Genomic DNA, 144,179 nt, shown 5'->3' with positions numbered 1-144,179 from the left:
TCTTCCTAAAAATATGTGATGCACTTGGGAATGCTTTGCATGCTTTGCTACTGTTTTCTTTTTGCAAGTTGATTGAACTGAAGTTGACATGGCTAAGCAACCACAAATTGTAATAAAAAAATATGACAGAAATGTCAATTGCAATAAATTAGTTTATAATTATAAATATTAGAAAATATTATACGATAGAATCAATACGTTGTAAGTGATTTAAATGTTTAGGTTTTTTCTTCTCTTTTAATGTTATTTTATCGAATTATGCGAATTTTTAGAGACGCAGTATGCTGCTGTCCCTTTAAATCAAAACTTTAAGCCTGCATTATGAGGTACAAAGGTATATCTTACAAGACGGGAGTTAACGAGTTTAGGACTTACTGAGTTTAGGAGTTAAGTATGCACGTAGGCGAGAACGGATATTACGAGTGAAGAAACGCTTTCACCGCGCGCATTACGATCGCGTAAACGAAGGAATAACGCCCGCGTTTGCGAAAGACAAATACCACTAAGTTATCGCGTGTGCACGCGCGGTGACGCGAGTCCATCGAGTCTTCGTGGCTGATCCTTAGGGAATGCCGCAATTTCCATTGGGAGCGAACGAAGGGAGAGACGACGGGACCTTAGAATGGAAGAGAGAAAGAGACGAGTCATTTTATCCTAACAAAGTAAATTCCACGCTTCTTCTGTCCCCCAGCTCGTACTGCGTACGAGCGAAAAAGATTGGCCTTGTGCCTGCGCAGACCAACCTTTAATTAATCTGATTTACATCGGGCTCGATCGCGCCGTACACTCGCGACAGAACCCGCGCATACTCTTACTTCCTAATAAGGCTCTCATTAAGAGCGAAATAGGCTGCCGAAAATGTGAGTGCTATTTGCGAACAGCGTCTTTCTTTCGTGTAAAAATTTGTTAAACTGTTTAGATTATTACTGTAAATTCATTCTCGGAACGAAGAAAAAAAGAAAAGCTAATTTCTTTAATCCTATATACAAAGAATTATCTATAATTCGTGTAGTTCCTTTGTGACATTGGCTATGATCATATTGTTTATAATTGTTGAGATGATATTGCACTAACGTTATATTATATATTTCCTCATTTTTCGTTATAATCGTGAAAAACAAGTTTAAAAAAAAATTGACTCATTACAAGAGTAGATTTTGTTAACCATCACGTGGATCATTTTACAAGATCCATCTTGATTTTGTAATTTAGTATCGATCCAATAATAATAATTTATACGTCACGATACGTTTAGCAACATACACGCGAATAGTCGACTTTTGTAGCATTGCGTGCCCGCGAGTTTCTACACCACTGTGCCCGGAACGCGGGACTTTCGGTGGTGAAGTGTCAGGCCACTGATAAGCCGAAGGCATTAATTTTACGGCGTGGTCCCCACCGCGGTGGTGGTCCATGGACCCTGTCTCGACTAATACAATTATGTTATAACCCCTTGCCAACTCGTGCTTCCAGCACCCCTCGGCGCCCTTCCTCTATCTTCCGACACCCTCGCCCCCGATCTCCGACGAGCCACTACAGTCGAGGGGGGTTGCGGAAACCGAACACGCGTTTGTTTCGAATCCCGTTTACGATCGCGGCCATACCCTGCGCCGCAATCTTCCTTTTCCGCGAGCTGAATTATTACGTTCGTTTTTGTTGAGCAAAATATTTCAAAATGCAGTTCGCACTAAATATAACACTAAAAAATCGAATACACTTCCTAAAATCTTTGAAGGAATTTAACCCTAAAGAATTAAATCTTACTCTTAAAAACTGGCAATTGAATCATGTTTTTTCAACACCATCTCAATTGTAACTTTTTGTCACTCTTTAAAATTATGTTTCGCTCTAAAAATTTTAAAGAATAGAAGATGCTAAAGTATTGAAAGAAAGTATGATGATGATATATAATAGAAAAAAAAAATTTTTTTATGAACATCTAAAATAATTGATAATTTCATGTAAAATAATGATATTATCTTGTGAATTCTAAATCGTTAATATAATAATTATTAGTAATAGCTTTTATCTCTTTGATATTTATTATAGTTGGATTTTCGTTTCTATACAGTTTAAAGGAAGAACTGCTGCTAAATATGAACCACTTGTACTTCCACAAAGTGCACTTGCCGGGATAGTGCAATAAGGGAACAGTTAATCCCGTAATGTTACCTCGACGACGTAAATGCCGGGGAGACTCTCTTCGGGGCCGTTCGTGCATGACGTAGCTAGAGGCCCCGGAAGACACCGACGACGTGTGCGCCTAGGTCTTTATTACAACCGAGAAGCGATTTCGCGGTTTAGAACCGTGCTATTAACGCGAGCCTGTCCTATCCTATGTATCTCGCGGGAGCGCGGCCGTTGGACGATCGGTACTGAAATTCCTCGATGTAATCGGTTGGCGCAGGAATACCAGATGCGGCAACGAGCATAATGGTCGCATGATAAATCAGGAGTCGTTCCAAATGCACTAGCGTGCAATTTCGAACACAAAAAAAAAACGTAATGCGAACGATGAACCGTACAATGCATCTACTCTTGTCTCCTTTCATTGTTCTGTTTGAATACGCACTCGAATACACATTCTGATTCCACTTTTATATTGTTATCAACGTAAACTTTAGCAAAACTATTCTTTCCGTATACTCGATCGTTGATCTCTAATTATTTTGATTTAATAAGCAATATGCAACACACTGAGATTTATTCGTAGGTGATGAAATGTTTGAATGAGATGATCTAACTACACCACATTTCACAATCAGCATTTGAATATTCCGAAACGGATTTCTTCGCGAGTGCCCTTAATTTTTCGGAGATTAACGCATTGGGATAGGGCGGGGAAGAGTCAAAATGAGGGATAGAGTGCGACGAGGATGGTTAGGGCTGTCGGAGACGAGACGAAACGAAACGCGAGCAAGCGGAAACGTAGGAGGTAGCACGAACGAGGGTTAAATAATCTGGTTAGCCGTTCTCGCTGACCGCTGGGTGAAGTATGGAAATGAAGGGCATTCATTGGACACTGGCTATCACCATGGGCGAGTCAGTTGCCGTTGCCAGTGACCGTCACCATCGTCACCATCGCACGGGGTGACTGGCGGAGAGAAAGAGAGGGTGGTTCCTCTGATATCTGCATACAGAGGCGGCGACGAGCTCGTTGAACGAGTGGCTCTGACAATTAACTAACGAGCAGTTGACACAACTTATCAAATCATATCGCGTCATGGCGCGTCGCGTCGCGCTTCAATTATGCGCTGGGATATCGCACTTTTTTTTCTACCGCTTCGTAAATTCTCTACTTTTTTGCGCTCTTGCCGCGTCGCGATCTCGCAAAAGCGAGGCAAACTTGAAGTTTGCATGGCGCGTTGTATTCGATGAGACTTGTTAACATGTTTGACTATCGCGCTGACTATAGATATAAAAAAATTATTTTTTCAAAAAGTAGAAAGAATGCGCGCATGTACATATCTCTCTGCTGAAAAAATATAGTATTTTTTTAGTTATACAACAATCTTTATATAGACAAAAATATATATGTATCATATATATAAATCCTTTACCATATTATATTTCAGTATTCAATAGAAATCAGAAAAACTGTTATTGGTTCTATTTTATATTAGGGTATATGTATTTCGAATATATAATATATATATGTACTTTTTAAATAATTGTGAAAACTACAAGATGTATCTTTAGACGAATTTTTTTTAATTAAACGGATGCATATATAGTGAAATAAGACTATACATATAAGTATAAGTATACTATATATTTATAATGAATAAATTACGCGATACTTAAATCTATTACAAAAAACTTTATTAAATTACTTCAATTACTTACTAAATTATCAAGAATTTTAAGTATAATTAAATATAAATCACTAACAAATATTAAATTAATTCTAAAAAATTGAAAATTTATTTGTTTAGAGCCAATTTTATGAATTGGTTTGTTGACCTGTAAGTTTATAACAAAAGCTTACAAGAATTAATTAGCATTTATGCATCAATGTATATTAATTTCAAGTTCGTAACGGTCAACTGTTTTACATAACTACTACGATTGATCTCGACTCTTGGTAACTGGCGGACAACTTCTTATCTTTTTATAGGTCATAGTTCTAAATTATACTTGTAAAAAAATAATTTAATCATATTCAGTGCTAACTAACATTGATTAAACCGGTTCTAAAATATGGAACTATCAGACCTGTCACGAGAGTCGTGTTCGAAGTATTGCTAATGTCGATAATAGTCTAATACGTTGATTCTCTTTCTCTTGCTACATTAGCTATTCCATTAACTGCTATAGGACGTAATAATTCTTCTATGATTACAAAATCGTATCATAAAGTATTTATCTATCTATTTTTTTAACCTACTTTTTTATAACCTACTTTGTTCCTCTCTCTTTGAAATGTTTTTTTACAAAATCTTACAAAGTCTTTTCAATTCTTTTATTCTGAGACGTTAGTATAATATAGTATAATAATTTTGGGTGTTTGTAATGCGACAAATATATAAAAACCAGTTTCTATGTCTATTTGTCAACATAATTAAAACATGATACAAATTTTTTTTAATGTCGAGAATTAAACTTTGCACCGGAATTATACTGGTCCCAATTCAATCACGCCGTCATTTAATATACTTGCATCACATTTCTCTCACTGTCTAATATTTAAAAGTCAATGTCGACAATCGTTGGCACCTTCGCAGGTGTCGCAACCGCTAGAACCGTGCCGTATCTGATTATGGTCGAGAGATCAGGGTCCGTTGCTCCGCGACTAGGCGATCTATCAAGAACATCGTATTTAACTTAGTGCGGCATATATCAGGCGTGTACACGCGATTCCATAACCACGCACCCATACATTTACGCGCGTTTACCATCGTGCGTGCGCGCGCGATGCAGGTTCCACGACGCCTCGCCGGTTACCAGCCTCCTTTTCCCAGGCAGTTCGATAAACTGACCAGAGAAGATTTCACCTCGCAAGAGAGAGAGAGAGAGAGAGAACACGTATTGCCTATCATCCCCGCGTGAGCTCACCATGCGTTTACGTCGTGTTTACCTGTGGCCCCCGACTCTTCCTTCGTGCAAATCGCTGCCTAGCGTTCTTCCCTGCAGATTTCGACAAACTCTACTAGATTTGTAGAATAAACGAAAAGACAATTAAAAATATCCTAAAGTATACATTTGTTTACAGCAAAGTTTACAAAATATACATTTGTGTCTGCAATAAAGTATACATTATTTGATTGCAGGAAGCTTTGATTTTAGAACAATTTGATTTTTATAAAATGTATACATTCCTTGTTGTGATCGCGAATTTTGGAAAAACATAGTTAAAGCAAACAAACAATACGTTTTTTTTTAAATTCCTTTCAGAGTATTTTTGACAATACTTGAATTATAGAGTTGAAATAATTCCTTTACGTCATTCTCAGCAATTAAAATAACTTTCTATGCAGAAAGGTTATCTATTATGATTAGATAAAGGTTTGCAATATATAGCAGTGAAAAGTATTCTTAAAACTTTTAAATAAAATTTTCTCTTAAGAGCGCATAATCTTGAATTCTTATACAATTCAGCGAAGAAGCACGTGAAAATTACTCGTGCCTTACGAATCTACCAAGCTTCATTAGAATCGGGAAGAGAACCCGCGGCATTCCTTGCGAGACAATGATAAATAATTCATGGGATTTCTAATTCCTTAGTGGCGAAGATCTTTTCGCTCGACGCCGACTTTCGCTCGTTCGCGTGATGCGTCTCGGTCTCTCCCTTTTCCTCTCTCTCTGACAACGCGTAGGCGTCTGCGGCGGTAATCAAAGTGCGAATGACAGTTTAATCGTAACGCGCGGCACGCGCTCGTTGATGGACGCTACTGCTGGCGTGCGGCGACAGTCGCGCGACTGAACGGCACGCGCGAGAGGATCACTTGAGTTAATCTCAACGCGACGAACTACGAGGCGCCGCCGCCAACGCAGCCGCCGGGCCCTCGTTTGCATCGTTCAACGTAATCGGGTACGGGCGTGATCGATTTCGTCTTCTAATGCAAATCTTTCGTACAATCTTATTGTACTAAATCTTGTTGTGTCTAAAATTCTATTTATCTGTCAAAAAACGTAAATGGTTTACTGTGATATAATCTTAATACGAATACTTAAAAAAAAGATTGACAAATTTCTCGATCAAACTATTAATCGCCTGTTCGGCATACCAGATTTTCTTTCCAATATATTTTCAATACTTCTTCCACTGCTTAAAATATATTAATAAAAGCAAAAAGTATGAAAATGGGGATCCAAAAATTGGATATGCAATGAGATGCACATTTTGTGGAAAGAATAATAAATAATATAATAAATAAAATAAAAATTTGTTTATTTATGTGAACTAATCAAAACATAGTTAAAAATAGTTCATATTTTTTTATTGTAGAATAATAGAAAATAAAATAACATCATAATAGACAATGAAGAATAAAATCTTGAATCATTAAGTTATTATGTAAAATAAGTTTTAGAGAGCATCTGAAATAAATATTATTATTTATAACAAGAACCGATTAAATAAATTCTTCAACTTAAAGTCATAAGCAATCGAATTAAATTAGATATGCCATCAATGTTGTACTCGTAGTGTGAGACGTTTAAGGTTTAATTCTGTGCAAAAATTTAATCTAAGTAAGCAATATACAATACTTTATACGACTAATCTGGATTAGTCAATTTTCAAATTCCTATCAGTGAAAACATTCTCACGTTAACGATTATTTATTCATGCACAGAGATATAATTACGATAAAAAATGTAAATCATTCTACTTGTTAAACGTAAATCGCATTACGCTGAACGCTTTCAACGACAATATTCCGTTATATGCTCCTGCTAATCGGCGTATCGTCGATTAGCTCCATGCAAGTTACTCGAAGGAAGGAGGAAATCACCGTGCGTTGAATTTTGTTGCTCTCTTCCACCAGCGACCTGTCTCGCGCCGATCGCAATTATCGGGGCTACACGATGCGAGGCCTCAGCACGTAAAAATATGTATTAACCGACGCCAGTTTGTTAGTTCCGCGAGCAACGCGAGCGAGCGGACGGGCGAGATAACATCCCGAGCTAACGCGGTTCTAATAATGTTTCCGAGCGAACAAAAATCCTCGGACTTTCTTAGTTCGCGCGGATAATCTGATTCCACGATGCAGCTCGACAGCTCGACGTAAAACCGTTTTCGAGAGAACTTCGCATATCGAGAACTGCAGAAAGAGAGAGAGAGAGAGAGAGAGAGTGAAGAGAAAAGGAGAGACGAGAATTCATTTTAGAGAAAAAGAGAAAGAGGCAGAAGAAAGGAAGATAAGAATAAACGAGGTGGAGAGAGATAGAGAGAGAAAGCAAGGAAGATAGAAAGGAGGTCCCGACGTCGAATATCTCCTCTCTCTTCCTTCCTTCTCCCTCTCTTTACGCTCTCCTCTGGGTCTCTCGAGATGAGAGGGCAGGCCGCCTCGGATCCCGCGAGTGGATAATTATTAATCGTTATTTTCGCCAATCACGGCCGTTTATCTTGAGGCACGCAACGCCAATTATCTATCGGCGGTTCGGCCGATGGGGGAAAGGAGGGAGATCGAAGTGCAAGGAGTAAGAAAGAGAGGAGGATGCACTTTGTAAAGGGCGGCCGAGGAGGTAGGGGATGAAGGGGAGACAAGAAAGAGAGACGGATAGAGATCGCCGGTACGCTAGCTCGGCTCTTTTGCGCTCCTCGGCTATACTTCTTCTCCTCCCTATATGCTCGGCTGCACCTCTTCAGATTGCAGACGTAGCGCACGTGCGCGAGAGAGACGGAGAGACGTATATTCACGTATATACACCTACATTACCAGGCGTTTCCCTCGGCGTTAAGGTATCCCGTCTAAGGTTGCAACTCAGGCTGCATTTTGACCCGGAGACTCCGGAAATTCTCGCCGGTCGCTGGAGAGAATCGAAATTTCCTCGGAAATTTAATTGCGCGCGAACGATATCGTGCAATTAATCTTCGTATTCGTTATTCCATTCTCTCGCAGTATTATTAATGTATAGCTTATTAGTAAGTACTTTAAAAAGGTGATTTTTTTAGCACAATAAACAGGAATGCATTCATATGTACTAATAATGAATAATATCCGGGCGAAATGTTCGTCAACATCTATGACATCTCTAATGTTGTACTTTTTTTCTTCTGATAGACTTGGACGTGCGAAACATCAGCCGCATTAAAATACCAATCTTATTGTTATTTACTATAAAGCTCGGCGTGGTCGAGCCAATTTTATTGTACAATGACAACAGCGGTGAATCCTTAACGGTAATCCTTTTACCGCGGCAGCCGCAATTTTATTACGGGACGACGTTCTCGAAGGCTGAATCACCGGAAATGGAATCGCCAGGCAGCCGCGTTGGCAGCCGCCTAATCTAACGCGGCGTGTTAAAGGTGCGCGCGCGGTGGAGTCTCGCCGATGCTTAACGCGTCGGGCAATTATTAGCTCTCCGAGCGGCGCGGCGGCGCGCAACGGCTCTTATTTCATTCGCGGCGTTTCCGCGTTGCCCATTTCAAAAAGCCGGTGCCGCTCGTGCGAGGCGGAGATGGGAGGGAAGATCCCGCGGGGGGAGAGAAACAGAGAAGTCGAGAGCTCGGTGGGATAAATTAATCGACTGATATCAGGACCACGACGTTGTTAACTTCTCGTTGAACTTCTCAACGGGGGTGTGCGTGTCGTCCCGCGATCTAAGAATCGCTATTTTTTCGAGACATTATCCTACACAGGTGATTTGTGCAAGTAGAATCTCTTATGTAAGATTTTTATCGGCTTAGTTTGCTTTGTCGCTGAAACAAGTATCTACTTCCTCGATGTTGTATGTCTATACATGCAAAATGAATTTCTCATCGATAATTTTCTTTTCTATAAATATTGCACTATTGATCATAAATATTATATCTCGACTGATAAATACTTTGATTGACTTAACGATCTTCCGTATTTATTATCTATCGGCCGATCCATCTTGATAATCATTGCCGCGGGATCAATGTACTCCGAGAGATGCCTCAAGAGGTGATTATAACGAACGAAAAAGAGGGACGACGCACGTATGATAAAAACCCTTCGCGCTCGAGTTGACCGTTTGATAAGGCTGTTATAAAAGGGCGGATCGCGCAACAGGCGTACGTACATAAGTAACCGGCGTCGCTTCCGCATGCGAACGGTGTTCATGCGAGGGAAAGAAGAAAATGGGCGATGGAACGTCAGGCGAGACATTTACATTGGCTCATGGTGTTCGTTCTTCAGGGTCCATCGATCACGATCCGTGGCGAACCCCGCCGCGCGTATCGCTCGGGGAACACTCGTGTCTTCCGTGTTTTCTACGACACCTTCGCGTTTTCCCGGCTCACACGCAACGTGTACACGTGATGAACGGTACCGGCGACGCGTTAATAATCCCGAAAGATTGATGCGTTCGACGTGAGACTGTTGCAACGCTACTTTATCGAGCGAGTTTGCAAGTTTTCGATTAGCAAACTGATTTTCATGGATTTTCACTATGCGCTTGCGGTTGCGCTGCATTCAATTTTATCTCACAATATGCGTGTGATTTGTTTTAGATCGTTGACAGTGATGAGACATCGATGAACGAAATGGAGGCGAATTCTTATACATTTTCAAATAAATATTATTTAGACAAATATATTATTTATTAAAAAAAAAAGTACAAGAATTATAATTTAGATATCTTTAAAAGTTTATCTTCCATTTTTAGAATATCTCATTTTTAGCACACATTTACGAATTATTTGTATCAGGGTTTTTAATTGAATCAGCATCACTCAAGCATAAATAAGAGTTTCGGCTGTAAGTTTATTTGTTCATCGTGCTGTCTCTATTAACGAGAAAGAAATTGTCATCAAACTTTTTTATGAAATTCGCTAAAGACCAGATCTCCACCCTTGGAAAAAAAAAAAGGGGGTTTCCCGCGTTAACTCGCTAACAATATAATTTTTCCGCGCATATAATGGCAATCGTTAGGTCTTTCAAACCCTTTTCTCGTCCCTCTCCGCACTCTCACCTCCCATTGCTTTCGACGACGGAAGTGAGGAGAGAGCTCGATAAAACTTCTCACTTATCCGGACTACCCCTTTCGCTCCACAAATCAGAAAGTTACGAAGAGACTGTCGCCGGAGCAGCATTTGTTCGATTCGGAATGAAGTTTAAAACTCGACTCGCCGCATTCTCTAGATCTATTATGCTCCGACGCTGGCTCAAAGATGTTCTTTGAGCGGAATATCGTAAGATGCCAAATGACGGCACTCGAGCATTATCATAATCATGATGAGCGGAACTTTTACCTTTTTATATACAGGATATAACTGAATTAGTAAGCCGAAACTTTCAAGCGTATTCTTTAAAAATCTAATTGACCATTTTGCTCACGACATCAAATATACCTTTGTGTCGAATTACAATTCTATTAAAATAAAGTTGACCTGAAATTAAATAAAGGAAAAAATTGTGTTATTTGTTCATATCTACAAAAATTGATTTTATATTAGAGAAAAATGTTTCGCATCCGATTGCAATCCTCGTACTTATATTCACGATCACAATTGTGTGGCCGTTTCTCAGTGATTCTTTCTGTAAGAATCAAAGAATTGACAGTCCTTACGATCGTCGAGATCTGTCATCCTGCAACGTGACGTGGCGCAAATATCGGCCAGTCGCGCATCGTCTCCGATGTCGAGATTTTCGGCGGAGGACAATGAACGAGCGTGTGAGTTTCGCGGACTTTTTCCACAATGCCACATACCTGGACGGACGCTTGAATAAATATCGATCATAGCTACGCAGAAGGAAATATTATTTTCATATACGGCGGGCATTCCGTGGCGCGCGTCGGGACGCGCAGCTGGTCGACGACAATGCCATCGTAATCCAATAACGCCAGTGTTGTATGTCCGCCCCGATGAAGAGCCGATCCCTGGCGACTTCTCTCGTCGAATGCAACGGCCGTCGCTGTTGCATCGTCACAGCCAGCCGGCCGCCTCTTCCGCGATTGCACAACGCTCGGGATTCAGTACCGCGATTCTAATCGCGATGCACGATTTAAAAAAAAAAAAGCGGACCAGCTTAAAAACTTTATCCATTAAAGCCGTTTCCAAAATCTGCGATGCGAAACTTCGGTATTTGAGAATACGCGTATTTTCGCTTCTGGAGGTGGATTAGTCGAACTGATCGAAGACAATGTGTGCGACGTCACACGTCGCAAGCGTCAATGAATCAAAGTAAAGAAGAATTTCAAATTGGAAAAAATTGCGAGGAAAGAACAATTTTGTTGAAGTATCTACAAATTTAGCTGGATACATATCTGAAAATAATTTTTGTTGCGTTCTAATTATACATAAAAAATTTGAAATCAATGTACGAAAAGTTTTAACATTTTAGTAATCAATTTGAATATTCTACATAATTATTTTAATAGTCCGACAAAATTATTTTCAGATTTATATCGAGTTAAATTAGTAGATATTTCAACGAAACGTCCTTTCCGTGTATTAGGAGAGAGAAAGTATCGCCTGATAATAAAGAATATTATAAATTTTGTTTAGGTATACAGCACAAGTTATATACGCAATATTACAAATTGCGTTAAAAATTGCGCACACGCAAACTTTCGCGCATAATCGCTTCAGCGTGCGCACAAAATTTGATGTCACGAAGGCAGCAAGATAGGTAATGTTTAAATTTCTGCGAAGGAAAACATATACGATCTATATGATTCCGCTGTTTTCCCTTCTTCAACGGTTCGTACACAAGAAGGTAGAGTTAATGGAACGGCGATTAAAGGCAAGAAAGCAGGAAGAGAATCCGCGGTCGGTGCAATAAGTATCGTGCTGTGAGGCACGCGCGTATATGCGTTCGCTAAGCAGACAGATAGGATTACGCGATATTACGACCGCGGCCTTTCTCTCTCTTTCTTCCCGATGATGAGCGCAGAACGTTTTGTGCAGCATTCGGTAAATCGGATAACCTGGCGCGACAATGAGCCGGGAAGGTTAAGCGTGTTTGCCCTTCTCTCGAATGCCCATTCGCGACACAATGGGCGCTTTTCAGTTCTTTTCAGAAGAGGGAAGGGGGGGGGGAGGGCAGGATTCCCCCTTAGGCTACGTATGAGCGAAAAGATGCAAGAACGAAACAGAGACAGGAGAAACTGAGAGAGAGAGAGAGAGAGAGAAGAGAAGTGAATTAAATAGAAGAGATCCTAGAGCTCTTGCTTCCTCCTCCTGTCGTTTTAGGATCTCGGCATTCAGGAAGTGAGACCACCGGGCCCAACAAGCGGCTGAAGTTCTGACGCGGCACGAGTTCCGCGCGTCTCCAGCGAGACTCGAAGTGTGCACGCCCAGGACGGTCACAATGAGCCTAATCAACCGACGAGTGTACACACAATCGACAACAAACCATATATATCCGAGCCGAGGAGCCCACCTCCACGAGTGACAGAGAGAACGGAGGCGATCTTTATCTAGGAATAGCGGAAACGTGACCGAAATTTGTTGCTATTGCGGAAGAAAACGGCGCGGATGTCAGCTGCCGCGGAGAGACCGGCAAAACGCTTGACGAATCACGATGCGATGCGATCTTGACGATTTTTTAAAACGGTCGTGGCAATTCGACGTGCATATTACGATGAGGAGCGTATTTTACGGCACGGGCGCCGAAGAAAGAATCCCGCGCTTCTCCTGCGGAGTCGTTACAAACGTCAACGTATAAATACGCGTCCCATTTATTCGCCGTCTTTTCATATGCGACTCGTGCGACTGCCATCCATGACTTTAACTTTACATAAAATGTCCGGCTGTCGCATTATTTTCTAATCGTTTCTTAGATTAAATTAAACTTAACTCCTTTCTAGGAAATATATAGTGGAAATTATACAGAATTTTATGAATCATTATTTATGATAAAGATGGAGTTAAATACACTGTCGTTGTATGTGTTTAATTTATCGTCAGTAATTGAAAGAAAATGAGATACTACACATAATTTCATTCAATAAATAACAAAGTAAAGTACTTACAATTGTGTAAAAATAAGTGTATAAATGCAAACAAAATTGCCACAAAATCAGGGAATCAGGCAAACAAAGAAAGAATCTACAGTAACATTATTTCAATATATAAAAAATGATCGAATATTTATGAAAATCTTCACTGTATGAAATTGACTCCTTTTAGATGCAGATATTAAACGATAATAAAATAAAAATAAAAATTGATAGAATCGATGTAATAAAGAATCTTATATTATATATAATCTACGGAAGAAACTTTGAAAGTTACAAGAATATTGAAAGAAGAATGCTGAAAAAGTGGAGAACGTCTAAACGGCAACATTGGTCCAGCGATGGCACGTCCATCAAAAGCTTCAAGGAGGCTTCCTCGTGGTCGACATATTGCGCGAAAGCATCGATCGTTTATCTCAGTACAACGATCTCGCAAGAATAGGGAGTCGGGGATTCGAGAGACAGACGAGGGGGGCCCGTGAGTTCGAGAGGTTCCAGCTGGCGCGGCTCAACACGCCCATGAAGTGGCGGTCTCTCGCTCTTACGGTTTGGTGAGACTATACGAAGACGCCGACGGCAAAGAAGAGAAGAAGAAGAAGACTCGGCACGTGTTTGACTAAACACTCGTGCGGTCGTTATCTTGTTCACGCTACGCCGAGAACCGACGAGTGGGGCGCCCACTATGGGGACAGAGCGCGGATGCGCCCAAAACACGGATCATTCTTCCGCTCTTACCGGGATCGGAGAAGAGAATAGCGATGCCGCGACGCGCGTTGGTGCATTACCAGCCTGCCAATGTACAAATCACAGCCCATTTACTCCATTCAGCGCGACACTCGTTTAACGACACTCGGACGCAAGAGAGGACGGCCGTAAATCCTCACCGGGCCTCGTGCCATTCTTGTATCATTCTATCCCTTCTCTTTACTTTTCTTTCGATCGAACAAATATTGGCGGGGCCTCGAAATTTATTACGAAGCCTTTGTGTCGGTTGCGACTTTTTTAAAATAAATTATAAAACGCTATGTGTTTTAATAAATTTGTTTGAAAAATTTCTTGAATCGGATTTGTAAAATTCGAAATGAGAAAGTTGTTTACTGACACTTTTATCATTAATCTGTCGGGATAAAATTTAATAATTTAAAGAAAAAAATGTCATCGGAGAATATTCCTTTTTTCTAACACGACAAATTCTTTCGTGTAAATTTAGATTCTCTGCGACTTAAATAATATAAAATGTAATCAAATTAAAATACGATCTACAGAGAATTTGGAGTCTTTACAATGCTCGTATTATTTCGAGTATTTATTTATTTGTTAAAGCTATAACATTAATTCTGCTTGTTAAAAATCGTGTGATAATTTATATATACATTTTTCTTTCTTTCGATTCTCATTATCTACATTGTATTTCGAAACATCAACATGCTATTCACGTCATCTATCTTTATGTTATTCATTTATTATTATTTATCGTGAACAGCTCTCTTAGGAAAAATTTTTCCGGAACATGATACATTTCTCTTTATCTTCATCTGTGCGAGGCTCACAGAGAGTACCGGTTTACTTTACGGATGATGTTAGCCCGTTTCAGTACAGCACGAGCGAGGCATACGAAGCTACTTCTTTGCGGTTTATACCCTATCCTGCGCATGAATGCGCTCGCGCGTAAACGCGCCGATGTGTGCGCCACGTGAGTGTCCGCGAGCGGACCCGTCCGTGTTCTCCGTATATGCAGGTACCACACAAGACTACCACCTTGGTAGTATCTTGATAACACGACTCCCTCGCCGTGCGCAGGAGAACGTGAAGTCGATCCTCAGTGATCCGCATTCGTCCTATGGTGAAGCGGACTTTTAAAAAATCGCGAAACGTTATGTTTGCTTATATGCTCTTTGTTTTTCTATATTATGGAAAACTCTAATATTTCGAAAAGTAAAATTTCCAAACAAAATATCAATTCAATGAATCAAAATATTAATATGTTGATACCAATATCGATTTACCAAATTAATATTTTTTAAAAACGCGTTGAGTCAATATTTCATATAAAAATCTTAATATCAGAAAATTTGATGTGATTTTACAACGCATTTTCAATTTACGTTTTAAATAAAATTTCTAAACTCAAACCAAATTAAAGAATTATTTTTTGTTTAATTTGATACTGAAATATTGAACTGTTTTTTTTATCTTAACTATTCATAAATGAGTCAAGATCTAGACAATACGTTTCTTTTGTTTTATATTCAAAAGTTTAGCAAGAAAATAATTTAAATGATAATATATGCATATTAAATAATTTATAAACTCTAATGATGCATAAATAATTCATATTATATAAAAAGATTGCTAAAAATGACTTGCTCATTCATCGATTTACTCCTAGATTCAACAAAGTTATTATCTGAGGTTGTTAATCGTATCACAAAGGTAGAACTCTGAATTAAATCGTGCGAAAGCGATGAATGGCAACCACTGTCGGTGGTATCTGCGTATCTTTCAACAAGCGCGCAACATGGGGCTTAAATTGAATGAAAATCACAATTGACGAGGCATTAGCATAATGTAGCACGGATCGGTGGGTGAGGTCTGATATGGTACGACTGGCGACGAGTCGAGCGTTTCGAGTGTGTCAGCGACCCACACGGCACGCAGATTAAACTCGCTTTCATCCTAGGTGCGTAATTGTACGAACGTTAAATCTGGTGTTCTCTCTCTTTTTTTAACAAGGGAAAACACGCGCGAATACCGTGAGCCAGATCTTGGTAGGCTCAGGAAGATGATACCGCGTTAAACCCGTTAAGCGGAGATATCTCTACGCACCTAATCGTTACCGCGGGCTCTCTCGATGATACGTGAACTCTCTTTGAACATCGGCATGTTATAGAAATCACTTCGGATTAACATTGAATAACGCTTAAGGAAAAGATTCATTAGGTTACAGATGACCGTGCAGAATTCTAATAAAATGTAGTTCTCTGAAAAAAATAGAAGTGATGTACGAAATAATAATTTTAGATAGATTACTTATGCTTTAGTCGAATTTAAAATTTCAAGACTTAATTGGTCTTGATTGTAAAAATTAAGTTACGAGGAAAGTAAATAATCAATTGAAAAGTTTTTTTTTAGTGAAATAGTATTTTTTTTACAATGTATTATAAGGTATTGAATAGTACAGTAGACTTGATCATGAGTGTAAAACATTCCCAAAAATTGACGTAAACATTGTAAATGTAATGAAAAATAAATTAAAAACAGTTTTATTGAAAAATAATATTTATTTTTGTAACAATTTTATATTGTTTATTTTTCTTTGGCTTCTATTTGCCAATACTACTTTGAAGGAATAAATTGCTTTCAATGGTCAAAGTTGTATATGTTTGTACGAATCATTACGCATTGAATTATTCCTAGTACACTAGAAACTATAGTGTCGAATTTGATTGATACGGATTAATTATTTCTTATAAATTAAGAGATTGAAAAGTTTTCTCAGCTTCACAGAAAGCAGTTTACTGAAGAGGAATCGTTATAGGAAACACACATGATAGAATATTTGATGCTTCTAGCATTGTACGTGAAGAAGTGAAAACCGGTTATTTCTGTGTACAGATCATTTTGATTGGTACTAAAACTGAACCCCCCAGAAAGTGAAAGTATTCGGGGATATCAAATATTAAAAGAGTCTTAAACCACGCTGTCACAAAAATAGGTGGGATCGCTCAAAATGACCAGTTTCAAACCTTACAGCTTCTGAAATAAACGGCTCAATTATGCAGACGATTTTATAGAGTGATGGCGAGGCATATCATGACGGTAGTCTGACAGGGAATTTTCGCGCTCGTCGCCGAATAAAACCGCTCGCTACGGTGTTCGGGAACTGGTTGCTTTGTTCCATTTAAGTGCGCCACCATAAATCAGTCACGGTGCCCTTTCCGAGCGAGTGATTTATGTTCGTAAGCAGCTATCGGATAAATTAGCGAACACGAGCGCGCGCGCGTTCGCGAATAAATGCCTTCTCTCGGTGGTAAACACCTACAAATGTACGACATCTTTCATTTCTTTTATCGCCGTTTCGGCTCCGTTCACACGCGATGAAAATAAGATGAGTATCGTGATCGATGGAAACGTCTCGCGTTACTTTTCGCACGAATGCACATGTATTCTGGGAAATTCGAATAAGCCTTAATGTCTCTCCTTTGAGTATATATTTAGAATAAGCCGTATAATGATATAGACTCTATCTCTTCGCGAATACATCAGGATCAGAGATTATTATCATTCGACGAGATGATGTTCTGTATAGGAAATTGAAAGATAGATTCTAAAGATTTCTACGTCATTAAGGGAATTGAATGAATAAAAGAAATATCCCGCTTCAAATTCTTTTAAACAGGATTTTTTCTTCGCGTATTGTCCTCTTTAAGGAGAATTCTTTTCTCGAAGTTTTACGCGATTCTCGCGAATAACTTAAATTATCGTTTATCTGATTTCTATTTCCTCCTTTTTCATTCAGACGACGATTCTTCGCATCTCCTGAGATACTAACTCAGCACACGCGTGACTGGAATATGCATGTTAAACATCGTGTCCGGGCATGGAAATTTCACGGTTGCACGCGCAGGCAACGCACCTGGGCGCACCTGTGGCCCACGAGGGTCCGTAATCGTCGCGTTGAGCATAATTAGTCGAATATTAATACAAGCTTCCCAGCTGGGCGCGGCGTGTGTTCCCGTGTACTTCCCCGCTGAAAAAGTACATCACGAGGAATTCCTTGAGGAGGAACGGAGGAGACGATCGTGCGTGAGAGAGAGAAAGACGAACGCGGGGATGGGAAAGGAAAAAAGGAACAGCGAAGAGAAGTACAGGAACATAGCACGAAGATTGAACGGAGAGAGAACGAGATAGAGGACTCATCATACTGTATTTCACTGATGTAAAAGAGAGGAAGAAAGAAGGAAAGAGGACGGAGAGAAAGTATATGCACGTGCACACGTCGTAGCCGCAGGGATAAGAAAATGGGGCGGAGAACGAGAGAAAGAAGTCCCCAAAGGGACGTTCGTTGCAGAGATTGTTATGCGGGTGTTTATGGCTCGCGGCCTTTGGATTCGGGCCTCCCTTGCGCGCCCCCTTGTTTTTTTTTCTCGTTGCTTCTTCGCGCGAAGCCCATATGGGCATCGGAACATCCTTGCCGTTCCCCCTTCATGTGAAGAAGATTCTCTTGCCTCTCTCGTTCGGGAAGAGTTTCAGATTGTGTGATAACTGGCTCCCATACCAGAGCCGGAGTCTCCGGTCGGTCGTCGCGACCCCCCAGCGTTCAATGAGAGACATTTCTCATCATTTTCCATTCAACCCGTCTGAGTTATAAGCCCCGGCTACGCCTTCTATCCGCGGCCACAATCGTTCGATTTATTATAAGCGCGCGAAAGAGCCTAATGAATTTAATTTCATATTTCACGACCGGTAAGTAGGCAATCGTGAATATGCCCGCGGATACGAGCCGGCATGGATTTAGGTGGCAAGACGCGCGGAATATATTCGATGGCCCGAAGCGAGAAAGAGGCGAAAGCGAGAGGCGAGGAGAATCGCAGCGATATCACTTCTCATATTTTTGTGGCTCGAAATCGGGAGACGGCAACATGAAAACGTTCATCGTGAATGATTAGTTACACTCCCAGTTTTTGTGAGTTTATTACCGATTAGTTAGCAGAAAAAATGACAGAGAGAAAGAATTGATGAGTATATTTAATGAGTACGCCTCTTTGAGAAAGTTATAAAAGTGATTCAAAATTTTTAAAGAGATTCTATAGAAAATAATTGCCTGTTCTTTATTGTCTGAAATTTATTTTTACCTTTTGTCTATACATACAGAATCTGTCGACATAATTGCCATCCATTCAAATGCTAATATATTTTTTATTCAAGCTGTATTGATTCCTGGCAATTCCTGAGGTTTGTGTAAGTTATCAATAATTACACGACGCTGCAACATAATTATTTATACTTTCCGACTGGATTGCAATTGAATAATCACGATTCAGGATCAACCGCTAAATCGCGATGCCACTGTCCCATGCAAGAATCCATTAAGCATTCTCCGCGAAAAGAACATTTTTCCACGCGAGTCGTAATTCTTAGCGATTGGAGTAATAGTCCCTCCTGGAGGAACAGTGCGCGGTAGTTAAGTTATTAAATTTATCTTCGCGAGCCGCGAAGTAAAAATCGCGGTGATTTATTATTTTTTGCTGCTTAACGATGCGAGTGGAGAATATGGCTCAGGCAGCATCCCCGCGCTCTCCCATTCTCTTTCCCTTTCTCGCTCTCCGATCATCTCCCACTTCCTTCTCCGCTTTTTGTCCGTCCAAGTTTTTTTTCCCCGAGTGAATAGTAGGATAACTCCATGATATAAATTTTCACGGTCGCGACTCTTGGATACAAATGATTGCGTAACTTGTCCGGAGAAGCCGGCGGAAGTTCATTCGCGTCGCCTGAACTATACGCAGCCGAGTTTCGGTTTGTCGTCACCGGTAAAAAAATTAGATTCCATAAATAAAATCGTCAACTTTATATGATACTTCCGACTTTATATATAAAGAATTATCAAATTATTAATTGTTAATTACATATATATTAAGTGTGTAAACAATTTATTGAAATATTTTATGAATCTAACAATTTTGTGAACAACTCTTGTATTATCTAATACGTTAAAATGATATAAAAAAATCCCAATAGAAAATAATTAAATAAGACGTATTAAGAAACTAAAAGTTATAATATTAGAATTGTTATTTAAATTGCTACATTGTTTCCGCTACTTAGTATGTCAAGAAAAAAAACTATAAAGACCCTAATATGTAGCTCAACCGAGAGCTCAACATCTTAAAAATTATACGTATGACAAGAAAGTCTATCATACGAGAGCTCGGGATCAATTATGTCCCATTCATTCTAGAGAGATTGATTGGGTTATTTCTTCTTCCTCTTCTTCCTCATCCGGTTTTTCCCGTTACTTCCCGTGATCACGAAGACGATCTCTCCGACTTCCGGCGGCGAGGTACAAGAGTCTTGGTGGCGCTTGGCCGGCGCGACACGGTTCGTTTGCCGCGTGCTTGGCCTGAAGAAACTTCCTCCGCTCTTCCTCTTCTTTCAAAGCCGGAGCACCTCGAGTGGAGTTTACAAGAGACGGTCAGGTAAGCGCAGGTAGAAACAGGCAAAAGCATAGCAGAGCTGAAGCGCGAGCGAGCGACTCGCGGAGATTCCCTCAGGTACGTCAAGCGGGGCAAGTTCATTCTCGCGCACAAACCTTGACGCTAATGGCGTGCATTAACGGCTAAGAAAAAAGGGGTAAGCTGGGAGAGAGGCGACGGAGATATGAAACGTATCGGAGTCGTGTTCTCTGTAAAAATTCGCATCCGTTTAATACCCTTCACCTCGTTTGCTGAAGTCTGTATACGAGGCTTCCTATCTTCAAAGGCATCTCCCCGCGCGTTCTTTCTCTCCTCTTCCTCCTCTTTGACTCTGGGAATTTGAAAAACGAGCAACGTGAATCGCACTCGGTATAATACTCGCCCGATGCACACAAGGTATGATGAATTCGAGGATGCGTATATGATCGCCTTGGAAAATGTTTGCAACGAATTTTAATGACCTTCTTCTTCGGTTTGCTTACCTCTTTTTCTTTCGTCTTATTTTTCTTTCCCAATAAATTCTCGCTTTAGGATACATTAGACGTTATGAAGCTATATAGGTGATGCTTTTCATCCACACTGTTATCCATCACGGTTTCTTGACATTAATTGATTCATAATGAAATTATTTTTCTCTTCACTCTTTTTCTTTAGTTTTTATTTTTGTTTTTGTTTAATTATATACAAGAAAGTGATCCTCAATGTGATGACTCGAAAGTGAAACGTACGTAAGATTGTGATGAACATTATGATGTTTGATTGTAATTAAACCGTAATTCAAGACTTGTGATAATAATTAGTGCATTGTTATCAGTTAATAATAATGAAAAAAGTTCAAACAATTAAAAATAAAGAATTAAAAAAATTAAACAAGTTAATTAAGCTATGATTCCCGATAAATTCGAACAATAAAATTATTATAATTATGAACCAAAAGTGTTAATTTTAATTGACTTTTTTTAAATTCTTTATTTTTAATATTGTTTGAACTCTTGCTATCATCAACTGTTTGCTATCAACAACGCTAGGTTCAAGGGCATCTCTTAGACCCAGGTTGAAGTTTGCCACACTGACCCCGGCACTGGCCGCACCCAACGATTAATTTCTCGTTCAGCTCGCTTTCACGCTTTTGCGATGCACACCGAAAGGAGGAAAAAAAAGAGGAATTGTGAGAATGAGGAAAGCGCCACGCCGCATCGCACCGCGCTGCGCAGGATAAGTTTACCGTTACCGTGCACGATCGCCGCGTCGATGACCCCGCGCCCGCGGCTCGTTTAATGGTGATTATAGGAGAACGTGGATGTGTGGTGAGCACCGCGGTGTCGTAAAACGATGATTTAGGCCGTCGTTGGTCGATTCGCGGGACGACGACAATCTCACGACGGCGCGGAATCACCGATTTACGCCGAGATGCGCTCGCGAATGTCGTCGTTGCGCAGAGTGGATTATTTACCGACTTGGCGCCGTGATCCAGCGGTGCGTACAGAATTCCGTGGATTTTGAATGGAACTTTAAGCATTCGGCTATTTATCGTTATTGTTATCCAAATTCCTCACCGATTTACTCTCCAAAACCTTTGAGGTGGAATCTAATTTTAATTCTAATTCTAAATAGTAACAAAGAATGACAATATTGAGTCAGTGTTGAAAAAGAATGGTTCAATTGTCAATTTCTAAGAGTGACATTTTATTTTTAAGAATCAAACTCCATTTCAAAGATTTTGGAGAATATCGATTTTTAATCTGAAATTGACAAAATAATTGCAAATTTATGAAACGTTTGCTTAGATCGCTTATCAATTAATTAACTATCAGATGACGATAATGATAATGGCGCATCCGATCTGATCGCTACGGCTCATAAAAGAGCCTCTCTAGGGAAAACGGAGGTCTCCCCTTTTCTGTACTTCCTCCTGTCCAGGAAGCGACAATCGGGTATAACGCGATACGACTTTGTGCCACGAGCTTGTCGTTTACGGTAGCCTAAGGGCCCGTTTCGGGGAGCTGAAGAACGATAGCACTATTCCTAGATCCCAGCGAGAGATCTTCGTCACTTCGACCGTTCGTACGGAACAATACTGATGTTTTGATGAGAATTGATACCAAAAATCCTTTCGTTTATATTGAGCAATTTCCGACGTGATGCGTTCATTATTGCCATAACAAATATACTATAAAGAGATGCAATAAATATTTTAAGATGCATAATAAGGGTTTAAAAGTGTTAGAGAAACTTCTATATTAATCGAATTCACTGAAAAAAAAAAGATTGAAATATGTAAAACAACTAAAGTTTAATAAAACGAGGAAATACTAGTTTGATTAGACAAAACGTTTGCACAACAAAGATAAGAATGCAACTTAGAATTACAAATGTTTTAATTATAGACTAAGTAAAGCAAAATTGTCACATTGGAGGAATTGAAAAATAAGTAACATATAATTTAAAAATAGAATATTGAATCAAGACGAGCTTGGAATCGTTATAATGAAATTATTGATCTATTTACATAAATATTTATTGAAATATTATTACTAGAAGCACTAAGAATGGAACAGATTATTAAACGACGAATAAAAATAGTAAGTTGTCAAAGAATAACAAACATAATAGAATATTTCTTTGTCTTTAAATACTGAAGTGGTATTTTTGCTGATTCACCTCTTGCATCATAAATAATCTCACATATAACAATAACAGAATGTTATTGTTATCGATGCGACGTAATTTAAAAAGAATACTTATGGAGAGTTATTTTGTATCAAATTAATTGTATGAGACCTCATCGCGAAATTATGATTCTAAAAAGATATTCTCTCTCTCAATAGAATAATAGCAATTAATATTCTCTTAAATGATCTCATAATTAATCTTGTATAATTTCTATGTTGCTGTTAATATTAGCACAACAAAATCTCAAACATGTGATACTTGCAGCCTTCTTTATGTATTGTATTAATTCTTCAATTAAAATCGGTTGAAATAACAATGATTCTGATCTGCCATTTATTCGCTGTCACTCTCTCTCTCTCTCTCTCTCTCTCTCTCTCTCTCTCTCTCTCTCTCTCTCTCTCTCTCTCTCTCTCTCTCTCTCTCTCTCTCTTTCTTCGTCCTCTGACGTGACGCGGATTCCGGAAAATTTAAACGGACAGTCGCGATTAATACAGTTCTCCCTCCGTCTCTCCCTCAGCTCTTGAACGTGGAGAACGGACTGGTCGGTGGCTGTCTTTTCTCGGTGACCGCTCATTACGACGTACGCGCGAGGTCGTTACAGTCACTGTAAAAGCATAATTGCATACGAGCGGAACGGCGGCGCTCGTAAAAATGCTGCGCGTTTTCCACACACGACGCACACGCACGCACGCACGCCGGACGTCTAGTTAGCTAGGATGACTGTGCGCTTTTAAAAGTTCCACACACACGCAGCACGCGCGCGCGTGCGCGCGAACTCCGTGATCTTAAATCAATATTCACAGGCGGCAGGTGCGCGTCGCGTCGCGCTAATCAAGCCGACGCGATTTAATTAATCAATAGGCTGCGCCGCGCGGTCGAGAAGAAGACGAGTTTTACTTCGACACAATGGCCTGCGGTTGCAATTGTGGTTTTATACTGGCACGCGTTTCACTGTTTATTACACGAGGGTTTTCGAAACGTGTGAGTAAATGCGAAGGTACACGCCTATTGCATTTTTCCTTCATTCTACCTTGGTCGCTAAAAATTTTTTATGGTCGCTTGCAGATTTTTTAAAATATATAATATAGAACTTTTTTTCAATGTAGAAAATTTGAGATTACGCTGCTACATTTGGCGTTGCTGAATGTATTAAATAATGATAGAAATAATGGATCTTCACATTCTCTGTATCCATTGAATTTATTAATAATTCCTGTTTATTAATATAATTCCGCGCGCGAGGTACATTTGCGAGCATCCATTAAATCCAGGTAATATCGCTTACAATAGGTTGTCAGTTAAAATTCCTATTTAAAAAGATCCCGAATCTTATATTCACACAAGCCAAGTAACTTCAGCATGAAATACAATTCTCTGATACGTAAACTTGAAGAACTACTCGCTCAATCTCCACGAAAATTAATACTTTTAAAAAATACAATCAGACGAATTACGCATCGAAAACCCTTTTTCCATAATTCATCAATCATATTCGAATGTTTCCAATTTTCTTTCCAATAAAATATATTGTAAAGTATGTAACCATTATGAGTTACTCGCGTTCTTATACTGAAACAGAAAAAGCACTGCACTTCGGCTAAATTCGCAAGAAAAAAGAATCGGTAAAAGGACAAGGTGGCTACAGAGCGATGACAACAATGACGGTTTTAAACCGTAATAGCGTAACGATATGGAAGAAAAAGAAGACACGGAAACGAGACGAGGGAATCGAGGAACCGGTTCCTATGGTACCTGCGAATCTAACGTTTCTTTTGTTCGCGTTATCATCACCGCGAAACCGCAAATATATACGCACGCGGGAAGAACGACGGGGTGGACGCTATACGACACCCCTCGTTGTCGTTCTCGTTTTTGGCTTGCGACCCCAACGCCGCCGATCACCATAGCCTGGGGGCTGACTTCCTGGGGAGAGCACGACCCCTCACTCTTGGAAAATAATTCTATTAGGTTATATCGCGGTCTGTGCAGGAGAATGACGCGCGATTCGCACGAGGGTGGCCGCACGTCCTTACGATTCGTCGCGTACGAAACGGGAGACTGTGGTGGTGTGCAGTGATGGTGCGGTTACGATGTGGTGGGCCGAATCACTTCGCAACATCAAACCCGATTGTTACGCTCGCAGTCTGCTCTCCTAATCAATTTTATTTAGCTCGCGTAATTGCGGGCGATCTATTAGATCAGCCGGACGAATAGCGTTGTCTCTCTGAATTTTTCCGTTTAAGAAATGGGAGTACAATTCTCTACTTATTTAGTATCGTAAAGTACTACAGAGAAATATGTCTACAAGACAACAGTTACTGTAAATAAATACTAAAGTATGCCGAGGAGAAAAATAAAGGCCAGTATTCGTTGGTCCTTATATTTGACAGTACAATCTAAAAATGTATAATAACCCAATCACAGAACTGTATTGGCATCTTAAGATATTATATAATTGTAGGACGAAATAAGAATGGACTATGAATATTAGCCGTAGTGTCTCTAATTTACTTTTGATAACATGGCCGATGTTTATATTAAATCGATTGTCACATTTAAGACAGTATTAAAAACACTCTCAAGATTGTCATGAATCAACCGGACAATTGTATGGTATTATGTCATAAGACATCACTTGAAATAAGAAGCGTCTATGAATATCGGTCATAAGTCTCAACCAGATTCGGGAGATACGATAAAGAATAAAGCTACGTTAATCGGCTCGTTGCCGACTTTTCCATGATTTATTTGCCGACGGGAGTGTGGTGTCATTACTTTTTCGTGGAGGAGTGCATCACGCGCGTTCTCCTTGCTCCCGGGGTCTGCCATGTCAAGCTGACGCTGAGCGCGCGCGATGTTAATGCGCCTTTCTCGCACGCGCGATCTTTTTTTTACCTTCCCCCTCTGTGGTCCGGGATCTAACGGGTCGTCTTCTACGTTTTCGGGCGTCCTTGGCGATGGTGGTCGGTACGCGCTGGCGGCTGCTGCTGCTGCTTCTGCTGCTGCTGCTGCTGCTGCTCTATCTCGCGCGCCTATAAATCAAGGATGGGCGGAACCGACATGGAGAGACACCATAGAGGTTGGAAGGAAACCCGTCTCTCGAAGCAACGCCTGGTTGAATTTATTGCGGGGCGAAGGCGAAGAGACTCTCTGTTTCTCTCGCTCCCTCTCTGTTTTCTTCTCTCCCTATGTTTCTTCTTTTCTTCCCGTTCGATTCTTTCTCCTCCTTACCCGTCGCTAGAACGGTCCGTTGCTGTTCTAGCCTCGCCTTCTCCTGCTCCACCCCCCGATGTATTTAGATATCAAAGTACGATAATTGGTATTATGCTGCGGATAATCGGTGGTACGAGCCATGAGGTTCATCGAAGGGACGAACGGAATCTTTAACTCTTGGCTCTGCGATTTGTACATACAAGCGTTAACAAAAACTTGAGCATTATTTAAGTTTCGGTTATCTCGAATTATGATGCGTATATTTGACATCTTTTGTTTACAATTGTTTTTTTTGTTTAAGAGTAGTAAAAACACTTTTCATAACAATAACATAGGAAATGACAGTAAATTATGCAAGTTTCATTTCAATAGTCGAATGTTGCTTTTTGTAATTATGAAAGAAGCAGCATATCTCTGTATATTTAGCTCAATTTTTAGATACTTCAGCAAAATCGTTCTTTCCGTGAGCATATAATTTTCTCCATTTTATTAAACCTTTATTCCATCTTTATAGCCATTAAAATGGTGTTTCTCTGATGTTTCTCTTCCTCGTTTATTTCTTGCGCTTCGTGGTACCAAGAGCTAAAAATTCCTACCCTGGGAAAGCTTCTCCTGCCCTCTCTTAAAACTTAAGCGCATTCGAGCGACCTGTAAGCGAGCGAAACTTCATTAAGCAAACCGGAAGCGCGGAGATGCCTCGTTCTTCTTGAAGCGACACGACCGGAGGCTTCGGTGAAAAACGCTCATCCCGTTCTGCCTTAATCGCCATATAATATAAGCCATAATACCACAAACTCGTAACTCGAGCCTTTGTAAGCGCGCGCCCGCGCTATCGCTTCTCCGACGCGCTATCGTGTCCGGAAGCGTATATCACGCAGGGATTCACGTTTCCATCTTGGCATTCGCATGAGAGTATCGAGAGAGAGAGAGAGAGAGAGAGAGGGCAATCTCTCGGTTACGTTGCAAAATCCGGACTAGGAATGGTTACTGACGTTTCGACATTAAAAAAAACATCGACACTCATCTTCCGAGAAACATCGGTTTCTTCTTTCGATACATTTCGGCACTGATGGAAAAAATATTAAAAATGCTAATGGTACCTAATACTTCTCTCTTTTTTTGGATTTATTTTGTGTTCGTTTTTTATTTAGACATCTTGAAATAAATTGTTTGAATGATACCTGTAAACATTCTTTGCGCAATAATTATATATATATATATTTATTTATATATCTTTGTATATACCAGATAAATTAGAAAATACATTTTCAAATTTGGATTACAAAAATACATACAAATTTATACATTACAATGTTTAATTTATAATTATTTCTCTATAGTCATTGATATTATATTGATATTATTTACGTAGTCTTGATTTAATTATTTTTAATTGTCGTAGTATTTATATATAATCTTAAATTATTTTGTAATAATAGTCAATTGTGCTAATCCACCAGTCTACTTCCTTGTTGATGCCGAGACTTCTATCTAATGACGAATTATCGTGGCGACGATTCGTCATCTCGTGAAAACTCGCTCATCTCCGATAATCGCTGCGACAGCTGTCGCTCGCAAAGTTTGACGTTAATGCAACTTTCTACTGACCTTTCGTGGATAATGCGCATTAGTTACATGCGCACACTTATCTAACGCAAAGATATGTATGTGACCGAGGGGTGGTCTATACGTATCATGATAGGTAATCAAAATATAAAGTTATTAATATAATTAATAAATTTAGAATTTATTTAAAAAGGAATGAAATGAATTAACAATGAAACGAAATAGAACAAAAATTTGCATCCTGTATTATTCATTTCTTATTGCATGTAAAAAGGGATTATTATAATATATATTTTATAAATCTATATTTTGTTTTTTTTTACTTGCTTTATGTTATATTAGAAGATTATATCTTAATGATATATATAAAAAGATATGAAAAATGATAATTACTTTTTCCTCTATTGAGAGAAATATTTATTAATAAAGATACAGTATAGAGAGGCTCCGGTATTTATAATCTGTTATTATTTCAAGATTATCTTACTTACAACGTTTGTCTCTCTTAAGTTTTAAAATATTGATACAATTCTGATTACGGTTTATATGACTTCTTAATACTTTATCTAAGATGGCCTTAAATACAAGAACCAACTATGAATACCGACTTAAATCTAACAATAAGTTAGACAAGGAATAACTTTTGTTTAATATTATACTTGTATAATATATCTGCCGTTAATATCTTTTGAGTCACTTTTTCGCGTGCACGATTTAACTAGAAATTAGATTGCGAAAACGAGACGACAAGCGATATCGATGACGAATAATCGTGCTATCGGCCGCCGCATGAAAGGACGGAGCACGTGCATATCCTTGAGATAGCGTACATTAACGCGTGCACGCGCGATGCATCTCGCATACCACGTTCGCGAGCGATGCGTGACAACCGTCTGCCTCCTTCCATGATGTGCAGGAGGCAACACCGAGAGAGGCAATACCGCCTTCGAACTTCCGGTAGAAGGCGTTCAGTAATTATACTGACCTACCCCACGACAACGAGATCGGAACGCGCTAGACCGAAGCTGCTGTTCATTAAAAGAGACGTTATTCCAATTTACACCGTTTATTAAGAGCACAGATATAATGACGTCAAATGAAATAATTTATGCATAACATTAATTGACAGTGTTACAAAAAAGTCATATATGATTTTTTTCCTCATTTCGAAAGTGACACAACGCAAAAAATGTGATTTTTTTAGTTAATACCATGAATAAGTCAGATACGTAATAAGATAAGGTACGTGAAACGAAAATGATAAAAATAACATTTGATAATGTTTTTCAAAGTCCTCTCGCCGATATTATCTGATTAGTCAATAATTTTCGTTAAAAATTTTTCCATCAAAAATAGTTTTTGCTCTTTTCTGAAAAATTAAAATATTTTGTGTCACTTTTGAAGGGAACCCGTCTTTTGAAGGAATGCCGTCCTTCGAATTTGTTTTATGAAAAATGATGTTTGGGTCGTAAATCTTACATCCGGTATGCCTGGAACACTACTTGTACATATGCCATATGTATAACATTCGTATGTTACATTTAAATGCCACTCCGATTACGTCATTATCTTCTCTTTAAACTCAGTTCTTTCAATCCTCGTGCTATTAACGATACCTACTTGCTCTGATATCATCGGCACGCTTCACGCACCGTGCGTGCGACATTATCAACGATAATTCTAACGAGGTCGTCGGGCACATTAGTCAGCAGTGCACTGTAAAAGTGTGCAGTTGAAAGATCTAAGATCGATTCGCGCCTTTTAATAAGGTCTCGCGCTAATGATCACACTTATACTGATTGTGGGTCCACTTGTGGCATTGCGATATCGCACTTCTGTCTCTCTCTCTCTCTTTCTCTCATCTATTTCTGATCGTGTTACGATCGCCGATCTCGGAAGGCGGTAGATTACGATTTACCATTCGGACACTTCGGGGCGGTAACGTGCGCTTCGCGCGCTAGAAACTGGTTTTCCAGCCATTACTCGCGACCGGCCGTCACGTTTCGCATAAACGCACCAGCAGGATATTGCGTTTACGGCATAAATCCGCGCGCGCATAGAAATACACGCTCGCGATATAATATAGCGCGGCGTATTGTAAAACAGTGTGGCGTATATATAAACTATATATCTCGCATCGCTCTTGCCAGGAAAGCCTCTGAGATGGTCCGCTCGAAAGAATTCTCCGCGTGTGAAACTAATAATAACTTTGCAAACAAAGTGGATCGAATAAGTTATCGAATGAAGACACAAAGATACGGATGAACACGTTTATGCGTAGGACGATACGTCATTCTTATCCAACGTGCACGAAAGTATGATATGACTTTTATACATTAAAAATTTTATTGATTTCGAATACTGAAAGAATGATTTGCCGAGGCATCTAAAAATGTAGTCAGATCTGAAAATAATTCTGTTGGACGTCAGAATAATTATATGTAGGACACGCAAACTAATTGCTAGAGAATGTCAAAGCTTTTCGCAACATTGTGAATACATTTCAAGTCCTACGTAATGATTTTGATGGTCCAACAAAATTATTTTCAGATCTGTACTTACCTAAGTTCGTAGATACTTCGACAAAGCTATCCTTTTTGTGTGGGCAATGCACGTGTTCGTTTTAATCAGTTTCTTTTTCTGATTCGGACTTAATAAATCTAAATGCGGTTTTTTTCATAAACTTTTTTATTTCTTTCGGAGAGTAGATTAATTAAACTGTTTTCGACGTGAGGAGAAATAAGCGGTGCTCGATAGAGCGATCGATCTTTCGACGCGCATTAGCAGAGCGTGAAACACGCGACACGGTGGGGACGAAATGGAACTGAATGAACCGGCGCGCTTGCTTGCGTAAGCTCACGCGTGCCTCGAGTAAAGGGTTATGTTCTCGAGAAAGGAGAAAAAAAGACGGCAAAAAAGGAAAATGAGAGAGACGGAGAAACTAGAGATCGTTATGTCGGTTTCGCAAGAGTCGCCATGCAGGAAAAGCACGATCTCATTACCGGTGCGTATATAAGTAATCATTTTCTCGTGGCAAACAGGCACCTTGTTCAGCAGAGACACCGGCGCGGCGTGTCGCGGTCGGCGATCCAGATGTTTCAGCGATTAAAAAACCTACTCGTTTGCATTGCGTATCCGGCCGTATATAATGAGCGTGCTCTCTCGGATGCTAATGCACGCCGGCACGTGCATCTAGGCACCGATCGATTAACCCTCGAACGGCGGATCGGCGCCGTTTGACTTGAGCGCGTATCGTGCTATCGCGTGAATATGTGCATCGAGATAATTATAGCAATTTCATGATGAAATCGCTTGCGGCGGGACGCTTGGGACGCTGAAAAATCTCGCAATGCGTGAGGATTACGCGAGAGAGCCGCTGGATCGAAAACCGATCGTTTATCGACGTTAGACCAACTAAGTACGTATATACGTCACAGTTTTATCGCTATCCAGACGTCGAGATCAGAATTGAAGCTACAAATTATATACATGCATTCATGCGCCTATTTAAATCTGCATTGGCGGAGAAAATAAATTGCCGGGAAACAAGATAGAAATGTACTTACAATTACGACGTATACCGCGTCTGAGTTAATTATATCTCTATATTACTTAATAAGATAAAAATAACGACGATTAACAACGAAATGCGATAATCGATAAAATTACTACTTTTACTGTGTTGCGCACATTGGAAAGAATTTGGTTGCATTAATTGGAATTCAGATTGGAAACAGACAAATCAGAATTTTCTGGTTGAATCTATTAAATTTTTGAGATTACCAGAATTCTGATTAATAAAATCATAATCTTCTATTTCGTTCTGATTTCCAACTAAAAATTTGTTTCATTTTTCGGCTACTTGTTGCTGTTATTTTATTGCTGTTATTCAATATTTATACATATATTGAATAAATATCATATGCCATGTATTATCCGTGTAACTAATTTGCAATGAAGCGAAGTGGAGAAAATCCGACGCTCCGTCAACCGGTGAAGATTCTTTAAAATATGCCTCGGTCCACCCTAAGAGGATCACACGGCTAAGTCAACAGTCTCCCTCGCATCTCTCGCGCGAGAACACGCGCGTACGACCGAAAATTAAGTATGTAAAATCCAACGGCGCGCTTAAATATTCAAGGCGAAATTTATTACGAAAACAGGATAGCGAAACGGGCGGCTCGGTGGTGTCGGGTTAACAAAGAGCGACCGACGTTTTAATTGGAATCGAAGTAACGCCCGGCTCTCCATGGCCCGAGTGTCCGGCGTGACTGTTCGGTGCCGGGCTCGTTCTCGCAGCCGGCTACAATGTGTTTCCCGGGGTTTCTGCGCTCTTCTGGGCTGACGTTGATCCGGTCGGAAACTCACCGCAGCCTCGTCAACCATGAAGAGAGAAAGAGAAAGAAAGAAAGCATTGCCTATCGCGAGCGCGAACGCGAGCGACAGCTCCATTAACGCTCGCCGCAGGAATCCGCGAGCGGCTCTCTCGCGAATCTCTATACGTCTCGAGAACGACTCCGAGGATCTTTTATTTATTTTCCCTCGCTCTGCCGCGATCCTCTCATCCTGCCTTCCATGTCGCGACTCCGCGAACGCGTCTACGGACGATGAGCGTAACAGCAACGCTTATGGGATACGTTACCACGGATACTTGAAAAGTCTGGGACGTGTTAACTGTCAAATTAAGAAATCTCTCAGTTACGATTACAAAATACACTGTTATTTTATAATAAAATACACGCGCTAATAATATATCGAGTGAGATATATAGAGGTGAAATAGGAGACAAATGTGTTCGAATTCTTCACAAATGAAATTTCGGATAAATAAATAGCAAATTTTTCATTACGTATGCCGATACACGAAATTGTTTCCAAATTTTTTTCTAAACAAAGTGCTACAGGTTGTTTTTTTATTCCTGCACTACACTAGAATTACACTAGAACTTTTTTTTTCCGCTTTCGAAGATATCAAATATATATCTATATTAAGTATAAAATAAATATAAACTATTAATGCCGTAAATTAATGTGTGTACAAAACTACACTTTGATATCCGGATAACATTTTGAAGAAATTATCGATGTAACGCAACAGACAATTTGTTTCGTGGCTGTAATTTCAAAACGGTTGCTTGTAAGGACAAATTTGTTAAATTGCATCTTCATCATAAATGCTATAAAAATGTGTAATGTTACAGTCGCAAACTATTGTCAATTATACAGTAGATTCACGTATGCATTACGATACTGGTAGTCTCATAATCAATTATCCAAATATAAATGCACCGGTTTCACTTTATTTTCATTGATTTAAAATTTTGTCGAAGATCTTGAACCCCTGTTTAACTTCGTTCGCCACTCAAAGAAAGACGCGTGTATTATAAATGACGAAATGACAACAAAATGATAAACCGAATTCCAAAGCGCGTCCACTTAACCCGTTCCCTCGGAACAAAGGAGGCAGCAGTCTGAGCACCCTCGCCTCTCGGTAGCGTCAATCTCGCGGGCCGAAAATCGCATTACTCTACCGACGAGAAAGCAATCTCTGCTGTTGCCGGCGCTCTCGGAAGGAGGACGTCTGCGGATATAAAATATGCCGGAAGGAGGTTCCGCTTTTACCGCGTCTCGCCGCCGCCGACCCTTTGCGCGTCGAAATATCCTACCCCCGAAAAGTGATCACCTCGTAGACGCCGAGCTCTCGCCGGAAGAGATGAGAGTGGTTTTAAAGCTGGCGTGTGGTTCTCTCTTGCGTTCTCGACTTCACGTTCACCATATTGCTCGCGAGATTGCAGCTAGTGTTCACTTTATATTTGACATCAGAAAAAATTGGGTTGAGTGTTATTTTACAATAAGCAATTTAATTACACTTTGAAGTTAATTAATACTTGAAACTGCAATTTTGAAAGTCTTGACATTGGTAAAGGTTGTCAGAATAAACAATTTGTAGATTACAGTTGTCTTATAAGTGATACATCGGATGTCATTTTACTTTCTAGTTGTCTCTTACGATTCTAAATAGGAATTAGAAAAATTCTATTGCATTATCTGCGAATCTTATCAAGTTATTATCTCATTTTTTTTGTCTTCAAAGTAAGATACGCGAGAAAGTTTTTTACGTTTTCGAAAGGAAGACTTCCGCGTGATCGAATTGCGGGCGGGAAATGCGTGAGGCACGTATAGAAATGGGACGCGATAGGGAAGGCTCTCAAAGGCCTCAGGCAAGGCCTGACATTTGGTTACTGACATTTTCACCCCGGGGTTGACGGCGGGCAACCCTTTGGCGTTGCCCGCGCTCAATCACTCCATTGTCTCGGCCGGCGCGCTCGTTTTATGCCCGCGTCAACGCTTCATTATGGGGCCCGGGAGGGTACGGGAGGGGGCGCGGTGATGGCGGGAGGGGCGGGAGGGCCAGCAGGCCGGGGGGCGCAACCGAGTCCGGTCGAGTTGGCTTCTATAGCCCACGTGCCCGCCACATTGTCTATCCCAAGAATACATTACGCGCCCACGCGATCGTCCGGCACGCGGCTCTCCGACGGTAGAGAGTATCTCTCGTCGACCTCGCCAACGTCGAGCCGGCTATCGATATCCGCGATCGCGATCGAGGCGCGATGAGCCTGTCGAGCGTGTCGATGAACGTGCGCATGGATAATGCATAACACCGACTCCGCCGTAAACTTCGACATAGAGATTGAAACCGATGCAATTCCGGTGAGTTTGATATATTATATGTATACGTGTGTATATATCCACGCACTTTGCTATCTCCACGGTCTTTCCACGTTTCAATGGATTTCCTTGAGGAAAGCTGAAGGGCTAGATATTGAGTTATCTTTAAAACCATGTTGTTCTATAATGCAAAAATTCAAGCTGACATAATTTTTATAAACTTTATTATGGATATTATAAAGAGAGAAAATGTATCTTCTTCACCGCGATTGATGTTATTATATTGAAATTTTATGTTAATACCGACAAACTAATGCAGAAGTTCAAGCTAACGTAATTTTTGTAAATTCCATTGTGAAATATACTATAAATGTATGATGTAATCAACTGTATAAATATACCTACATTTATACAGTAATGTCTCGCTGCACGATATCTTCTTTATCACGATTATTTTTATGATAAATATTACAATGTGCGGAAGTAATTAATTTCGCATCGGGATACTAAATAGAACTTATAACTGCAATAAAGATGAGATGTGTCACAAAACTACCGTATTATATGTGTCGAACGAGTCTCTTTAATTAAAATGACCTCGCTGAAAATAAACGCTTGTATTACCAGCGAGAAAGAGAGGGAGGGAGAGCGGAGATAGGGAATGCGAAGGTGATCGAGCTTCACGTATGAAGCTTTACAAAGTGGAAGCCGAGTAAAATTCTGTTGGAAGAAGATAGTTGTTGCGAAGTTACGAGGTCGGGTGAGGTCGACGCAAGGATCGAGGGCTCCGTTACGTCGCATATCGGTCGGTCTACTCCACCATCAGCACCACCGTTAACGGGGGCCGAAAGCGCAACGTTTACGGGCCAACGGGGACAAACGCGCCGACACGCACGCACGCCACGCGACGCAATTAATTACCGCGTAAAGTCGCGCGCGCGCGCCACCCGATTAATTGCAACGGCCGGCGATCGGCGCCGAGCGCATAATTGACATTGTTGCCGCATTGTTTACGGTGCCCACTGAATTTATCAATAGATTCCTCGTGTGCACCCCGCCGTACGCGACGCGGTATTCTGCCGCACACTGGTCACCCTCGCCTTTCGCTGCCGAGCAGGGCCGGTCTAAGCGTCCTCGAGCCGTGCTTCCCATGAATCGAAAGCAACGCGATTTTGGGAAATTTAAATTTTCACGCCGTGCCGATTTAGAGATAATCGTATTCGTCTAGACGTTCATTCAATGGAAACGCCAATCGTTATTGGCTATCGTTTTGTGTCTATGATTTCGAAAATTGACCCCGAAATAATGAAAATTTTAATTGCTAATTTAGGAGGATATAATTTTGTAACGATTTACTGGTAATGTTTTTTTCGCGAATTGATCGACACTACGGAAATTAGAGTATAATTTGTTTATATTTAATTTGGATATATATATAAGAAAAGTAAATTCGGCCCTGTAAGCTGATACATCCACTTTGGGTTTACCCTCATAGTTTCACTGCTGGATAAGCTAATAACATATTTCAGTAACATAATCGTTACTTTGGCATGGACCGTTATTTTATTAGAGATCCTTGAATAACCTTGAAGCATCATATCGTAAAATTGTAGTTTATAATCAAATTTTCCACGAGATACTACAAATTATTTGATTGAAATAAAATCGCATCAATTTCCAAATTTCATTAATAAGATAAAACAAATATCAAGTAATAACATTATTGTATAATTTATTATTTACTTACATGATTATACAGAAAGAATGATTTTGTTGAAATATCTAAAAATTTAGATAGATACAGATCTAAAAATAATTTTGTTAGACCAAGATTAAGAATCGATTGAAATTCATGTTACATTAATCTAATTTTGAATGCGATTATTTCATACTAAGCTTTAATCTGTACGATTAATGTACGCATTATCCCAACATGAATTAGAATTGTGTAGCTATGTGCAAATAAATGTACAGTGCCATTGTTCTCTCTTGTCACCTCGGGTTGGAAATTACGTAATGCGGTCCGGCATTGAAATCGACGTCACGCTAATCGTTGTCGCCGTTGCGGCCGACTTTACACAAAATACGCGAGAAAAGCGACTTTCTGCTAATCCCCATCTCGATGTTTGCCGACGACCCTCGTGTTTGGGATTTAACCAAGCAGAGGTTCTCCGCGTAGAATAGAATGAAATAGGATAGTGTCTTCAATGTAGAAAGTGCTTTTGCATTTGCGAGTTCCCAATCTGGAACAATCTAAAATAACATGCACGTTTTCTTTTCAGTATTCAATTCAGTCTTGTTTCTAAAAATATTTTTAATTTTGCATATAAATAGATTTTGCCTTTTATTTTAGGCAGTTTTTACATTTCCGAGTTTTAAAAATAAAAGAAATAATCCAAGGAAGGGGGTAATAAATTTTTATAAAATATTTATACAACACAAGTTTTATAGACTATTGAAATGATTAAAATTAACGATACTATTATACATTAAAATTAAACCTTCTCACGTCGTTCTTCTCGTAAAAAAGTAAATGGAACAGCGTTTTGAAATAGTGACGTGACAAGGGTTTGTCCTTCGCGGGAATAAGTAACATGAGGCACGAAGGAACGAAAACAAGGTATAGGGCACGAAGGGCGCGAAAGAGCGAGATCGGCGGCCGCGAATCCTCTCAGACGGATTATGACACGTAGAAAGTTCACGACCTTTTGTAGTCTGCGGCGCTACCCTCCTCCGGCTTCGTCCGACGGTGGTAATCCTCTAACCAGGCCGTTATGCCGTTGTTGACATTTAGCCCCGGGTGCTCTCGAAACCGGTCCGCGATCTCGCGTCCCGGGAAGGGACGAAGGGCGGAATCGTTGTAGACAGGACGACGCGCGTATCTTGGCGCGTTTCGCGAGAAAGAGCGTCGATGGGAAAAAAAAGTTGACCTTCGTAGCACCTGCCTGCCGGGGGATCTACCTGCCTGCATGATTCGGCAGAGGGAAAAGGGGGGTACCCTGAGCCACTCGGAGGCTCGTCGGATCGGCGCGCGGGCCCTAAAAGGGCCCGCGGCGCCCGCTACCCGAACAACGTAATAGGATTGACATTGTCGGCCATTAACATGACAATGTGGCTCCTAAATGGGACGCTTGTACGTACGTACGGGCCATCTATAGGGTGTGTATTTCGGTTAAATGCCTGTCGTCCCGATGCGTAGCTCCGATAGGGACTAGAGAGAAGTGTCTCTAAATATGCGGTGTTGTTATGATAATTATCGCCCAGGCCCACCGTGTGTGTGCTACACTCATTATACACGAGAAGGCGCCTCCTCACAATATTGTGATATCCGATATAGCGTACTGTACGCAATACGCGGAACTGAGTGTGCTGCTATGACACTTTCGTTCATCAGTATCATCGATCTAGGGTTTCATGTTCATGGCATATGATTATATATGGTTTGAAATTATAGAAATTCTTAGGAAAGTCGTGTGTATAGTTGCATTAAATTTTTACACATTTTTCACATGCTCCGAAATGCAGCTGAACACTAGAAGTTATATATATGTTCTTGAAAAACAATTTTTAATTGAACTTTGCTTAGTTATTTTAAATTTTAATTTTTAATTGGTAGAAAATTATCAAATTTTTTTCTGGCAGAACATAAAGAATAATATATTAATGAATAATTTGACAATTGTGTATATAATATTTTACTATTGTTTTTTTACTACACATTTTTTTTTTAAACAATCGTATTCCACATACTTATTGAAGTAAGCTTTCGTACGACACGTGGCTATATGATAAATTATGTATGGTATTTATTATCATACATAATTAATCACAATACAGTTAGCAATACTGTTGTCAAGAATCTGCACTTTCATGCTAACGCATAATTACACAAAGATGATGAGCAGTATACGACATTTTGACGATCTGTTCTTGTATCTTGACGTACACGTATGGGCATTTAAAGAAGAATCTTTTTACACAAAGCTTAAAATTAAAAAATCTAATGGAACAATAAAGCAATGTTTTTAAATTTTTATACTCAGGATATTCTGATGACAAGACAAAATATACGCGCATTTTTTATGTATCTATTTAAATCTTATCATAACCGTGTATAGTAAAATCAAAACAAAATCAAATCAGTAATTTTTATTATCCTTTCTCAGATTAAATAAGATTAAATAATATATTATAATATTATAACTCAAGAGTATAATTGGCGTGACTCATTGCCCTTTTACCTTTGACTTTGGTTAACTCAGCCTCAATATACTAATATTATTGGATATTTTTTAAATAAGATTGACTTATTGTCTTGAGACAAGAGAACACATTTAAGTTATATAATTTTATATGTTTAGAGTAAATCTTCAGAAATTATAATGCATGATACTGACATATATCATATATCATAATATTTGACATCCTGGAACGTGTAAAACATCATTTTACTCTAAATGTCTATATTAAAAAATTTTTCACTTAAGAATAAAATATTCCTTTATCAATAATAAATATAATTGTCTCTATATTGATCCTGTTTTATAATAAATCAAAGAATAATAACATTGAATCCGAAAATTTTTTCTATGAGTGTAAAAATTTAGAATTTAACAGAGAATTAAGCTTGACAAATTCTCTTTAAAGTTAATCACTGTTGCATTGAATCCTTCAATTTGCATTTTTAGAACTTCTTAATACAATATCGATATCTCAATTAAGTACACTAGAATTGCATTAGATGCAACCCTTCTATGGATCTACTTCACGAAGTTAGTGGACAATCGCGGAGAGGAAGCTAGTTGAATATTACTACGAGACGTCTCGAGCATCACTGATAATCACGAGTCTGACAATCATAAGCGATGAAAGAGGCGAGACTTAATTAGCCGTTTGCATCGGGTAATTATGACATTTTCGAATCCGTTACGACAGCTACCCCTCATCGCCTCTGGTAAGTCTAGCCCCTTTATGCTTTTCCTCGATATCCCGTAAAACTATCCGCCGTCTACGGCTATTACCTTGAGGCAAGCTCTATGAGGAAATGCGAGGCGCCGCGATATACATCAAAAGCGTAATTATTACTGCCGCGAAGCCACTTTTACTGACGGCGATTTCGCCGATGCGTCGTCGAGTAAGTTGCGATAGTCGGCTGCGAGACGATTAGCCCATTAAAGACTGGACGAAACGCTACCTCAATGCGAGATGTCTCTGTAATGTGCAAATTTATATCCTTGATGCAAATGAACCGATTGTAAAATACGTCCAACAACACGTAATGATAATATTTTCGTGGTTGCGAAATCCTTATCATTCAGAATGTAGCTAAGATTGTATTTTCGTATAATCGGAGGTGTGTAAAAAGAATTGGTTATCCGCGTGCAAAAATAACCTTAGAAGTATAGGTACATATATCATAATTATTTGTATGTAGGAAATGACTTAAAAAAAAAGAAAGAAGTAAGGAAACGTGCTAGATATGAATATGCTTCATTTTTTCTAGTTTTAATTCTTAAAAAAAGATAAAGAGTAATTAATCACTAATCCATATCTATTCTCTATCAAAATTATTTTTCTCTATTGTTCATTTCTATTAATAATATTGATTAATTTTAATCTTTTATTAATTTTAATGAAACTTAAATTAAAATTTAATTAAATTAATAAAATTAAATTAATATAATTAAACTACCAATGTTTAGGAAACTGCGATTTCGTCTTATATGTATCCTTTAAGAAATACGCAAAAATCAACAAAAAGTCAAAATGATTTTATTTTGATTTTTAATATAAATAGTTAAATTTTGTAATTAAAAATCATTATTTGACTCTTTTTGTATATCGTCAAGATAAAGTTATTTCGACTTTCTCTTGACTTGATATGTTCCTTGGGTAGTTTTTTAGGTATAATCGAATTTCGACTTTGGCTGCCTGCATGCTGTGCACGTATTGTACTCTGTTTAGGCACGTACCTGCAGATGAGCGCATGTTTATTGCATACAATTGTAATACAATCGGCTAACTTGTGAATCTTGGGAATCAACAAGCATATTGGAGTCTCGTGTTTGCCGTTAGCAGAGTTCCAGTGCGCTCCTTTTAGGCCAGCTTATTAACGCGCCTGTTAGCACCCGTCCGCGGAGCTTCGCTCGATTAGTCGACCGTATAATTATCGTCTCTTCGTCTTTCCCCCGGGCGCTTTTCTTCGTTGAGTCTTATCTCGACCCGTCATGAGCGCATCCGAGAAAACGCAGAGGACCGCTCCATGACGCGAGGTTGAAAGCGCTGAAGAGTTCCGGCTGTCGATACTTGTCTGGTACTTGAGAAATGAACGTCGTTGCTAATGTATAATATGTAAATAATTTTATGATGTACAAACTTTGGCTAACACGTTAAAAAGTAATCACACTAAGAAAAAGAATTTACTAAACATAATACATTTCGATAAAATATTATTTCAATATTTACTTAGAAAAATGTTAGAAAAATGTTTACGTTTAGTAAAAAAAAATGCTCAGTTAATACTATTCAAACAAATTATTAAGTTATTAAGATTTAGTTAGTATGTTTTTTCTGCTGTTTTTTCTGATATTTAATCCTTATTATTATTTTTTACTAAAACGTTTGTTGCATCAAATGCATATTATTTAAATTTAAATATAAATAATATTTAGCAAAAAATAGTATTAGAATAGTATATTCTACCTATATATAGTATATGATACACATGTCATATAATATTTTTCATATATTATAAAACTCATATATTATAAAAGAGTGTTATTTTAGGTTAATCTATTTCAGGCTAAAAAGATAATTTCGAAGTAACATAACTTTCCAATTTTTATCTGTGACCAATGTCTAGATTCTTATCTTTCCATCAACCACCTGCGTCTAGCTTGGTGCAGTGTGCCGTGACTTTTTTCTCAAGCGATTTCTAATCTGCGGCCGTTTTTAACATCCATATCTCATAGCGGAACTCGCCTTCGCGCTGATTTCGCGACGGCTGTTAATCATCCGTACGTTGGATCGCGCGTAAAGGATTTATGCTCGCAATTTGCGCGGGGATCGTAGGACTATTCGCTAAGCATTCTCTTCACCGGACGGGAGAAGAGAAAAGATCCTCGCGCGCGATTCCGTGACTCTCGCAGTGCGATAAAGCGGCCGGCTTTTCTTCTGCGCCGCGGCCGCGAGATAGAAGCCATTAATGTAAGTCACCTGTTACAAGACGCGCGGAATTAAGCGCGGTAAATTATACGTTACGTCACGTGCGCAACGCCCGTATTCCCTGCCAGTCGTGATCACGGCGAAGTTATCGAGTACGCGCGTAATGAACTTCCTCTCTCGACTTCGCTTCCCCTCCCCCTTCCGCGACTTGTTATCACGGCGCGTCTCGTCGGCGAATTCCTCCGTTATCTATCAGGATCGTTCTCGCGCGAAGCTAAGCGATGATATGCGAAGAAACTGTTATACAAATAAGAAGAAATATAGCGAAGCACTGTCTAGAAGAGAACTTAATGTTTGTTAATGATATCCGGCTTTATAATTACACGTGTGTGTACTTTTTTTTTACGTTACATCTTCTTACTTTTATTATTCCAACTTTTATATGCTGTTATTATAATTTTATAGCTTCAAGGATTAGTTAAAAAGTTTATTACACGATATTTCCAATATATTAATCTAATGTAGATATATTACTACGTATATTCTAATAAAATTGACATTACCACTATATTTTTCATTTAATACATATATTCATATTGCTTGAAACTTGACATTTATAATTTTCTGTGAGTATGAGATAAGGGATCTAGATTTATAAATAGTGTTTATTAAAGGTATTTCGATCTACTTATGGAATATAATAATTATACAGTTTACTGCACGTGTCGAGAAGGAAGATTGACGTTATCCTTGATTTCTCTTCTGAAAGTTACGGGTGTATGCTTTAAAAACTTTTGCCTCTACTAACGGATGTGGGCTACATTTCGAATCCAGAATCGTCTCTTCATCTGTAGTCATTGAGGCTAAAAATAAAAAGTCTTTGGTTAGTAAAAGAAAAAAAATTGTGACGAGGAAAAAGAAAGAGTCGTATTACACAGCGCAGTCAGGAATAAAAGAGTAGTCGACCGATGTGTAGAATGTATCCAACGTTCACTGCATCAACTGTCAATAATATCTTCTCATCAGACCAAATTACGAAATTTGAAATTTAATGGACTTTGGAATTGTACGTATATTAATATATGTTCACGGAAAAATGTTGCTAACAGACTTTAAAATAATAAATTAAAATTAAAAGTATTAATTTGTTTAGGCATTAAAAAAAATTTTTTTTTGAAAGCGTTAAAAAGATGAAAAGTCTATTTTAATAGAAAATTAGTCAATCTATTTATATTTATTATTTAGTTGATTTGTTAGCTACACATAGACGTGCAGAACGGCATTAAGATCACAACGTCATGGATTCCGTAGATTCTTCCGCAAAAAGGAAGAGCTGGACACTTTGTAGAAAAAGGCAAAATGTGATCGCGAGTGTGCAAGCGAGAGACGCTGAGCGACTTCGCGGGGAGATTTTTCCATGCCCTTCGGAAATGTCATATAGCTGTCGGGTGCCGCGGAGGCAATATTTCACGCCGGTAGTCCCCCCTGTCCCCTTCGCGACTCGACTTCTCCCTCGCGGGCCTCACCTCCCGGCGTCACCTCGCACGTCCCCGCTACCGGTACTTTTGAAGGAGTTTTTACGGAGTCCCTCGATCTTTAATCACAGCTCGACCTTCCATTGTCAGTGACGTCACCTCCGACTTCGGGGAGGGTGCTCAGGGGATGCTTTGTGTCGAGCTGCGTTGATCCCTCTCCCGCGTCATTTGTCTCCGGACGCCTTATTTGTACGCGCATATAGAGAGTGAGAAAGAGAGATGAGAAAAAGAAAAGAAAAGGGAGAAAATCCGTGATTCTACAAACGCGACTTACGCGCGAGAGAAGAGATAGAGGGTTGATATGCCCCGGAGAAGAGATTCCACTATCCTGCAAGCGCATATCGATATGTATATGCTAGCAAGAAACGCGTCGCGTCTTGTCGACGCGATGGCTTTTGCTGAACGAGCGATTTCTCGCGGTCTTACGTATCTTCCTCCCCTTATTCCTTCGATAACCTGCTCCCGCTAGGTCGGATTACAACGAGATATATATGTATACGCATCCGCGGGATTATCCCGTCGGGATGGACGCGCGACTAGTAATCGCTTGCGTTTCTGTAATATCGAGGCAATATCGCTCATTCTTACGAAACTACTTGAAAACTACGTTTACAATAGTAGATCTTAGATTAGATATAAACGTCTTCTTAAACAGGTACTTTTTCTTTATTTATGTCGGACTTTAAAAACAATGTAGACAATCTGAGTAGTAGATATATCAAATAGGTATCAGATAAAAGTATAATATATTTAAGATGTTAAAATATTAAAATTACAAAAAAATACTAAAGTAATGAAAGTCTGAAGATTAATTTTAGAATTGCAGACGTTCTATGTTGAAATTTCGCGTTGAGTATAGCAATTTATTCGTTTTAATTTGCTTATTTCTATGCGTGTTATCAAATTTTATAGGTCCAAAAATTTTTTAGTAAATATAAAAGTATGGTGTAATGTTATATTTTGAATAATTTTACAAAACAAGATAAGAGCTTTTCTTCAAAATATTATCAATTTAATAAATGTATCAACATAAATGGTTTCTAGCTTATAAAAACTTTATGAAACGATCCGTAAAAATTACGCAACACGCGTCGTAATTATAGTACAGATGTTAGAATTATAAGGCGGTTGGCGACATCGAGTATCTCCCGACGAAATTGAGACTAATAAGACAAAGAATGGCACTGGATCTAGCCGGTACGCACTGGAAAACGACGGAACTCGAGCGGTCAATGTTAGTTTCGAGGAAACGACAACAATAATTACGTAATAGAACATGATAAAGAATACACTTGAGAAACAAGAAAGAGAAAAATTTATTGAATTGATCCGGGATCTTATCAATCTCGCTTTGAGAAAAATCTCAAGTTGAAAGTGAACAAACCAAAAAATTCTGATTTGTCTATTTTAACCAGAATTCCCCGATTAATGCGACCGAACTCTTTTTTTCAGTGCCATTTCACAAAAGATTTATTTCTAGCATTTGACTATCAAAGAGCATCAGCAACTCCTAATCTCGTATCGTACGTTTGATAATCTTGCAAATTTTTCGCAATTATTGTATATCAGATATACCCAGAGAGTGGTACAATCACAATTTACAATACTCCATAATCTAAAGATATCTAAGACATATTTGGAACTCCTACAATCATTGTTATGGAAAGTCATACGAGAGAGATATATATTATAAAGTCAGTTATCAAATCGTGGTGAACTATATACTTTTCAAGTATTAAAGGAGTATCAAATTTCCTCAGCTTCATCTGTATTTCTAAAAAAATCTAAATATTATAGAGTCAGCTATCAAATTATGAAGAGTGTGTGTATATAACTTTCTAGATATTACAAGAATATCAAATTCTTTCAGCCTCTTCTGCGTCATACAGATACTCCATTTCGAGCGAGAGAGATCTTGCATTCAAAACCTCTCAACCGCCAATTCAGCTTACTAATGCTAAAACATTGCAAAGTGACCAATAATTGATTTAATATAGCTACGCAACTCGTGTAATATTGATAAATCGTAGGTCGAATTTCAGGCAATCGAATCCAGTGTGCGGGGGGTCCCGAGGGGATATACCCCAGCAGTAGCGTGGAAGATGGCAATGGGACTCAGGGATCCCACTACTAAAGATTGGTCAATTTATGGTGGTGCTCGGTCAACGAGGCGCCACAGCATTTAGCGGTTAACGCGTGCAATGAGAAAGAGAGAGAGAGAGAGAGAGAGAGAGAGAAAACGAGACGAAAGACGACGCGAGGAGGAAACCAGAGACGCCACTCAACGGCATTATTCGAACTGATGCGGTGAATTGGCGCTGACGACATCGCACAGAGCCAATCCGACAGTTTGTTTATTGGCCGCGCGTTGGCGGATTCCTCGCGGTCTCTTTAATTGAGACCTCGTCGATCGAGGCTGATACGGGTACGCGGCGAATCGCACTCGGATTTCGTTGATCAGCATCATTGCGACATAAAAAACAGAGAGGCAGAGAACTCTGATTATTTTAACGGTTAGCTTTCAAGCAGAAAGATGTTGGGAGCTAGGAAATTTATTAGACAATTATCACATATAATTTTCAGATTTTGTAATTCATTAACTGATGTTTCTAATCACGTCGTGTCCTCCACAATTATTATTGTTAACAAAGTAGAAATAAAATTTTGAATAATTTTGTTGTTTAATGATATTCATTATAGATTTACAGAAATTCAACTAGAGATATGTTATCTAAATTATAACAGTTTATAATTTGAAAATATACAATCATTTAATTCTTTTATACACTTCTTATACCCAGCAATTCTTTCATTATATATTTTAATTGTATCTTGCACGATAATTAATTTATGTTTTATAAAAAAATGTAACTGTCTGAATAATTTTGTAGAGGAAACATTGAGTTGCGCACAATATTTCATCAAAGTTAATCAGACCTGATGCAATTCAGACCTACATTATGATAATTGTCCGGCGATAATACAGTCAGATGATCAATCCGTTTCTTTATCCGAACGTTTGCAAAAAAAGGGTATGTTGCATGAGGATTATTTCTCGAGTCTTTATACGGAGCAGCCCTCTGGTAAAAACGATTATAATTATGCGGTTTATACCGATCGTCCGAAGCTGCATTTAATGATTCTCCGTGCCTTGATAAAGTGTTTATGCGTTAGAAATTAAACGTCGATTATCGATGCATGTCCTCGACGCAACGTAGATGCAAAACGAAAAGAAAAAAGCAATTCATCGACGAGAACTGTTAACAAGAATAATATAGCGAAATTAAGTTTCACGTATATTTGCACAATTCTTATAGTATTTACGGCACGATTCACGTTTCTTGAGAAACAGACTGCAATGGTCTATTAAGATCTCGTAAGAGATCTTGGGTTCCCTCGAGCGTTCGGCAATGATATGCAAACAAGTATGTCGCAGTATAAACTAAAATAGACGACTACATTTAAACATAAATACGTTATGATATGAGCATATTTATTGAACAAATCGTTATTTATGATCAAACTACTTGAATATTTTGTAATAATAAATACGAGTTATACCAATTTAAATAAATAGTATATTTAATTTTTATTTTTCATTGTAAATGCAAGAAATACGATTGAAAAATGTGCATTGAACATTGCTACAATTTTTTAAGATAAATGATCCATTTATACTAATTCAGTTTATTTAACAACGTCATTAATGAAGTAATGATAGCTTGTGATTTATTAGCAGTTAATTTTCCCCGACACACAAGTGGTGATCGCGATCTGTAATTACATAATAATAGAAAATATAGTTATTTTTCTTTCTAAAAAAATTAATTCCATTACACGTAATTATAACGCAGAAATAAGTATTTAAGTGGAAGTTTACTAGACATTGACTGAAGTATCTAATCGTTTGCTGCGCGTATCTGCTCCAATAAGTTTGCGATTTCGGTCGCGGACAATTTCGTTTGTGCCCGCGCGCGCGATTTCCACGTAGTTGCCACGTAGAGAACGTCGTTCGGAAATGCAAATCGCGTTATTTCCCTGCGTACGCGTAATGGCCCATTATGCGCACGTGGGCTCTATCACAAAGAAAACTGGCCGTCTGCAGCGCGTTTATGCACGCGCCGTGTGCGGGAATTGCGCGTAATGAGGAACGACGAAGTCCGTTCCGTTCGAGAGTTTCGCAAAAAGAATCACCGACCCTCGGCACGCACGTTTGCTTTTCGATTGTCGATCGTGATTTATGTCGGTCTATGAGCGTGGATAGTAACCCCGATTTCTCACATTCTCGCTTCTTGATAGAACGATTCATCCCGGTCCACTGCTATACGAAACCCTCGATCATTTCGTGAAAAATGTGATAATGAAACTTGCCTTAGCATACATGTTTTAGATATTTAAAAGTACAAAAAAATATTAAAATACTATGAGAAAGAAAATTCTATGCATATGTGTTATATACTGATAGTATAAAGTTTTTTTGTGAGAAATAGGGAACGTATAAAAATTTACGAAAGATGAGAGAAAGAAAAGAAAGATTTAAAATATTAATACTTGATATAAAGTTTATAGGTATGATGTATTTAGTATAGTAAAATATTTACTCAGATGTCATATATCTATAGCTATAAAATTAATTTTCTGTTAAATTCTTATGCAAATAAAAAATATCTATGTCTATGTGTACGCAAATAAATTTAATTGATTTTATTTGAATAGAAATGAATACATTTCTATTTGAGATGAAGGTAATTCTGCTATTTTTGTGACATCCGATATACTCGGGCAAACCACACGTACCATTTCTCTCTTTTCCTGTATGAACAAAAGACTGCATTTTCCGGGAAACAATAGTGTGGTTTCACGAGTAAGCCGAAGTGAGCAGATGGCCCATGTGATTAGTCTGACATTTGCACCGGCGGTGTCTCCGGTTGGCACGTGCATTCCAACGTGAATCTCACTCTCGTCTGCCGGGGATTGCAGTCTTCATTGCAACTCGACGAGGACTTTAACCCTTGCTTTTGAATGACGAATCACCTGTAGCACCGTCCGGGCTTGACAACAATGGTTTAAATTGTTTTTTCTTATTTGCATAATAAATTTATTAAGAATAATAAATTAATTAAAAGTAATTGTAATCTACTAAGCGAAGAGTTTGTTAGTTTGCATTGAATTAAATTCTTTTAAACTGAACAGTCATTTGCGCGTTAAATAATATTCAAAGAATTGACTTGCAAAACTTTGTAAAATTAAACGACCAATCTTAGAACGCACACATTATTTAAATGTAGAGAATTAAAGATTTATTTTCGGGTTGTTGTTTTAAAAATATTTTGGTAAGCTTGATTTTTAAGCTCCTTTAAGTCTATTGTTTGCTGATCGTTACTAGGCTGCGTATAAATAATTTCTTCTTTTATCTTTTCTCTCGCCTTCTAGTAGCGATCACTGGTTTATCCGAGAAACGAGTTCTCTTCGACTCGCTAATCATGCCTCAGGTAATGAGCTACAACGATAATTAACTCGATAATAAAGCGTAGGTGCTTCCTTTATGTTCGTAGATTAAACGGCAACAGTTATCGCCTTCCGCGCGTATCGAAAGATACGCTTCGGCTGACGAGGAGAACGTTCGGAGCGGAAAAACTAAGATTTTCTACCGTCGATTGCCATTTTATTCGAACACGAACAAGAGATTAGGGTCAAGGCGCGAGGAAACAAACTTCTTACGACATATATTTATAGAATATTTTGATTAGTCATATAAAATAGTATTTGTATCACAGAGAACACTTTCTTTTGGAATTTATCCTAAAATTCATAATAATCGTGATACAATACGCGCGATATTTCAAAAAATTTTATATCATTCTCTCTAATCTTATTAATATTTTTTCACAAATAAAATATATTTGATTTATTTTACTAAAAAGCATAGTGAAATTTCAATAACTTTAAAACATGTAGAACAGTTTATGATTCTTTGTTATTTGTATTTAAAATAGATATCAATTAAGGCTAAATCTTATATAAATTTCATAATACAGCATGATATTTTCAATTTGACTTGGTCGCTTGCGATCGGTACTTCGTGAATATCGATACTTTGCGTAAAAGATTAATGTTTACTTTGTATTAGCTACCTAATTATAATGCTTCCAAATTTACTTGTAAGTAATATAACTTGTAAGCAGAAGTATAAAAAGAAAAACATATACAGGAAAAAAGTTTTAATATATAATTTCCTATTAAATATGTATATAATATACGGCATGCTTATGCTTATATTAAATTAAAAATTATCAAAAGCTTTCACGAATAATCTTTTTTGTACGTGTCTAAACATCTTTTTCTCTTTCTGTTGCAGACGCTTGCGGACTCTCGGACGTGGCGCACATCGAATCTCTTCAAGAGAAATCGCAGTGCGCCCTGGAGGAGTACTGTCGGACCCAGTACCCGAATCAGCCGACAAGGTTTGGCAAGCTACTGCTACGACTACCGTCGTTACGCACGGTCTCGTCGCAGGTGATCGAGCAGCTCTTCTTCGTGCGGCTGGTAGGCAAGACGCCGATTGAGACGCTCATCAGGGACATGCTGCTGAGCGGCAACAGCTTCAACTGGCCCTACATATCCACGATGTGACACTCTGTCTGGCGGCAGCTAGCTTCCGCATAATATTATACCTCGAATAACGGGGTCGCGGCGTCCGATAATAACCCGCGAACCCGACTTGCGTACGAGTAGGAATTAAAGAATCGCGCGCAGCAAGGGTGGGCGACGCCGCGAATCTCGAATATGCTCGATACGAAGGGCGAAGATACGGCGAACGGTAGGACGCGATGTCGGCTCTGTTTGTCACGAGACCTCGAGGTCGAAGATTAACGCGTCATTCTTGTCAACGTCGTCATTAACCCACTTTTACGTATTCGCGTTGCTCTTAGCGCCGTGACGCGACAATGTTCTTTATCATCGATACTTGTACTCGCGTTTTACTAGACCTGTACTCTCTAACGATGAATCAAAATATCTCAATCAGAAAACTTTTGTATCCTGTGAGCAGACGCAACTCGATATCAAAAAGAGAAAGCAAAAAAGAAGAAAAGGGTCAGATAGCGAGACTTAAGCAAGATCATTAACGAAGTTCGCCCGAAGGTGATAAGATAATGCGCGTAAAGTGACAAGAAAGGTGGGTTTGCGATGAGGAAAGGTCGTTTCGTCGGAAGAGAAAAATTTTCAGTGATATACAGGAACAAGCAAAAGAGAGAGAAATTAAGAGAAAGAAAAGAAAAATATGTAATAAAGATGTTGCTCATTCAGAAAATCGCGGAGGCGCCAAGCGGCCCGACAGCGTCCAAGAACATCCACTGGGCGTTAAAACTTGGTACTCACTAAAGTGGTCAAGTGAAAGAGAGGGAGGGGTTATGCGTGTAAGGAGCTTGTCAGTTGTTCTATGCATGTGTGCATGAGTAAAAGTGTGAGAGTGAACGAATGAACAAAAATAAGAGAGAGAGAGAGAGAGAGAGAGAGAGAGAGAGAGAGAGAGAGAGAGATTGAAAGAGATATAGAGGTTTTGGGGGAGGGGGAATAGATAGATAGATAAGCGTTTTGTTATACGGCAAAGAATGAAATAAGGGAGAGGGTGGAAGGAAGGGGAAGACGAGCGTGGCGTGAAGAAGTCATAAATTAGCATTTATAATCAACGATGAGGGGGAGAGAGAGCTGGTAGATCTCCCATCGCTATCTCGAATCAATCTTCGCGTCGAGTACTCGCTATTAGTCGAGTCATGCCATGGGCCTTAGTCATTCGTCTTGACGCCTCCTCTTACGAGGCTTACGTTCTCCAAGTTCATAGCCCGTGAAACATTCTTTTGGAAATATCCCTTTCGGTCGGACGACGCTCGCGCCTACACGCACATCGCAAATCTAAATCCCACGACGTCGCTTTCGTCGAAGTCGTCTGTGATCCTCGAGGATTATTGATGGTAAGTTACGACTTTATCTCGGTTATTTTCACGAAGCTATTACGATCGGGTATCGTGATTCGATTTTTCAACGTTAAAACTTTAAAACATTAGAAATGACTTTACCCTGTGTCTCGTAATAAAATATTTTCTTCGAAATAGTGTAAAATGTAAAATGTTTACGAAAAGTACTTTTTTAAAAATTATCAAATCTTTACGTAATCTTAATTATTACAATAATTTACATAAAAATTGGAATATAATAATATATTTGAGCTTTATATGTATTTATGAAAAATCATTATTAATAAATTGCTGAAAGATTCCTTTTTTTATATAAAATGCCCTAATTGTTGCACTATCATTTAAAAGTATTTTCCTCTATTCTGATTTTTGTATGTATCTTTTTTATATGCCTAAATTACATTCTAATTAATAAATTCTACTATATTTTCTCTTTATATATGTATAAAGAGAATATAGTAAACATATAGAATGTATAATTTTGAACCATTAAACATTATTATTACATCAAGAAGAATTTATTGTTAAATCTAGCATAAAAGATTAATAAAGAAGATTAAAATGTACTCTTTTTTATTTAATGAAGAAAAATAGAGTGGTAAATACTTTTGAACGATAGGATAAATTTAAAGATAATTTGAACAAATTCAAATAATTCTGTATTGTGTTCTTCTTTTCCATTTCTCGTTCGTTTGCAATTTTTATTTAATTATCTTTGTTATCATATTCAGTCGTTTAGTATACTTTTTTTACTCGAACGTCTCGTCTCTCAAATCTGCTTTACATATATTCGGTTGTATTTTTTAAATTGAATTATCTTTGTAAAGACTATGTACACGTTATCGAAAAATTGGTCTATTTAAAAATAAATATTGTACAAATTTTTATGTGTAGTACATACAAGGAAACGGTCAGGACTGTTCCTCACCTATTTTAATGATATCATCACGAAATATTAGATCCATATTTTTTTAACGACATATGTCAAGGTTTAAAAGGTGAAACACTCCTCTGAAAACACCTAAACTTTAAGATACTTTAAGATCGCTAGAAAAATATAGATCTAATATTATTTTATGCTCTACAACATATCCAAAGTTCATTAAAATCAGTGAGATTAGTTCCGATCGATCCTTTGTTAGATAGAAACTAAGAGAATCGGGCATCATCGGAACACCTGATAATTTAATGCGAGTCGACTTTACTAATATAAAAAGAAATTGTTTGTTGTAAGTAGAATGTAAAGTGCACAAAGCGCTTGCGTTTTACGGCGTGAAATCACGAAGGAAATTTATGAGCTTGCGTGAGATAAATTAGTCTTCTTCGCGTTCGCACGGTGGTATTTGTAACAACGGCGTTTTTGAGAATAGCGTTTAACACGATCGCGTTTACCTGTACTGTCGTACTGAAATTACAGCGGCGATTTCGATATTTTATTTGACGCGACGACGATCGTCCTCGAGAAAAGCCTCGAGGAAGAAAAGCAGCGAGCGACGGCGAAACTCCACACGTGACGTTCAACTTGGATGACAATACCGCGCGATATCATATATACAGCCAATATTATGTAGCTTGTAAATACGATATTTTTACCTTGGGTTACTTAAGAATGTACGTGACGAGATCACTCGGGAGTACGATGGAACGTCTTCTTTGTATGCCAGTGCCATTGCGCGTCACATCATCGCGTCACGACTAATTCCGCGACAATCACGGGATCGGTCGACTGATCGATTGATAGAATACTCGGGACACAGCTGACTCGAGATGATGATTCCGAGACGAGATGTCCGGAAGAATCACGCTGCGGTAAGGTAAGTCGCGTTATCTTGTTGTACTGACAAAGGAATCTTGCGAACCCGGAAATTCGAATTTCATTGAAATTTTGAATATATGTAGATAAAAATTAAATGGATTTAGAAATTTTCTAGTATGAAAAAGAAGAGATAAAATCATCTTTTATACACAAAGCAATACATCTTCGAAAATTATTTGAGATACAAAAAATGAAAAGATTCGTTTGTTGCAGTTTGTTCGTAAAAATTATAATAATTAAATATTTGTATAAAGAATTATATTTAAAGTAAAAATATATAAACAATATTCAATATTAAAAATGTATAATATTTTATAATAAATACAATAGTTATTCTTCAATATAAGAAACGAAGAATAAGTTTTTAAAATGAATATTTTTAAAAATATTTTTTCTTTATTATATAGTTAAATAGAAATACTTTTATCATAAAATTTATATGAATCATATTTTGTATCTCAAATAGTTTTGAAGATATAATAAACAAAGAAAAGAAAAATTTGCTTTGTGTAAAGAAGAAGATTTCTTCATAAAACCGTTTTGGTATTATTAAAAATTTGTAAGGTACATATTTATTGTAAATTAAATATGCAAAGTTTTATCAAAATTAGGATTTCTTAGTTTGTGAGATTCTTTTGTGAGAAGCTTAAATAAAGAAAATTTGTAAAAGGTCAATTCGATTGTGAACAAAATGCGCCAAATTTTATTGTTATTTTTTGCAATAACACTTTATGTTATGAATACGGTATCTGATTGTTAGTATGATTAGAAATCTCGACGGAATAATCTTGATGATTGTTTAATTATATAAAAAAGCAACAATTTACGATTCGTTACATCCCAACATGTACCTATCATAATACATATTGAAAGCAAATGTATATTGGAAGTATACAATGGAAATGTAACGATGTTTACGAATAACAACTGCGATAAAAACTTAATGTAAAGTATAAAAAATTACAAATACACTGTTTTCATTGATTTCTTTATTATTTATTTTATTAATTAAATTATATATTTTATTATTTATATTTTATATTGATAAAATTTCTGACACTCTTTTTATATTTTGATGAGTAAATTTATTATAATAAGTCGTAATAGAATTTAATATATATAAATTCATTACAGTTTGCGAATTTTTAATATTTTAAAGCAAAATTAATATAAAATATCGAACACTTTATTCTTTAAAGATATTTTATGATTCTTATTATCCTATCAGTAAGATTAAGAATAAATAGAAAACAGAGGGATTCCAAATGTTTCAGTTGAGGAACATCTCAATTTGGGATGTAACGGGTCAATATATTAAGATACGAGATATATCGAATTATATTTTTGATCGAAATATGAAGAATATTCGATATTGCTCGTTGCTGCGTCTTCGACGGATAGAGTAATTGTGAATTAAATATGCGTGAAATAAGGACTGCGTTGCGAAATGTATGTGTGTGTGTACATGTTTATTTCATTGTGTATGCTTGCGTATGTATTTTATGTGTATGAAAAAATTAAGAGCGAAAGAGAAAGTGAGCACGAATACTGTATGAGAGAGAGAGAGAGAGAGAGAGAGAGAGAACGAGATCGCAAAATAATGTGATAATACGTATGTCAAAATTGAAACCCGATTTTTTGAAACGGTGCTTTTTCTATCTTATAAATAATTGTACAATATATTGTATACACAACAATAGCACAACGGACTCGGCGCGTTGTATAGAGTTGTTTAATGATATTAAGAGGAGAATACTACGTTATAGTAAATGTGGCAATGTCGAGCTAGTTACTTAGTGGAGCACTTTTTTAGGGGTATATGGGATATTTCTAATATATTTAAGCAGCGATCGTTCCTTGAAGGAAACAATTCTGCGATATAGTTTCCTCGAACGGGATCCAATTGATGATACTGAATTGCTTGCGAATTTGAGTTCCAAATTTCATAAAAAGTGCGCAGTTTTCGAAAACTTTCGCAAAATAAATACATGTCGCGAGTATATTGTTCATTTTTTTCTCAAATTTCATCAAACTTTGTTGGTTATACGTAATTCAATATAGTTCTGTCTTTTTTCTTTAATTAAAAAAGTTCGAAAAAATTTTGATCAAATTACATTTATGAACTATCTTAAAAATAAAGGGTTTGTTATACGCGAAGTAAGGAAACATTGACTTTTGGAAATGCTTATGGACGATCACTACCATACATTGAATGTACTTAAATGCTTACGAGTGTTACAATTTCTGTTCACTCGCCTTTTTCATCATCGTTTTATTTAACAATTTTAGAAAGTGATAGTGATTACCAGAGTATAGAAGAAATCAATGATGATCAGATAACTCAGCTGTTGGACGAAATAACATTATAAATGATTTCTCTCATATTTCAGAAACATAAAAAGAAAAAATTTATAGAAACATTTAATAATATAACTATTTTATTAAAAGTAGTTGATACTTCTTTATCTAAAATACAAAATTTTATATTTTTTGTTGATTTCAAAGTAATTATTAAAATTATTTAAAAAACGACGAAATTTTCATTTTAATCTATAGTTTATTATTTGTATTGTTTTATATTCTATTGTAATATAGTGTTTTTTTGTAGAGATAAGCTTAATATATTTCGTGTAAATTTTAATGTTTATTTAAAAAATTAGTAAAAGCACTTTGGGTTTTTTAATGATTTTCATTATTCTATCTAAGAATTGAAACATGAAGGTGAAACCTGTTTCTGTCAATATATTCTCATGGTGTTCTTATCTCACCTGGATCCCTCTCGAGGTGCTCGCATGATGATACGGTTGCTCACGAAATTCAAAAATGTATTATACCGATAAACGAACGCGTGTGTAGGTACGTCAGGGCGCGAGAGAGTGACGTTCTTATACATAGTTATGTATAAAGTCGTGAAAACTTTTGTATAAAATTGTGTACATAAATGCTGAACTTCAAATGTATTCTTCCTTATTATCACGTATAATGTATAATTTTAAACATTGTAAGTGGTAATATGAACCATATACATATATACATATATATATATAAATAAATATATATATATATAAAATGAATATATATATTGTATCGTAGCGTCGCGTAGAACATTGCTACGATGAATAATAAAAGCATTATTGATGATGATGTAACCAGTTTCGAGACGCATAACGGCGATATGTATGGAGTTGTAGATGTAACGCGACTGGTCTTTTTTGCAGATGTTATAATAAGAAAATATCACGTTACAAAGTATACAACCAGTGTATTAATTATTTTAACCCTTTGCACAGTATTTTTTTAATGAGAAAATTACAAACTTTAAATCTACAATTTTTTCCATGCATGCTACTATAAAACCAGATCGCGCACATTAATAATTATTAATTAATGCGTAAAGCATAGTTAATAGTAAAGTTAACACATTACATTTTTTAGTAAAATTAATTCTTTGGTTTATTTTAAGCCTTATTTTTATATATTTATATAAAGATTATATTTTTACATACATATATTTAAATTATTTTATTTTAAAATTTATAACTCTTTTCTTTTATAATTTTTTTCTCATATGATTTATAATATGTTAAGATTTCCGTAAAATAATCTCTTTTTCTGTAAATTTGCGATAAGTTTAAAAAATAATATTTATTCATCTCAAAATATATACGAGGAGTTATTCCGTGAAGAATATATTGATTAGATGAAACGTAAGTATTAATGATTATATAGAATGTATATAAACATAATAAATCATCACGGATAAATAATAAGACATTTTAATCAATTATTATAAAAATATATAATATTTCTTTTTCATTTATAAGATAAAATTAATAAGAAGTTTTAATGTCATTACCTTGCAGTAAAATGTAGATTTATTAAACTAATTTTTTTTAAATTAAGAAAAATCATTTTTTGAGTTTAAGATTTGTCGAAGTATTACTGATTATTTTTAATATGATGCAAATTTTTTTCTCTTTTACGGTGCAAAGTAAAAATTTAAACATAAAATTCCGAAGGAAAGAAAGGAGAAGATACGAAAGGAGGATGGCAAAGAAGCAGCGGAGAAAGAGGCAACGGAGAAGAGAAAAAAGGGAGAGAAACGGAGAGTGTGTTACCGCCGAGAGGCCGCAGGGTCGCGATCACAGACAGAAGCATCGCCGTCACGTCGGCCAGAAATCACTCGCGCGAGGGCCCGAGGAAAATTCGCTCGCCAATTGTTTATATTGAAATACGCTCGTGCAGGAATGCATTCCGGGTGAGTGCGTCAATGTATGTTGCTCGCGCGCGTTCCTCTTTCAGGAATGAACGAGGCAAGGGAATAAGAGGAGGATACGGGATGGCATACCGCGAGGTATTCGAAAAAGAAGCCGAGAGCGTATCCGAGTTGCACAGCAAGGTTTCCTTTTCCGCTCGCGGAACTCTCGCCTTCTCGCCCTCGCGTGATAGACGCCGATGAAAGCGGACAAGAACGGTTCCTATTTCGGGACTGAATTTCTCACGCGACTTTTCGAACATTCGCAACATCGCATTCCGAAGAGCACATGGCTGTCTACATTTCGCCGTAAAATTTTCGATCAAGGGTAATTTTGTAGAAAATTTGTAAGACAAATAAGATAAATTGCACTTACTTAGTATTAAACGAAATATAGTAGCAAACTATAGAATTTTCAGAAAAAAATGTTTTAGCAAAAATTTGTATGCGATGATAGATAATAAAATATAATAATTAACATTAGAGTATTAAATTAATACTTAATATTAATATAAAAAATATAATATTTAACATTAGCATCTAAATTTCCATTTCCAAAAACAGATGACAATTTTCAGAAGTATTGCAATCAGAAATTACCGACAGGGAAACGTGTTTTTCTCACATTCACGACACGTGGGGACGGATAATGAACGACGTCAAGTACTACATTGCATATTTACAACGTTCACGCGCATCGAGAATCGACGACAAGTCAAGGCAGATCGAGCTACCGTGAACGATTTCGTTGATTCTAAAACATTGTATTCACGTGGAAAGGCCTTTCCATAATCTACACAGGCGAATAAATTCAAGATAAATCACGGAGCAGACAGCTCGGACTGTCGCATGCATGGGAAGACCAAAACGGTGGCTCAACTTGGTTTTAAAAAGGAGTAGTCTTGCAGCGATGTGTCATGCCGTATGTTTAGAATTTCGATAAATCTAGGTGACTGGAAGCAGACAAGATCGGATGTAATCAAGAAAACGTGTTGAAAATGATGACGTTCCAATATGAACATGTAAAGTAAATTCTAGAGTCTCATTTTTTTATTTGTAAAAGAATAATATAGACTTTTCTTGGCGTTGGGCATCTTAGAAAGCTATTAATAATCTGATGCTAATATGCACCTTAAAACCTGAAATTTTATTACGAAAAATATTCCCTCAGACGCGGGATTTAAACTCAAATCTTCCATATTCTCTGTGCAAACGAGTTTATTCGACCACCGAGATATGTGAAAATATTTGTCGCAACAATAAATATCAATTACTTAATTGTTATATCATTAGACTTAATGAAATAATTAAGACAAATTTATCAACAGTCAGTAAAAGATCTGTGATTAATATAGTTTTGTACATACAATAATATTCCTAAATATACAATAACTATCACTTTTGTAATTACTGTCCAAATAATGTATTTATTGTATGTCTTTCTGAATATAATCAGTATTCATTATGTCTCTACTTCGGGCTCCCGAAGTTAAAGAAGCTAAAAGACAGCGATAAGAGCGGACGTTTGAGAACACGTTGTTGGTTTGGCGTGTATCCAGAAGACACGCTTCTCTCGGACCCGTAAACAAAGCGCTCTTGACAGACACGTGGTACTTTCCATGCAAGGAGTATCTTGGATCGAAATTAATCGTTCAGCTCTCTAGATGCAAGACGTATTAGCGACGCCACAATGTTTGCGAGTGAATTATTGCGGGACACGCGCGTTCTTTCTGTACGGAATTTCTGAAGACACAATCAAACTATTACTGATGATATGTCGGAGACACGCGTACTGGATTTCACCCTTAACGCTGAAATTCTCGCACACACGACAATAAAGTTTACAATTATAAGAAAGGATAGAGTACTTCATGTATTTATAAGGAAAGACTAAGTTTTCTAAGAATATATGTATACAATCGTATATTCGCACTTGATAAATTTCGTAACCGTAATTACGGTGTAACGCAGAGAGATGCGAAAAATTATTTTCTTTATATACAATACAAAGATATTGAATTATTAACAATATTATTAGTAATGTACTTTTCCAATATTTTTTTATATACGCAATTATTATTTTCTTTACAGAATAAACCGAGGAACAAATATGACAGGTATTTTAGAACGAACACGCTTGAAAATTTTTCCAATGAATTTTTCTATCTTTGGAAAAAAGTCGAAAAAATCTACGGAAAAGTTCAGCTCTTTTTTTCGATCTTTTAAAACAATACGCAAAATATTTCTCTGTTATCTTGATATAATAATGTTTGTGTGTGTGTGAAATGAAAAGTGTTTTAGATAAATCCTGTTTTACTTCATTAAACAAATCAACATTGCGAGGCTCAGATCACGTTAATCATGCGGTTAAAAGGAACGGCGACTGATCACGGAAATGCGGAGAATTCGCTCTGATTACGCACGCGCGTGTTTTTAATATCCGCTACTCTCATAGCCGATGACTTATGTGCCACGTCGAACAGAACGCTTCATTCAGAATCCGCTCCCATCACTCGTTATCAAAGCGTAAACGCAATGAGATAATGTCCCGCCCTGCGTGCAGTTAACTTCGAAATAATGTTCTTTATTATCAGGGAAAAATATATCCTACTGGATATGCGTGTACTGTTGTGAAACGATTCGCTTTCCATGAATGATTACATACGAAATAACAAATATTATTATCGATATTAGAAAAAACTTACATCTAAAGTAAAAGAATCGAGCGACATCTATAGTTTGAAAAAATTTAAATAATAAACTTTTTTAATTCTCTCTTTCGATTTTTTAAAAATAATTTTAGTTAAAAAATTTAATTTACTGTTACAAACACGTTATAACTAAAAGCTTTTATAATAGAACTTTACCATGATAATTTTTTTTAATATGTTCTAATAAATTAAAAGACAAACAGGCTTATAAAGATGTTACACTATATACTATAAAAAAACGAAATTTAATAACGCTGATAATTATAAAAGTATATAAAAGTTTTGCTTTAACATTTCTAATTTACGAAAATAGAAAATTGTAAAATTACATTGAGAGGAAAAATTTGTTCATAGAAATTAATTATTTATTTGACTAAAATTAATTTAATTATTCGTTTCGTTGGAGAATGTATGTATTTAAGGTTCGACTAATAAATATAACATGTTCGAAAGTAATAAAAACGAACTAAATTAATTTAGTTAAATGAATAATTGTTTTCTTATTGTTAGTAAAAAAATGTATCAAGATTCTGAACAGATACGTTGATAAAAGATTCAAATTAAATTTACGTTCAGAAAAGGAGACACTTATGGGAATCAAATGTCTAAAAAATACGAAGCTAGTCCAAGATGGGCGCCGTTCAACGTCGGGGACGGCGAAAACTCCGAAAGAGTGGAAGGAAGAGGCGCGCGCGCAAAAGGATGCTGCGGAGATTTGGTACGGTTCCAGCGGATCCAGCAACGGCCGCGTTTGCTATATATTCCGTTTTATCGTATCCCTCTCGAGGAGAGGGAGAGAGAGAAAGAGAGATACGGTCAACCCTGGCGATAACCCCGGCGTCTGACCTTATTATATCTCTGAGCCGCGCAGCGGAGAGCTCCTCCTCGACGATATAATTTTAACGGCGGCGCTCCCAGTGCACGCCTCGCTCACCCATTTCTCTCGCCATGCCACCGAAAGAGCAAGAGAGCGGGGACTCTCTTGCACGAGAGATAATGGATTTCCTGGAAGTCGCGGTAGCACCCGCCGCGCCGGTGCATCCGACGGGACAATCGAGGCCGCGAGTCAATGAATTTTCCCCATGAATGAAACCACGCTGGGTGGCCGCTGCGCCCTATCGCACATCTCCGGCGATGAAGCGAAAACTCTCGCACAAAATTCGCACTCTCCTCGCGTTTTTCTCGCGTGATGTGACCTCGGTACTCGCTTGCCAACGAGAGATTCAGAATCGGAGCCAAACTGGGATTTGCCGGACTGCGCGATAAGTTCGATGTGTCGTTGCAACACGAACAATTTAAGGGGATTGTATAAAATGCGCGTGCTGTTCGATTAAAATTTGAATGGAATAGAAAGTTTTTTCTGCGATCAATAAATTTAAATAAATTTTACAAATAAAAAACAAATATATATAATAATTGTAACAGACAAACACATATACACAAACTTTTGTGTTAATCTTTAGGAGAAAATAATTTGTCAGATATAATATAGAAAGATATAATTATAAAAGGAAACAGATATGATAGAAAAGTTAAAGTAAATATAGTAGAGAGAGAGAGAGAGAGAGAGAAGAAAATCTTTATTATTTGAATGTATATTATTTGACTATTCTATTACTTTCAAAATAATTGTAATAAAATAAATAATGAAAAGACTCTATATGTATAAAACAATACCAATATAAGCAGGGCAAAGAGCCAAGTAATAAAAATTGTAATAAAAGTCAAAATAATCAGTCTTAATGCTTTATATATTCAAAGATTTTATTATATTATATAACAAATCTTTTTTTTATTAAAAAAAAAAGCAGAGTATTACATGATGTGTTTGTTTCCTAGAAATAAAGATATGCTCTTTTATTTTAAAACACCTGTAGCACTTGATAAAAAACTTAGCTTAGAATATAACGTTATACTACGTAATAAAATTCATAGAAAAACTTGATTGACTTAATAAAGATCCATAAGTTTTTTATAAACAACTTATTAATTTTATAAGTGTCTAGTAAGTCTTGCTGAAACTGATGTAAGTAATTCAATGTTTAAAAAGCGATAATAATTTACCGAAATTTCACTAGTTTGATTGTTTATATCTTAATTTGAATTAAAAAAAAGATTTTGCTGTATTTTTAAAAAAGGAAAAAAGAAGTTAATCTGATTTCACATCTAAAGTACACTGCCAAGTAATGAGAACACGATTCTATGAACATACATGAATTGTTGGATTTATGTGTCTCTCTCAACGGCAATCTCGACTTTATCGATCTAGCGATGTATGGTTTCCGTGTATTGCGAAAACGAAGATCTATGGATCTAAATTGATTCTACGAATTTGCGTATTAAGATACGCGGCTGTAAAGTGTGATACGCTCGTCACTGTAACGGAGTATTGTTGGTGTGGCATAGCGTGACCCAATATTGCATCACTGGTAATGCGAAGTAAACAGCCGTTTTTACGTATCTCGTCTAATCGCCTTGAGATAACAAATACTGAAAACAGCAATGCATCTTTTTTAATTGGACATACTGTCGCGGTAGGAAAATCCGTTGACGTCGTGTCATTTCCATAAAAATAGTGAAAGAGTCCCATTTAATGATCTAAGTTTGATAAAACTGAGGATACAAACTTAAAATTGTAATTAAAAAGATAAAAGAAATCTAAAGAGTAGTAAAAAATTTTAATCTTCCTTTATATATATATTTTACTTTTTTTATATATCAATATATAGGTATATATTTATAAAATGGAAGATAGATTAGAACGGACATTTACGCGTATATTAAAGACTTTAAGAAACATAAGTCCAATTTTATCATATTTACTTTAAGAGATAAACAGATGTTTTTCGCAAATTAAGCTAGAATAACAATCGTATATTTATTTGTAGTAATAATACCAACTTATAGCATTTTTTATAAATGTAGTTAATATATGCATAAGAAATGTATCGAAAAAATTTTCATTAAAAAATACTCGCATTGTAATAAAAATTAATCCTGTTCGCGATTGATATGGTAAAAGTTTAACGACGATATCCGACGGCGGTACGCACTCGGTCATAGGGATCAAAGGAATCAAGAGGAAGTCTACCGGGGAACCGAGACCGCTGCCTTCCGTTTCTTGATGGAGTAATGTGCGTTTGTTATGTTTCAATTGCCGTTTTGCCACCCACGCGCCGGTTCTCCTCGAGCTCACATCGAATGGTTCTTTATTGATTTATTTAAAATCGCATATTTAAAGGACACATCTCGTCTTTGATCATTTCGATATCAAATAGATATTAATTTTAGTGAAATTAGTTCGCATGTTTTCGTCTCTCTCTCTCTCTTTCTTTCAAAATAGCATAAAAATCAAAATCACCGAAATTGTACCATTATTTCTTTACTTATATTATTTTATGCGCGTAATTGCAATAAATGCTATTTAAAATTTGAAATTTTATAAAATTTTTAATTGTAATATAAAACATTAATCAATTTTCGATTTCTCTCTCTCTCTTTCCAAAGCCTGCATATTATATTAATGATAAGGCGCTTAAGCATTTTTCATCCATATTGCACTTTTAAATTTTAATTATTATATATAGGGTGTTTCAAACTTCATGGCCGTGAAGCACAAGACATGATACTTTATGCTGAAAGAAACAACTTTTTTTTGCAAAACTGCATCTGACAAGTAATTCTTGTAGAAGAACAGGTTGAAGTTATACGAGTAAGCGCAAAAATTATTCATCGGAATTTTGTTAAAGGAAAAACTTGTTTGATTTAACATAAAGTATGACGTTTTATACTTCGCGGGCGAAAAAATTTTAAAACTTCTGATATAAAAAAACTAATTTGAAATTACATTAGTTTAATTTTAATTATAATTTAAAAGAATTAGGCAAAAAATTACGCAGAAAAAAATGTGTTAAATTTTTACCATATTTTTTTCGATATTAACTAACCATTTATTTACAGTAAATAAATATTTACTCAATAAAAAAAGATAGTTAAATCAAATTGATAGTTCTTGTATCAAATCTAAATATATTTCATTTAGTAAATATTTAGTTAGTACTCTTCAAAATATTTATTAAATACAAATATTTATTAAAATTTAATACATTTTTCAATGTGTATTTAGTTTATACGTTTTAAATATTATATATTTTGCATTTATATTTTTATCCAGTTTTTAAATGTTAAACGTATGTCAAATTAATTCGTGAATATAGATTTACTGTTCGATTCAATGTCCATTCAATCCAGACCTATTCAAAAGCCGGATGTTATTGAGTATAGATAGAATATATCATGGCTGATTTCGTAATCTGATTAGATGAAAACTGCAGGCAACAACGGAAATAGCGATAGAATTTAAAATAGTGCAAATCGAACGATCGCACTGCCGCGAGAGATCGTAACGACGTAAATTTAAAGCTTCTCGTAAGAGATCGTGAAATAATCATCACGGGAACGGAACGATCGCAAATTATAGCCGATGCGGTAAGTTAATATCCGCAATGTTGCACAGAGGAACGATAATTTCCTCTAAGGACGCATGATGGAGGGCGTAACATGTGTTTTCGATTCTTCATCGATCGTTCATCGATCGAGCGAAAAGCATCGATGGCGGCAAGGATGCCGGAGGATGCCGTTGCGTAACTCCTGAGAAATAAATTGCATGAGTAGGAATAGTTCGCGCTGACCTCGATTAACCCTTTAACTACGAATGAGTTGTATCCAAATTTCTCCGCGTTTGCCAAAGTCATTTTTCATGAAACTCTGTACGAACTTCTTGTAAAACATTTCTTTACATTAATACAATAATATTATACATGATGTTAAACCTCAAACTTAATATCTTAAAGTGAGAATTTTACCAGAATTGGAATTTCAACGTTATTACAAACGTTTATTTCGAATCTTTATTATTTATATACATAGAAAAATACATACTATACGTAAATTCTCTCTCTAGTATTTAATACTACAATTTTAAAATTATTAAATTAAAGCGAATTTAATGTGCTTATTATATAAGTCCTCCTTTGATCAATTTTATAATAGTCTTAAAAAAATAAATATCTTATTTTGAGTACGTAATGAGTTTTTCTGAAAGTTGTAACAAATATATTTTAAGATTTATTTAAAAAATATGTATATCTTATTGCATTATTTAAAAGAAAGAAGGTAAATTGAGTAATCACTTTTCTTAATATGATGATAGAATGATATTTTTCATGTGTTTTTACTTCAATAAATTTTTGCTTCAAGATTTCAGAAATTGATATTGATATGAATAATTGCAATTTTTTAATCGTAAAATTTCTATTTCTTTAAAAATTTTTTATTATTTTAATTTCTCAAAGCACTTCTTCTGCGGGAATTGTTATATTATTAAAAACCTACATTCTCATGTTTTTATTACTAAAATTTTAATTTCTTAATCTGTGGATTCTTCAGTCTTTAACTTTGAGTGTTTAAATGGCACTCTAGAGTCTAAATGTCCGATGATACATTTGCTGAAGCTTTTATGTATCATTAAATGTAAGAATTACTGGACGCACATAGGCCGGGATCTGAGTAACGAACTAATACACAAAGAGCATAATTTTCATCTGCTGAGCTCTCAATTAAGCCCACGGTGGCTATAAGCGTACGGTGAATCATGGGAGAATCGGAATGCCAAATCGAGCGATTGTCATAGCTCGTTTAGAGTCCACCGAGACTTTTAGCCTGGGCTTAATTAACGAGGTCGATGGAAGAGAACCAACATCAATAAGTGCTGGAACGCTAATAATTCCCGTTCTAATAATTCCCACCACGACAGCTGCATTATGAAACATGTCGACTGTCTTCAATTATCCAAGAATGTCATTAATAATAACGATAATAGCGAATCGATGTAAGTTCACTTATGTTTCAGTTAACCGCAAAAGATAGAGGATCAGCATGCATTTATAATTATTTGAAAAACTTTAATCGGCGTCTATTGTTTATGTATCTCATGTATAGCTTTGAAAAACTGGTTCTGTAATCCGGTTCTTTCTTTCCTTTTAGTGCTAGAAACAAGAGTTTCTTTATAACACATTTCAGATGCGACCGTAGCATGTATAGCACGATGCTACAAAGTGGCGAAAAAGTCGATTCGTTCTCTCCCTCTCCGGATTCTCAATTAGTATCTTTGCTCGGAAAGCGCGGACGCCATCATGATGCCGGAACGAAGCGACGAGCAATGCGAGCGGCTCGTTCGCTTGCTTACGTACGCAAAGGGGGCCCCGCTTTTAATGCGTGCGTGTTGGTGCGTAAGTGAGAGGCGGAGCCGTGCCTCGACGGAGGTCATAGGGCAATACCAATCACAGCCCCGTGATAACCACTCTCCTGCCATGCGTCCCGCGGATGCGTGCATGAGTGCGTGCGTGCGTGCATGCTCGCATATACGAGCGCGAGCGTGCGTCATAGTTGCAAAACTAATTATTTCTCGCGGCGCTCTCGTTGCAGCCGTCGGGCGTATCCCGTCGAACCTCGCGATTTTCAAGAGAGAGAGGGAGAGAGAGGGAGATCGACGTAATCGAGTTTGCATACGATTTGCCGAAGATATCGCGGATTCTTTGCGAAGGAAACGGGAACGCGTCCAAGACTCAATCCGGGCGCTCTCTTCCAGGAAGTTCAAAGTTTCCACCGCTTGAATCGCGGATTTGACTGATTATTGACGGCTCCGTTCCGGAACTGTCACGTTCATTCGCCACCGATTGCAGCTGTCCGATAAGAGCCTCGCTCATCCTCTCGCTATCTAGCTTATAGCGCCGCATCTGGCGCTAAACACGTCCTGTCGGATTAACAATTTTATCTGCTCGATATGAAGACTTCCTTCGTTGCTGCGCGAGAAACCGATAATTATACAATCGCATTTAAGCGCTGGACGCGGCTACATGAGAGTCTCGGCACATGATAATATATATTCTGGGAATTCGCGTTAGATAAATAGTTAATGTAGTAACCTACATAAATATAATTCACATATTTCAAACATAAAAGTAGACGTTACAAATAATCAATAAACCGTTTAAAATAAATAAGAAATATTAAGACTACTTTTTATCTAACAAGCATCTCCCTTTTATTAAAAAAATATTATATTAAAAAGAATTGATGTCAAAAATAAATATTAAAAAAAAATTCTTTTTTTAATCTCTGATATTTTGTTAATTTTTCTAGAAATATTTCGTAAGAGATTGATAGTTAACGGGTTGCATTTGTCAAATGTAATTTGTAAGCACATTAGTCTATCAGAGAAAGATAGACGTATGATGTGTGTGTGTGTGTGTGGATGCAACATGCAAATTTTCTGCAGTCACAGAGAATTCGCTCCCGGTTCGCATGGTTAGCGAGGGGAAGAGAATGTATGCGGAAATGGTCGGTGATACATCACCGGGATCAATCCAATCGCATTTTCTCAGGAGTCAACCGCCGGCGCGCGCCGTGTCACGACTCGCATAATCGTACAATTTGTACGTGTCGCTGTGCCGCTCGAGACATAGGGTTTCTCTTCGAGGCAACACCTCTCTTGTTGCCTCGAACATGAAATTTGCAGCTCGGCGTTTGCGCGCATTCCAAATGCGAGTAGAAGATATTGCGCGGTCGCACTGTTTTATGTGAAAGGGGTCTTTAAAGATTTCCTCTGATTCAAGAACTCGCAAAATTTAGAACTTAGTTTCTCATGGAGAAGAATGAATAATATTCTTCCAAGATATCGTGTATAAATAAAGCAGCGAATCAAAATATACACAAACGCGATGTTTGTGTATATTTTTATATCATTTTTATGTAGTTTTTACATACCTCTATACTAATATTTTTAATTCGTTATTTTAAAATCGTGTGAGTGCAGTAAATATTTACTGATGATATTTACTAACTTAACAATCTTTTAATTGAATTCTTTGTCTGAAATTTTCATTTCACAGTTCATTTTCTAATTTAGTAGAATTGACTGAGATATTTAGGAATATAATATTAGATACATTGCAGGGAATAGAAGTATGTAACTAATTATCTGTAACACCGTTGCAAGTTATTTTTTGTGTAACAATTTGGTAAAGGCCACGTTGCTTTTTCTTTCTGATAACTGTAACGGTAACGAATTTTACAATTTATTTTTTTGTTGTTACATTTTGTATTTTGAATTTATTATATTTATGACACACACAATTTTCGCACATTTAACCTAATATATATATCTCTCTCTTTGATCGATATTCATATAATTTATTGCTATATTTAAGATATTGTCTTAAGAATAATTGTAAAGGTGCATTTCAACGGAGAAAGAAACAGTGGAATGGAATAATAATGGAAAGCAAACAGAAAGTAGTAGGGGTTAATTAAAGTGGTTCCGTTCGACTTTTCCGTACTCGGACTCCTCATAATAATATTATTATTTTGCAGTCATAGCAGGATATACGAAGATATATCATATATGTATTTGTGATATAGATACAGACTTTAATTCCAAATTAAAAATATGGATAATGACAAAATCTTTAATTCAGTTTCCTACCTTATCATTCTATCACACCTAATGCGAAAATTTCTCCTTATTTAAAACACTCTAACGCCATCTCTTGAAAGATCGAGCACCTATTGCTCGACACAATTACTACTCTACAACCTCATTTTAATTTAAACTTTTTTGCCATTGGCTTTTAATCTTAGTTTTATCAATATATTGTTATTTCGTGTATTCCGCATACAGTGGACTTTGTACTAAAATCGAAAAAAAAAAAAGAATTTAAAACTTACATTTTTTTCAACCAATAAATCTGTCACCTGACATAGATGCACTTCTTAATTTTGCATCTATTTCAATTTTGTCAAAGGATTTTTTATTTCATTTAATAAATTCGGAGGATTTTATTTAATAAATTCTTAAATATGCACACTATTCTATTCCGGTTGAAATCGCTGTTAGTCGTATAAGTTGATTGTTGGTCAACTTCATCAATTTATCGATAAGACTCAGGTTTACCGACTACCGATTCATTCTCAGTATAATCTCGTGTCGGTGCCTATTACTACACAATGCCTACACGCACTACCCGTCCTCTGAAAAAGTGGGTGTCAATTCTACTAATGGCTATATATTCACTTTTTTGCGTTATCTCTGATGGAAATAAATTGCTACAATTATCGAAATTTCTTTTTAAGTTTTATCCATCAAATATATATATATATATACACACAATTAATATATTATAATTAAATTGACCATTTCGAGAGAGAGAGAAAGGAAAGAGGCAAATATATTATATTTGAAAATATTTTTTCTATATGTAATAATACAAAAGTGTTTTATAAGTACTGCAACTTAAAGATATTATAATATAAAAACATGTTTAGATACATTTGACACATTTTAATAGAAATATAAATTTTTTTTAATTTTAGGAAATCTTTAAAAATAAAATTTTTAATATGTAATATGTTATAGAAATCAAAAAATATATTGTATCATGTTGTAGTTGTAATTTAATTAAATTATCTAATATAAATTATAATATATATAATTCTAATTTTATCTTAGAGTCAGATACATATTATCACTCAAGTTATAAAATTATTTTCTCTAATTTGCGATATATACTTGCTGTAATTTTATAGTTATTACGTTATTACTAGAAAAAAATTACTCGGAAAACTGCCTCCAGGTTGCACCTCCGTCAATAGAACTTCGTGCTAAAAATCCTAAACATTAGGAATGCTATGTAGGGAAAACGTATGAACCGTTTGAGAGAGAGTTAAAATAAAAAACAATTTATTAACGACATAATTACAATAGTATATTCTGCGTGTGGAAAGCAATATCTCTTTTTTTTTTATACATCGTTTTTTATTTTATCTCGGACCGTTCGACAATAATTCCTTGATTTAATCACAAGCCTACTATAAAATATCCGCACTTGATATACTTCGTCCGTCGTGCGCCGCGTTCTTGTCTTCCCTCTCTATCCCCAAAACAAATTAGCCGACGATTTGTATGTAATTGTTTTCACATAATCGCGAATCTTATATGACAAACGTCACATACACACAATGAAGCGGCCTGATATCATATTGTATAAATTTATTTGATAAAATTTATCTTCGTATAATCGACTGCAAAATGGGTTCGCTTTTATATGTTGAAATTGAGAAATGGGCTTCTGAAATTTTCTGAAAAAAAAATAGTACGATAATGTAATTTAAGAAAATAATTTATAGCGTAATAATTAAAAGATATCTTTTATAACTTTGTTAAATTATCAAATCTAAATATAAATTTGTACTTGTAATAAATATTAAAGAAAAACTTGTTTTTTTAAGTAATTAATTTGACAATTAATAAATTGACAATAAATTGACTATTGTCAAATTAATCATATATCAATAATTAATAATATATTAATAATAATTAATCAATATTAATAAAAATTTACATATATTCTTTCCATATTTATCAAAGAACATCTAGCAGTCTGAATGATTAATTGTTTTTTATGAGTAAATAAATTTTTTTTTTTTAAGAATTAATCATTTATAAATTAAATATATTTATATTAATGGTATTCAAGGCATATATAAGAGTTCTCAAAACATTATCAGAAGCTGGAACTATTTCTTTTCTTATCTCTTTCATAATAAAGTCGCCCATTTAAGAATTCAAGATAAGCAATCACTGCACTTGTTTTTACATAATCGCGAACCTTATACGACAAATACGTCACATACAACGGAACGGCCGGACATCGTGTTGTATAAATTTATTTGACGAAATCTATTCTTCTACAATCGACTGCAATAATGTGTTCGTCTTTATATGTATATTGAAGTTTTATCATGACAGTTATCTAGTCACCGTAAACAACGCGCGGGACTGGCCGTGTCTAATAGTTTATTATCACTTCGCTTGAACAGGATTAATCATGAAGATCTTCTACCTAATAGTGCTATACTAAGTCCGGTTTACAAAATTCAGCTAAATCACTGTACAAAACGATAACAATGAATTAAGCCGCGTTGGTACGGAACATTCGCGCAGTTACGGTGACAGATAACACTCGTACCTTCAAATAAAGAATTCGTTTGGTTCACACGATTGTCGCAACACGTACTCGCTTCCGTTATCCTCGAGCGAAAATGTGCTAATATTATTTCGGTTTTTCAATGCGCATCGAAATAATTTAAATGATTCACACGCAACCTAACGATTTGTATAGAATACGGATGAGACGTAATGAAACGTGATAATAAAATAGAATGAATTGAAAAGAACTGATAAAATTCTCTGACAATGATATCGCTTGTTCTTTAGATGTCAAACTTTTATATCAGATACAAGCTATATCCGATGTAATTCTAATACTTTTTCTAGTTATGATAACAGTCATTGTCATCCAAATAAATATAACAGTTACTCAATACTTGATATCTATAATGAGTAACTTGCCGCAAATTATGTATAACATATATTTAAGTCGTAGAATTTCGAATTTTTTTTGCTTTCTTCCAAACGTTTTTTTTTATGTAATTGTACTATATCTTTACAACAAAAACGAGAACGTTTTTTCTTAAGTTTCGTACGTCTCAATCCGTAATTCTAGAACTCACGCATTGTAAAATAATAAGTGCAACGAAATATGTATCCAAGAGTACTTTGCACAAATCGTTATTTCGCGCATGGAATTGAAAGATCGTCATCGCGCATAACATGGTTCTTTCCCCTTAAGCCTGAATGAGTAATATGCAAAATGCAATAGATTCCATGATAAATAACTCATCTAAGAAGTGCCTTTCATATCATTAGATCAGCCACATTAATCTTTAGACGCTTGCGCTCGATTCAAAATAGTTGAGCTATTGTTCACAATGTAATTTCAATAAAGTAATTAATTATTTTTTATATGTGCTTGTTTAAATTGCATATGTAAAATAAAGTATAATAAATTCAGAGAATACACATTGATATTTACATATCGTTGATTTATTTCCAAATTCATAATTACCTGATTAAAATTACTAAATTTTATTTCGTGTAAAAAAAAGAAATTGAACTTTTTATGTTTAGAAACAGAAGTAGACAATAAAAAATTCGTCTATATTTTCAAGAGAATAACTCTATATTTACTTGTCATTCTTGCTTTATTCATGATTTTTATAGATATGTTGACATTTAATTATTAATTTTTCTCATTATTTATTCTTCCAAAAAAAAAGTTAACGGTACTGGAAAAAATTAACGATTCATCTTCGTAAAAAAATTTTTTATCTTTCTTTCAACACATTTTAGTAAAAGTTTTCCTAAATAATTTTACAGTGCAGATTTTAAGTATTTGTAATTTTGAAACATTACTCATCCAAGCCTAAAATATATTAATTAAGCAACCAAAGAAACGATTCCTCTCAATATTCGAACATGTAGAAATAATTGTTTCGTATTGTTACATGCGATCAATATACGTGCGTGTGCGTGTGATTAATCGTATATGTATAACATTACATAATCCGAGAACCATACAAATCGCAATAAAAAGGAATCACATGATCAAAAAGATGACAGTTATGACAAAAGAGACAGAAGACGCGTAAGAAGCGAAACCTTCGGACGTGTAATTATCGAGAACGTCATCGGAAGCGGTTTCTATTTGACAAGAGAAAAGAAAAAATAAAAGAGACTCCTTGCCGAAAAAAAAAAACTTAATACCTAATTAGTACGAATTAGCTAGGAGAGATCTATCGCGGTTTCTTTAATTTAAATTAACCGTAAAATTAACAACTAATCAGTATTCGTACAATGATAAGAACACTAGCGTAAACACGAGCAAAAACGTGAGATTGGATGATATACCGTACGTTTAACACACCCGTAATACGATTCATCATGCGCGATATACAATAATAAAAAGTCGAGGATGGCAGTACAGCGGTAACCAATTAAACACCGGAGCTCAAACTGCCTTGTTCTTAATAATATTTAGTTGCCTCGTCAGTATTTACAGTGTACATCGACAATCAATACCGTTAAGTCTACTTAGAGATTTCTCTCTCACGTGTCCTCAGAATTGTTTTACATCAAATGTGTAGTAACTCGATACGTGCGTACATACATTTCGTCACCATCCCGTTATATTGTAATACGTTCGTTCCCTTTCTCGCTTTCAGACAAAAAAAGAGAAAAAAATGTACACCCACCTGACTTCGAATTCAGAGCACACCTATAATTCAACACCTAAATTTAGCGCATATTACACTTCCTTTCTCTCTTCGCTAAAAGGTATCTCTATGTATATATACTTTTTTACATATATACTTATATATTTATATTTATATATGCACTGTGTGTGTTCCAGGGCACCGAAACTTGCTGCGTCGAAGGCATCTCGTGGCTATTGTTGTATCATTTATTTAGACTTTCTCTTTAAATAAATAAATTGCGATCACTTTTTCGTTTTTTTTTTCTTTTCTTTGCTTAATAACATGGACGTCAGAGCATCTGTACTCAATGGTGATAAGAGGAGAGACTAAAAGTATTCCATAGCTCCCTAATTTTCCCGCTTACGTTACACTCGTCGTCGATTTAACTCCTAGCATAGTGCAGAAAATAGTTTTTATTTTTCTTTTTTTTCTACTAGCTTTATTCGCGGGTGATTTTCTTCTTTTTTTCTCTTTGTTTAAATTACTTGCTTAACTCATAGTACACCGTAATCTAGGCGCTCTCTGCTTTGTTTAAACTACTTGGAGACTTCATTCAGTAAACGGCATTAAGATACATACGCAGGCGGAGTAGTCGTACGAAACTAATCTCTTCGTCGAATGTACAGTATAGCGTGGTTGCGTGATTATTAAGTGGAGACACGCCGGAACGTTACGTGGAAGGAGCGTTGAGAATTTTCTTTTTATACATGTACTATATATTATCCAAACGCAATTACGTTTCGAACGCACATGCGTGCAATCCTTTGTTTAACGTATAGGTACTTCTGTGTGTATGTATGTATGTTTGTTATCTTAAATGTTATCTAGTCTTTATCGTTATTACGCTATTTTTTTACCAAGGTGCCCTGGCTGTCAGCAAAACTACGAAATGTAAATCGTAAAATTGTTTACAGTGCAATCGAAAGAAAAGGTATTCGGTTCCATCGAGTGTTAAAATACACGGGCGTGTGTACGATTTTCTATACACTGTCGCAACACACTGCCATTTCTTTATCGTTTTCCATCGAAGAAGTGGCATGTCTAGCTCATCTCTTTCGTTTAAACGTACGGATTTGTTGGGCTGTCTGTTAGGAACCTTAATAAGGCAACGAAGGAGCCCTGAATCTTACAAGTGTAATCTTTCTTTCTCCCTTCTTACGCCTTTTTACGGTATCTTTTAAAGTCTAGCATCCTTTATCGTGTATTCAGACACGGCTAAATGTTTATTATTGCCTTACAAGAGAAAGAGAGACAGAGAAAGAGAGAGGCCCGGTACCGAAAATTTACCATTACATAATGCTGTGGAATCATGTAATGATAAACGTGTAAAATATATCAGAATTTTTTATACATATTATGAAAAGCTTCGCGCGCGTGTCGTTAATTCTATTAGTAATTCTCCTAGTTTCGTGAACGGACTTAAGCTCTCAAAAGTAGCGCACAAAAATACATAATATTATAAAATTTTATCACAACAACTTTTAAATTTTCAAGACATATTGAAATACTATTAATCGCATATATACAACATCAATAAAAGCATAGCATCCGCTAACAGCCAAAAGGTCCGAAGATAGCAGATATTTTCAACAACTTCATATATATCACAGAGAGTTAATTATAAATATAACGTTTGAACAGAGAGAAAAAGAGAGCTTGATTCAAGAGCTTAGCCGAGCTTTCTACAAATGTATTTCGTAAGATAAAATTTCATCGACACGCGCGCCGTATAGATAAATAAGAAGTACGTGAGGATCACGGAACCGAGACTCTCTCCGATCATTTCCGTTTAATACCATTACCACAGAGAGCTTATTATGCTACGCTTCGCACAAAACGCCTCCTCCGCGGCACGACAAGAGTAAAGAATAATGCTTCTCGACGAGGATCACCGTGAGTCACACAACGAAAGACTTCGCTCGCATCGCCTTAACGCGTATTATCGATGCACGCGTCGAGACGTGCAACATTCATGTATTGTGCACTTTTATCGCTATACTCTTCTATATCTGCCCGCCTGTCTGCTTGATTGATCGAGCTTGTCACCGCTCGCGACTGTTGATATCCGTGATTGACGCTGCACGTATTCACGATCCGTGCTCATCACGTATATACAAATAAGAATGATTCGATACTTAAACTGCGCCCAAAAGCGAGACAGATCAACCATCCGCTGTACGCGACACCATTGTCGTTGATGGCGGCGGATGAGGATGATGTACCAAGGCCGGAATTTCGATCACGTCAGCTGGCTGCTGATTGGCGACGGCACTGTTGATCGAGCAGGAAGTGAGGGGTTGCTATTTCTTGGTCGGTGTGCCCCGTTGTGTCAGACCCTCGAAGCGTTTGAAGGTGTAATTAATGAATACCCAGTCCTTGTATATTACCTCACCGTCCTGTGGCATCGGTGCGGACGCTATAATGAGGCAAAACGAAAGGATGAAGTGTGTATGTTAAAGATTATTGAAGCAATTGAATAATAATAAGGCAAATATAAATTAATCCGTAAGTATTCGCATGGAAATCAATTTTATCCACGCTTTAATTTATATCTATACTTTATGTGTAAATAACATTTTTATTTATAAATAATTATAAATTGAGGCATGTTTCAAACATACAATAAGATAATAATTTTCAAATATTAAAGATTAAAAGAAGTACGTATATTAAAAATATTTCTTTAGTAATATTTTCATTCGTTTATGTCCATACATCTAGTTTGACCACACAAATATTTACAGATTAAGAAAAAGGTATATACGTACGTATCTCTAATTTCACGTCTGGAAACTCGTCGAAGTTCGACGTGTCGTCGATAGATCGTACTTCGACCGGTATAGCAGCTGGTCTTTCCCTAATGTGCTCGCAATCGACACCGCGGAAAAAAGGCGCTAATTTGAGTTCCTCGATGCCTCTTTGCGCTCCTATAAAGAACAATCACGATAAAGATTAATCATTGTGAAAGATTCTTTTCATTTTAATAATTCTAGAGAAAGATATAGAAATTTACCTAATCTTCTATCGGCTTCGCAGCAAAATCTGATAATGGTATCTTTAGCCTCTTCACTAATGGGAACTTCCGGTGGAAACACTAACGTTTCTCGCCAGTTCATTACTTTTCTATACGTCTCCTGTGGATTTTCACTGCAGAATGGTGGATATCCTAAAATAGTTACGTTATTATTAATTTTAACTTTAAATTAATTTTTAAAAAACTTTTATAATATGTTCATTTTTAATAACTATCTCTTGTAATCAATGTCATACTTATACATATCATTATTCGATATATGTGTAATAACATTTTATCATTTTATATTAGTAATGTATAATATAACAAAGAAATATGTATTTTCGTAGAATAATAGAATAATTAACTAATATGAATAAATCATCTATTAAGTAGATTGTTTTTGAAATAATTTAATAGTTATGAATGAAGTTTGTAAAAAGAAAAATACACATCATACCTATAAGCATCTCGTACATAATAACTCCCAAGGACCAACAGTCGCAAGCCGGTCCGTAACCTGTTTGCAGAAATACTTCCGGCGCGATATAGTCTGGAGTGCCTACCGTGCTGTAAGCCAGCGCTCTCCTGTTTCTTTTCCAGCTCTCGGCTCTCCTTTTACTGTCCATCGCGCCGCCGCTTCCACTCCCGCATGATGTCACTGCGTGAACACAGACAAGACATCAGTTAAATCATAAATCGACACGATGTAAATATTTCTCTTTAACCCATGCAAAAGACGTCGTTATTTACTGAAATCGGAAGGTTTCGCTTGACTCAGGTCTCGGTAAAAATCAGTCCTATGTGATTTCTTCAAACCCGTGCACAGTCCAAAATCAGAAAGTTTTATATGGCCCCGTGCATCTAGCAACAGGTTGTCTGGCTTGATGTCTCTGCAAAATAAAATAAAATTAATATAAGCAATTATTTATTATATACATATTTAACACGTATATAAAAACTATATATTTAAATATAGGTAAAATAAATAATTCGAAACTCTTGATTACTATAATAGAAGGATAAGAATTTAATTAAAAAATATAACACAAAACTCACAAATATATTTAAAATATTCTATTTTTAAAAGATTAAAATCAGTGATTTATAATGTAAATAAATTACATTTAGTCATAAATTTTATTTAATCTAATTATTTCTCTTTCCAAAAATTTTGACGTACCTATGAATAAAACCTAATTTGTGTATGGAGTCGATTGCTAACGCCGTTTCGGAAATATAAAATTGCGTGCACTCCTCGGAAAGCGTGTCCTTCTTCATGAGTAACGTCATCATATCACCTGTAATTCATCTCGCTTGAATTATTCACGATGCCCAGAAATAGCACTTCCGTTTTCAGTTTGTCACAAAGATCGATAAAAGACTTACCACCGGGAAGAAACTCCATTATTAGATAGAGATTTATAGGATCTTGAAAACTATAGTACATCTTCACGACCCACTGATGGTCCGCTTCCACGAGAACGTCCCTCTCCGCCCTGACGTGCGCAACTTGCTCCTTCTCGAGCATATCTGCCTTCCGGAGAATCTTCATCGCGTACACATGTCCGGTATCCTTCTTCTGTACGAGTCTTACCTGTACATTTTTTTTCGTTTTACAAATCAGTACATTTTGAGTAAAAATACCAGCTAATTTTCGTCAAATGATTAAAAGCATATTTTTCCGTTTAATCTTGAATTTTACGAAAGAGATTGCCACTTGCTTCGCGAAGCGAGGCGAAATGCTATTTCTTCTGAGAAGTAATGAGAAAATTTCACTCTCTCTGAGGTGACTACTGCCCGAGAGTCATCTCGCGTATTTCCATTATTATCGTAATTATTACAATCATAAACAAAAGTCAATCTCTGTCTTTATATTTATAAATCGTATAAATGAATAATTTACACATAACATACGACGAGTATATTATTTAAAATGTCATTTAAACAAATATAGAAAGTTTAATTTAGAGAATATTATTTAAAATTTACATTTCCCGACACAAAATGAGGATGCTTAGTAATATCTATTACTCAACACCTACATTTGTGAAATTTATGTAGCTACGTATCGCAATAAAATCGCACTTTTAACTTTCCGCTAGCCGCATGAATTTTAACTTTTCCATCAGCAATAATTTCTCTTCGAGAAACAGAGCAATTTTTTAATTTTTTCGAATTATATAAAAATCTTAAAAAGTTCTAGTATATTTGTGAACGCTTTAATAATGAATTTTTATCATTATAGAAGTCGGATTGTATTTTACTTATTTTTCACAAATATAAATTTATCTATTAAAATTCAATCAAGTTAATATCAAGCTAATCCCAGCTAATTATAGCACAATTAGACCACCAATACCTAACTTCCTATCTCGCTCGCTGTTATACATCGATGCTTCTTTACCTCGCCAAATGCTCCCCTGCCGATGACCTTGAGAGGTTCGAAGTCCTCAACGCCAAGCCTGGACCGTTTCAGTCGGAGGAATTCGGTCTCCTTCTGAGCATGCTGTTGCCTCTTCTCCTGCTTTTGCTGCTCCGAGAGGCCCTCATCCTTGAGGGACTCTTCGAGCTTCGCCAGCCTCTGCTTCCGCTCGATGTGCTGCGCTATCAGATTGCTGTAGTAGTTCTCCAGCGTTACCTGCAAAAGGCAAAACGCGATGCTCTGATTATCATCATACCAAGCTTGTATGGTCCTCCTCTTCCTGCGATGTCGTCGCTCGAGAGCTCGTAATGCGATCGATAACACTTTATCTTGCACACGACAAAACCACTTCCGCTGGTCTCGCGCGGTTACCACGGTTAGTGCGATTATTATGCTCACCGAGATCAGGTTCGCATTGCGAAACGTTTCAGAGCCAACATTACTTTTCGCTGGAGCAACCGTGAAGACGGAGACAGAAAGAAATTCTCGTATTTTCCAGAGTAAACTGCCATCTTTCTAAATTGAAATTACAACTGTAGATGGAACATGGAAGTTCTATTTTAATTACATTTCCACTTTCAGTTAGCGGAAATATTTGAGATTATGACACAAATTAAAATTTATGTTTCAAGAAAAGCGGATGTGAAGTAAAACAAAATAAAAACAACGTGAAAAATAAAGAAAAAAACTAATCTCATTTTCTATATACTTTTTAAAGAAACATAAATAGAAAAGAGATTCTTGAAAAGTAATATTTAAAATTATGAAAAGGCTGTGATAAGAGAGAAGAAAAAATATCTCAATTTATAAACATCAATCGCCGGAACACGTTTATATTTATGTATTTTATTACCTCTTGTATATTTACGTCTGTTATTATTTATTTATTTGTATTACCTATTCTTTTGTTTATATTATTAGTTTTAACTGTTATTTTACAGATGTAAGTTTTCTACTTTGAATTGTTCTCTTTTCACTGGCATGATTGAGTGAATCACTTCTGTTTTCTTTACTATCATAAATAATTGTATACAACTTTTTACTTTTAAACCTCAGTATTTGGAGATAATGTCTATATAAGCCTCTATCTTTGGATTTTTTATTCAGACCATAATGGAACAATACAACTTTTAATTTTGGAAATCTAAAACTTTATTTCAGTTTCCTTAGTATAGTAGTATAGGACAGAATAAATAATAAATATGTTTTAAAATTTCATGAGCATATTTATGGATAAAAAGAAAGAATAAATAACCCTATAAACGTTAGGTCGCAATTCGTTATTGAGATAATGTTAGTAGCATATATATATAATATAATACAAATAACGACTTTATTTAAACAAATAATGACTTTTTTTATTTTTATTTAAAATTTTCAAGTTAGATTATATTTAAAAGATACTCAATATGACCTTTATTATTATTTTTCACATCCCTGAGTACAATGTATCTATAAGTCATTATAGTCATTATTTCAAATGTATGTGTCCATTACTTTGGTAAGAAAGCATTTGCCATTTAATGTTCATCGGAACATTACTTCTTCCTTTTTATCCGAGAATAAGCTCACAAAAATTTAAAACATATTTATAACATTATAACTCACCCTGTATATTATTTCTTCGTTAAAGAAATGACTCGAAGTTGAGTTAAAATAACGTATAAACGATTTATTAAGTAATTAAGTAATGTAACTTCAAATATATTTTATTGAATATAAATACCACGTACCTCGCTGACTCTCATCAGCCCTTAGATAACTTTTAAAACCTTTTTAAAAAAAGTTTTACAATCTCTCTTCTATAATTATATAGACACGAACATTTGTAAATAGTACTAATTACGTAATTCGTGACCTCATTTCCGTCCAGCACAAAGTGCCAAATTCCAGAAATTTTTTCTCTGTTTATAATTCTCCTAATTTTTTGGGATTTTCACAGTTCTCTAAACTTGTAGCAGCTGTCTTCATTTAAAAAATTTACGCAGACATGCTGACCTGAGCAGCTTTTTTGCAACGATCAACAATTGTTACTAACGAAATTATCGAACATTGTAACACCGACAAACATTGAGTAATCACATAATAATTAACGTACAGAGTAATTAATGGGAAGAATTGGTAAACTTTTGGTTTTTTCTCAAGAAAGTACACATGGTTATTAAGCAAGAAGCGTGTTACGAATTAAGTGGTGATTTTCGCAATTCGAGTAATACAATATGATTGATTGCAAGTATTAATTCACAATCGACATTTTATTTAGGCTTAACACTTTCAGTATTAAATTAACGTTTCTAATTATAAATATATTTTTACTGTAGCTATATAAATTTAGATATGTATATTTATATTAACCGAAATATTCTTCGTAAGATAAAAAATGCTTTTTAGCAAGAGGCACAATGATATAGTAATATAGTGAATCATTTCATCCTTGTTATTTGTCAATGTTAAACAAAGATAAAATAATCAACCGTGTTACGTCGCATGTCTCTTACTGAAAAACATCAATAAATTACACATTTCTCTTAAAATTTCATTTTACAAAGTTTATAGAAATAGCATCGTAAATAGAAATTACCGTACATACCGTTATTTATAATTTTATTCGTAATAATATAATAAACAGACGGAATTGCAAATTTATTACATTATTAACCGTAATCCTGAATAGTGATCGATGGATTAAATCCAACCACGCGGAAATATATAGAATATTGCAATGTTCATCTTGTTAAAACGGAGATTATTAATTAGCAACGGTCGATATTGCTTCTCACATGTCGACTGAAATTATTTTGATGTTGATTCATATATCTTACTTATGCAAATTATGGACACTCAAGGTTCTTTGCCAAGAATGACGATTGGGAATAGAAAATATTATTTATATTAAATAAATATTAATATTACTAAATATATTATTATAAATTATGATATAATACTTAGTTAATGGTTATGATGTAATATCATTCTTTTATTAACTTCTCCTACAGTTCATTTAGTCGACCGACCATACGATAAGTCCATGATCAGATCAAATTTATTATGACATAAGAGCTGTGTTATTACATACATAGTTTGATCACTATATTGTGTAACATGTTTGTTATACAAGTTTCCTCGCGTCAAGCTGAGAAAGTTGGTAAGAAAGTTTAATATTAGTTTATACGTGCCATTCTTAATAAAAAATTTAAGATATTTCAATATATGTTTACAGTATTATTAATATTAAAATGAAAGAATCTTAACACAAATTTAAAAAAATATTAATTCAAAGAAATAAATTAATCATATCTTTATTTAATTTTAAATAAAAATAATAAAAAAACCCAAACATCTAATCTAATCAAACTCTTAAATATCTAATATTTGTGTGTAAAAATTATCAAATTGCGAAAAAATATATATATATATATCTTTAAAAAATTAATTAAAAAACTATTTAATCGTATCACAATGTTTTATAATACTCTATATTGAATCATCTATTTCAAATGAATTGATAAATGCATCAGTACATAGAACAGAATGGCCGCTATCTTAATGGAATAATCAAGTTGAAACTAAATCCGAACTCACCTTGGCCTTGGTCGCCTTGTCCAACGTGTGGCCGCTAAATCGAATCGTGCTCTCGGTGGCCGCCATCTCCAGCACCCCTGCAACGAGCACAAGAAAAGAGGTCATTCAGTGTCATTAGTCTTCAGAGTTAATGTCTCCTAATGCAACTACTTTCAATGAAAATATCGCTTGAACGAATTAAAAGGCAAACGACACCCTTGTGACAACTTGTTATATCGAGGAAGATATCAGCTATTTCTGTGTTAAGTTATAACATGACACTGTCAAAAAATTAATGTATCCAGAATATTATATATTTTTTTGAAACAAAGAAGTAAAAATATAGAAATATTCATTGCATTTTTAATTAAATTTAAAATTTATGGTTCATGTTTAAATTTTTTTGTATTTTAATATATAATGTAAATATATCATACATTAAAAGTTTTATATTTTTCTGAAAATTTGCCATTAGCATATTTTATATTTTTTATATCTTACAAAGTAGCTTTTTTAAAATTTTTTTAAATAAATAAATTATACATAAGAGCTAGAAAATACATACACTAGAAAAAAATAGGAAAATACAGAACTTGATAATTATCACCGTTATTAGAACATCGACGCTGAACACATCTAAGACACTTCATTTTCAATCGATACGCTTAAAGAAAGAGTTTTGTAAGAAGAATTAACCATGTACCGTACGCGTTACACAATAACGTTACACTGTCTGTGAACGTCATTATCTTTTCAGAAACAAGAAAAAAACCAAACACACCCACAAAAGATGACGGAGTATTATAAATGCGCATTATGAGCAAATTATCCCGAGGCAGTTGGACCGTGTATTTCCATTCGAAGGCCGACATGTGGAAAAAGTGAAAACGTTCGTCATATAATTATTTGAACAATTTTAATGAGTCATACTTTTTTGTAATACAGATTTTTTCCTATAAAAAGTACTTTTATGACATCAACATAGCGTAACAAATTAAATATTCCAAACAATTGAGAAATTATTTACTCCACATAATTACCAAATTGTTTTATAAATACGTAATAGTTGGAATTTAAAGAATCTAAAAACAAAACTATTACAAAGAATTTAATACAAATCTAGAATAAATTAAATTCGAATCATATCCTGATTATTCAAACATTAAAAAAAATTAATTTTAATAGATATAGAACCATACTGTAATATATATATCTACATCTTATTCATCTGATGGAAATGTTATAACATTATATTATACAATAATTATTATTAGAGAATAATATTATTTATTCTACTTTTTGTTTTTTTTTTCATTAGAAAAATCTATTATCAGCCCTACAAATAAATATTATATGTTGCCTCATTACTTAATTATTATTATTAATTGTAATTTGACGAAAATAAGATATTCTTACATTTCATTTTCATTAGAGAAAACTACTATCGAGCGTTACAAATAAATATTGTATATTGTCCTTCCAAACACAACAATAGAGAATTGGTTTCATTGTGGTTCCGTTTAATACGTCGTGATACATTGTTTCTACACTATCCCATTTTCCTTCAGAACTTTCTACACTAACCCGTTTTCCTTTGCAATTCAGGATTAAGTGGTTGATGACAGGTGCTCAGGGTGACCCAATTATAACTTACTGTTCCACAGCAAAATCCCTCGCGTGACATAAAGGGAATGAAAGGTCCTTTGTTAATTGTACGTTTTGCAGCAACGCATAATGTGCAGATAGATTTACGACCGTGTGTTAAATATTTGGAATAACGACGCTAACCGCGAAGAGTTTTACGATAGATGTTAATTTGTAATTGCGTTGTAATGCTATTATCGTAATATTGCGGCTAAAATAATTAAAATTTATAATTAGTCTAGGATAGTCGTTTAGAGTGAATAAGTAACAAAGATACGATAATTGTTATATTACGTTATGTGCTTGACACTTCATCGATAATCTTTTAACACGATCAATTATATCAAAATATCTCATTACATACATTATACTAATTATATTTTTTTATCTGATTAAAAACAGAACGGTACGTACAAATAAAACGTATTTACAAAATAATTTGATGATTTGATTATTCATAGAATAGATGTGTCTCCTAACGACAACGATTTCGGTGAACTTTAAATTTTGTGGCAATGCGATCGCCACAAGATAATTTTTCGAATTGCTCAAAATATTCATTTCGTTACACTAAATATTGATGCTACATTTTTTATAGAAAAAAATCTGTATTACAGAAAAGAATGTGATTAATTAAAATCGCTTAGTCAAGATATTTATTCTAAAGAATGCTTATGAAATAAAATCTTTCAAGACAGGGCAAGTCTTCATTGAATACATTTAAAGCAACAACGGAAGTGCCATTACGTTATCAACCTGACTGATGGAGCGACAAATTTCTCGTCCGGCTTAAAAGAACGGCACATTTCGCAACCGTACAACAAGTGTGTTTACTATATCGTAAATGATGGTTCTTCATGAGGGAGGCTTATTACGAGGACATTGTGTGGTGTCATCGAATGAATCATTATTACGCAATCATGCGTTATAAGTACTATACCAGAACTATAATACAATGAGGCGCAAGAGATCCGTTCTATACTGGCATGTGTTTCCTTTTATAAAAGTTGTATGTAAACATTTCGACATTATGTTTTCGCAATGACAGCATAACGTGACTCAGAAATTTTACTGATATAAATATTCACAACACTCTACAAGCAAAATTACGATCAGAAATACTTTGTCTTAAGTGACAAATCTTTCTATCGTATTATAATAAAAAAAGATAATTTTACTGGTATTATTTTATATTAACTAAATGCTTATTATTATTAGATGTTGTGGAATAATACTGATGTATTTTGAATAAATTTTATCTGAGAAATATGACTATGCGTCAACACGATTTAATTTTAATTCGGAAGTATTTTTATTGTTTCAGTTTGTGTTGCAAGTCCGAAAGTAATCGTAATAATTTCCGAGGTAAAATTTATTTAAAATACATATAAATGTCATTATTCCAACATTTAACTATTTGATCGTAATAGGTGCTTTTTTCGTAATTATAATAGTTTATTTATTCATATAAGCAGTCCTGTTTCAAATCTTGATATTATCATTTTGTGTTATTTACTTTAATGAAAGAGACATTATCGTGCATAAGCTTCATTATACTTTAAGGATTTAGTGATATACAGGCTATGTCGGGATTAATGGCAAAGTGCTAAATCGCGTTAATCTGCAGCGCATCTATTTGTTTCGATACTCAATTTAATAGGATCAGCGATAACTGGCAAGCAGCTATTGATCCTTGCAACGTTATGAAACAGTTAATGTGGACATTAGGTAATTTATACGGTTAGCGCACGAAAGCAATTAAAATGCGATAAAATTAATCATTAATAATTCATGTACATCTTACTTATACTTTTCAAGTGCGTAAATATGTTAATGTAGTAAAAAAAAAACTTTTCTACGATTATTTATTACGGTTTTCCTGTGTTGAAGTGTTTAAAAAATTTTAAAGAAGATTGTTAAAGTATTAAAACGTTACATACGTGCGTGGGAGAGTTGATAAAGGTTAATACAATTTCTTTCTCGTATTAATACACGAATTTTGCCTGCAATGCAGCAGAGAAAGGTTCGATGGCCCGAACCGCAATACGGTGGACCTACATACAAGGGTTTCCCCTTGCGGTTTATTTTATGAGCGTTGATTAGACGCGCCTGTCAGGAATATCACGCGTTATCGTAACTGCACTGGACGTTAATTATCTCGGACATCGTATTAATCATCGTTGTGTGATACGTTGCTAATGGACTTGGGACACAACATATTCAACTAAAAGCAGAAACTTATATGCGCTTACTCGGTTAATTTCACTCGTCTCGTTTTTGGCTTTCATGTAAAATGTGACAGAAATTACCAGTATCATTCCTTTCAAAAAGAACTCTTGGACGTGAATATGACATGTACATCAAATAGAATGCTTCCCTGAGGCCCACAGAAAGATTGACTAATGTGTAAATAGACATATGACATACGTCCTTCTACCTTCAAATCGTAAAGTGATATTGATTGTTCTGGTTCCGGACAGATACGTTGATGTATCGGGAAGTGCAAAAGTATGAATCTATTCATATGAAAAAGATTGATCTGAAAAATCATCGAGCGACAGCAAATTCATACTGAAACCTCTTGATTTGTTTATGCTTTTATATTTTTTAATAGCGCCAGCCTCATTATTTTTTGCGCTCTTACATTAATATATACAACATGTATCTATGTATATAAATATTGGAAAATATTTGAGTCGATAGAAACAAAAAACAATCGAGTTTAACAATTTTGGCATTTAATTTTTTAATAATTGTTAAAAATCTCATCTTTTGTTTATTGTGACATAAATCCGTGGCTCATTATTGAGACAATCATATAACCAGAGAAACATTCCCCTGAATGCAAGCATGCATCAGAAATGACGAGACATACAAAAACAACGTTTTTGTTGAGATATGTATTTAAAAATTTAAACAGATATAGAAAATAATTTTGTTAGATTAAAATAATTATAAATAATTATGTACATTGAGAAATATTTTTTTTAACGATTAAATCAATCAAAGGACTTAACAAAAATTATATTTTAATAAGAATAAATAGAGAATTCTTGGTTATCATAAAGTTATCATTAAGATGTAATTTGTGTTGAACTCTTTTGTTAGTTTAATTAGACATTCTTTCAGTTTTTCTCCATTTTTTCCGAGTATGACTATGAGGAATACTAATGAAAGTTTTGACATTCTAACAATCAGTTTGAGCATTCTACATAATTGTTTTGATGGTTCAACAAAATTATTTCCAGACCTAAATCCTTTTAGGTACTTCAGCAGAACTGCTCTTTCTGTGCGCAATAAGCTGAGTTCATTGATAATATCATAACATTTTCAGCTTTCATCTCTGATTTCGTCATAATTTCTACATAAAAACTTTCTTGAAAGCCAACGGTACCTACACACAAACTAGTTCACATTCCAGGAAGACTCTTTGCGTCTGTCGCACGTGGGTGTAATTCGCGTTAAGAGACAGGATGAATGTTTATTAACTGCTGCGTTACGAGTAACATGAGTTGTAGATATGTAAACAAATTCAGTGACGCGTTTTCCCGAAGCACACGTGTATGCGGATCATGCATACATCGTGCTCATACGCCACCGTGTATCAAGAATTAATCAGGATCGAGCGATCCTGTCCGATTACGCAGCCATGAAATTATCCACCCTTGGAAAACTTAACCATTCAGACCATTCGCGCAAGGCTTTTTTGTTCAAAATTCGGGTTTGTAGTGCATCCATGTGATCCTTAATATCGATGTGCCGGCAAATATAATGGTTGTGCTGAGTTGTGCTACGCTAGCACAACTCAGATATACAGTATCGATCACATGGATGCACTACAAACCCGATTATGGCAGAAATTTCTGGGAAAAAAACCGAACACGGAGGGAAAAACTATTTTTAGTCATAACTTTTGGTGTTATGAAAGAACGGCTGAAATCTTTGCGGCACAATGTAGCACAAATCGAGCACAACTCAGCACAATGTTTATTTTGCCGATTAAACAAAATGGCGGTGCTGGCGAAAAAAACTTTTTTTTCAATTTAACGCTTTGTTTTTTTTTGAGTTATGTCATTAATTTTCGCGGCACAATGTAGCACAAATCTAGCACAATTCAGCACAAATTTTATTTTATTTTTTTTTTTCAAAATGGCGGTGCTAACTTCACGCACATTAATTTTTCGCAAGACATGATGTAGTACTTTATTATCGAAATGTCATGTAAAAGTAACTTCAAAAAAATGGCGGGTCACGTACGAGAGAAAGAATCGTGGGTGCTCGAAGTGGAACGCAGAGGAACCGTAAAGCGAATCCTTAAACGCCAACGAAGCGTGAGTGAATCATAGGGACAGTGGCATTTTATACTGGAGCGTCTGCAATGTAGCGCACTTACACCGCGGTCGGCGTTCAGCCTTGATGCTTATTAAATAATGACGATGGATGCCGATATTTGTGCGGACGCGAGGCGTTTGCACGTATTGGGCGTGCATAACTCGATTTCTTTTGTGTCGGATTTATGTAAATAATCATCGTTGCGATATATTGGCGTCAACGCAATTAAAGCTGTCCAGAGAAATAATTTCGTGGATGGCATGAGTTCCTTTTTCTTTTAAGATATATCAAGTGTAATCTCTGCAAAGAATGACTGTATAAAAAATTATTAAACCTTAATACGTATTTTTTTGACCAGTATTAAGTAAACTTGTTTACTTGTTACTTTTTAAAAATATGTTTACTTCTTATTAAAGTAATTTTTAATCCAGGTTATAAATCGTCGGCAAACTTTTTGTATTACTTTCAAATGCAATATAGAACAATCTATAATTTTTTCATTTTATTACAAAAATACGTTTATTACATCCTTATAGTTCCTACGCACGATAGTTCGCGTTATTTCAAAACGATTCATTTTCAAATTACGTCGTGACGACAAATTGTGAAACTTCGAGCAATTTAATTTCACAACGGTAAAATAATTTCCATTCTCTTCCTTTCCGATTGATATTTCCCAATGATTTCCGATTTTCCTGATTTACGCAATTTTCCACGTGGCAACTTTGTGCTACGAAATAATATACCGTTGAAATTTCTCCATTTTCATTTCGCGATTTTCGGTCCAAAACTCGACTCCGGCACGGTATTTGCCGATTCGTTTCACACGCAACAATCCGTTATAATGCTATTCGCTGATTACATTACGGATTACAATGCTGAACAGAACCGCCCCTGGAAGCCATTAGATCTAGTTTGCCTATTGCACAAGTATACAGAGAGCGACGTCATCAGGAAGTCGCGATGAGGATTCGTCGTAGATGATTGCGTCGTACGGTGAAACTTACGTCAAAGTCTATCATCTACATAAGAAGATCATCAAATAAAATTGAATAAACTCTCGTACTCAGAAATATGTAAAATGTTCCTATTTTTAAAAAGTAAGAAGACTTAAGTCTTCTAGTTAAGGAAATAAGAAAAGTTTCCATCTCTATCTATAATATAATCATTTACCAAAGAGTTCATACAATTTCCTACATTTCTTTTACATCAACATAACAACTCAGGTTTAAGAAATATAACACATAAAATAGCTAAATTAACCAATCATAAACGGACTTTCGATACTTAACAAGATAAATAAGTAAATAATGAGACAATGGAAATCAGCGGAAGTTAAAGCGTATAAAAAATAATTAGAAAATCATTTGATTAACGACACATGTCTGAAGTCACACTAAATTATTTTACAAAAAATGTATGTTTCGGCTTTAAAAATCAGCGAATAAATGTAGCATAAAAATTTTCAATAGTTCGCATCTTACATAATTGATATTATTATAATATTCATATCACTGTAAGACAACTTTAACAACTTAAAATAGCTAATTTTTCTTTGAAATCCTTCGCTAATATAAAGTATCGTATAAAACGTAAAATTTACATATTGTAAATTTTACATACTACCTTATTGCAAAATACTTTTCTTCTTCGATTTTAATTATTTCGTGTAGCAATTTGTCGAACGTCACGTCCATTCAATTTCATTTATGGTCAAACAAATCGTGCCTCTCGAATTTGCTTAAGATAATCAATCGGCCTACATTTCGCTTCGAATTGGTAACTCGTTGCGTGCAGCGTGACGATTCTCACGCGGTCGTGATTTCACACGGCTCTCTTTCGTGGCGGAGGAATATGGAAAATCGATTTCACGGCGCAAAAAATCGACGGGCCGATCCCTCGTCTTTCGCGAAGCGCGTGCGGCATATCGCGTGCGCGTTTTATGTGCACAACCAACCTACTTACTCGGAGCGAAGATAACCGTAAATAACGGTCACTGCACTTTTTGCTGGGTTGGACGAATCGACGAGTGCGCGAGGAGATCGCCATGATCAGCGGGTCCTTCACTTGTCTCTCATCTATTTTCAACAATATTTGAAATTAAAATTGAAAAAGTATACGAGGCAAACAAGACTGAATATATTTACACGAAAATGAATGTTTAATAAATATTAATAAGAAATGTGTTTTTTTGTCAATCAATAATGGTGACAGCGTTCAAAAACTGATAATACCGAATAAAAAGAAACATACATTTTTTTCCAATTGAATTTTAGGTGATACAACAAACTTGTCACATTTGAAAAATACAAAACATAAAATATGTAGTTAAATTCTTTTTATAAATATTAATAAAAAGGAATTTTTTTTGGTAATCAATGATGGTCAGCGTTCAAAAATTAATACCGCATAAAAAATAAATATGTATCTTTTCCAATTTATGATTTTTAAGTAGTTTTATACTTACAGTTTTTAAAATTAAAATCTTTAATAAAAATGTTTCTACAAATTGAAGAGATAAACAAAGCTCAATATTAACAATAGTGGAATAGATAGTAAATAAGATATTGCATATCGTACAAAAAGATATCGTCAAACATTCTAAAACTACCAACAAAAAGTAAAAAAAAACGAGAGCCTTAAAAAAGTAATTCTTAAATTAAATGCATATTTAAAAAAAGAGAATACTAAAATCTCAATAAAGAGCAATGAATAATTAATTTACGACGGCAGAATTTAAGTTTAAAGAAGACTAATTACAGAATTGATGGATTCTGAATTTGTACTTTCAGATTTCGTAGTATCTCCTAACAATTTTCTATATCCATGTAGAATACTTCGGTATTTCTGTGATATGACGTGGTTTGTTCGAACATATTGTAACACGATTATCGAGCAAATAATACTAAAACCAGCAGAATCCAACGTGGTGTAAATATACTGTGAGTGGTAGCTTTCGTTCTATTGGTTGCCGAGGAGGGCTTCTCTGTGATATTACATAAGACATAGTTCTGAAATAGGCGGTAAGTTCCACAGCTAGAAATGGAAACGTAACTAATGGAAAAGTGCATAGAAAATGTCTAATTAAATCTCATACATTAAAACAAAAAAACCCTTTATTCCTAGAAATATGTATACTGTATACCTATGTGAAAACGTCATCGAATGAAGACAATGGAAAGCGTATAATTAGGGGTAATCTATCTCCTATTTTCACCCCGGAATAATTTGGCAGTATACAATCGTTCACGTTGATTCCATCGACAAACTGTCAGATGTTATTGCACGCCACTCTATCAAAGTTACAGCAGTTTTAATCATTCCAGTAGGATTATAGGATCATTAGATTACTTGAAATTTTTTAATGGCAAAACCAATTTGTCTCCCTTCCTTTCAAAGGTTAATAAATATAAAATGTGTGAACTTTTATTTTTATTGACTATGCTCGATCCGGTGGTAGATGAATATCCCCAAGAATACTATCAAATTATCGAGGGTATGTGTCGCAATCGGTCTAAAGAAATCATAGTGCTGCAAGCACATAAATAGTAAACGCGAATCATTGAAGAATGTCATAGATAAAACTTTTCTAATATTAAATCAATAAATTAAATTATAATTCTATTAGCTAAATTTATAATATTAATACACATTTTATATAATTAATATTCAATAGTTAAATATATTATGATTAATTTTTTCCTGAGATGGTGATAAATCGCCAACATTTAAAAACTGTATCAAATTAATTTTACTATGGATAATGCTGCGCGTACTTTTTAACTTTTAATATTATATACTTATATAAAAAGTATATATATACATAAATATACAATTATACAAATCAATCACGATCAATCTAACTATGAGCTGTCAAAACTTATGATGATAGTTATTCTCGCAGTACAAAGTAAAGCAAAACGAAACAACCAATTGCGATGTCTTATAAGTTAACGGAACAAAGTGAGCAAAATCGATTTTGCAACAGATTTTTTTCTTTAGCAACCTGTTAGCAACAAATGAGCAACAAATAAAAATATTAGTTAAAATCAATTCTGCTCACTTTATTCCGCTAACTTATAAGACATCCAATTGCGGAAAAAAGTCAACAATAATGAATTAAATTATTGATTTTACCCAATTTTTTTAATTAAAGGATTATTTTTATTTATATTTTTAAACTAATTCATTGTTGAAATCAAAATAATATATCAAATATAAAAAATGTTAATATATTGAGTTAATATTAGACATCTAATATTAGACAAAAAGCTATAAAAACGTATAACGTCTTTGTATTTGCTCTCTTGTTAAAGAAAAAATACGCTTCTGCAATATAACTTAAGTCAACACATTTCTTTAATATCTGTAAAGAGCTTAGCACCTCCTTTCAACGATCCATTAAATTACCATTACGTATTCACGGAATCATAAGTTAGGACGAGGAGACGGAAAATGCGGTCGAAGCTGCTAGAAATTGCATTTTGAGTATGATAAGACGAGTAAGAACGAGGCCTAAAGCACATCGAGGTAAGATATCTGCTTGCGAGGTCCTCTCTCGAAAGGAATACTAATTTTACGCCCGTAACTACACTCGACACCTTACTATGATAGACTCACGAGATGAGAAATTAAATAATAGAGAAAGGAAGCAACATAATATGAATATCGAATACAAAATAACGTTCAGACGATGTAAATCACTCAATTTCTAACGTTAGAAATACTACATTTTAATAACGTAGTTTACGGTATGCATATCTTTCGTTATTAGTTATTTAGTTAGCATCGCGTACAGATTGTGGCATCTTTCATCGGTCCTGCTTTAAGAGTGCTAAATTCTTCAGCAAGGGAGAAACTTTGGTTATTATTATTAAATGAGGATATGTGTGCGCGATCCGTTTCACATGAATGAGAAGCACTTCGGGGTGAGTTGAAGTTTAATTTGTCGAGGGTACAGCCGCGAATTCGAACGAGGCCGAGGAGAGAACGTAGAAGAGACATAGGATGACGGCGCAATGGCCCCGAGGAACAATGAATAACACAACGAGAAGAAAGGAATGGAAAAAGAAGAAAGAGAATAGCAGATGGAGAGCATCGATGCGTGTAATCGCGAGACTCTCTTTTCTCATTTCCTATTATTTTTTGTAGTTCCGCTTTGCCCTGCCATTTGCGGTAAATCTTTTCAACGCTAAATTGTGGCATCTGATAAGATCGAATTGTCGTGGGAATCGTGAATTACGATCGGAAATGAATCGCAATATGATCAAAAATCTTATTTAAAGCACACGGCATTTTTCGGACTCGCGAAATCATTTCGTCGAAACAACGATTAATTTTATTTGCGATCTGGCTTTTATATACGTACTTTAAAAAATGGAAATAAGAATCAATTTTTTTTTAACGAAATGTAACTATAGATACAAATTTATTGATGAGAAAAAGTACATAATTACGCAAAAAATAAAGATCTCTATTTTTAGATTTAAATATATAAAAAATAAAAATATGTAAATGTAGCTTAAGATTATTAAGAAAATACATATATTTTACAATTAAATAAAATACTATTTGCTTAAAGAAATGAAATAGATATAGGAATTCATTTTAATTAAGACATAATAATAGAGTTACATAAGATGAATATCTCAGCATATACAAAGTTTTGTGTATATATGAAATTTTTGTAAAAAGCGAAAGATATTTATCTATAAGGTGTACTTCGCGAGATTCTTATTATAAGAATTGCACATTGTGTTTACGCACATAACACTTTTTGTCTACCATTTTATAAATGATACGACTAGTAGACTTCTAAAAAGAACAATTCGGGAATTCTGCTGAGATTTTTAGATAGGCATTCATGAAGCAGTAAGAATATTTCTCCATGGCCATTCATGAAGATGATATATGTACACTCGATAACGCGACAATGACTTAATCGCTATCAATAGTCGACACAATCAGATCCTATTGTCGATACAGGAATTTACATATCTTACCTCGAGGTTCGTACAAAAATTGATGTAAGCGCATTCTGATAAATATTACAAAGAAACATTTTATTAAAAAGATTCCATTGCTAAATAAATAAAAGTATTGTTTCTACGACGTATTTATTTCAGATTTTTAAGTTATATGCTTTAAATCTTTCCGCGTTATTTATTAAGGTATCGACTATTACGAACGTAAGGGAGATTTCTAATAATTAAAATGCGTTAATTTAAAAAATGGTATTTTTGGAAAAGTATGTGCTTCTACTAGAAGCATTTGCGAAAATATATCGCAGACTACGCTCCTACTGGGCTTCGGTTTATTTTATTTACAGCTAACACATAGGAGAAACCGGCTTAATTAGTTTCGCAGGCACGCGAGTCTATGTTTATCGCAGCTCTCGGTAAGCGTTTAGACTGCGTGGTACCTACTATTTGTATAGGCTGCGTTAGAATGTTCATCTTTTCCTTGCAAAATAGAACTTGACTTTTTGTACCTGGACAAAGTGTACCTTATAATTAGATGCAAACACATGATTGCTTTATTTAATATTAAAAACAAAATCGTGATAATTGAAACATATTGAATGAATTAAATAAAAAAACAAGCAAAGATATTTATTTTTAAGAATAGTTTTCTTCTAAAATAACAAATTTTTGTTCACATTAAACAAATATGATTTAAACAAAATTGTTTTTTAAATTATTTTCTAATTAACTGTTTAATTAAATAGTCATATCATTATTATTAAATATACGCTTTCTGCGTAACCCTTACAAAAATCTAATACTAAGCAATACTGAAAGACAGTGATTAATTACTTATTTTAAGTATCAAATAAATAAATAAAATTTTTTATAGTTTATTTCAAGTATTAAAAGTATTGTCGTTCAGTACTTTTTTTTAGTACTCCAAATAAGTAATCAATTATTATCTTCCAATAATAAATTGGCCAATATTACATTTCTGTAAGGGAAACCTCTGTAGAATTAATCTATGTACGTTCATGATTCCGTTAAATCGAAGCACGATAGAAAAAAGAAAGGGATTGAACGAAATTGCTGGCACGACTATTGCTCGAAATGCCTGATACTATTTTCGCGTTTTAACGCGTACGCACGAATTCCGCGATCGTCTATTTCCGTTCCATCGTGGAAGCGGATAATGGACATCGGTGCTTGCAAATCTGCAAGTGAAGTGAGAGAAAAACAAAAACGCAAAGTGAAATAAGAGAGAGAGAGAGAGGGGGGGAAGGAGAGGGATAAAAAAGCAGATCTTGCGAGTGTCGATAAATATCGTTCGCGCTTTCGCTTTAAGCAGACAAAAACGTGTTCGCGTGTAAAATTCAGTAGTGTGTAAAAAGTAAAAACATATTTCTTCCGCTACACTGAATACAAATAGTGTCTTGATTAAATTGCAATAAAATACAAAGCAATCACAAGAAAACGTTACAACTTCCGGAATCGGTTATACGCGAAAATAATGTAATATAATAAGTGACATTATACAGATAATTTAACTGGAAAGTGGGAAGCGAAGTATTCTCGCTAAACGCCGATACACCGTCGGTTGAAATTGGATTTACATTTTCCGTGCAGGTGACTCGGATAATAGTACTAAAATTCAGCTGATTGTGATAATTAAATTACGGAAGTTCAGTAGCGATAGAAATCTAATTCGTGAGATTATGATTTTCGAGAAAAGCAACGACACAATTATATAATGAAAGAATTAACTTTTAACGCGTCTAATTACCCATAAATGTGTGCGTTGAATATTTATTCAGAAGATAATATTTTGCTTAATTTAGAAATTATTTCCAAAAAATATTTTTTGTTTCTTTTTAACAAACAGAAAAGTTCCCGATATATAATAAGATGATATGTGATTCCATATTTTTCCTAAATAAATGTCCGTCAGATAATTTTATCGATCCTTTCGTGTGTTTTTTGCTGAGTTTAATAGCAATATATTTAATGTTTACGTGACTTAGTATAATTTAACGAATGTATTTGATTAATTAAATAATTTCAATAAAAAATTAATTGTTTAGTTTGCAGCATATTACGTTTACTACGTGAGTGCGAGCGCGTATATTTTGCACGCGTGCTCGTGCATGATAAACGTAGCTACGTGCACGGCGAATTCCACGGTAACCGGTAATTGGATCTAACCTAGTATCGACCGGTGAAACATGCGAAAATAGACGCTAGCCGACGATGGCGACGACGATGATGGCGATGTGTCACTAATTGTGGACGACGGAAGAAGCCCAGAACGTCGTTGCGATGAGCAGTTTCGTATTAATCAGTTGGATATTAATTATAATTAAATTATTTTCATAATCAAAGTAAAAGCAATTTATTAAATTAGCATGTATGCCGTGCGCGAAATACGATATAAAAGAAACATGCTTTAAAAAAATTTTTATTAAATTTACTGGGATAATATAGTATAAACACGTAAACAAAAAAAAAATACTGTAGTATGTCTGAAATTTATTTTCGTAAGATTCGACGTCGGAAGACGAGAATATCTTTTTAATTATAAATTCTATGATAAATAAGAAATATAATTTTATTTAATAAAGTTATTTTATCATGCATTTCTTTGTCCTGGACTTTAATATTAAATGTTTTGACAATTAAGTTTTAAATTAGATTTCTTTGAAGACAAAGCCAATTAAAATCTGATATATAATATAAGAGTATTCATTTTATATCATTACCTTTAAAAGCTTCATTAAAATAATAAATAAAAATAGCTGGTGACGATAAGACGAAATAAAAAGACTGAAAATCAGACAACCGGAAATGGAATGATATGATGTCAATCGAAGATATGAATAATCACAAGATATACTGTGCTGACAAGTTACATCGATCGACGCTCAACGTTACATGTAGCGAAATTTGTTTGTCGTATTCGCACCGTCATCTTAATTGATATCGCAGACGCAACGCACGCGATGTTGAATGCAGAAAATTGGAGTTCAACCAACTTCTCCGCGAGAGAAGATAGTGTAGTCTGCAGCTTGTAATTCGCAGTAGTAGGCGACCGGAAGTGTGTCGTCTCGCAATTGCGTCTACAATCCGCGATACGAGCGGTAGATCCACCTTGAATGCAATGTGAAGATGACGCTCGTTGAACTTCGGCTAGAAATCGTGTGAAAGTGAAAACCTAGCTCAATCATGTTCCTTATGAGAGGCGGTACAAGATAGTTGCGAAACAGGAAAGAGGAACAGATAGACGGTAAATGCAAATGTTAGAATTATCGAGGAGAAAGAAAGAGTAGGAGAGAAAGGGAGGGAGAAAGAGACAGGCCTGTGCATCAAATTACATTACAGCATGCAGTAGAAATAGATGAACGCGTTGCGGGCTTGAAACTCTTGTCTTGCAGCACTTTTTGCGCTGTATTTTCATGTTATGCATGAAACTCGCCTGATATCGACACGTCATGTGCAACGTCATGAACGAGAAAGATTTAAAATAAATTAATATTAAAATTAATATTAAATAAAAAAATTATAGTACGCAAATTTTGAAGATTCCACAGTTTTGTTTAAAATATACAAACTCCAAAATATAAACCAATAATTTTTTACACAAAATAAATATAAAAACGAGTTAAGGCACTATTTAACAATAAATTAAAATTATTGCAAATAAAACTGATGTAGAAAACTGAAAAAATTAAATACACAAAATGAGATTTTCATTTTATCCTTCGCAAATCGCGTTTTTCAATTTTAAGTCATCTTATGTCATCGGGTGTGTTCATTACTAAATGAGATACGTGTATAGCGATGAGATCTTATCCAACTGGCTAAGAAAAGGTGACGGGCATCGAGATACATCGCGAGACAAGCACGATGCGCGCGATCCGGCTGTAATTGCACGCAGAGATATTACTGTTGCACCACTATATCTTGATGCCAGAAGCGACGTAACAGAGGTGAACACGATAGTGTCCTTATGATTAATGCTCGCCTGAATTAGAATCGAGCGCGAGCGAATTTTCGTTTCGACATCGAAGCTACACGCAAAGACGCGCACTTCGCGCGATCGGGAATAATTTCTGACGAAAATATGATTTACAAACGCAAATGGAGATTTAACAAACGAAGATATCATTTCTCGGCTAATCAAAAATGAATATTGTAAGTTAACAATTATAAAAGAAAAACTGCAATCGAATACTTCAATATAAAGCTTTCAATGGTTTTTCGAAATAAGCAATCAAACCAAAGTTCAATTAATTTTAAAAGCTTAACTATATATTTTAATTGTTTGCTTACTAATCATTTTATATTTAATAAATGTACTAATCGCGAAGATTGTGGGAAGAAGATGGCGTTTAATCAAAATTTTACACTCGAGAACTTTTAAGATCTCCATAGTTAAAAAAAAAGCGCCCGGCTTCTGGATCATGCATCTGTATCTATGCAGATAAGCTATGCAGATTAGCCTGGAATGCATTATTCACCTTATTTGAAAGTTAAAATACAGTATAATGGAATGTCAAATGAAACAATTTAATTTTTCCGGATTAAAATGATGATCGAATATCTCATACCGCTTCGCTACGGCATAATGTGAGAGTTAAAGAATTACAAACTTAATGAGATTAATTTCACGTCTTTGGCGAATACACGGAACGGGACGACAAATGTACTTGTCGAAAATTAAAGCCATTCACACGTCAAATAACGCTTCAGCGTTTCTCGTCGTTCTCAGTAGATAATAGAAAAGCCAATGGCAAACTTGCTCGATGATATTTAATGCAATGCCTGAATGCAGCTGCATACGAGCGCGTCTAACCGTGTGCGAATCTATTTTTATATGAATGCATTTTGCTTAGCGTCGCGCAACGAGTTTATTTTGCAACGCGCGTTGGAGGATGAGACGACGGTGTAATAAATTTATGAATGAAAAGATATTTTTAGTTCGTAACCGCCGTCCTAGCGATTTTCTGCGAGGATAATCCATAAAGTGGCGGAGATATACTTGAGATCTTCTCTCAGCTATAAGTTGTTTATTGCCGTGATATCAACGTAAATTTAAAAGTGAGAAAAATTATTTTGCATTTTGCTGAAAATATTTTGATATATCTATATATATATATATATATATATATCTAAAAAATTCCCTTTTTTAAAAAAAGGCACAAATACTTAAATTTTAAAATAAATATGGATATAACACATTTGATAATATTAAACCTTTAAAATTAATTAAAAAACAGGGCTACGAGCCAAAATTCGTTAATATATAAAACTGTTAGTAAATAAAGACCGTCATTTAGCTAAAAATATAAGTGCCTAGTGCCCTTTTTCTTTCCAAGTTAATTTTGAATTGTACTGGAGTTTTTGTTATCAAAGAATTATATATTATATAAAAATATAAAGTTTAATAAAAAAATTAAACCTTTAATTTAATTTCATTCTCGTTAAGCACACACATAAATGATATACTTTTTTTTTTAATTATGATCTATATTTCTGTCATACGATAAAACAATAAATGACTGATGAAGCAATATTAAATGAGTCTTGCAACGCAGAAATGCCATCAGCCGGCTGATTGAAAATGCATTTCTCGGAATTATGGCAGTCATGTCATCCGATCTCACGGCAGTGTAATAAATCTTTCTTTAGAGAGAATTCTCTGGTGAATATTGCAGTGTATCGATCATACGGCACAGTGCACCTGTTCGCACGCGCTAGCGTTGCATTTTCAGACAACGGTGTGAATCATTCACGACGACTGTAGGCGTCAATGCCATTAGCCTTATCACCGCATTTAAAGATTATTCCCGTTCGATAGCTGAGCAAATAACGACGCGATGTCGCTCATCACTTGAGTGCGTTAGCCTGAAAGACGAGCAAAGTGCATATTTAACGCGGATTTTAAATGCCCGGCTTGATCGGCTATTAGTTGAGTCTAAAATTACATCTATATTTTCGAATACGCGATCAAATCATCGGATATAAAATGTTAATTGCGCTTAGTGCTTATGTAGTGGTTATTTACGAGATGCAGTTATCTGCTCAAGCGAGAGAAATTACCTCCACGTAACCTCGATATCTGTTTCAGACATTTTACAAAATTACATTATCTGTAAGAGCAAACATTCATCTCCAATGTAACTAACATATCTATCTCTTTGTTAATAAAAAAACTAAAAATTAATCTATTTTTAATTACAAAAGTTACAGTTTAGTTAGTAGAAAATATTAAAGTAATAAGAAGTTATATTTCTATTTGTTCTTCCACGCGATACGATCTTTACTTAAAAATTGTATGGCCAATTCAAAAATACCGAATTAAGTATCGAAATTAAAAAAATTTATTAGGAAGAATTTATTTCAGATTGCTGTGAGAGACAAGAGATTTCTGCTCAAGAATAAAAATGTGGGCCAATAGCCGATTTCATTAATCTCCCTCAAATTCTCGTTAACGGTGGTTGGATTCGATTTTTAGTGCCTCGTTAAAACTTGAATCACGTGGTGATCCAACAATCGTCAGTGTTAACGGACGTTGATGAAATGGCCGTTATCTGCTTGAGGGAACTTGATGAATCCGGTCATAAGTCTTGCAAAATACTCATATGGTCTGCGAAATAACGAGAAATATCATTTACGTCAAAGTTCATTAACTATAACGCGTTGAAAGTAGTTACTCAAAATATCCCAAGAATTCTTTTCAATATATTACTAATATTCAAAATTAAACATTTATGCAATATTTAACTTTAAGCGAATTATTTCTTATAATTTTATTCGTATTTCGTAGAATTTATTCTTACGTGTATTTGGGTATGTTAAGTTAGCACCCAATTATAGTACTCAGGAGTTCTGATTAGAGTTCCCACTTCCTTTTGACGAGACGAAGAGTTCCCTATAGTTAATAACAAGAGTTCCGCTCAATAAATATTTTTTTTACATTTTCTAAAAATGGGATGCTAACTTTTTATCCAATTTCAAGGTGGAATAGTTCTGAGCGGCTTAATAGCTTTAATTTGCGATTGCCTAGAGTTCCTGATATGTAAAAAAAATTTTCGAATATTAAAAAAAAAATTAAAAATTTTTGAAAAATTAATTTTTAGATACAATAATTCTGATGATAATTTCTGCTTCTTTTTGACGATACGAAGAGTTCTCTATGATTTTTAATGACATATGCGCTTAATAATCATTTTTTAATATTTTTTTAAAAATGGGGTGTTAACTTTTTAACGAAATTCAAGGTCGCATAGTTCTAATCGGCTTAACAGAAGTATTTTGTGAATACCTAGAGTTCTAGATGCATAAAAAACATTTTTGAAGAATAATAAAGTTTAAAAAAAATAGTGAAAATCTTTGAAAATTTTTTTGAGAGTACCGAGTAGTTCTGAGTAGCGTTTCTTATAGTACTCGACGAGTTCTATCGAAAACTGTCAGGTGAAAAAGCGATTGGACCAACGGTTTGCAAGATACAGCGACATTTGTCGGAAGATCAACAATTTTTAGAGTATATCTCGGAAACCATTGGTCCAATTGCTTTGAGCCCTGATACTTTTCGACAGAACTAGCCGAGAACTGTCCACAACTCCAATCAGAACTACTCGGTACTCTCAAAAAATTTTGACTTCAAATTGTTTTCCAAGTCCCACGTCGGAAAATTTTTTGAAAGTACCGAGTAGTTCTGAGTAGTGTTTCTTATAGTTCTCGACGAGTTCTATCGAAAACTGTTAGGTGAAAAAGCGATTGGACCAACGGTTTGTAAGATACAGCAACATTTGTTAAATTTGTAAGATCATACAATTTTTAAATAAGTATATCTCAGAAACCGTTGGTCCAATCGCTTTGAGTCCTCATACTTTTTGACAGAACTTGTCGAGAACTGTCCAGAATTCCGAACAGAACTACTCGGTACTCTCAAAAAATTTTTGATCAAAAATTTTTTTGTAAGTCGCTCGTCGGAAAATTTTTTGGGAGTACCGAGTAGTTCTGTTCGGAGTTCTGGACAGTTCTCGGCGAGTTCCGTCGAAAAGTATCAGGACTCAAAGCGATTGGATCAACGGTTTCCGAGATATACTCACTCTAAAAATTGTTGATCTTCCGACAAATGTCGCTGTATCTTGCAAACCATTGGTCTAATCGCTTTTTCACCTGACAGTTTTCGATAGAACTCGTCGAGAACTATACGAAACACTACTCAGAACTACTCGGTACTCCCAAAAATTTTCACTTCAAATTTTTTTCCAAGTCCCACATCGGAAAATTTTTTGAGAGTACCGAGTAGTTCTGTTCGGAGTTCTGGACAGTTCTCGGCGAGTTCCGTCGAAAAGTATCAGGGCTCAAAGCGATTGGACCAACGGTTTCCGAGATATACTCACTCTTAAAATTGTTGATCTTCCGACAAATGTCGCTGTATCTTGCAAACCATTGGTCTAATCGCTTTTTCACCTGACAGTTTTCGATAGAACTCGTCGAGAACTATACGAAACACTACTCAGAACTACTCGGTACTCTCAAAAAAATTTTCAAAGATTTCTACTATTTTTTTTAAACTTTATTATTCTTCAAAAATGTTTTTTACGTATCAAGAACTCTAGATATTCACAAAATACTTCTGTTAAGCTGATCAGAACTATGCGACCTTGAATTTCGTTAAAAAGTTAGCACCCCATTTTTAAAAAATGTAAAAAAAATGTTTATTGAGCGGAACTCTTGTTATTAATTATAGGGAACTCTTCGTCTCGTCAAAAGGAAGTGGGAACTCTAATTAGAACTCCTGAGTACTATAATTGGGGTGCTAACTTAACATACCCCGTGTATTTTTATAATAGATTTTAATGAACTGTTACCCCATATTTAAATATAACTTTCTATTCCTTTTTCAATCGTAGTAAGAAATATCTGTAATATCCATCTGTAATAGACGAAATTAATGTTATAAAAATTATTTATATTGACCATACAAAGTGTATTGTACGTATAAATACACATATATAAATTACTATTTTAGTATACAATATACACTTGAATTCTTATAGTGTCTAAATACACAAGCATGCTAATAATTTCAGAATTATAATTTGGAACGCAATTATTTCAAATATTTAATATTAGACATTAAAAATATGAGATTAAAGTTATTCAAGTCTCTCTTGAGATACGCGACTAAAATGTTCGATGGGCTCGATGTTCGATAAGTAAAAGCGCAAGGTGAAGACATGTTTCCCCGATAACTAATTGCGAGAGACTACAGCGAAGGTAAGACAAATTCCAGTGGCGAGATCATCGCCATTGCTGCAAGCTGAGAATAATGCGATCTGTCCGAATGAGTACCGCGTCCCCGTTCGCTTCGGCAGTTCTTCAGTACCGTTCATCTTGTAAAATAGAACCGAGGGAGGACCGACACGATTTCGCGTACGAGCTTTTACCACGTTTCTGATCTATTGTTTCGTTTCCGCTGTTCGCTGTTCTTACTCGAGTTCTCAATCTTGTTCCGTCCAAAAATAAAAGACGTTGAATCCAGTGGCGCCGTAACATATCGGTGCATTTTCGTGTTAGTAACAAAAGTAGTAATGTGATTCCACGAATAGGTACGTGACGGTGTGAGGAGGCAATAAAATAGATGTAAAAGATGCCGCATCATAATCACCTTTACAATTGTTTTATCTTGCGACGAGCATCTAGGCTAATTAATACTTATTATTAAATATCTTCGCGAATCAGCAGTGCACTTAATCAGCGTTCGTATCCGTTACGTTCGTTACGCAACGTGTGTACATATATATATATATATATATATGTAATTATATTATTATTATCGCGTTTATTATCACCAACATTATAATCCGCGATTACAATTAATAGAGTTAGCGGCTTGACTTATTAACAAGGCAAATGCTTTAACGCGCGGCTGCTCTAACACGCTTAATCTCGCTCGCGAGATACTAGTTTGAGCTCATTAATTAACTTTCCGTCTATTATACCGATAATCGAACTCTCGCACTGTTTGCCAAGAGATGGAACGTTTTTCTTGTGTTTTTTCTTTTTTTTTTTACCAAAGCGTAACCGCGACCGGTCCCCCAGTTTTCACTTTCCTCTTGACTTAACTGATGAAGGACAGAAAGATGAAAGACGGCCATTATAATGGACGTTTATCATTAAAAGCGATTTCCATTAACTGCAGCTCAAAACGGTCAGCGGCCAACCTGCTGTAAAAAGTGGGCGAAAACTTTCGTTCGCTTTTGCATGTTTTTTACGCAAATCTCATACCAATAACGATTCAATATCAAATATATCCTTTCATATATTCTTTCTCGGCATTGCGGAAAAATGTGATAAAATAAAAGAACACTCTAAATCCAAGTGTGTAATAAAACAAAAATTTACACATTTAAACGTCTAGTATATTATTTTTACGTAAAAAATTACATTACACATATGTATAAAGTCACTTATTACACATGCAATTGAATTTACAGTGAAAGTATAAATAAGGCGTAATTTAAAAATATAATTCCTTCTTTTAAAAAAAGAGAAATACTATAAATAATGGTATTAATATATATGTATAAGTTTGAGAAAAATAATTAATAAGAAGTGCATATTGTAGTTTGTAAAAAAATATCTTCAAAACTGAAACTAAAAAAAATATTTTAAATTTAGATATATTTATATTATTTACTTTTCCTTGAATATAATTATTTCCTTGAATATAAATATAATTATTTAAACTTTAATGGAATAATATTCAAAGAATATTTTCGATTATTTATTGTAGAATCAAAATTATATTTTTTAAATTTTACATTGCATTTTTTACCACAATATTAAATAAATCATAATTATTATGATTGTAATAATACAAAATGTAATTTATTAAACGTTTTATTATATCATTTTATTCATTAATTTGGTATAATTAAAAATTTATATAATATTTGTAAATTTCTCTTGTATATGTAATGTATTTAAAATTTATAAATACAGAATAAAATATAAAACATCATAATAATAAAATAATGATATTCAAGATAAAAAGCGCTTGATAAATACTTTATATTTTAAATACTTAATAGCAAGTTTGATTAATTTTATAAGGTTAACAAAACATAGAATTTACAATTGTACAATTTCAATATTCATTGATGAAGAAATACACTATTAATTCTTTTCGTAAGTCATTATTGTTATTAAAAAAAATTATTAGTACTTTTTACCATAATTTTAATATTCACATATGAGAACTAAAACTAAACTGCACGATTCGATAAGTAAAATATTCAAAAATCTCGTAAAAAATTATTATGTAAGGTGTGAAAAATCCATTCGCACATTTTATCACTGGTTCATCTCAGAAAAATATTCGCATCACGAATGCCAGATTCAATGCGAGTATGACGTAAAACGGAATAAAAGTCGCCTTACGTAACGGTGTGTATACTCGTCGGATTACTTTTCTCTAGCAAGAAAGCCGAAGGTCACGATCGATCTTCAAGCCCTGTTCGGATCGGACTCGCGGAATAGGTCTTGGCATTCGCTCTTGTTTGACTTTCTCACGGATTGCAAGATCCGCGTGTAAGATACTGCAAGAGAGGATGGATAGAAAGCGCGAAAGATGAAAGATGAGGTAAAGGCGAATCTGCACGGTTCACTTTTGACGATGATTTCGAGTGAAATATTCAAAACGCGCAAAGTAAACATATGTTTCTGCAAAAATAATCATTTGTGTTAAAAAATTAAAGCATTCAAAATATACCTGACTTTCATTCATATTTTCTATAAACATTAAGCATAGCTCTGAAATAGAACACATAAATGTTTCAATTCGACGAGTTTGCACAAATATAAAAATAAATTTATAACAAAGAACAATATGAACTGATCTAGGAGACATTATCTTTTGGTAATGTCTAGACAAAGATTTATAAATAATTAGTAAAATCTATGAAACAAAATGCATCTAAACTTTTTAAAATAGAAGAATAAAAGTTTATTTGTTATTCTTTTAATTTTTTATTTAAGAAATTTAATTTCATTGCTCGCGTTTATTTGACATATTTCACACTTTTTTTATTTACGTCTCTTTTTAAAATTTAATTTAATAATAATCCTTATTTATTTTCTATGTAGTGCATGCAAAATCTAAATCTTCATTAAAGGCAAAATCATCCTTAATTAAAATGAAGTAAATCAAGAAGTTCATCTCCTACTAATTCTTTGCAAAAATTTATAATACATTTCAAACAATACTACTACTTGATAGAGTAGTATCAAGTAGTAGTATTGTTTGATAAGTTCTCTTTTATATCGCATCTAAACTCGGATTTGCCAATGGCATTCAATCAGGAAGTACATTCACGTTGGTAATCGAGAGTAAACCGTGTACATTCGCCTTCAGGGTTCGTGAAAGAGATGCTTTTGCTTGCTTGGTGGTCCTTTCGTGAGTGATTCCTTAGCTCGTCCTTTAGAGATGTTTTTTGGTGCACTAATACACGGCATTTTCGCTGAAATATTTCACAACGGGCATCTTATCTAATTTCTTCCAGACAGAACTTGATTCGAACGAAACGCATTTTAGTTGGCGAAAAACGCATCACAGAGCAAAATACTAGGAGGAAACAATAATGATAAAAATAGTAATAAGACTAGACCGTTGAATTTAGATTTTTCTATGACATAAATATTAACCGACATTTAATAATTTCTGTAATTAAGATTTTTATAAAATGTAAGATAAAATGTTGTTTATTTTATTAATTAAAAAATTAGCTATTCCTCAAACATTCATGTATTTTTCTTCTCTCTCTCTCTCTCTCTCTCTCTCTCTCTCTCTCTCTCTCACTCTCTCTTCAAGCAAGATCTCTATAAAAAATATTATAACAGGAAAAATAATAATGGACGGTAAAGTTAATTATAAATCACATAGGCGATGGGAAAATTCCACTGTTTTCTCTTGCGGATCTGATAATAATTGTACATATGTATATGGATTGTTCCCGTATCATAGGCGTGATAGATGTTGCGTCATTGAGCGATCCCATACATGGCGTTTTCAGTTTGGTCAGTAAAGTGCTATCGATTCCAATGCTAACGAATAATTTTTCACCTCTAATTTCTACGGCAGGTCGACGACCCGACTGCATGCGGCATTCGTCAAGTTACAAGTTAGATTACGGAAACCCATTTGTATCTCGCGTACGATACGTACCTATAATATATATTCTATGGCTTCGCGATATATCGAGCGCGCGAAATAATTAAAAAAGTTTCTTGGACGCTAATAAAATCGATACATTGCAAACGGAGGCAAAGCGTTCTATTCGACAAACGGCCGCTTTGTCTTTTGTGGAAACTGGAGCTATGATAAAGTTTCTAATATCAAGAACTTTTGGCCAGGTTCCAAAAGCTACGGAAAAAACGAGGTAGGTGTCGACATTTCGATAGCCGTCGATAAGATGATTCACGATTTGGAACAATAATTGAAAACTATTTGTGATCTCTAACTGAGAACTGTCATCCGAATTGCAATTTGTCATCGTACATGTAATAAATTAAAAAATAAAATAAAATCATCGAGCTGCAAAAATATTGATAAATGTGTAAATAAAAATATACCTAGTTCAATTTTTTGTAATGCTATAAAATATGTATAAAAATAATAAAATATTAGTAGACCGATATTAATTGTCATTTTTTTTAAGGATAAAATACTTATTATAATTCTATTTATATTTTATTTTGTTTATCCCACTAAACAAATTTTATCAAATCTAATTTGATATATCTTGTTAACTTTTGTCTAATACAGAATTTTCACGATATAAAATTAACAAAATTAATATTATTACATATTTATTATTTAAAAAAATAACAATCAGTATTAAAAGATATCGATTTAGTTCAAGATATGATATATTGTTGCAATATCGCTTAATAATTACATTGCAAATTGCGTCTAATACTAAAATTTAATTTAATTTTTAAAATTAAAAAATTATTTAATACGGCAGTAAAATATTGTTCGTTTCTACTTTAAATATTATTAGAATTACAAAAAGCTAAACGTCCATGTATGTGCTAAAGTTTCTGAAAAAGTTAAAGTATCAAAAGCTATTACTTTAAATACATATTGACATTAATCATCACGATACAGAGAAATACGAGCATGGCGATTGTTACTTTTGATGGCCAGTCACAGTATTCTGACGGTAATAATCCCTGTCATCGCCCATTTCGTCGTTGACGATATAATTTATGCTTCGAGAAAAAAGTAGGAAAAAAAAAGAGAGCAAAGTCCATCGTCGGTAGAATGTTAATTGTGGACCAAAATTCTCACTGGCTGTTTGCAGTGAGGTGTATACACAAGCTTCAAATACCGCACACGAATTCCTACCGCTCCGTTTAACGTTTATGTACGTATTTCTTTTTCTGCGGCAATTCTCGTACTCGATATTGCGAAACGGTAAAACGGCTAGAGTTTGTCGTGAAAAGAGACGCGCGGAATTAATTCCAGAAAACGAAATGCGCTGTTTTATATAACGAAAAATTTTATGTAGATATAATAAAGAGCTAACAGCCAGCAAATGTATAAAGAATAAATGAGTTTAACTTTAACGAAGATTTTTTTACCACACAAAATTGGACTTTAACGAGAACGCTGCAGCATTATAATTACAATGGAAGTTTGTGGAATTCGCAATACATATTCGTAATTTATTCTTTAACGCTTTGTCGTCTTTCCTGAGTAACTTATATAGATTCCAAACAAATTCAGAGATATACAAGAAATATATCATATTTACAATAACAATAAAACAATAAATAATTACAATAATAATGGAATAAACGAAATTAAATATAGATGTACATAATATTTAAAAAATAAATTACATATATTTAGGTATACTATAATATATTAAAAATAATGTTTAATCTAGAATAAGATTCTGAAAATGGATTGTGACTTTCTCAAAATTCTTAGAGAAAACAACGACTACTTGTGCAATCATGATCGATGGTTCGTTACGTAACGTTCAATTTAACGAAACAGCTTTTATGTTGATATCGTATACCATGTCAACGTCAAAATAGAAGCTAGTTGTTTTGTTTGGATTTTGTAATAGTATGTGCACTCAACTTAAGATATCAAGAATATCCATATTAAAGTGACTCATATTATGTAACGTTTACTTATAGTTGACAAGACAGTCTTTAATTTTGATTTGCGCAATATATACGACAGAATAAGTGAAACTTCACAAGTGTTTAATTAAAACAGTTATACACTGTGTGCATAAATATAATACTTGCTATTTTTAAGATTTTTTACATCATATTGCAAACATAAAGTCTGAAAAAATAAATAAAAAAGTTATTTGTGGAAGCAAATAATAATGTATATAATTAAATATGTCATTTTGTTTACCGTAAATGTGATACGATAAGTGAAGTATGAGATATAATAAAATGATAAAAATATATGATCTACTTAAAGATTAATGAACAGACACGCAAGTGCAAGCTATTAGCAAATATATCCAATTGAGCGTAATCTATTCGAAAACTTTTCTACTGGTGGCTCATACATCAAACTAATTTGTATGTGAGGTCAGTGTATTTTTAGACGGAATCGTTTCGGGGAACAGTCGTATCGAACTCGGAGATGCTCGACTCTAACGATCAGTGCTCGTGCTTTCACGCTGTGTATTTCATTGCGTGTAAATCAACAACGAACCTGTTTACATGCTTTTACCTGTTTCCGAGGCACCAGTTTGCAGTGTTGAAGCAGTTCATTCCGCTATTCTCTTCCCAACAAATAAAGTTCAATGAAAGAAAGTCAACAAAACAAAAGTAAACATCATTGAGATAGAAATCTAATTTAATGTTACTTAATGTAAAAAACTCGATAAGAGAAACATAAGTGGAAATTAAATTATATTTATCCTTTTCTACTGTTTGCATATATTATTATTGTTGAACTAATATCTTGTCTCTCTTATCATCACTTGGTCAAATAAAAAAAGCACTTTCTGTATATGTAAAAAGTTAATTACAAGAATATTATTCTAAATCATTTTTTCCCGTACTTTCTGTAATGACAAAATTCTCCGGATAACTTCAATAAATGTGTACTGTGTTTCTTCAAGAAGGACAAGGTTTCTCTATCCACTATCAACACGCTGGTCAATTTGTAGCTTTTGGGGGCCACTAACCCACGGTATTCCATTAATTGAAATTATTTCCATAAAACTGCATCGAGCGTTGTTGATCCACAGACTTCATATCGGTTGTCTTAAAAAATGGGATATGTTAAGTTAGCACCCCAACTATAGTACTCAGGAGTTCTGATTAGAGTTCCCACTTCCTTTTGACGAGATGAAGAGTTCCCTATATTTAATAACAAGAGTTCCGCTCAATAAACATTTTTTTTACATTTTTTAAAAATGGGGTGCTAACTTTTTATCGAATTTCGAGGTGGAATAGTTCTGAGCGGCTTAATAGCTTCAATTTGCGATTGCTTAGAGTTCCTGATATGTAAAAAAAATTTTTGAATAATAAAAAAAAAATTAAAATTTTTGAAAAATTAATTTTTAGATACAATAGTTCTGATGATAATTTCTGCTTCTTTTTGACGATACGAAGAGTTCTCTATAATTTTTAATGACATATGCGTTTAATAATTATTTTTTAATAATTTTTTAAAAATGGGGTGCTAACTTTTTAACGAAATTCAAGGTCGCATAGTTCTGATCGGCTTAACAGAACTATTTTGTGAATACCTAGAGTTCTTGATACATAAAAAACATTTTTGAAATATAATAAAGTTTAAAAAAATAGTGGAAACCTTTGAAAATTTTTTTGAGAGTACCAAGTAGTTCTGAGTAGCGTTTCTTATAGTACTCGACGAGTTCTATCGAAAACTGTAAGGTGAAAGAGCGATTGGACCAACGGTTTGCAAGATACAGCGACATTTGTCGGAAAATCAACAATTTTTAGAGTGAGTATATCTCGGAAATCGTTGGTCTAATCGCTTTGAGCCCTGATACTTTTCGACAGAACTCGCCGAGAACTGTCCAGAACTCCGATCAGAACTACTCGGTACTCCCAAAAAATTTTCCGACGTGGGACGTCCCCAAAATAGTAGATAAGGATTTTGATCAAAAATTTTTTGGGAGTACCGAGTAGTTCTGTTCGTAGTTCTGGACAGTTATCGACGAGTTCTGTCGAAAAGTATCAGGGCTCAAAGCGATTGGACCAACGGTTTCTGAGATATACTTATTTAAAAATTGTATGATCTTTACAAATGTAACAAATGTCGCTGTATCTTGCAAACCGTTGGACCAATCGCTTTTCCACCTTACAGTTTTCGATAGAACTCGTCAAGTACTATAAGAAACGCAACTCAGAACTACTCGGTACTCTAAAAAAAAAATTTTCAAAGATTTCTACTATCTTTTTTAAACTTTATTATTCTTCAAAAATGTTTTTTATGTATCAAGAACTCTAGGTATTCACAAAATACTTCTGTTAAGCTGATCAGAACTATGCGACCTTGAATTTCGTTAAAAAGTTAGCACCCCATTTTTAAAAAATGTAAAAAAAATGTTTATTGAGCGGAACTCGTGTTATTAATTATAGGGAACTCTTCGTCTCGTCAAAAGGAAGTGGGAACTCTAATCAGAACTCCTGAGGACTATAGTTGGGGTGCTAACTTAACATACCCTAAAAAATATTTTCATGGAAATCATCATGCAAGAATTTCGCGATAAAAATACTCTAAATCGATAATTTCGGTCTTTTCCACGCAAAATTTTTTTTTATTTGAAACTTAAACTGGCTTTTTATGCAGAAATAATCGCTGACAGCTTTTACGATCTATATATTTCTGATACAGTATATGTATGCTAATATTTTGCAAAACATTTATTTGATTTATTGGTTCATCATTTTCACGCGATACTTTATGTATATGAGGCATTTATACTCTGACCGGGGATTAAATCCATAATTTGTGTGTACGATCCATTTTAAGTATGCGAAACCTCATCCAAAGTAAATCTTGAAATTATAGGCTTGGTTCGCTCTATTTTCAAAACTCTTTATATGCACCCTGGACTCAGACTCGAAATTAGACGCACAAAAAAGGTTATGAATATTTAATCGAAATAATTTCTCGTTAAGCAAAACTCTATATTTTATAGAAACAGTATAATAGCTCTGTAAAAAATCAATAAATTACCATTTATAAAATCATTTATTCTAGTAAAGAGTAAAACAAATAAAGAATGATCTGCGTCGTTTTATATTTATCAGAGAAATTAAAATTATTTTTCGATAATATTTTGTTTTCATTTTTTTCATACAAAGTATAATTGTTACATCCAATCATTAGTTTCCTAATAAATATATATCCTGTAATATCGTACATGCAAACTGATCCCTACATAGCGCTGCATCCTATCATCCCTGTCACATTTACATTCTTCATGCCTCTTTCATACAGCGATAGTATCAAGGAATCAAGCTTGTGCTGTCGAGGAGTCGTTGTTCTAGACGTTCGTTACGCACGCACACCGAAAAAGCCGATCTACTCCCAGCGAAAATGGAAGTGGCACTCACGCTACGTTACTTGCAGGCAAGTAGCCTGACAGCAGTGTTATCGATATCCCTGTCTTTTATACCGTCACGACGACATCTCCCCGATAGCGATATCGCTGCACGGTAACTTCCGGCAGCAAGACAGGCACAATTCCGTATTTGGGTCAAACGTAACCTGCGTGAGTGGAAAAAACATCGGAGCTTGTACGAGGGATGGAATTCAAACATATATATCCCTTGTCATTCTTATCGTTCTTCCTTTTTCGGATCAGAATTGTTATTTAGGTCGAGATATACTTTGGGAAATACTATGTAAAAAGATGGAAAAAAAAATAAAACGTCTTAAAAAATTCGCATCAACATTCGCGATAATTTGGAGGTATACTCGTATCAATATTGTATGTATTATAAAAGAAAATTTGAAGAAAATTTGAAGTAAATCTTTTTTGGTTTTTAAAGATTCTCTTAGTCTTAGCTTATTCATTTTTTCCCAGAAAATATCAATACGAAACTTGTAGATTCAAAACAAAAAATGTAAATTTTTCACGTGATATAAAATTTAAGATTGTTCATAAATTTTGTCGGTATTACGTTTGTATGTTAATTTATTGCATAATACTTGTATTAATTCCTAACATATTCTTGTGTTAAATTAACATAAACATTTGAATGGACGCATGAAATGTGTGAAATTTTATGCAAATTTTTCAACTGCATATATCTTTACAAGGTTTTTCTCCAATGTTTATTGCGTTATCATCCATAACAGTGGCTACGTTTATACTGTGCACTTAGGCCGCGACCTATACGATAGGTGTCTTTGTTTAACCTACAGGATAAACAAGGACATCTATTGTATAGGCCGCGGCTTAAATGCACGGTGTAAACGTAGTCATTAGGTACAAGTATATAAGTGCATAGAGGATACACATATGTGAACGTTCACAGTATACTGAGCTGAAATCCGTAGATTCACTAAACCTAAATGACCATGCGGATCAGTCATATCTCTGCGGAAAGCTACTCATGCTATCAATATCTTGAATCGGTAGTGACATCAAGCGTGAACCGAGTGATCCCTACGTTACATTAACGACAAGCTTGTCTCGTTCTTAACAATGTAACACCAAACTCTTAAACGTCACGATCGATATTACGAATTCCATGAGCAGATTGTGAAGCTCGATGAAAGAAAGGTGATCACAATGGCTGTCACGAGTTTCTGTGCCACGGATACTCGGACTCTGAGTCACTCGACTACTCGCTCGCTCGCTCGCTCGACCGCTCGTATTGTGATCTTTCACCTAGCAACGCATTGGTTCTCAAACTAAACGTCACAAAAAATCTTGAAAGAAAGAAAAAAGGAAAATCTTAACATACATTCCTCAATCAAAAAATAAAAAAGTCAATATACATATTCATTTATATAAAATATATATGAAATAAATGCATTGTTTATGTCTTATATAACACAGAAATAATTCAAATCAATCTACTTTCTGAGAAAGTTCGATTGTAATAAATAAGATCTCTTCTTGATTGGAATAATTGTAAATATGTTTACATAATAAAATTTAATACATGTAATTAAAGTTTGGCGTTAAAGGAAATTTGAAGTCGGAACAATTTGGGAACCTCTGTACTAACGGCTTTAAAATTTTGAAGCAGCAATTCCCACCGACTGGCACAGCAGAAAGGAACGAGGTACGTCGATCCCGATCGAGGATAATGCCCGCTTCGTAATCATCGAGTGCGTGACCTGAGTTTCGCAACGGTTGACGACGCGATTCATCATCCAGAAACTAATAAAATTTAGCGTTAAATTTCAATGAAATCCGCAAAATTTCCAGAAATATTTATTTATTTATCGCGTACACAACAGGGGAGAAAACATATTCTCTTGAATTCCTTCAAGTTTAATCATAACAAATCGTATCCTGCATTATGCATGATGTCTGTGTGTTATAACAATATTTCTAATAACCTTTTATAATATATATATAAAAACTGTCATACTGAGAAAAAAAAATTCTTAATTTTAATAAATATTTAATTAAATAGTGCCAACTAGATATTTACTTACAGAGCAAATAAATATTTATTCATCAAAAAAAGTAGCTCAATCAAATTAACGATTCTTCTTATCAAATAAATATATCGTTATATAGTAAATAAAGAGTTGGTACTATTCAAACAAATAATTTATTCATCTCTCAGTAGAGAATCAAAAATCGACTGAACCAAGTTAGTAGTATTTTTTTATTGATGATAATTTACAAAGAAATGTTTTAAAGTTCGAAAATTGCCAGTGTGATTTTAAAATTTGGAAAGCTCCAACGCGGTTCACATCACGTTTTTCTTCGCGACAATGATAATTGCGACGAATGCACGACATTCGTTCGGTAATCGTTCTATTGGGAAAGCGCGTATAGCGAGGGAGTGAAACCAATGTCACTCGAGAGAGAAATCAGAACACATGATGATCACGAGTACATACATACGTATTTTGCAAATCGAAAGCGTACGAGATCTTGGCGCGAAGCCGAGATAAACAGACTGACGATTGAATCGTGAAAATTCATATTTCGTGACCGAATTAGAATGTACGTTGTCTTTGCAACAGAAGTCGACGTGATTCAGATCTCTATTATTTTTCTTCGAGAAGCGAGAAATCAATTTGATATCATACTGTTTGCATTGGATTACAAGCGGAAAAGTTTTTTATGATATATATAACAACGCATAAGAATTTTAGTTAATTAATTTCAGGTATTCCTAAATAGAATAATAATAAAACACAACGTAAGTTTCTTGTCTATTAGATTAGAACAATTTTCCATGGTCGCTCACGTGATAGTTTTATTTTAAAAAATTATCATTACTATTAGCAATAATAAGTTATCGCTAATTGTATTTTATACGCGAACGAGACATATGTGCACTTCATAAGATTTATCGTCGCGCTTCGTTCATCGGAATGTAGTTCACATAACGGAGCAACATACATAATCGCGATATCTATGGGTTTGATCTACCTTCAAGGATCTACGGACAACAAGCGTGTTCGTCTTTGAATATTTACACAATAGCTAGGAAGGAACACTCACTTAACTTTTGTCACCCATTCGAAACTTTAACGAATGGTATTAGCGTCGTCAGGTATTCCTTTTCCATCTTGCCATAAACAGAAATATCTTACGTCACTCGGAACTGCGAGCCGTTGCGTCGTTATGCAGAACCGAGACGCATAATGCACACCAGGTGCATCAGCTTTTCCACGTGCACGCGCGATAGGAAATTGACTTCGTGAAATGTGTCACATTTTTCTATAATGAACGTGAGAATAAGTGCGATAATAACGATATGATTATCGCATTCGCGCTAACTAAACTAAGAATTTTAACGAGGAACAAAATCATTAAGAGCTCTGATAAAAAATTAAAGCTCTCATCATAATGGTCTATATTATTAGTAACAATTATTATATTATTTGTTGTAACAATAGGTTATTAATGTGAATGAGCAACGTAAATGTAAATCCTAAATAGTAAATTATGTGAACGACTTGAAAAAAGTAATGCGATTAACTATTTCTAAACAATTTATCTATAAATGAATTTTTTAAAAAAATTGGAAATAGGAATGTCATTAACAAAAAAAAAAACAATATTAATATTATTGATTTAAGTATTATTAAAAGTATCATAACAAAACATTATTGATATAATCATGAAAATTAATTGAGAGTTATACAAATTCTAAAGTAAAATTATTTCAGTATAGAGTGCTACATTTCCAAAATAAAGCCTCAACAGTATTATCAATTCTTAAATAGTTTCGAAATTATTCAGGGAAGTGTTCACCAAAGTATAATCTGTTGAAAGTACAGGTAATCCATCATAAATTATTTGAATGCAACTTATATGACTCCTTTACGAGAAACAATATTTCAATGTCGGAACGCGTCTTCTGCACGAATAAAATATTTATACAAACAAATGCGTGTGTCAAGTGTAATAAAGCGTCGATGCCAGTGTGTATACAAAGATCGATTCAGTGAACCAAAATAGAGTCCATCAGGTGTGAATTACCACGCCAAACGCGTTTCACTTTGCGCAAGCAGAGCGCTCGACATTTCAGCGGTCGCCTCTAATTAGCGTCGTCAAAGCGTGCGGTATTTACCTGGCGCGGGAGAGACACGACGGAGAAACTTGTCTTACCTTCGTTATCGTCTGCGGGATGATCTCACGAGGCGCATCGTCCGGTTCGGCACGGTCAGCTGCGTGAGCTCGGCGCGGCAGAGGTATCCAATTTTAGCGCTTCCCGCGGTGCAGTCAGTGTCAGACGGCGCACTCGCGTCAGAATAACTCTCGCAATGCAAATCTCGAACTGTTCTCGAGTTGCTCTCGAAGATGCACGCGCTCCAAAGACGTTTTCTCTCTCCCTCCTCGGCCAAAATACGCGCGCGCGCCCACACACACACACACACACGCACACACACTCACAGAAACACACACCGTTTCCTTCCGTTCGATAGTCACCTCATCTCTTGCAAATCTTATATCGAATAACGAGAGAGAATCCTACCGCGTTAGATGCTCGTAGAAAGCGAGAACCTCGACAGAAACGTCCGAAACGAACGGCGCAAGTGTCAAGCGGCGACTACTCCAATTTCTTCTTTGACACAGGGCGCAGAGTGAAGGGGGAGGGTTCGTCCCCGAGGGATGACGAAGAGGCCCGAAAGCGCGATGGACTCCTGTCACTTGATCTGCGTCTGATTCCTCTTCCACCTCTCCTTTCCTCTCTCACACCGTCTCTTGCTCCGCTACCCTCAACCGCGAGTAGGTCACGTTCTCTGGAAGCTTCCGCGCACGGTCACGTGTCGTGTTCGCAAATTCAATGTCGCGATCGTTGAACTCCAACGTGTCTCCGAGTACTTGAGCTCTAGTTTATTTTCGCGCCGAACGAGAGTGGACCGCGGATTAAGGAAACTTACTACTCGCGGGGCAGTGACGTGACAGGGTGCACGGTTCTCGACCGTCTGAGCGCCGATGCGGAACCTGTTCTCTCGCGAGCGACCCTCTCGCGGCCGCTTCCGCCGGCGCCGACGCGCGGCTACCAATCGCACCGCGTTCTCGTTCCCCACTGTCGTCGGTCACGGTCCAATGGTGGCGCGCGGACGAGCGGACACTTATACCGCGCGCGCGATGGCGCGAGGTCCGACAAACGCATCCAGACGTTCGCGCCGAACCAAACCGCTCGGGGACTTTCTTCCGTCAAGACAAGTTCCCCCTTTGAGTCCTCCTTCGTTTCTCTGTCTCTTCCTCTTTCTTTCTGGACTGGCCACGAGATTTGAAAGTAAGCGCGCGGATCCGGTACACGGCCGGCGCGACGCGGCGATCGAGGCGTGATTTATCGCGGGGAGCCAAACGCGCGGAGTATGCCGCGCCGCAGAGTCGCGAAAGAGGTCAAACGTGAAGGGCCCGCTTCAGTCGCGCTTTCTAAAAATTAGCGACTCCGATGATGGCAAGCGGGTGTGCCGAGAGAATTCATCGATCAGTCATCTCCAATGAAAGGCAATTATCCGAGCCACGATAGATATAAATGCAGACAAATTAGATATAGGCAATCGTATTTAATGATGTAGAGACAACTGGTATTAATTGAAAAATTATATTGCATTGCGATAGACCAACACCGTACATTTCTAAAAACCAGAATACCACTTGATTGTTCGATACCTAGAATAATCTAGAAATTCGCTTTCTGCGATAATAACTCTAAGAACAATTGTACAATGTTATGTTTGATAACATTTCGCATAAAATACATTTGGAGTTTTAACTCGTTGACTGTTGAATAGGAGTTAACTCGTAATTGCATGAATAATTTCGCTGAAATGCTTAAAAATTTAGCTAGATATAGATCTGAAAATAATTTTGTTGAATTATCGAAATAAGTTGTGTAGGATGCTCAAGAATAACGACCAATGCTGCAAAAAGTTTTCACATTCTAGCGACCAGCTTGAATACACAGAATTATTTTGATAATCTAAAAGGTAAAATTATCTTAAGATCAATCTGTATTTACAGTTGAGTTATTAGATGTTTTAGTAAAACCGTTCTTTTGGTATATCTAAAAAAATCCAGATTTTTACAGACTCGATTTTATAGTATGTAAAAAAGAAAAACTTTTATTAATTTTTAATGGAGACCAAACATATTCAAACACTATGTTACAATACAAAGTGATATAAAAAAAACATCGGACAAAGTTACCCAATTATACAGTGGCATTCTTCAACTTAATTCCAGGAGAACGATAAGGGTTATCGCGAAGGATATGATACTTTGTTATTTACTTGCTCGAACAGGGTAAGAAAAGATTGCGGTTCCTTATCTGAATGACCATGTGACCAGTGCATCGAACGCAGCGTATTTCGATGAACGCGTTTCCCGATAGAAAATTGATAAATCTTTTATCGTAAAGCAAATTTCAATGACTTCCGTCATTGTCCGAATAGATAAAAATAATTCGCACAAAGCCGAGTGAGATTAATTCATTTCAACATATGTTCGAAATAACATATATACACATCGATTTCTTTTTGTACAAATGTCAATAATTATGATATTTCGAATTGATAATGCGTTCCGAGAAATATAAAGATTGAGGAAATATAATAGACACGTATGTATTTTTATCACCAATTTAACCCTCTGTCTACAGTTTGAACCTCTTTTAACGAAAAATGTCATTCTCAAATTTTTCCGAAATAAAGAAAGACTTAACGTAAAACTATTTGATACTATAATAAAAATAAAAGTAATTCTGTGAAGTTTTCCATATTTTTTGGAAGCCTAAAATAATATAAAAAAAAAAAATTGAGATGGACGAAAGGAATAAAAATATGATGCAAACAGAGAATTACAATGATAATCGAGCTCAATATTAATTCCTTCTTAAAAATCATTCAAATAAGTAAAAGAGTATTCCCTTCAAAGAATTGATCAGAAAAGAGGATTTACCCTCAAAGTTCTTCAATGCCCGGTAATCTCTCTTAATTAAACACTTCTTTCGAAAAGAAGTAAATCTCAAATTTGTCAAAAAACAAAGATCAATAAAAATAATTACGTAACACGGTGATATAAACAGTAACTCCAATATTTGTTACGAAATTGGTCAAAGTAATTACTACGTATTTAATGTCCGTAATGTGATCGTTGAGAAACCAATATCGGTTACATCGCGCTCCGAAACTCCAAATTACTTTGATCGTCGTTGCCGCTAATGATCGCCACCTTTCTCGGGTCATCATGTATACATCGTTTGCGAGCGCGGGTTGGTCCGTGCGTGTGCTATGTGTACACGCGTACACGTGAGAATATTGATTCTACCGCGTCAGCTGCTTGCTTGCTTGCGATCGCCGTGGCTTGGTTACCCTACCGCATTCTAACCCACATTCACGTGCACCGCCACGCGGCCGCGCACAAGTTACTGACTAGGATATTCCTGTTTCGAATGACCGGTGTGCTTTCCATGCTATCGGATTTATCGAAGAGACGGATATCGATACCCCGGGCGAAATTGCAACTTAAATACTTGCAATCGCAACTTGAACCTTTTGAATATGGATATCTGTTAATTTCTCTGCCATTGAGGAAAATCATAAAAGCACCGCGGGTCACAGTTCTTTCATTACGCTTTGACTTCGTTAAATATTTCTTTTTTGCTCTCCTTTTTTTTTTTTAATTTTACTCGTGATTAAACTTTGTAATGTAGAAAAATTGAATCGGAATAATATAAATAGAATTGTCCGACTTATACTAAAATAAAACGAATAATCTGAAATGTACACAGAAAAAGAATAGTTTTGTTGAATATGTAAAAATTTAGTTACACGATTTAAAAATAATTTGAATCATCAAAATATACATTGCTTAAAATAATTAAGAAATTCTTGTAGGAGCATTTTTAGAAATTCACTTAACAGTCATCATAAGGAGAATCTGAAGATGAATATTGGACTAATAAGTATACTTGGAATATTCTAACGCAACTAAATAACGGATTGATAATGGGATCAAGCACATGACTGCGTAATTGCGGAAACGAGAGATCGCTTCCGATGCGCTACCCGATGGGAATCGTTTAATGCTTCTTTAACGGGAATCTCGCGGGTGGGGTCGCGACCGCACTATTCTTTATCCGGCGTACGTTATCCAGTCTTAATGCAGGTCCCGTCCGATAACGTGCACAACAACCGCATTCAATAATGTCCACCATCACGCGAGTTGGTACAAGCAACATTAATCCGATTAACCTGTTTAAATAAGCCGCATTCAAGCCTGGCTACACAAATCCTTTGATTGTAAAACCTTTGTTTGTTCACAATCACGAAGGGAATCATTCGGCATCGCGGGGATGTCGACAGTATTCTAGTTATGATAGTTAAACTGTGTCTGATTCGATATTTACGATTTGCTCGAATTAGACTCGATGATTTGCATAGGTATAAATTTGCGCTTACACACTGCTTGATGTTTATCTCATCATTTCACAGTAACTAGTCATAATAGCGGTCTAACCGTAATAGCGGGCTAAAATAATGAAGCAAAATACTTCTAACGACGACCGTTAGACTATTAAAACCTAGTTTCACATCAGTCAGTTAAATTTAACTACAGCTTAATGAATGTCTGGTCTCGGTCTCTTTCTCTCTCTCTCAAGTTCTAGTTCGACAAAAACTCAAGCTGCAGTTTACTAGATTCTAACAATAAGATCCGTAAAAGAGAGTGATTGTTTAAATAACACAAAATTATCAACGTGTCAATTTTTTGAGAATTGTTAAAAAAAACCGCATATTTCTTTCGATTATATAATAGTTAGAAACGTAATAATTCCTTTATTAAATAGAAGATAATCTTGAAGATTGAAACGAGAGAATCTTACGTTTCAATTTACGTGTCCAGACATTCATGTCCCCAGGCTGCTGTCATTCTTCGATCTACTTCCTGCCTATCTTTCTTTAGTAAATATTTGATTGACTTGTTAAATTCCAACATTGAATATCTTTCTAAGCAAATTTCAAATAAAATTTATCCAACTAAAAATCAAATAAACGATAAAAATCCTATTTTATTTAGCTCAATTCAAAGTTTTTGCATCTGTATATTTCCACAATCCCTAATTCTGTTATAGATGCGACAACTCTTACAACCGTTTTGTTAAAGAAAATTCCATTCCTTCTAAGGAGGATCCATTTGCGTCAAGTCCTTTTGCGAAAAAGGTCAAGTAGAGTAGTGGAACACTCTACATGTCAAGGGAAGTAAAAAATTAATGCACGTGCTGCGAATGTTATTCCGGAAACTTTGGCGCAAAAGCGTGAAACCTGACTCCTTTGTTTCTGAGCAGGCTCGACGATCTCGAACGGATGCATTGACCCGCTCAAAAGTACCGTTGTCTAATTGCGGTGAACGCAAACCATGAAAAGTACAAACACAAGATAGAATCGAAATTGATAGTTTCGGGACGAATAGTTACAAAAAGTGTTAAAACGAAAATCGTCTTTTTTGGAGTTTGACCTCAAGAGAGCGTAACAAAAGCAATTGGTCGCAATATGTCGCAATCGGAATACAATTTCATCGTGTTTGCTTCTCTTAAATTTCTAAATATTTCCAAATAAAGCATAATAATTACACAATAATTCAGAAATTTTTAGTAGGAAATATATTCACAATTGTTCTCATATATGTATAAAAAAATAATGTTTACGATATTTAATTCTTTTTTGCTGTTTGGATGTATTTTGTATTTATTATAGTATTATCGTATTTGTTCAAATGTAAAATCTGCATAAAAATTGATACATATATATATGTTTAATTTATCGTAGAAATAAAATAACTAGAAATAAAAAAAGGTGCTTTGCGTTACCATATATTCAGACTTTATGGGGTCAATACTGCAGCGAAAGGGTTAACTAAGTATCGTTGGGAGGACACGGCCAGGCGTGCAGTCGAAAGATTATGCAAGTTTACATAATTTAACCGGACGTGACTATCACCCTTGGCTATACTTGATCGTGTTCTCAGAGTAAATTGCAGGCTCTGATATATGCAATAGAGGAAAGCTCAAAATGTTCGAAGATAAATCTCGCGTGGGTCCTTTTATTGTAAGAAGAATTATACGTGAAATAAAGTACTTTGGAGAATGGATTAAAACGGATAATTTCCACATTTAGAGAAAGGAAAATAAAGTTAAACAACGTGCCGCGCTGCAGCGAAGAGAGCTTTCTAAATTATTTAACATTGGGAAAGTAATCAACAAGCATAATTTCGTAAATTCCAAAGAAAAGCAACTACTAACTCCCTTACATACTAAATAAATCGTTAATATAAATTAGAATGAACTTCTGTTAATTCTTTGCTCCCTCTTGAAATTTCTGTTACTCCTTTTTCTATTATACTTCTTTTGTTATGATTTTTTCTACTTCCTTTCTTTTCAGCACCGTAAAGAAATATCACAATACGGCCGCCGGACTTCATGTTATGTACTTTCACGAAATCTTTTGTTCCTCAAAAGGAGGAAAATGCAACTTTCGCGCAAATGGCACTATATTAAACTGCTGCTTTTTATCCTCATTCAATGTGAAGCAAAGTTACTCGTGCTATTGTAGTATAGTACTCTATCTCTCGTACCAAGTTTGCCACGCGGACTTATTGTTTTTATATGTACTAGACCCTTCGTTCCATTCGCTTGCCTGACAATCGCCATCGGAAACTAATCACTGCCGCATATTACCGAACAGAAAACCGCAATGCGACCAACCGTAAAATGTTAAGGGATTGCCGTTAATGTGATGTAAGACGCTTCATTGCACGTTATAAAATGCGCAGATGATTATAAGTTTTTACGTCGCGCTCACATAATCGAATCTTCTCAACAATGAAAGATCCAGTATAACAATTGATAAATAATATTCTAAAAAAAAACGATTAAATCCTACATTATATATTTAAATATTTTCTGTAAATATATTTAATTAAAAGTAATATGCCTTCTTTTGTATAAAGATCATTCAAGCGATAATATGTATAAATGTGTTATTTACCCATTTCACAATTCTTTCCGGCATCAAAGCATACTGACCTGTAACATAAAAGAACGAAAATACGTCAAAACATGTTGGTTTAAACCAGATACAAGTAATTTTAGATTAGTTTTATCGGTCGAAGAACTTGATATAAAGATATGATTTGTACAAATATGACAATATTTTCCGTCGCAATCAATAACTGTGAATTATGTTGCTTGTTCAAAAGGTGATAAGTAAATTTACGATTTCAAATTAACTTTATCGGTAACACAATGAGCTTGATATCAAGATATTACTTATACAAATGAAACAATATTTTTTTGTATTTTCTACAATCAGAAACGCAAATTATATATTATTTATTTAGGATAACGTAAACTAATACAATAATATTATAAAAGAGTACAATCACAAACGAAAGATATAAAACAAGAAATTAAAAAAAATTGTTTACGTTTATCAAGAAAATTTTGAAGAGATTTTATATATTTTTTTTCTAAAATAGAAAAAGTCACACATATACATATTGTATATGGGTCCATTCCATGCCAAGTGGGCCACTCAAAACTTTTGGATTTTTCATTTGGCTGAAATTTTGATATATTATAGTACCCATCGCAAGAAGCTACCATAACTTTTTTCAAATTTTTTTATAAAAAAAATTCATATCTCATGACTATGTTGATAAAAAGATTTCAAAAAAATTATGGTAGCTTCTTGCGATGGGTACTATAATATATCAAAATTTCAGCCAAATAAAAAATCCAAAAGTTTTGAGTGGCCCACTTGGCATGGAATGACGCATATATATATATATATATATATATATAAAAGTATTTAAAACTGTACGCATTACATAAAGATATAAAAATTGAATATATTGTGTAATATTTAAAAATTATTTTGATGTATCTTAGCATTAATCACTAATTTCAAATATTTTTAATTATTTTGAATAAATAAATATTTTAAATAATATTGAATAATACAAATTCACTTATTTCTCTAAAATCGTATTCTAATACTAATTATATTCAGACTGGACTGGTGACATAAAAAATCTTACATTCAGAAAATTACAATTAAATTTTTTATTACATCATTAAAAATATTTTAATTACAAAAGAACGATATAATCTGAACAAGCTATTTAATGTTTATACATATTTCGTTTTTTTTAAATACTTATATACAATTAGCATAAAGACATACAAGTATCTTTTAAGTTATAACGTTTAAAAAAGATAGAGATTAATAATATACACATATATATATTTAGCAGCATTTAGTATAAAAAAATAGCAATCAGAAATTGTAATTTTTAAATATTATCGTAATATTTATTAATTTTATCGTCAAAGTCTAACTTTACAAAAAATATCAAATTGCTAATTTCAATTTTCTCATTTAAGAAACGACAAATTATAGTTACGTAAATCAAATTGTATGTTTGACCACAGTTAAAATAATTATATAAAATTGCCTAACGGAACCAATAGCACAAGTCATCCTGCTAATAGCCGTTAAAACAGAAGATGATAAGTGAGTCAATAGAATAATATTCCCTTGAATATACAAAATCGTCGAGTGAAAGGTAGACTCAACAAGAATAACAGGATTTAAAGTGCTTAACGAAATATACAAATTGTGTAAATAAACGTCTGGACTAAAACTGGCTAAACCATGATACAAAAATGTAAAAAAAAGTTCTATCTGTGTTTTGATATCAGTTTCCATTTTTCAATTTTTGAGAGATCTATAACTAAAGTTCAAAACAAATAATACAAATTTCGAGTCCTCATTCTAATGAACATAATTCTAACTTTTCTGGTCGCACAACTTATAACTAGTTACACAGAGAAAAAATAACACAAGCGCCATCGTTTCTCTCTCGACTTTCTAAATTTCATTAATTCAGACATCAAAAATTCGAATTTATTTAAAAGAAAATTTAATTTGTGTCAGTAATACAGATAATACTTTTTGCATTTGCAGAGCTTAATTCGCATATCTGACTATAGTTTTCAACTCTCAATTCGAAAAATATTCATTAAGGATAATTTACGTCAAAACTGCAAGAAATAATGCCGCGCGACCACCCTCCGACAGTTCTGGGACATCCAATAAAACGGTAGCCGGTTATTGTCAAGCATAGCTTCTTTCCCATTGCTGCCCGTGGGAATTAAGCGCACCGGTCCGTCAGACAACCGCTACGAACTACCGCGAAGCACAGCTTGTTCCTGAAGGCAGTAGTATTACCGTGCACTGGGCGGAGAATATAACGTGTATCTTTCAGTTAGTCACGATATACAACGCGGTTGTAACATGCGATAATTATGCATGGTCCTCGTATACAGAATCGTGTTTATTACAATGTACAACGGCGGTAAACGGCGGTAAACCGAAGAGTGAACCAGAATTAAAGTTAAAACTCTCTTCGCGCTCATTGACTCGCTCGCATTCACTCCTTTGGGTTGATCTGTTAATTACCCTAATTTCGCCAGGAAACAGATTTATCCATTAGCGTTATAGGTTTCTCTTTGTCTTTTTTCCGGACGCGTAATCTGTAACTTTGATTCGCTTTCTAAGTTCGCTCGCCAAAACACGCTGTTTGTAGAGGAATTCAGTTCCTGAAATAATTCAGCAGAAAGTCGAACAAGCAACACTATTTGTACGACTGAAAATAAATATGTATGCTTTATCTGAACTTTTAAAAGTTTTTTATTTACTAACAGTTAACATTTTATATTATCAAGAAAAGATGAAAAAGTAATGTTTTCAAAAAGAGACAAAATATAAATTTAAAAATAAATTTCAAGAATTTTCTTAAAAATACTGATAAAATTCCATAAAAATTTCTAATTTTCAAGGATACGGAAAAAGCTCTTTAAAAATTCTAAATATTTTCGGGTAGTAAACACGCTGGACTTTAAAGAAAAACTGAGCTTATATTCAAAATAAAATCCCTCTCATTTCCATGCTATATTATGTATCACATCTCAATTTTCGAGGTATCACACACAAGATAATCTGTCTATTATATTCTCAGCGCAGCTCGTAGCAACGTGTATCCAAGTTGGAAGGTTTCGACCGGAGGATCGATGTTCGCTTTCGAGATGTCGGGTCGCGCAGGAGCAGATCGAGACACGAGTATATGTTCGTGCGATCAGCTGTGCCGGATACTCGGTGGCCTCAACGAAGCGTTCCACGTGTGCATTCAACCCTTCTGAGTCATTCTACTCCCTTTATTCCCCGCGTGCCACTTTCCTCTCGTTGTAGCGGCTCTGCTCTCAATGTGTGACGCAGAGTGTTGCACTGCAGCTGAGAGAGAAAGGAACAGGGAGAAATAAAGAGGACCGTGTCGTAGAGAAAGAGAAGACGATGGAACGAGATGGCAGGGAGAGTCTTATTGATTTTTTCGAACATCTGATCGGCGAGACGAAGGAAACGGGAGATGAGGAGGAAATGGTTGAAGAAGGACAGCAAGATGAAGCTGTAAGAGCGAGAAGGAAGGAGTCTTTACGTTTTCTTCCATCCCTTTTCTGTCCGGTGGCCTTCGGTGAAGTCTTTAGTGTCCCGTACCTGTGTTGCCACGGTAACAGCCTAGATTCTAGAGAAGAGTTGGAGAAGACGAGAAGCAGATGGATAACTCAAAGAGAGAGGGGAAAAAAGCGAGCACGAAGAGGAAACAGCAAACAGAAACCCGTGTTACGCGGTCGGTTCTTTTGTTCCAGATTTCCGTGCCATCCGCAAGAATTAACATCGCGAAGTACAGACATGTAAATGCAGTACATTAGGAAGTTAGCTGGGTAATTCGGTGAATACGTAGAGTAGATGAGAGGGTACGAATACAGTTGCAGTTCGACGTAGTGTACGATTAAATGCTGTAGTTACTCGATCGGAACTGTAGCTGTTAAAGCATTTCCCTCGACATTTTGGAGAAATAAGAGAAATTCTTATGTACCTCCTACACTTTCTAGCAAATGTAATATTAACTACGCATTAAAGACGTTTTTACTTTCTCTCAGAAATGTTTTTTTTATCTGGATTCTGTAAAATTCTTTAAAAATCTAACCTCACGTTTCTATAAGATAATTTGCCTCTATCACCATTTAAAAATTTCTATTCCTCTTCCCGATTTTTGTCACCGTCGCTAATTAGAATAAATAACTCTCGGAAAATTGGATAATTAATGGTATGTGTGCCTACACTTATTTGTGTTTGCCAAACAAATGACTACGTCTATCATTCCCTCATCGCTCATTCCCTTCGTTAAACTGTATTTACTAAGACATGCGAAATGATGCAAGAGTATTCGTAGATTTATGTATCTCTTCTGCGTGTGTAAAGCTACTAAAGACCAGAAGTTCAGAGGAAGCTAAAGTATTAGCTTCTTCTTAAAGCGGGGAAAAACTGCGAAAATTACTTTATACCACGGCGTCATCATGTATTTTTTTTTTCTTTTTATTTATCGCACGGAAGTACACCAAGATTATATATATATATATATATATATATATATCTTCATAATGAGTCTAAAAAGTTCTACGTATACATATACACTCCAGGTCACAAGTTTGGATATACTGCTCTGAGTAGCATTAAAATGTGTGTCCGCCAGTTGTGTCCATCGTCAGCTCCCGAACTTTGGCGGGTGCTACAAGATTTCTGGACATCCCTGCTACAAAAAACACTAAATAAGCTTGTTGCTAGAATGCCATAACTTGTAAATGCGGTCCTGAACAATTTATCACATTTCTGTTAAGTGTATCTAAACTTTTGGCCTGGAGTGTACATACGTATAAATAGTTCTGTTATAATCTTAATATCATAAAAACATTTCAATAAAATTACAATATTCATATATAATCTTGTTTTATAGAAAATTGTATAATTATAATAAAACAATAGTAGGTAATATAAGAAACTATAATTTCATGCATGTATCGATGTACCTTTCTTATTATCATTTTTAAAACAAAAGATCTAAGAACAGATTCAATAAAAATTTCAAATATTTTATCATTTGTATCCTACATCTTTTAAACAATTTTTAATTACTAAAATAAATATTCTCAATTCTATACTTTAAATTTTATAATTTTAACAATACAATATATAGGATAAACCAAAAAACCGAAGAAGATTCTATAAAATATTTTTTTATAGATAAAAATTGTAATTCTGATTGTGACAGATTAATTCTAATTACAACAGTTCGCGCTATACAAGCGGCAAATTGTGCAAAGGAAATGTCAGAATTTTCATAAATAAACGATGAAGCCCACAAATCGCACTAATGATTATACGCGTCCATTGATATAGACAGACACCCATTCCGTTTTAGCGCTTATTCATTACACGGAAATATAGATCGTTCGCAATTATTTTTTCGCTAACCATCGTCCATTTCGTGAAAAGCTTTCATGTGAAAAATCGCAGGGATAACAAATCGACTCGTATGTAAAATCATTATTTCGTTCACGCACCAGTGGCTTATTAAAAAGGTCGCATGATATTTGTCTTCCGCGACGAATAACATGCGAGAGAAAAATGTTTTTTGCATACCGTTCGTTCACTGTAAATTCAATGGAAAACAAATTGAATAAAAGTGTATCTGATTAATTCTGGCGAAACAAAATATTTTCCCTATAAATACAGATATGAATAAGCCAGTGTTTTCAATATTTTTTAAATATTAGTAATTTACAAAGAGATATTCTTGTATAATATATTACATAATAAAAGACAATAATCATATTACAATCTTACGTTTTCTTTAAGATAATAAAACTTACTAAGAATTACCTACTTTCCAAGAATAACCTCATTTAATTGATAAATTAAGACCATCATTTGTCGCAGAGTTCTCAGAGGAACATTTTCAGAAAAGGTCATCATTTTTCACGGGATATCTGCTAACACCCAACATAAATCTAACGCAATGGTGGCACTAAAAATCACCGCAATTAAAAAGGATCCACTCTGAACGAACTAAGATTTGTGATCGCTCAGCGAAAAGTAAAGGTTGCAAATCTAATTGCAATTTTACAACCTCGTTCTCGATTTCTCGTCTCATCTTTGTTCCAACGACTAACCCAGCACTTCGGAGCTAACAGATCCGTACCGGTGCGGTGGATGGACTCGACACCCCGTGTAACGATGGGCATTCTGCCAGACAAGAACGTTCCGCATGCCAGAATACACAGAGCACGATAATCCAACCGCTCGCGTCGCGTTTCGGAAGATTTAAGGCCGAAAATAAGAATCCACTGAAAACTGCTGCGGTTTGCCTGTATGATTAGAGGAAAAAAGGCAACCGCATTAGAATACGATTCGTGCGATGATAAAATCATAAAATAAAGAGGGAAATAGTAGAAACACTCGCTTGATTCTAGAAGCCATACTGAAGGATATATTAAAATACAGAATTTTGTTTTTACTAAAATTTCGTTAAAATTATCGTCGAAAGAGAATGTCTATTTCTGCCACAAAAGTTTACTCTCTAGTCTCTAATTATTCTCCAGTCCCTCAAATGCATTTAAGCTTCCATGCAAAATAAACTTTTCACAAATTACATTTCTCGACGATATAAACAGATAGCAAAGTCATATTCTTTATTAAATTTAACAAATTTTAATTTAAAACTTAGTAAAACGTTTAAAGTTAAAAATTAAATAAATTTAAAAATGAAAATCCAATCAATTTAAAGTGAATTTAAAATTAAAGCTTACAATTAATTAAAACATTTAACTAAAAATAACGTTTATAAATAATGCGAATTCAGTTTGGCAAATAGATGTGCCAAAATTCGACTCATCTGATGATCAATGGCACGTTATTTGAATGAGAATGTATCTCACCAACACATCTCGGTATTGACGTAAAGCACGGAACTTTGTGACGCATATCATTCAGAATTCACATACATTCAATGCGCTTTTGCGACATTACATATGTATATACACATACGTACTCATATACTTGAGCAGTTGATAGAAGCGGCGGCATCAAAGTATACTTATGTCATCGTACGCGACAATGAATCTTTTAGAAGATATATATGTAGGCGTACATCACGTGAGGTTATGATTTCAAGTTGGCGTGACTCTGAGACCGTATAGCAAAGGCAAAAAACGATTTATATTCTTTATACGTGGGTTCTACGCGGCGGAACTATTCAGGCGGAAACGCTGAAACGGCGTTTTATCGCGGTGGCTTACAAACTTATACATATTTATGAAGAAACACATTGTTCCTTTCTTATGCACAATACACTGGCATGCGCTATAATAAATTCTAAGTATGTTTATAATTGCTGGTTTGCTTTGATTGGTTGCTATATGTTGCAACGATATATAGTTATACTAAGTTTATGAATATTCGGTATATATATATGTATTGTCTTTTAATAAATTCCCTGTTTAAGAAATGACTTATGACGGAGAAAAGGGAGGGGGTTTCTACCGATGTAATTTAATTTTTATCTCTCAGTTCAATTAACTCTTCATATATCTTTGTTTAGTTCTTTTTTATATATACATTTATAATATTATAAAAATAAAAAATAAACAACTGTTTAAAAATTTGATTAATTGCTCACTTAATTTTTATTTAATGTAAAAATTATTATTATGTACTAAAATATTAATATGTACTATTTACAATATAAAAGAGACAGTTCGTAAACATGAATAAAAGTCAAAATCGCTATCGGGAATTTCGATCAGGAACGCATCTATATAGCAAAGCCGGCGGCAAGCGTATATTGATCCTAAGGATGTCAAACCGGAAATGACGAAAAGGAAAGGAGTTCTAGGTCGATGGCTCCGTGAACCCAACGGACTGTAACCCAGTTTCTCGAAATGCGTGGTCGGGTTCTCGGGCGATGCATCACATACTACGTGCGCGTATGTATGACATGTGTGGTTGAGTATACCTGATCGTACATTCGCCAATCCATCATTGGCATGCACAGCCACGCGTATCGATTCTAAACGCGCCGATACTTTCGTTCCGATTAGATCTTTCACCAAAGTTCGCTTTTGTTTCAAATATGTCACGAGAAATATAAATAGTAGCTCTCTTTTTTTCATTTTCTCTCTGTACTCTCTCTCTCTCTCTCATATCCCTTTTATCGATATTAGTAATTATAATGCATGTATATACTCTATTACACGTGTACACTGGGTGATTCATTAGCGCCTTTCATCTGTATTTCTGGTGTTTCTAAATTTAAAATGGAATGACGCAAGAGACGATGAGTGGATTTTAAACGACGCACTTTCTATTCGTTATATATTGTAAGGACTACTTTTTCTGCAAAAATGATAACTATATATATATACATATTTATACGTATACATATATCTGACTTTTGCATCTAATTAAGTATTTTCAGGCTCTAATATTTATTTAATGTATATAAATGAATTAATTAAAACATTAATGAATTACTTTAAATCTACTCTATATGTACGGATAAATGCCAAAAAATAAAACAATACGATGAAAAAGACTGGTTTCATCTATATTTTCTATTTTTCATTGTCATTTTATTCGTTGAGGATGGAAACGTTTTTCAAAAGGATATTCATTACCGTCAGAGATAGGTCGACTTCCGCCGAAGAACAATATTTAGCGGAAGTACGCGCTACAGAGCGAAAGTCAACGACCATAGCGTGGGTTCACGGCTTGACAATAGAACATTTTTTTCATTTATAATCAGTAAAAATAGTTATAACCGACAGTTTCTGTCTGCGTTAGAAATATCCGTGACTTGCGGTTACGTCTATACTTTCACTCTTATTTCCTCTACTCGTTGTAATTTATTGCAATTTGATACATACTTCATTTTATTCGCGTAAAAAAGCCTCTACAATTGCTACATTAAAGATGCTGGCACACAGATATTTCTCAGTTTTAATTAATAAATTATTTATCTCCTTACATTCATTGAATATTAGAGAATGAGTTCAGAAAAATAACCACAGTTATATGGTTATTCATTTTTAAAAAATTAAAAGGTTTGTGATAAATTCAACTTTTAAACATTAATTTATTCATTTTTAACTAAATTTGTAATAAAGAAGAGAGAGAAAGAAATAAAAACATATAATCATTTAGCGATCTGACATTAAAAATTAAGATATAGCGATAAATTATAATCTCCCATAAAATTTTAATGGAGGAAAAATCGATTCTGTAAATCAAAAATTTATGAAACAACTTCCGGCGATTCTGATGATATTCTATGTAAATGGTGTTCGATTCGAACAATACAATGTACTGCGTATAAAAGATGTGATACGGAAGATGCGTGCTTTCTGGTCAAATAGGCGGATCTGCGCGGAAAGCTCATTATCGACGAAGAGTGAAAGTGCATCCGCGTAGCGGCCATCACTTTGTTAACAGTCATTTTTTCCGGCAGCGCTTTCGCACGAATCGGTAATTCCGCTCGGTTTAACGATTTAGAATCACCTTATACCGTTATTGGCGCGCAAATATCCAATCTACGTGCTCGAGGTGCAAGTTCGTGAATTTCAATTGCAAAACGCTCGCGAGTTTACGCAACGCAATCGCGCGCTATCGATGCTATAATCGCGCGACTGTTTCGTGGAGCGGAATCAAAACGGATAAACAGGTTTTAAGTCGAAAACACGTAAACAGGCATTACACTTGATCTCCAATGACTCCAATAGAATTGGAAAATGAGCGCGAGATAGAAACAATTGACTGAATCGTATTTTTCAAACTGTATATAAAGGAAATAGTCACATTAAAAAATATATTTAAAATTATAATAAAAGAAAGATTTTCAATAATTCTTTTTAATACAACATTTTGCTTAGATACAACAAAGAAAAATTCAGAATAGCTGCATTTAATTCGCAAAAATCGTAAAACCTGGAAAGATCTTGTGTACAAGTAATTCTAGCTCTAAGCAATGAAATACAGACCTAGCTTGAAGTCAATTTGAGAATATACTGATTTATTGCCAACTAACCATATATGCGAGCCATATCGATGAACTAGTAAAAGAAACCATAGACTAAAATAATATGCTGACGAGTAATATCGATCGTGCGAGGGCTCTTTCGAAAATATCCGTAAATGTAGCCAGATACTTCTCCCGAAGGTACTATTATCCTAAACGTCGGTCGGTTTCTCTTCCCGTGCTAAATTGTTTTCGTGATAATCGACCATCCGCGTTCCACAGAAAATAACTCAAATAGCATTCCTTTGTACATCCGAAAGAATAAAGGTTCCATTTCGATTACTATTCTAATTAAGAATTAGCTGCAGTGAACAAAAACATTTCATCATTATTACTACAAATTAATGAGTAAGTATTTATACTGTAAAACTTTACGTAATTTTATGTTGTTATACTGTTTAACAAGAAACGATTTTATTTAACGAAACAAAGTTAATCGTATCTTGCATATAGTTTTGTGAATGTTGGAAAACTATGGAAAACGATTATCTTCGTTCTTGTGCATTTTTTTGTTGAGTAGTATTATCGTTATTATATTAGACATGCCCCTGTCTCTGTCTCTCTCTTTTTTCCTACTTTCAATCTTTATAATTAAAATAATAAATATTCAAATAGAATCTATTTAGATTTTTTAAGATTTTGTATTTCAGATCCTGATTGAGATCAAATCTATTCTATTTATAAATATATATATTATACAATATATCTTTTTTTTATTCTGATCATGATGGATGAACGTTATTGTGAATAATTTTAAACACGATTTATCACACGCTTTTTCTACATCTTGCTACTGCGAACTTCGAAGGAAATACGCGAATTTTCCTGTTGTTAAAGATACCTTCTGTCACTTTCACTCGTTTTTCCACTTACTTTCTACAAATAGGCCACCTCCTCTTTCTTTGCTCGCATTGAAGAAACAGGACCGACAATACAGCTTTGTTCACACAATAAGTATTTATCAACAGCTATACTTTAAAAAAATTAAGAAAGAGAGAAATGCATATCACTTTCTTGCTTTGAAGTTTTCACAAAATAAAAAGTTTCTTGTACATGCTATGCGATTAGCTGTAAATACAGTTATATGATTTTCTGAATTTTTATCAACTTTCCTTGAGAAAAATAGTAGGTATTTGTTTGCTGATAAACGGTAGCTTACATACTATACTTACAATTAGATTTCAACGTTCTCTTCTATTATGTGGCACTTTCTATTTTTAATGAGGCATTAAAAAGTAAGGATTTGATTCGACATTTGTTATAATGTAAAGTTGAGAAAGCCTGATAAAATCAAGAGATAATATTTGAATAGACGATAATATTGCAAACATGAGCTTTAGATTAGATAAATAAAACTCGTAATTAAATCACATTTGATGCTAAACGTAAGATAAATAGAGATAATTATGTGTTTATTGATACATGAACTTACACTTCACATCTCTGCTTATCTAATAAAAATAAAAATAAAATTTTGGAACTTTTAGTCTTAAAAAATATAAAAAATTACCAGAAATTTAAAGATAATTGTTAGGTGCAAATTATAATTTGTTTAAAGTATTCATATGTACGTTACACATAATATAAAATAAAATCTTTAAAGAACTATTTTTCGTTATCTCCCCCATTATTAAGTTAGAATTATAAAAACAACAATCAAAAAATAATTAAAAAATGTAAGTGTGGCACCAAATAATATACATATGTAAGATCTAATAGAATGTACATTAGAAAAATTATTAATTTATAATAATTTATATTAGTTTATAATATAATTTGCAAAGTTCAAGTTAATAAAATCAAGAAACACTTTTTATTATTTTTATTATAGATTATTCATGTTCGCAGGGGGATGGGGTAAGATATTTACATACAATTAAGAATCCAGCTATTTTTCACAATAGTTATTTACCAACCTGAGAGGTAGGATTTGGCGCAAATAATGTAGCTGCACATCCGCCCTATTTTCGTCCATACTGTCTTAAAGAGCTCAGAATTGTACATCGGTAAACAATGGTGATCGCCCCTTTCCCTGATCTGTTCCTCGACTGCCCCACCTTTACACTCACGCATTCGCATGTCGCCAGACATGTATTTTGCCGTGTTATTGCGCGAATGCCGTTGAACCCGCGTGTGTAAATTCACGCGCTGAAATATCACGCCGATCGTCACAATTTCCGAGATTTCGGCTCCGAATTACGTATGAGCTCGTACAATTGTATGTTCGTGTGGACAAAATATATCCATGACTCCTACAAAATGTCCACGTATCGAATCACGAATGTTGATATCGACCAATGAATCACTCGATCACAATTTATTATTTCACTGTTAGCCACACACACAACATAATATGATGATTATTGTCGTTATATCTATTACAATGATATATGTACTTAATACATGTTATGCTATCGATCTTCGAGTACTTTAGAATGTGATAAGAAATTAAGAAATTAATAGAAAAAGAAATTAAGACGTATACTTAAAAATCATGTAACAGTATTAAATAATAAGAAGTTGAGGTATTCAAAGTATTATGCAATTAAAAATGCTTCTTATTCAAAAAGTTGTTTTAAATTCTACATTGACTGGAAATAGAGCAGAAATATAAATAATTTTATTATTCTTTTGTATGAAAATTAGTCTCTTAGTTTTATTTATCTTTAGGTAACTTTAACATTTACTATTGAGAACAGTTACCATGCAGAGATAAAAAGATCACAATTGTGGTGTTCAAAAAAGAAAAAATATATATATTTCATTTATTTAAAAAAACATTTTTTTAATTACATAATTCAGCTTTTCATTTTTTACCTTACTGTTTCATGAACACTATTATACTTTTGTATATTTGCTGCGATTCTTTCCTAAGATTAAACTTTCAAATCTATTCTACTTACTACTGTAATTCACGAACTGTTTTTTGCGGCGAACTCTCACTATTCATTTTATAATTTTTATTATTAAAAGTAGCTCTCTGAAATTTTTTAAACTTCTAAAGTGTAAGTACACGCTTTAAGAGACACCAATAATGAACGAACTAGAGCGAGTGGTCGAGACGCAAGCGGCACGATAAGTAATTAATTGTAATCGTTGACTCAACCATTAAATCGTGGCACGATTTTAATGCTCGCATATTATGTCACGAAAAGCGTATTTTGTGCTCAGTCATTTATAGTTACGTTGTGCGGTCCGTCTCTCTTTAACCAGCTGAGAAAACACAAAATTATACCGTACACCCACATAATTTTCTCGTCCGACGAGCTCGCGGTGATTATTGAGCTCTTACACTACCGTGCAAAACCATATTTCAAACTGTTTAAACTGAGCGACCACCTGTCAGATAAACCAGTGATTCTATAGAAACTTCATGTCGTGTTTCGCTTAAGGCTTTTGTCGAACGACAAATATGAAATTGCTTCTTTCTTGTCAAGAACTTATATACTATAAAGCATCGGTTTAAAGAAAATTTAACAACTTTTGATAAATTAAACCTTAAATGTTTTAAATTGTTAACAGCAATTGTACTTAATTACAATGACTCTTATATATTTTGTTAAATTCTTGGCTTTGTGACTTCCTATGATAATTGTGAATTTTACTTTGCAAATATTTCAACAACAATTTACCGATTTTTGATAAGCGATCATAAATGTATTCAAATTTATCAGGTTTAAATCTGTTTTACAATAGGTTCGCAAGAGAGGTATACGAATCAGTTCGAATTCGAATCGAATCAAATCGAATCATAGTAGATTCGATTCGTTTCGTTTTCGAATTTGAGAAATAAGTTCGAAATTTTAAATCATCAGTGATTTCGAATTCGCCTGTTTTATTTACTTCATTTTAATGCAAATTCGGGAAAATTGGATTCGAATTCGATTCGTTTCGACGTAAAAATTTCAAATTCCATTCGACCTCACAAATGTTTGATTCATACATCTCTAGATTGCAAGCCGTAAGCCGTAAGAAATTAATCAATCATAGTCAATTATTGTTTTCATATTCAACTGTGCTTGACTAACTTCTTACAGCTTATGAATTACGACGGTATTGTTATAGAACAGATATTAAGGATCCGATAGTGAAAATCTCTTATCAACAACAATTTGATAAATAGATATTTTTTTATACGAGATCAATTTTTCACGCGTGGTTATCTGCAAAAACTGGTATTTTCATCTTATTATTTAATAATTCTAATTCTACTATTTTATCGTAAATAGCAACTTCAATTTTAAACGAGTAAAACCGTAACTCAAGCAAGTATATTTAGCACAATCGGAAATCGTTTATCACGGAGTTATAAACGTTGTGTTTATAACCAGTAATAAATTAAAATCGATTGTCAAAGCGTAATGATATCGCATTATAAAATGATGCTAAAATAAAAATTTGATTAAACAGAAAGATTCATATTCATATAAATTTAATGCTAACTTGGCGGTTTATATCAAAATTTATTTAATATTTTAATAAAAAAACAAATAATAATGCATTATATATAAAATGTATTATAAAATTTAGAATTGTAATAAAATTATGGAAAGCATTTGTCACTATGAGTACGTATCACAAATTTGCTGTAATGCTCGACTGGTTTATCACAAAAAGCCTTGAATGCAAAAGTCGACTATTTTTAACGTTAAGCAAACGTTAGAAGATAGTTTAAAACATTTGGAAATTTTAGAAAATATTTTGGTTTGTATACTTCAAAATCAAATATCAAAGCATTTTTATGTCTAAAAAAATTTTCACTATTTTAATTTTGATATAGAAATAATATTTAACTGTGAATTTTGGAGTAAAAAAATGCATTTTTTTTTATATATTCCCTCTGAACACTAAATTATATAACTAATTTATTGCAAAGTAAAACAAATGCGATAATTCTCGTTTCAAAAGAACATAATGTTAGGCTTATCTCTTTATATTCAAGTAATTTATACTTGGATATTTATATATTCAGATGTTTAATTTATTTTACATGAAAGAATCATTTATTAACGAAGGAGACCTAAAATGAAAAGGAGAGAATGAAAAGAAGTGGTAGTATATACGTATATGAGGATATGAGTTGTGTTTTGCGATAAATGTACACTGTCATTACGATGATAACGGAAACAATTAACGTTTTGATCATTTATGACATAGCGAAACAAAAAATGACGTTATTGCTCTTATCTTGAAAAAAATTTTTTCTCTAATTGACGTTATCGAATATTGTATAAGTATGTAATATTCGATAACGTAAATAGAGAGGAATATTTTTTTACGCTTGTACTTGTTATAGAATAATATTAGGAAACGTGAAGCATAATATTAATATACTATCAATAATAATTTTCGTTATTTCGTGAAATAAAAATCTTAAGATCTTTCCATTTTTCTCTTATTTCAATTTTCCTTATTTTACTTAATACATGTTTATTCTCAAAATTGCTTTTTTTAGCATAAGAATTTTTTTTCTTTGGAAAGCAATGTGAAATCTCGAGATGTAGAGTTTCAAATATAAATTAACATAACCTGTTATTTAAAACAGTTAAAAAATGTAAACTAAATATGATAATTACACGAACCTTTGTCACACTTTTTACTTTCAGCTTTCGTGAATAATTCGTAAATTTTTATATAAGAATATACTCTTCCAATACACTTTACATAAAAAATCCAATAAACTTTTAGGTTTAATTATTTACGATATAATATTAAGCTTATCTATTTAGATCTCAATCATTTATTTAATTCAAGTGCTGACGCAACGATAATAATGTTTAGCGATAAGAGTTTCAATTACAACTACAAGCAAAATTTCTAATGAAAGGATTTACTCGAATAGCACGAGATTTCATCTGGTTTCCAAATCATTTTAAACAGTAGACATTTAAATGTCACAGTATTTCAGATGTCAAGGCATCGTTACGAGATCAATAATAAAAAATGCAAAGTAGATTCTAATTTAAGTAACTCCCATTATATCATTCAACATTACACAATGTTGTTATCATCAATATATCTCGTCTTTCTTCTTATGCAGCGCATAAATTTTATCGTCATATGGAAAACATCACGCATGACTGACGAAAAGTAAGTACATGTTGCGCAATAACACATTTCCAATGCAAAATCGTTCGTTTGAATTTTGTTCATAAGTTGATTTTAATATTAATGTATAATTAATATAGATTATAATAGTTGACTATTACTGCAAAGCAAAGAGAAAAATAGCAATATTAAAAAACTAAATTTTTTTTACTAAAAGACATTACTCAACCTTTCAATATTAGTCTATACGACTAATGTAGCACAAAGTCAAGTACACGATAATCTTCCAACATATGTCAATAAAAATTGCTTGCATATTGATAACCGACTTCTACAATATCTTCAATACACCATAATCTTTCAACGTTAAATCGATATACCTAATGAACATGAAATATACGATACTAATAATAATTCTATTACTCGCAAGTATAAATTTACAAATTTCTACAGTAATAAAATTCCTCATAGTTTTTTTTTAATGTCTCTAAATAATAGCAACATTTTTTTTAATTTGTAATGAAATGTAAGATACGGTACAATAATAAATTTTATTTTCTTTTAATTAAATACTGTATGTGTTAAATAAGTATGTGCTGAATATTTATGTGACATGATATGAATTCGAGCATTTATGAGTAATGGTTTAAATATTCAGAAGCAGAAATTTTAATATTATTAATTTTAAGTAAATTAAGTTTTTAATATAATAACTAAATTTATTCTCGTTTATAAATATAAAAATTAATATTATTATTAACATTAATGTAACATAATAATGTTGCTCTGCAACATATATATTATTGTATTTTACAATATAAATAATGGCAGTAACAATTTCTTACATTCGCAACAAAAACTGTGTAGTAATAATTAAATTCTTTATAGCTCCAAAACGTCACACAATTTTTCGTTATTAGTACTGTGAACCTAGGTGGAACGAACACGAACAAATATGAATAAACAACTCGCTTCAATAAGTGTTATCAGTATAGCACTTATTGTTTATTTATTCGTGTTGATTCGTGCTCATTTACTCTATCTGGATCCAACTTGTTAGAATTTAATGTAACATATTGTGCAAATATATGTATATGTATTCCGTAGTAATAATCTCGAATCGAAAAGCTGCTTAATTTCACTGCACATATAAAGACTTATTGGATCGTTCGCGATTCGAATTTCACTCGCTCTAGCATAAGAAGTCTAATACGTGTACACAGAAAAACAATACCGAAATAATCGATATAATATCAAGAATAGGATTTCCTCTTCTCTCAACTCTTTAAATAATTCTCGGATTTTCGTCATCGAGTAACGTACCAAGATCCTTAACACTCGAACCAGCATAACTTTTGTGTGTGCTGTTTTTCGAACTGCGGCATTGTTGCGCTCGAATTATTATAGAACTACTTCAGTCCATATCACTTATTCTACTGGGGGATACTATTATCTTGAAGACTAGAGAATTGTTCGAAGATTCTTCCCCTGTAGGGACTTGAAACTTTCATGATGAATTTACGTTACCAAGTTCATAAATCACTCATCCAAGACTCGCGTTGAGAAACTTAGTATTTGAAGCCACGCGACTCTTCTATCAATCAATATAAATTTTGGTTCAATTCAATTCCCATAGTTACAAAAACAGGAAAGTGCACTTTATGCCGATTATATATACTTTTCAATCATATATATAGAAATTACTTTCGCTCACATGTATATCGCGCGAAAGCCTAAGCTTTAGATTACATCGATCTCAATATTAATCAACGCAATTTGTGCGTGCGTATCACGAACCAAGTTACGAACCGGTCGCGCGTACTCGAGCTGACTGACTGACTGACTGAGAGGTTAACACTAGCGAATGCGAGTGGAGTGTGTGGTAGGATCGGGGGACGACTTCTATATGCCCACGCACGACTTCGCTTGTCGAGTAGAAAATGGACGTAAGTATGCAATCGTATGTGTGTGTCCACAGGTGTGCCGCGGCACACGCACGTGCGTGAACGCGTACGAGCGTCCATGATTTCACATATGGAAACACATGATTTACGCATATTTAAGCCTCATTAATTCATAAGAACGGAAGTGGCCAGTGTCACACTAACACAAATCGGCCTCCTCTACAAAAAATGTATTATCGTTAATTTAATTCAACTTTATTTTTAGTTTCAATTTTATTTGATATAAATATAACTTAACCTTATTAAAAACATACAGGTTTTTATTAATCAAGGCAATAAAAAAAGATTTCCAAATAATCATGTAAAAGTAATGAAGCAAAACGCTATCTCTCATCTTTTTATATCATAATATTAAAGTATCAGTATTGTGAAATCGTTTAAATTAATTACTCTCGTTATCTTTCCTCATAAAAATTTACGTATATTTTTATATCTCGAGAAGATCGATAAATCACGTTCCATAAACATAGTACCTATTCTGATTCTTCTGTTTTACGCGATGCCGACACTGACAAAGATGGACTCGCGCTGATAATACGATATCATTGTTTTCGAACGCTCTTTAATCTTTTATATGTGGCGAGTATTGTAGACCGGGCAACAAGGTCGATGGGAGATTTTGAGATTACCGAGACATTTACTCTGCTTTTCCTGGCACGGTATCAACCGCGCGGTCGAATCGTTAACCGGAAGCCAGAGCTGTGCCGGAATGAGTACCATCAAGACGAAATTTGTGCTACATGCGACGGAGGCTCACTCGGATGAACTCGCGCTCGCTTAACTTTTCTCTCGGACAACGAGTGGATCGTTTTTCCACCACAACTTAAATTGCTATCCTTGCTGAAGTGCATTAAAGTAAATGTACGAACAGCATTTCAAAGTTGTACTTTAATAAAGTCGCTAACCGAAAATACAGCAATTCTGCGACATCTAAGTAATAAACAGCAATTCTTATCAAAAGCAGTAACTAATGTTAATAATCGGAATGTCTATGATATTTCTACATATGATACATTTATTGCTCCAAATAATATGTGCTTAGATCGTAGAAATAATTGTCTGACAACTAAATTTAATATCACCGTTAAAACGAATTACGGACGATACGCGTCATCTCGACGGATCGTATTCGATGGGACACTTCCTACCAGCGTGCTGTTGACGACGGTCGAGAGCAAAAAAAATAACAATTATTAATTCGCCGCGTGGCAAAGGGGCGAGCCAGCGATGTGGCTGACAATGAGTTCAGTTCGCTTGGCCCCAATCGACGGTCGCGGTGACGCCATCGATATAAAGTTGCACGCGTGTGTTGACTAACTGTACTTCGCATGAAAGTACGGGTGGTACATATACCCACGTCCCAGTAGAGTGTCGCAGAACTATCGTTATTCCTCTTAACTATTAGGGATAACAAGAGAATGAAGTTATTAGTGATTGAATTATAACCACAATCGGAGATAAAATGACTGAATAAATAAATAATTCTAGAATAATATTAATCTGCTTCAACAGCAGATAATTGGTTCCCGAATTAATTTTAAATAAATTTGCTTTCACAGAATTTGAATCCACCGGATCATATTGCTCATTATTAATAAGACAGCTTAAAATTAAAGAATTACGGGCAAGATGATAATAATGAATTACGCGACTTCAAAGTCTTTTAGTAGACCTTCATTTGAAGCTTTTATGATTTTAAAATGAAATATAAAAATATATCACATTAAAAATATAAATTTAAATAAATATTGTCGTTAAGAATAAGAAATGTTAATCAATAATTTTAATTATTTTGTCATTTTTAGTTAATGTATAAAATTTTCCACCAATATTCCCGATTTTGTCAGAAATTAATAAACTAAAATAAACATTAATAACTACCTCGATAAAGAAATTGATATCACGTTGCTCGAAAAGCTTATAAATACTAAAATACGGTGTTTTCATATTTTATTGTATATGTCCAAGATTTAATACACGCAAGAACAATATATAAAATCAGAACGCGTGTAGAATGCTACGATATATTTGAGCTTGTCTGTATGCATGCGTATATAAACAGCAAAAAATAGTGGTCAGCTCTTCTCGTACGTGCTCCGACACACTATGCGTAATATGGAGGAGACGACCGATGACAGAAATAAATGTCGATTGTTCTCGTTATCTTTCGACCGCGCAGTGCCCGAGACAATACGACGAGACGAAGCTCGCCAGTTTCTTCAAGCCGCGCGAATGAAAAGCCTTTGAGAGAATTGAAAATCTCGCTCATAGCACTCTTGACATTATTATTTGAATTATTGTACATGAAAATATGTCAAATGTAAACACAGCACCATCGAATACGGTGCCTAAATAAAACAGTAAAATAACTGCAGAATATATTTCTATTACATATAAAATATGAAGTCGTAAAATCTTACAGCT

The 144,179-nt window shown here is 34.8% G+C and overlaps 2 protein-coding genes across 3 annotated transcripts in view; one reads left to right on the top strand and one right to left on the bottom strand.

Moving 5' to 3' along the window:
* The window catches only part of svp (COUP transcription factor 2), a 122,017-nt gene extending 71,760 nt beyond the window's left edge, over positions 1 to 50,257 (top strand). Inside the window, exon 4 of the mRNA XM_018539983.1 lies at positions 49,466 to 50,257. Within this exon, the coding sequence (XP_018395485.1) occupies positions 49,466 to 49,740 (275 nt within the window). The 3' untranslated portion in view covers positions 49,741 to 50,257. The remainder of the gene's footprint in view (positions 1 to 49,465) is intronic.
* A 24,501-nt stretch (positions 50,258 to 74,758) lies between these two features.
* Positions 74,759 to 135,695, bottom strand: trc (Serine/threonine-protein kinase tricornered). 2 transcript variants are annotated; one of them, XM_018539990.1, is made up of 10 exons: positions 135,660 to 135,695; positions 82,101 to 82,177; positions 78,501 to 78,734; positions 77,483 to 77,690; positions 77,277 to 77,394; positions 76,847 to 76,986; positions 76,554 to 76,754; positions 76,094 to 76,246; positions 75,849 to 76,007; positions 74,759 to 75,496 (listed from the first exon to the last, which is right to left on the bottom strand). In XM_018539990.1, the coding sequence occupies exons 2-10, from the start codon at positions 82,164 to 82,166 to the stop codon at positions 75,381 to 75,383; spliced, it is 1,395 nt and encodes a 464-aa protein (XP_018395492.1). In that variant the 5' UTR covers positions 82,167 to 82,177; positions 135,660 to 135,695; the 3' UTR covers positions 74,759 to 75,380. The 2 variants fall into 2 exon arrangements, with proteins under 2 accessions (XP_018395492.1, XP_018395491.1); XM_018539989.1 differs by lacking the exon at positions 135,660 to 135,695 and adding an exon at positions 116,869 to 116,991.
* Between the last annotated feature and the right edge of the window lie 8,484 nt (positions 135,696 to 144,179).

Source organism: Cyphomyrmex costatus, unplaced genomic scaffold (genome assembly GCF_001594065.2).
Source record: "Cyphomyrmex costatus isolate MS0001 unplaced genomic scaffold, Ccosl1.0 scaffold23, whole genome shotgun sequence".
NCBI lineage: Eukaryota > Metazoa > Arthropoda > Insecta > Hymenoptera > Formicidae > Cyphomyrmex > Cyphomyrmex costatus.
The sequence above is the reverse complement of the archived record's forward strand: the minus strand, read 5'-3'. Positions and strand labels throughout refer to the sequence as shown.

What these genes read in the sequence shown, in the direction of transcription:
- trc (XM_018539990.1), bottom strand. Translation starts at nt 82,166, where the DNA reads ATGGCGGCCACCGAGAGCACGATTCGATTTAGCGGCCACACGTTGGAC. An exon ending in AAATTAGGTTTTATTCATAG is followed by an intron (nt 76,987 to 77,276) that starts GTACGTCAAAAT and finishes TTTATTTTGCAG; the next exon opens with AGACATCAAGCCAGACAACC. An exon ending in CGAAGCCGATAGAAGATTAG is followed by an intron (nt 76,008 to 76,093) that starts GTAAATTTCTAT and finishes TGTTCTTTATAG; the next exon opens with GAGCGCAAAGAGGCATCGAG.